Raw genomic sequence first — 136,373 nt, forward strand, 5'->3', positions numbered from 1 at the left:
CTCCTCCTCCTCCTCCTCCTCCTCCTCCTCCTCCTCCTCCTCCTCCTCCTCCTCCTCCTTATCATCATCATCAACATCGTCATTTGGGCATTGCTTTTTTCCCCAAGTTGAAGTCCAGAACCACAGGATTACCGCGTGGCCTCCCATCCAGGTTCCAACCAGGATCAATTCTGCTCAAGATTTTTCAAGATCAGCCAAGTTTGCTAGGGGCTGTAACAGTCTCCTGGTGCATAAGGTCAGAGTTCACACACTGTGCTCAAGCATCACATAAATTAAGCTACCCTTAGCCAATCAGACATAAACCCAGTCATTGTAGCCTGCAAACCACAACGGCGACGTTCACAGAATGTGGCAGTTTAAAATCAATCCACATTACGGATCCTGAAGGGCGAAGGTGCTTCTAGCACAGTGTATTATAAAAGTACACTACTGGTGATGTTTAATTCATTTAGTCACTACAGCTATAGTTTAGAATTAATTTATTGACTTACTACAATTATTTTAAGACCGCATTGGTGGGGGGGGGGAAGGGAAATCTTTGTTTCTCTCCCCAAATTATCCTGTCACAGTAACCCAGCATCAAAGGTTAGGATAAAAGACAGCAAAGGAATTTGTTTCTTTCACTAAGCCAAATTCTGCAATGCAGGTAGTTCTCGACTTACAGCAGCTCATTTAGTGACGTTTGCAGTTACGATGGCCTCGAAAAAGGTGACTTAAGACCATTTTTCACACCTATGACTGTTGCGGCATCCCCGTGGTCATGTGATTTGCCTTCGGAGGCTTGACAACTGACTCACATTTACGACGGTCGCAGTGATCCTGGGAGGTCATGCGGTCCCCTTTTGCGACCTTCCGATAAGCGGAGTCAGTGGGGAAAGCCCGATTCACTTAACAACCGTGGAACTCATTTAAGAGCTGCAGCGGCGAGAAAAGTGGCAAAACGGGATAAAAATCAACCAATTTCTCACTTGGCAGCATGAAAGTTGGCCTCGGTCATGGTCATAGGTTTGAGGAGCGCCTGCGTTTGTTGAATGAACCCTTCCTTTTCAAAATCCATGTATCACAAATTGTGGCTAAGAAACGACAGTAATTGGGATCCCCGAACATGTTAAATCAGCGGTTCTCAACTTTTTCTTCACCACGGACCCCCTTTAAATGTCTTTTGTGGCCCCATATCCTGGCCACGGACCCCCAAGGCTTAACTCAAGATTTAAATCATAACATTTCTTCAAGCCTTCACGGACATCGCATGGGGTCCGTGGACCACAGGTTGAGAACCACTGTGTTAGATCAAATCCAGAATCAGAATTGAGCTAGAAGGGACCTTGGAGGTCTTCTAGTCCAGCCCCCTGCTCAAGCAGGAGACCCTATACCATTTCAGACAAGTGACTGTTCATTCTCTTAAAGACCTCCAGTCAGTGGTGGGATTCAGCCGGTTCGCACCATTTCGGCAGAACCGGTAGCTAATTTTTTGTTGCCCAGGCCCAGAATGGACTTTCGGAACTGGGATCCACACAGAGAACCGGTTATTCACATATTTGAATCCCACCACTGGATGGATGGATGGATGGATGGATGGATGGATGGATAGATAGATAGATAGATAGATAGATAGATAGATAGATAGATAGATAGATAGATAGATGGATGGATGGATGGATGGATGGATGGATGGATGGATGGATGGATGGATGGATGGATGGTTGGATGGATGGATGGATGGATGGATGGATGGATGGATGGATGGACGGACAGACAGACAGACAGAGAGGGATAGAGGGATAGACGGGTAGATGGTAGATAGATAGATAGAGGGATAGATGGGTAGATGGTAGATAGATAGATAGATAAATAGATAGATACAGTGGTGGAATTCAGCCGGTTCGCACCATTTCGGCAGAACCGGTAGCTAATTTTTTGTTGCCCAGGCCCAGAATGGACTTCCGGAAGTGGGATCCACACAGAGAACCGGTTGTTCACCTATTTGAATCCCACCACTGGATGGATGGATAGATAGATAGATAGATAGATAGATAGATAGATAGATAGATAGATAGATAGATAGATAGATAGATAGATAGATAGACGGGTAGACGGGTAGACATACAGACAGACAGATACAGTGGTGGGATTCAGCCAGTTCGCACCACTTCGGCAGAAACGTTAGCTAATTTTTTGTTGCCTGGACCCAGAATGGACTTCCGGAAGTGGCATCCACACAGAGAACCGGTTGTTCCCCTATTTGAATCCCACCACTGCCTCCAGTGACGAAGCACCCACAACCTCTGGTGGCAAGCCGTTCCACTGGTTAATTGTCCTCACTCTTAGGAAGTTTCTCCTTGATTCCAAGTTGCTTCTCTCCTTGATTAGCTTCCATCCAACAAACATTTTAATTCAGTGTAGTTCAGAAGGGCATCACCTTGAACAAGGAAGTGGGTTTTGCAGCTGGAAAACTGAGAACTGAAAGAACTTGATTCTTTCCAAGTCTGATACTAGATTTCTGTTTTCCTGAGAGTAGAGACATCTCATGGATAGAAAATAAATAAATTGCTGCCATCAGCTATTGCTATACTCTACCTCAGGGATGTCAAACTCAATTTCATTGAAGGCCGCATCAGCATTGCGGTTGCCCTCAGGGGGCTGGGTGGGTGTGGCCTGGGTGGGCGTGGCCTACTGGGTGGGCGTGGCTAGAGTGCCTATGGCCTACTGGGTGGGCGTGGCCAGCTCTACATCGTTGGCATCAAGGGTGCCTATGGGGGCCTGGGCAGGAGTGGGACAGATCTGAGGGTCTCTGGCAGAAGGAGGGTCTCTGGGCCAGGGCCAAGGCAGTGGGGGTCGCTCCCTCACTGTTTCCAGGATGGCTTTGCGGGCCACATGAAACCACTTTGTGGGCCGGATCCGGGCCCCAGACCTTGTGTTTGACATGTCTGCTCTACGTTATACCCATAACGTAGTCATGAATGAAATGGCGGCGAAACACTTTATTGGGTGATTTTCTATTTGAGGGATCCTTGGCGCTCTCTGAGCTTGGTTGTTTTCTTGCAGACGTTTCATTACTCAAGCTAGGCAACACCATCAGATTGTCTATCTATTATGTAATTTCAAAGATTAAAAATGCTGAGTAACCGAGGGGGAAAACAAAACAAAACGCCAGCCCTGTGTCTAAAGCCATTATGAGCAGTGGTTCCTTAAAACTAAGACATTTATTACCACCTAACCTTGTGCATAGGGATGCGGTGGCTCAGTGGGTTAGGACGCTGAGCTTGTCGATCAGAAGGTCGGCAGTTTGGCGGGTCGAATCCCGAGTGCTGCATAACAGAGCGAGTGCCTGTTACTCGTCCCAGCTTCTGCCAACCTAGCAGTTCGAAAGCACGTAAAAATGCAAGTAGAAAAATAGGGACCGCTACGGTGGGAAGGTGACAGTGCTCCGTGCGCCTTTGGCGTCTAGTCATGCCGGCCACATGACCACGGAGACGTCCTCGGACAAGCGCTGGCTCTTCGGCTTTGAAACAGAGATGAGCACCGGACCCTAGAGCTGGAAACGACTAGCACGCATATGCGGGGGAACCTTTACCTTTAACCTTGTGGATTACAATCTGTTTCACACAGATGAAACCTAAGCATGAAATTTAACAGAATAACAGATTAATAGAGTTTGAAGGAACCTTGAAGGTCTTCTACTTCAGAGGTCCCCAATCTTGGGCACTTTATGACTTGTGGACTTCAACTCCCAGAATTCCTCAGCCAGCCATTCTGGGAGTTGAAGTCCACAAGTCATAAAGTGACCAATGTTGGGGACCTGAGTTCTAGTTCACCCCCAGAACCTCAAACAGGAGACCTTACACCATTCCAGACAAATGGTTGTCCAATCTCTTCTTAAAAACCTCTGGAGATGGAGCACCCACAACTTCTGGAGGCAAGTCATCCCGCTGATTAACTGTTCTCACTATCAGGAAATTTCTCCTTAGTTCTAGGTTGCTTCTCTCCTTGATTCGTTTCCATCCTTCCAGTGCTTTGGAGAATAGCTTGACTCCCTCTTCTTTGGGGCAGCCCCTGAGATACTGGAAGACTGCGATACTGTCACCCCAAGTCCTTCTTTTCACTAGACTAGGCATACCCAATTCCTGCCTCTAGCCCTCTAATCATCTTTGTTGCTCTTTTCTGCACTCTTTGTAGTTGCCCGTTTGAGTTGCAAGTTTGTGTTAGAGATCTAAACAAGTAGTATCTCAACTTCAGGGGTCCCCAACCCCCGGTCCGTGGACCGGTATCGGGCCACGGCATGTCAGCAACCGGTCCGCACGAACAAGCAAAGCCCCATCCGTGGGATGCAGGCAGCACACAAAACCATGCACCCTCCGGTCCATGGAAAAACCTCTCTCCACGGAACCGGTCCCTGGTGCCCAAAAGGTTGGGGACCTCTAATAATAATAATAATAATAATAATAATAATAATAATAATAATAATAATAATAATAATAATAATAATAATAATAAGAAGAAGAAGAAGAAGAAGAAGAAGAAGAAGAAGAAGAAGAAGAAGAAGAAGAAGAAGAAGAAGAAGAAGAAGAAGAAGAAGAAGAAGAAGAAGAAGAAAAAGAAAAAGAAAAAGAAAAAGAAGTAGTTGTTGGAAGGGACCGTGGAGGTCATCTAGTCCAACCCCCTGCTCAGGCAGGAAACCTTATACCATTTCAGGCAAATGGCTGTCCAGTCTCTTCTTAAAACCTTCCAGTGTTGGAGCATTCACAGCTTCTGGAGGCAAGCTGATTCACTAGTTAATTGTTCTTATTGTCAGGAAATTCCTCCTTAGTTCTAGGTTGCTTCTCTCCTTGATGAGTTTCCATCCGTTGCTTCTTGTCCTGCCTTCAGGTGCTTTGGAGAATAGCTTGACTCCCTCTTCTTTGGGGCCGCCCCTGAGATACTGGAAGACGGCTATCCTGTCCCCCCGGTCCTTCTCTTCATTAAACTAGACATACCCAATTCCAGCAGCTGTTCCTTATATGTTTTAGCCTCCAGTCCCCTGATCATCTTTGTTGCTCCTCTCTGCACTCTTTCTAGAGTCTCAACATCTTTTTCGCATCGTGGTGATAAGTAGGTGATCAGTCTACACTGTCTGCAGAGTTAATAAAAAATGCACCAAGTGAATTTCAGCGTTTTCCGAGCTTTCCTTGTGTGATTTCTTCCTATGCTCTTTGATCCAGAACATCCTTCAATTCTTTTTTATTTACATTACCATCAGCCACTCTGAAATGAGTGTGTTATAAATGGGCTGTAACAGTATTAATTCTGCCAACTTGTGCAATTATTGTACAGGAAACCTTGTTGCCCTTCAACCCAACCTTTCAGAGTCTTTTAGTTAGGTGAGCAGTACGCCCTCTTGATCGTTGATCAGATTTTATTGGAGTCAGAGTGATAGACAGCTGATAAAGACGATTTGGTTTCCTCGTAAGAAACTCGGATGCAGTATATTTCTCACCTAGTTTTGGCAGATTGCATATGCTCAGTGGACATATGTATAAAGAAAGGCATGGAATCAAGATCATACAAAGTATTAGTACCGCTTTACAAAGCCCTAGTGAGGCCACACCTGGAATGCTGCAGCCAATTTTGGTCACCATATCACAAAAAAGATGTTGAGAGTTTGGAAAAAAATTCAGAGAAGACCAACTAAGATGATCAAAGGCCTGGAGACTAAAACATACGAAGAACGGCTGCGGGATTTGGGAATGGCTAGTCTAAAGAAAAGAAGAAATAGGGAAGACATGATAGTGTTCCGGCATCTGGGGGGCTGCCACAAGGCAGAGGGGGCCAGATTGTTCACCAAAGCACCAGATGGAAGGATGAGAAACAACGGTTGGAAACTGATCAAAGAGAGAAGCAACCTGGAATTAAGGAGAAACTTCCTGACAGTGAGGACAATCAACCAGTGGAACAGAAGTTGCCTCCAGAAATTGTGGGCGCTCCGTCACTGGAGATCTTTAAGAAGAGGCTAGACAGTCACTTGTCTGAAATGGTATAGGTTCTCCTGCTTGAGCAGGGGGCTGGACTAGAAGACCTCCAAGATCCCTTCCAGCTCTATTCTATTCTATTCTATTCTATTCTATTCTATTCTATTCTATTCTATTCTATTCTATTCTATTCTATTCTATTCTATTCTATTCTATTCTATTCTATTCTATTCTATTCTATTCTATTCTATTCTTCATTCCTCTATTCTATTCTATTCTATTCTATTCTATTCTATTCTATTCTATTCTATTCTATTCTATTCTATTCTATTCTATTCTATTCTATTTTATTCTATTCTATTCTATTCTATTCTATTCTATTCTATTCTATTCTATTCTATTCTATTCTATTCTATTCTATTCTATTCTATTCTATTCTATTCTATTCTATTCTATTCTATTCTATTCTATTCTATTTATATGCAGCAATACATGCGTATGATCCTTATAGATCCTTAAAGTAACATTTGACTGACAAACTTTGCTGGTATGGTTTGTTTTTAGCTTTTTCCGAATGGACAATCCTGAATAGGAGTCTCAACTCACATGTTATCTGCTGGGACTCCCTGTATACAGTAAATGTGGCTCAGTGTGACTGCAGGGTCCCACGTCAAAATGTAGATCACAACACTTACACGCAATTGTAGGGTTCAAATACGTGAACAACTGGTTCTCTGTATGGATGCCGCTTACAGAAGTCCATTCTGGGCCTGGCCAACAAAAAATTAGCTATCGGTTCTCCTGAAGTGGTGCAAACCAGCTGAATCCCACCACTGCTTACATGGCTGTAAGCTGAGGGCCAATACCGGTCCAGTGTCTGATTTTTTTTTTAACAGAAAGTTCACTTCAATCTCGTGAGGCCTAGACATTGGTATATGAACATAGATCTTGTTAACAATTATATTTTACTGTCCCAAAGATGCTTTTTTCACAAGGCAACTGGACTTTCTTGTTTTCCCCTGAAGACGTGTCGCTTCTCATCCCAGAAGCTTCTTCCGCTCTGGCTGGATGGTGGGGAATGGAAGGAGCTGAGCTAAAGTCAGAGCGGAAGAAGCTTCTGGGATGAGAAGCGAAATGTCTTCAAAGGAAAACAAGAAAGTCCAGTTGTCTTATGAAAAAGCAATTTTGGGGCAACTATGACCTGGATGACTGAGAAACTCCATAGCAGTGGTGGGATTCAGCCAGTTCACACCGGTTCGGCAGAAGTGATCCCTAATTTTTTTTTTTTTGTTGAGTTCACCGAACCGGCTACGATAAATCTATGAGGCCCGTAGCACTGGTGATGCTGCTGCCGTGAGGCGCATCAGGCCGGTGATGGCGACAAACAGATTTTACATTAGGGCAGAGAACCGGTTGTTAAATTATTTGAATCCCACCACTGCTCCATACTTAGGGACGCAGTGGCTCAGTGGGTTAGGATGCTGAGCTTGTCGATCAGAAGATCGGCAGTTTGGCGGGTCGAATCCCGAGTGCCGCATAACAGAGTCAGCGCCTGTTACTCATCCCAGCTCCTGCCAACCTAGCAGTTCGAAAGCTCGTAAAAATGCAAGTAGAAAAATAGGGACCACTACGGTGGGAAGGTAACAGCGTTCTGTGCGCCTTTGGCGTCTAGTCACGCCGGCCACAGGACCACGGAGATGTCCTCGGACAAGCGCTGGCTCTTTGGCTTTGAAACGGAGATGAGCACTGGCCCCTAGAGTCGGAAACAACTAGCACGCATGTGCGGGGGAACCTTTACCTTTACTGCTCCATAGACGTATATTTTGCTGTGTTTTACTAATCTAGGTGGAATGTTCATATTGCTAGTCCATATACGATATGCCATAAGATAAATAAATTTGGATTCTTCACAACTCCAGATCATCACGAACGGCCCAGAAGCTTGAGGGAACTTTGATGAACTTCAAAAGCTGATGGCCAAGAAAGTGGATGGAACATTTCTGCTGGGTTTCTCTTGTCCCGTCTGTTGTGATTCAGGGTCAGCCTGTGGGTTCGGCAGTTGGGTCGGACAACTCAGAGGAGGAGGAGGGGGGTGTTGAAGACCTTGCTGAGGGGGTTGAAGATCTTGCTGATGAGAGCCCTCAGCCAGGCCCCTCCCACTTGGTCACCACGGAGACCCAGCTGTGTGAGCCTGACAGCGTGGATGAAGATGACCCACAGCTGGCCCTGTTCAAGGACGCCCGACGCAGGAGGCAGTCAATTAGGAGTAAACAGAGGAAGGCAATGGGGCTTCTCAGAAAGAGGCAGAGAGAAGCCACGCCCTGAACTCTATATAAGGGGAATGTGTGGGGAGGGCTGGTTTGCTGAAGGCACCCGCTTGGATAGTTCATGTTTCTTAAAGCTCCTGTTTCTTGGTTTGTCTTGTTCCGTTTGTTTTTGTGGTAATAAATTTGGCAGGCGTAATTCCAGCCTCTTGCCTTCTTGTAAAAGGGGTTGTCCCTGCCTTTTCTGCAGGGCCGGTAGCAGGCTGGTACAGAACACCGTCTTTGAAAGATGTATAAAGCTGCGGCTTCTTCTTCTTCCTCCTCCTCCTCCTCCTCCTCCTTTTCTTTTGACAAGGAGTGCCACTTGCTGAGAACAGGGTGGACGCTGGCTGTTAATAATTGTTGCCTGTCCGCCTTCAGAGAGGAGATCTATTCAACTCCTGTCCCTGGAATGACCTGTAGACTTGGCTGAACTTCTTAGAAAAAGGGAAAAGGGTGGCACGCGGAAACAGCAAAGTGTTTTTGCCGCTGAGGAAAAAAAGGTGGGACAATCCAGTGCCTTTTCCTTCTTTCCCTCAACAAAGAGACTGGACACTTCCAGTACTGTAAAGAAAGAAAACAGCCCCAGTTCAGACAGTCCTCGTGTTCCAGCCACAGTCGAGCCCCAAATTTCTGTGGCTAAGCGAGACATTTGTTAAGGGAGTTTTGCCCCACTGTGTGACCTTTCTTGCCGCCGTTCTTAAGCGAATTGCTGCAATTAAGTTAGCAACACGGGTTGTTAAGCAAATCTGGCTTCCCCTTTGCTTGTCAGAAGGTTGCACAGAAGGGGATCACGTGACCCCGGGACACTGCGACCGTCGTAAATGTGAGCCAGTTGCCAAGCGTCTGAATTTTGATCGCCTGACCCTGGGGATGCTGCAACGGTTATAAGTGTGAAAAATAGTCGTAAGTCTCTTTTTTCAGTGCTGTTGCAACTTCAAACAGTCACTAAATGAGCTGTTGTATGTTGAGGACTCCCTGTACACAATTTATAATTGGCTCGGGATTAAAAAACAAACAAAAACAAAACAGGATAGCTCCCCATAGCTAAAACCATCTAATGAAAAATACAGAAAAAATACAGATTGCAAAGAATTTAAGAAGGAGTAGATCAGAGGTAGGCAACCTTGGCTCTTTTATGACTCGTGGACTTCAACTCCCAGAATTCCTGAGCCAGCCATGCTGAGGGGGAAAGGAGAGGTTTCCAAGCTGAGCCATGCTGGCTGAGGAATTCTGGGAGTTGAAGTCCACGAGTCATAAAAGAGCCAAGGTTGCCTACCCCTGGAGTAGACTTCAATGGCATGGTTTTGGATGCCCTATCAAGGTTTTTGGCTCTTTCTGTGACACTCTTGGAGAGGCTGCACACAAAACCTCAAAACCACACCCCCACTTGCTTCGTTTATTGATTATTAATTGCCTGTTTCCTTGAAATCCAGCCAAGCATAAGTCATTGGGACTTTATCCGAGACTGCATCGCACCCAGCAAGGAATATTGGCCCAATCTTTTTATTACCTAGATGAAAGCTAATGAACTCTGAATATTGACTAATTTTGATACGGGGAGTAATATTTTTTTGAGATAACTCACACAGGCCTGCGTGTAGCTGCTGTCGCTGACATGTCAGGAGTCTTTGAGACCCACTTTCGGTAAATTAATAACAGGGTTATCACAGGGTGATTGCTAAGACCTATCCAGTTGTCTCTGCACAAGATTGTGAGAAACACAATCTCAAACACACAGAGGGGTATTTAATGGGGGGGGCAGGCAACTTCCTCTTTAGCTAGTACAGGTGGTCCTCAACTTACAGCCACAACCTCAGCCTGGAACGTACGTTGCTAAGTGAGACATTTGTTAAGTGAGTTTTGCCCCATTTTTGAAACTTTTCTTGCCACATTGGTTAAGCGAATCACGGCAGTACTTCAATTAATTGATTAGATTAGATTAGCTGACTTTTATTGTCATTTTTCCCCTGTGGGCACAATGGCACACATTAAAAATGATATTTAGTTGCTTGCTCTCAAATATACACATACCTAACCCACATTTAAAACATACTATATACAACATATGTATAGACCGACACCCTTACATATAAGTAACACCCTTACATATAAATATTAATCACTGTCCATCTTGAATACATAATGGAGAGTTATGAGAGTTCACAAGGTTAACGCTGTATGGAACGAAACTGTGACCGAATCTGGAGGTTCTGCCTCGGATACCATGGAGCCCCCTCCTCCCAGAAGGGAACAAGGAAAACAGGTTGTGAAGAGGAAGTGTAGTGTCCCAGACAATCTTGTGGACCCTGCTCAAGCATCACTTACGTGCCGTGTCCTGGATGGAAGGGTGGGAACTGCCAATGATCTTTTCTACTGTCCTCACCACTCTCTGCACTCCTTTCCTAATAATAACATGGCTGTTAAGGGAATCTGGTTTCCCCCTTGACTTTGCTTGTCAGAAGGTCGCAAAACTGAGATTGCCATAAATGTGAGTCAGTTGTCAGGTGTCTGAATATGAATCACGTGACCCTGGGGATGCTGCAACGGTCGTAAGTGTGAACAATGCTCATAAGTCACTTTTTTCAGTGCCGTTGTAACTTCGAACGGTCGCTAAGTGAACTGTTGTAAATCGAGGGCTAGCTGTACAACTAAAGTCTTTGTATGGTACTGGCCTCTTTGGTCACATGGAAGTAGGGCAAGTAAAGATTGTTGATGTGAAAGAGCAGGTCCAATTAAACTAATTTATTGCTAAAAGCCTAGGCCCCGGAAACTTCTCAACTAATGGTTAGCACCTGTTTGGAGCCAGATATGGGTAAATGGAATTTGAAAGAGGATAGATTTAGTTCCTTTGTGACCATGTAGGGATTCTAGGTTGATTCCTCTTTTGACTCCACCCCAGGTTCTGCCATTCCCTCTGGAACAATATTGGCCATGACTGCATGATCCAAGCTCAGTGCATTAAAAAAAGCAGTATGTTTTTAACTGTGGACACTAAATTTGACATTACAATCACTGCTGCCACCCTCTGAAGTAAAACGTTAAGACGTTTTCATGGTAAGGATGAGGTTTTTTTCTTTCTTTCAATACGACTGGATTAGATAGCATGCCTGCTCTGGATTGAAATGTACGATAATTTTTTTAAAAAAGCGTCTTCCTGCCACAGGTCTAATTTTTAACTTTATTCTGCTCACGCTGTTTTTGAAGGCATAGATAGTCTCACTTAATGACCCCAATTGGGACGGCAACTCCATCACTAAGTGATACGATCATTAAGCAAGACTTCATGTGGCCATCAGAGTCACTTGTGCCATGAAGTGAGTCATTTTGTGCCGATAACTCACAATTTTAGTGTTGGCTTCTCTGTTGATTCTGTCTGTGGAAAGCTGGCTGTGAAGTACACAAATGATGAACATATGGCCACAGGACCCTGCATGCAATGGTTATAGACACCCAGGAGTTGCAAAGTGCCTGAATCTTGATCACCTAACTGCCTAGCTGGTTGTAACAGAATTAATGAAGGAGGAAAGTTAGTGGCATAAAGCCTAAAATAAAAAAGGAACAACAATCGAGGAGAGCTGAACTTCGTTCCTTTGTGACCATATAACGATTCTAGGATGATTCCTCTTTTGACTCCTCCTCCTGATTCTGCCAGTCCTTTTTCTACAGCCCTTCTTCCTCGGTTGTGCTGGCATTTTGTGGGAACCAGTCTTCAAACATTTTACTAGTTTATCAAACTATAAAAAAACAGGTAGGTGTTGTTGTTAGTTGCGAAGTCGTGTCCGACCCATCGCGACCCCATGGATGACGTTCCTCCAGGCCTTCCTGTCCTCTACCATCTTCTGGAGTCCATTTAAGCTCATGCCTCCTGCTTCAGTGACTCCATCCAGCCACCTCGTTCTCTGTCGTCCCCTTCTTCTCTTGCCCTCCACCTTTCCCAGCATTAGGCTCTTCTCCAGTGAGTCCTTCCTTCTCATTAGGTGGCCAAAGTGTCTGAGTTTCCACTTCAGGATCTGGCCTTCTCAAGAGCAGCCAGGGTTGATCTCCTCTAGGACTGACCGGTTTGATCGCCTTGCAGTCCAAGGGACTCGCAGGAGTCTTCTCCAGCACCATAGTTCAAAGGCCTCCATTCTTTGGCGCTCAGCCTTTCTTACGGTCCAGCTTTCACTGCCATACATTGCAACTGGGAAAACCATAGCCTTGACTATACGCACTTTTGTTGACAGGGTGATGTCTCTGCTTTTTAGTGTGCTGTCTAGATTTGCCATGGCTTTCCTCCCGAGGAGCAAGAGTCTTTTAATTTCTTGGCTGCAGTCCCCGTCTGCGGTGATCTTGGAGCCCAATAAAAAACAGGAGTCCAAGGGAAAATGAAAATCATGGGAAAAATAAGGGGGGAAAAGTGGAAGAGAAAAACGTGCAAGGTAAACGGGAAAAGAAAAAGAAAAACATTTACTTCCGGCGCCTTTTGGTGCAGTAGAATAAGGTAGTAACATAAAACCTCAACTTTTTACTTTTATATATATATATATATATATATATATATATATATATATATATATATATATATATATATATATATATATATATATATATATATATATATATATATATATATATATATATATATATATATATATATATATATATATATATATATATATATATATGTTTTCTGAGGTTTTCGCAGGTGTTTGTATGTAGATCTTTGGTCATTCGGGTTTTTCCCCACGTAGAATTGAAGGTATAAACAAACAAACATATATATATATATATATATATATATATATATATATATATATATATATATATATATATATATATATATATATATATATATATATATATATATATATATATATATATATATATATATATATATATATATATATATATATATATGTCATATGTTAACTCTTAGATTACCTTGCTAGGCCCCAAACATGGGGCAAATCTTTATTTCCTGTTTTCAGCCTTATCTCAAAGGCCATCGAACAGGCTGTAGTCACACCGGACAGTTCATATATTTGTGTAAATTACTAACAAAGAATTTAGGGAGGCTGATATGCATTTCGGACTCATTAGTCTTCATCAGTCAGTCATACCCTTCTGAGATTCGAACCTCCCTAAATTCTTTGTTAGTAATTTACACACACACACACACACACACACACACACACACACACATATATATATATATATATATATATATATATATATATATATATATATATATATAATTTCTATAACAACATACCTATCTAATCAGCAAAACCCAACATCGACGTTTCATTCCCCCCCCACCTCAAGCATAATGTCCCAAAGTGGTTTCCAAGCAGAAACGAAATTAATGGTGTTCTTTTCTTTAATCCAAGCAGTCAATTTAGCCACCTCTACTAATTTCAGAGTGAGCGCCTGTTACTCGTCCCAGCTTCTGCCAACCTAGCAGTTCGAAAGCACGTAAAAACGCAAGTAGAAAAATAGGGACCACTACGGTGGGAAGGTAACAGCATTCCGTGCGCCTTTGGCGTCTAGTCATGCCGGCCACATGACCACGGAGACGTCCTCGGACAAGCGCTGGCTCTTCGGCTTTGAAACGGAGATGAGCACCAGCCCCTAGAGTCGGAAACGACTAGCACGCCTGTGCGGGGGAAACTTTACCTTTACCTTACTAATTTTATCGACTTTTGCACATCTCTCTTAAAACTGAATCTCCGGTGAGCATCACGATGCATTTGAATTTAGCATTCTTAAGGAGACAAAATTAAAGAAAAAAAGTCATTGTTACAATCATTGTGTGCAGACTCATGCACAGGAGTGACTCTTTGCAGATGAGAAGGTAACAAAAACATGAATGGTCAACAGCGGTGAAATTGATCCTCCATTGTTAACTGGAAGCAGAGCTGCCCAGGTCTGAGCCACAAAAGCTTGACGGATCTCATTGTGTAGATTGTGCAAGGTAGCCCTGCCTAAAATTGTACATTGCATTTGAAACACTTGCCTTTATTTGGATCCCAGCCTACATCTACATGGGCTTTTGGTTTTGTCTTTAAGGAGGCAATACAGCAAGGTAAATAATTAACTGGGAAGATTCTTTTACTGGAACGTAATAATATTAACAACATAACTTGAGCAACCTTCATGGGGAATGTTCTTGGGGCATGGTGGAAAGGATAAGGGTTATTGCCTTGAGACTACAGGTGTGGCAAAGCATGCTGATATACACATTGTGCTGAAACTACACATATAGCCCAAGAATGGCTGTTGACAGAACCCATGTCTGCTCAATGCAGGAGTGAATCGTAGAAGGAGAAGCTATTAGCTTCTCTGGACATTGACCAACATCATCGATAATACCCACAAGCAATTTAACATCATCTAACAAAAATAACAGTTGGAATGGACCTTGGAAGCCCTAGTGCAACCCCCCAGCTCAGGCAGAAGACCCTGTACCATTCCAGACAAATGGCTATCCAGTTTCTTCTTAAAAGCTTCCAGTGATGAAGCACCCACAACCTCTGAAGGCAACTCGTTCCACTGATTAATGGTTCTGTCAAGAATTTTCTCCTTAATTCCAGGTTGCTTCTCACCTTGCTAAGTTTCCATCCATTTATTCTTCTCTTGCCTCCAGATGCTCTGGGAAATAAGTTGACACCCCCCCCCGCCCTTCTTTGTGGCAGCCCCTCAAATACTGAAACACTGTTAGTCCTTCTTTTCTTTAAGGTAGCCAAACCCAGTTCCTGCAACCATTCTTCCAAGCCTTTAATCATCTTGGTTTCTCTTCTCTTCTCTTCTCTTCTCTTCTCTTCTCTTCTCTTCTCTTCTCTTCTCTTCTCTTCTCTTCTCTTCTCTTCTCTTCTCTTCTCTTCTCTTCTCTTCTCTTCTCTTCTCTCACCTCACCTCACCTCACCTCACCTTACCTTACCTTACCTTATCTGTAACTAATGTTGTCTGTATCTAATCTATATCTATCTATCTGTCTATCTGGTATTATAGAATATAATATACGGTATGTAGAAAGTAGGAGGTAATACTGGCTTCTGATGTGCATAGAGCAGTGATGGCGAACATTTCAGAGACCGAGTGCCCAGAAGTGCAACCCAAAACTCACTTATGTATCGTTGGGTGCCGGGGGGCGGGGCGTGGCCATTGGGTGGGTGTGGTCAATTGGGTGGGTGTGGCTGAGGTGGTAACGACAGACTGGGTGGGACTAAAAAGTTCAATCAATCAATTCCAAGAGAATTTATCTTTTTTTTTCCTGCGAGAAGTTGAAATTGATTGATTGAACCTTTTTTTTTTTTGCATACGGCGGCAGGGGCCTAAAGCAAAAAGGGTTTATAAAACCCAGCTGAAGGCCTGGGACTGGAGCGACGGCGCACGTGCCCACAGAGAGGGCTCCGCGTGCCACCTGTGGTACGCGTGCCATAAGTTCGCCACCACGGGCATAGAGTCTTGTGCATATTAATTAAGGTTTAGGATTATGCTGGAAATGCTTTCAGAATCATTCAGGAGAAAGACTTTTGTCTTTCTGAGAGCATAGAAACTGCTATCCATAAACGTAACCCCACTTTTCTCAGCTTTCTACATGAGCCTGGGGTAAAAAAAAGATGCTGCTGCTTTAAAGAGTTGCATGAGAAAGATTGGCAGAAGAGATGGGAAACTTCTAAGAGTTACAGATGAAAGGCAAAAGTAGGACTGAGGCTAGGAAAATCCACATTCAAGACTTGAGTTGAAAGGGATTGATAAATGTGATGCTTTTGGGTTGACTCCAGAGGGTATATAATAAAGCTATTTTTATATCATGTATTATAAACCCTGCCTTCAGGTTTGACATTGAACTTTACACCACACAGCAATGTTCTGTGAGATCCTCGCCACCTCTCTTGGAACGTGATGCAATCCTTCATCAAAACAACACAGTCCAAAATAAGTGTACATAAGTATGACTTCTATGGGATATCAAAGTTGAGCCACTGTTCTGTACCAGCCTGCTACCGGCCCTGCAGCAAAAGCAGGGACAACCCCTTTACAAACGGCAAGAGGCTGGAATAAAGCCTGCCAAATTTATTCACATAAAACAAGAGCAAGACAAGACACCAACCATAAAACACGAGCTAAGACGCAGGAACAATCCAAGCGGTTGCCTTCAGCAAACCAGCCCTCCCACACATTCCCCTTAAATACAGTTCAGGGCGTGGCCTCTCTGTGACTCCTTCCGAGGTGCCCCATTGCCTCCCTCTGTTTACTCCTGACTGACTGCCTCCTGCGTCAGGCGTCCTTGAACAGGGCCAGCTGTGGGTCATCTTCATCCACGCTGTCAGGCTCACACAGCTGGGTCTGCGTCATGACCAGATGAGAGGGGCCTTGCTGGGGGCTATCATCAGCAAGATCTTCAACCCCCTCAGCAAGGTCTTCAACACCCCCCTCCTCCTCCTCTGAGTCGTCCGACCCAACTGCCGAACCCACAGGCTGACCCTGAATCACAACAGCCACTTCTGGGTAAGAAACAAGGAAAGAATGCAGATAATCCTCGACTTATACCTCAACAGAGCCCAAAACCAGCGTTGCTAAGCGAGACCACTGTCAAGTGAGCTTTGCCCCATATTACAACCTTTCTCGCCACAGTCGCTAAGTGAATCACTGCAGTTGTTAAGTTAGTCACCCGGTTGTTAAGTGAATCTGGGTTCCCCCGTTGACTTTGCTTGTCAGGAGGTCACCAAAGGGGATCACGTGATCCCAGGACGCTGCAACCGTCATAATTATGAACCGGTTGCCAAGTGTCTAAATTTTGGTCAGCTGTCCTACGGCAGGTCGCGGGTCACTTTTTTCAATGCTGTTGTAACTTTGTACGGTCACTAAATGAGCGGTTGTAAGTCAAGCACTACTTGGAATTCTCCATATTTTCCGTAGCTAGCAACAGTTTTTGCCTTCATAATAAATGATGAGGCTCAAGGACAGCGGACTTCAAACATGGCCATTTTATGACTTGTGGACTTCAACTCCCAGTGTGCATGCTGGCTGAGGAATTCTGGGAGTTGAAGTCCACAAGTCATAATAGGGCCACGTTTGAAGACCCCTGCTTTAAGTCAAAATGCAGAACGCTTCTTTGCAGCTCAAGCATGCTATGTACACACAGTGGAAATTTTTCTACTCCTTAATGTTTGCTCTTACTTGGCGGGGACCTGTTTGCGACTTATCTATTCCTTCTTGCTCAATTGATTAGTGGTAAATGGACAGATTCTATACATACAACAATTTAGGCTAATCTTCCCTGTGTTCGGTAGCGGCGTGACGTCTACTTAAACACCTCTGCCAGGCACGTCACAATGACCCATTTCAGAAGATTTCAGCAATTGTGTTGTCAAATAATCCAATCTTGTAACTTTTGGGAAATCCTGCTGATAATGCCAATGGGGATCTTCAAATAAGGGGAAATGACGGTACCAAAATCTTATGTGCTTTGCAAGAGTTTTGTTGTGCTCTTGCATTCCAATCGGCAGCAGTAGCGTTAAATTATATTTAGATAATTTCTGCAAAACAACGATGCTCTGTCCCAGCTTTTTTTCCTACACCAAAAGCAGGTCCTGTGCTACCCATTTGCAGAGCTCAGACGATGCCGGCATCAACAGAGCCTTGGTGGAGCAGTGGGCTAATGCCTCCTTAAGTAACACCAGCTGCCTGCAATTAGTGCAGGTTCGCATCCCACCAGGCTCAAGGTTGACTCAGCCTTCCATCCTTCCGAGGTAGGTAAAATGAGGACCCAGATTGTTGGGGGGCAATTAAGCTGACTTTGTAATAATGCCGCTTGGGGGGTGTGTGTGAAAGCCCGAATAAGCAGGCATATACATAGAATGAAGGCTACTGCTAAGCTTGTAAGCCGCCCTGAGTCTTCGGAGAAGGGCGGGATATAAATGGAATTTTTAAAAAAATATCTCCTCCTTTCCCAACTCATCCTGCCATTAATACATTACAGAATAGCAGAATAACAAGAGTTGGAATGGACCTTGGAGATCTTCTATCTAGTCCAACCACTTTAGACAAATGATTGTCCGGTCCCTTCTTAAAAGCCTCCAGTGTTGGAGCACCCACAACTTCTGAAGGCAAGTTGTTCCAAGTTTGTTGTTGATTGTTCTTAATGTCAGGGAATTTCTCCTTAGTTCTAGGTTGCTTCTCTCCTTGATGAGTTTCCATCCGTTGCTTCCTGTCCTGCCTTCAAGGTGCTTTGGAGAATAGCTTGACTCCCTCTTCTTCGGGGCAGCCCCTGAGATATTGGAAGGCTCCTATCATGTCACCCCTTTTCCTTCTCTTCATTAAACTAGACATACCCAATTCCAGCCACCATTCCTTATATGTTTTAGCCTCCAGTCCCCTGATCATCTTTGTTGCTCCTCTCTGCACTCTTTCTAGAGTCTCAACATCTTTTTCTTCTCTGCACTCTTTGTGTCCTCTTGAGTTGCAAGCTTGTGTTAGAGAACAAAACAGGAACTATCTCTACCTGACTTGCTCAAACAAGAGAAAACATTCCGATACAGCCTGATCAGCTTCTCCTAACATCCTTTAGCTGAAACAAAGACATCTTCCCTCAACTGAATTAATTATTAAATGCTTGATAGTGGCTATTTCCTAACAACCTTGTGTAAATGATAAGACCCTCTCTTCTTTGGGGCAGCCCCTCAAATTTTGGAAGACTGCTATCGTGCCACTCTTCGTTCTTCTTTTCACTAGACTAGGTAAGGTAGAGGTAAAGGTTCCCCCGCACATGCGTGCTAGTCGTTTCCGACTCTAGGGGCCGGTGCTCATCTCCGTTTCAAAGCTGAAGAGCCAGCGCTTGTCCGAGGACGTCTCCGTGGTCATTTGGCCGGCATGACTAGACGCCAAAGGCACACGGAACGCTGTTACCTTCCCACCGGAGTGGTCCCTATTTTTCTCCTTGCATTTTTACGTGCTTTCGAACTGCTAGGTTGGCAGAAGCTGGGACGAGTAACAGGCGCTCACTCTGTTACACGGCACTCGGGATTCGACCCGCCAAACCGCCGACCTTCTGATCGACAAGCTCATCGTCCTGACCCACTGAGCCACCGCGTCCCTTATTTCACTAGACTAGACATACCCAATTCCTGCGTCCGTTCTTCATATGTTTTAGACTTCAGCACCAACACCACCCCGCCAATCATCTGTGTTGCTTTCTCTGCCCTCTTTCCAGAGACTCAACACCGTTTTTTTGTATTGTGATGACCAAAACTGGATGCAGTATTCCCAGTGTGGTCTTACCAAGGCATTATAAAATGGCAACATCACTTCTCGACTCGTGATCTTGATTCTGCCCCTCTGTTAATGCAGTCTAGGATTGTATTGGCTTTTGGGGGGTTTATATTTTTAGTGATTGTCCACTAGGAGCCCAAAATCCCTCTTGCAGTTATTACTGCTGATCCAGGTTTCACCTGGTCTGTACCTGCACATTTGGCTTTTCTTGCCTAAGTTGTAAAACCTTAGTGTTTTTTTTTCTCCGCTGGATTTCGTTTTCTTAGATTACCAAACTATATTCCCCACATCGTCAGAAAGACTTTTTGGAGACCTAAGTTAATGGATGGTGGATGAAGTTATGATTTTGCTTGGTCTTCTGTGCTTATTGATCTCAGGAGAAATAATGATTAACACTAATTGTCCGCTAAAATTTGTGAATTGATTACTGCCGCTCAACATCAAGGCTGCTATGACCTCTTCTGCTTAATTGTTTCAGGCGGGAAAGGAATGTGGAATGTCAGCATTAAGATCAGCTTGAAATCTGGACAGAAGATAAGTGAAAAGGCAAATTTAGTTGTAGTTTCAGTGAGAGACAAACACCTGATGTATATCAGTTCAGTTACTTGTATGATTTCTAAAAAGAGCTGCTAAAAATAGCACAGGGCAAAGGGCTTTTAAGGGCTTCTCCCCGGCTAATCTTATGATTAAATCAAAATAACCATTTATTAAAGGCAGGTGTCAGAATCCATTTATATCGCATTTCATAAATGTATGGGTAGAATATTGTGTTTATTCTGGGGATTCTGCCATCTCTCCGAGGGGGGGGGGAGAGGATGGTTACTCAGATTGCAGTGGGCTGTGTTTCGAAGACCAGGGGGGCTTTTGATCTGGGGGGAACGGGGGGGAGAGAGAGATCTGGGCTGCATCTCCATTTGCAACTGAGAGGAAGAAGCAATAACAATAAAAACAAGGAGAGTTCCCTTTCCCACGGAAGGGCCTGACACCTAAGTGGATGATGTGAGCCTGACCAAATGGATGAAGGGAGGGGGCTGAAATGGGAATGCTTTATTTAGGATTGAAATGTAACTCTGTTAGATCCCATCTTGTACTGCCACAATCTATCTCATCCTAGTAAACTTTTCCTTTTGGACAAACTTGCATCCAAGAGTTCTTATTTCCTAAGATGTGGATTGAGGTGGGTCCTGACAGCAGGTATATCCATCTTAAGGGACGTGGTGGCTCAGTGGGTTAGGACGCTGAGCTTGTCGATCAGAAGGTCGGCAGTTTGGCGGGTCGAATCCCGAGTGCCGCGTAACAGAGTGAGCGCCTGTTACTCATCCCAGCTTCTGCCAACCTAGCAGTTCGAAAGCGCGTAAAAATGCAAGTAGAAAAATAGGGACCACTCCGGTGGGAAGGTAACAGTGTTCCGTGCGCCTTTGGCGTCTAGTCATGCCGGCCACATAACCACGGAGACGTCCTCGGACAAGCGCTGGCTCTTCGGCTTTGAAATGGAGATAAGCCCCGGCCCCTAGAGTTGGAAACGACTAGCATGCATGTGCGGGGGAACCTTTACCTTTATATATATCCATCTTTCCTCCAGAGTTATTTGGAAATGTACTGTTATGTTTCGGCAGGGAGTGTTTGTTTAAAGGACAAAAACCCTTTTCATTTTATGCTGTGGATTAGATTTGCCAATTGCTTGCAAATAATCCCAGACTAAGTTCCAATGTTTTATTAAACCAGTTAGTTGGTTATACAGGTAAGTCCTCCACTTACAACCACAATTAAGCCCAACGTTTCAGTTGCTGAGGGAGACATTGGTTAAGTGAGTTTTGCCCCGTTTTACGACCTTTCTTGTCACAGTTGTGTAGAAGGAAAAGTCTTCATCGTGGTTCAGTCCAAGCTGGGAATAAACAGGGCGACTGCTTTAGGAAGAAGGTTGCAGTTTATTGAAGAGGAGAGCCAGACGGAAAGATGGCTCTGGCAGAAAAAAGGGCTGAGCACATGTAGGGAGTGGGTTTTTATACCCTCTGGAGCCTTTTGTTTGGAGCGGTTTCCTGTTCCTGTTTCGAGGCTTTGTATTTCCTGTGTCATGTACTTTGACCTGTGTCCCTTTGGTATCTGTGAGTTAATCCTATTATGTCCTGTCTTAGAATTTGGGTGGGGTATGTAGATTTTAGGTGTCTTTGTCTTCTTAATCTTCTAGCTTCAACTTTCCTGAACGGTCTGCATTTCTACAGAGCTGGTTTCTGCTTGGGGAAGGGAGACCTGGGGCTATCAAGAAAAACAGGGCATGCCTTTTTGCCTCTTTAAGATCCTTTGAGGAACATATATTTTTCTGCCCTTTTAATATTTCCTTTGCAATGTATGGCAGTGGAAGCTGGACCATAAGAAAGGCTGAGCGCCAAAGAATTTAGGCCTTCGAACTAGGGTGCTGGAGAAGACTCCTGCGAGTCCCTTGGACTGCAAGGCGATCAAACCGGTCAGTCCCAGAGGAGATCAACCCTGACTGCTCTTTAGAAGGCCAGATCCTGAAGCTAAAACTCAAATACTTTGGCCACCTAATGAGAAGGAAGGACTCACTGGAGAAGAGCCTAATGCTGGGAAAGGTTGAGGGCAAGAGAAGAAGGGGACGACAGAGAATGAGGTGGCTGGATGGAGTCACTGAAGCAGTAGGCGTGAGCTTAAGTGGACTCCAGAAGATGGTAGAGGACAGGAAGGCCTGGAGGAACATTGTCCATAGGGTCGCAATGGGTCGGACACGACTTCGCAACTAACAACAACAACAACAACAACAATATTTCCTTCTCTTGGGGATGTCACTGCAATTGTTAAGGTAGTAACATACTTGTTAAGTGAACCTGTTGACTTTGCTTGTCAGAAAGATGCAAAAGGGGATCACATGATCTCGCCGGGGCACTGCAACCGTCATAAATATGAACCGCTTCCAGTGTCCAAATTTTTATCATGTGATCATGGAGATGCTGCAACGGCCGTTAAGTGCAAAAAGTGGTCATAAGTCACTTTTTTCAGTGCCTTTGTAGCTTTGGTCGGTCACTGGAAGTGAAAAGCTTCGGAATTTCACCAGTTCTTAAAATAGGAGAAAGGGAATAATAAGCGAATGATTTAAATAAGCAAACAGCGCCATCTTGTGGAAGATGCTATCTTACACTATTAAGTGCAATATGCAGTTTAGGTGTAAAAATATAGATCAGGCTTTATTGTATAAAATAATTAACGGAAACCAGTTTGACATCAGGACTCAAAACAACGATAAAGTCATAGAGCATTTTAGCTGCCCCGGACACTTTAAATCAGATTTCAAAATATTCTGAAACAAGTGAATTGCGCTATCAAGCAAGAGACTGCTACACTCCTGTACATGAAAAGGTTTCAGACTATCTCGGAAAGCCTTAATAAACACAATGGATTTTAATATAATTGCTAATTTGTAATGTAATGTAATGTAATTACAAATTGCAATTACAAATTGCTAATTTGTAATGTAATCCGTCCCGTGTTTATTCTGCAATCTCCGTAACTGTTCTCCCTCCCTTCTTTTCATCCTCATTTCAATTTAAATCTTACAGCAGCTTAGCTGTTCCGTGCACCTGATGAATCAATCTACAATTCACAAATAGTAACGTTTTAGTTTGAAAAGATGCTACCAAACTCCTTAGGATTTTGGACTGTCATAGATTAAATATGGTTCAACTGTTACAAGAGTTCTGCTTTTGCAGTTAAAAAAAAAAGATGGAAAAAAAATCTTGTCGGATCCAATCTGGGTCAACTACGGGCTTTCAGACTAGTGCTGAAGTCAGAGCTGGACTTGTGCTGAGGAAGGGCTCCATCTGCCAGTCCAAAAGCTCGGAAGACTAAACCTCTGGTCCCTGCGATTGACCCAGATTGCATCCTACCACATTATCCTGGGATAGGTATATTCATTTGCGAACAGAAATCTGATTGGGGAGGTTAAAAAAAATGGAAAAATTTTCCTGAGGAGGAGGAGGAGAAAGAGGAAGAAGTGAAAGGAAGGGAGGACAAGGAGAAGAAAGGAAGGGAGGAATGGAGAGAGAGGAAGGGAGGGTGGGAGAGGAATGAATGAATAAAGGAAGGAAAGAAGGAAGGTGAGGGGGAAGGGCAGAAGGAAGGAAGACAAGGAGAAGTGGAAGGAAGGGAAGGAAGGACAAAGAGAAGGAAAGGAGATAAAAGGAAAGGAGGGAGAAGGAAGGAAGGGAAGAAGGAAGATGAGGGGGAAGGGAAAAAGGAAGGAGAAGTGGAAGGAAGGGAAAGGAAGGAAGGACAAAGAGAAGGAAGAGATAAAAGGAAAGGAGGGAGAAGGAAGGAAGGAAAGAAGGAAGGTGAGGGGGAAGGGGAGAAGGAAGGAAGACAAGGAGAAGTGGAAGGAAGGGAAGGAAGGACAAAGAGAAGAAAAGGAGATAAAAGGAAAGGAGGGAGAAGGAAGGAAGGGAAGAAGGAAGATGAGGGGGAAGGGAAAAAGGAAGACAAGGAGAAGTGGAAGGAAGGGAAAGGAAGGAAGGACAAAGAGAAGGAAAGGAGATAAAAGGAAAGGAGGAAGGAAGGAGGAGGAGGTCAGAGAGAAGGAAGGAACGAAGAGGAGAAAGAAATGAAAGGAAGGGAAAGGAGGAGGAGGAGGAGGAGAAAGGAAGCCGAGAGGAAGGAGGAAAAAAAACCAAAACAAAAGCGCGAGCCTCCCTCGCTTCCTCCTTCCGGCCTGAGGGCGGCCCCACCCCCTCGCGCGGCCCCGCCCCCCTGTCCCCGCCCACTCCCTCCGCCGCGCCTGCGCGAGTCCTCCCGGGCCGTCCTTGGAGGGGCTGCCGTCGGGGAAGCGCCGCCATGCAGAGCTGGAGCCGGGTCTGCTGCGCCCTGGGCCAGGTAGGGGGCCCGAGGGGCCCGGCGGAGGAGGAGGAGGAGGAGGAGGAGGACGCCGCCTGCCAGGGCCGACCTCCACCCGCCTGGGGCTCGGCGCCTTGGAGGGCGGCCCAACCCGGGGCTGGGCGGGTGGCGGGGGCGAAGGGAGCCGGGGGCGCCTCCTGGAGGGGGAAAGGCGCTCGCCACGCGGTCCGATCCCGCCAGCTTCGGAGAGGGGAGGGCTTCAAGGCAGCCCGGAATCCCCCCCCCCCAGCCAGCCAGCGTGGCCGAAGAATGAAGAGAGAGAGCTGGAAAGGGACCCTGGGAGGTCATCTAGTCCGACCCCCGCACTGCTCAAGCGGCGGAGCCTGACCCGCGCCAGAACAAGGGGCTGCCCAGCCCTCCTCCGAAAGCCCTCCGGGGAATGGAGCGCCCTCCACTATCCCACTGCTTGATCAGTCAGTCAGTAAAAATGGAGCTGGAAAGGGACCCTGGGAGGTCATCTAGTCCGACCCCCGCACTGCTCAAGCGGCGGAGCCTGACAAGCGGCGAAGCCTGACCCGCGCCAGAACAAGGGGCTGCCCAGCCCTCCTCCGAAAGCCCTCCGGGGAATGGAGCGCCCGCCACTATCCCACTGCTTGATCAGTCAGTCAGTAAAAATGGAGCTGGAAAGGGGCCCCTGGAGGTCTTCTAGCCTGACCTCCCCCCCCCCCGCGCTCAAGCAGGAGACCCCGTGCCATTTCAGACAAATGGTGGTCCTCTCTCTCTCTCTCTCTCTCTCACTCTCACTCTCACTCTCACTCTCACTCTCACTCTCACTCACTCTCATATCCCATCGCTTCTGGAGGCAAGCCATTCCACTGATTTAACGGATCAGAATAGCTGGGAGGGACCTTAGAGGTCTTCTAGTCCAACCCCCTGCTCAGGCAGGGGACCCTGTACCGCTTCAGACAAATGGTGCTCCAGGCTCTTCTTAAAAAACCTCCAGTGTCGGAGCACCCACAACCTCGGGAGGCAAAACTTTCCTCTGATTAATGAATCAGTCAGAATAGAGCTGGAAGGGACCTTAGAGGTCTTCTAGTCTGACCCCCCCCGCCCCCCACCCCTGCTCAAAGCAGGAGACCTTATACCAGGGGCCTTCAAACTTGGCCCTTTTATGACTTGTGGACTTCAACTCCCAGAATTCCTCAGCCAGGCAAGCCGTTCCACTGGTTAACCAATCGGTCATTAGAGTGCTGGAAGGGATCCTTGGAGGTCTTCTAGCCCGACCCCCTGCTCGAGCAGGAGATCCCACACCACTTTCCAGAGTAAACGATTACAGTTGGATTATTCTGTAGTTTTCTGAAATGAAGGCGCTCTGGCGTCGTCCAGAACACTACAGATCGTCCTCGACTTACAACCGTTCATTTAGCGACCATTCGAAGTTACAAAGGCACTGGAAAAAAAGTGACTTAGAACCGTTTGGCACACTTAACGACCAATCAAAATTCGGACGCTTGGCAACTGACTCGTATTTATGACGGTCCCAATGTCCCGGGGTCACGTGATCCCCTTTTGCGACCTTCTGACAAGCAAGGGACAAACTTCCAATTCTCACTTAGCAACAGAAATTTGGGGTGTGTGTGTGTGTGTGTCAGTTGTGGCCATAAGTTGAGGACTACCTGTATTCTGCACTTTTCTGAAATGAAGCCGTTCTGATGCTATTGTTTCATAATGTCATAAAAATTAGTTGGACCTATATAATAATCTTTCATTTGCCTCTCTGAGGTTTGAGATATGGGACCTAATTTAAGCACAATAGCATGGGTTTTTTTATATATATAACATTTTTCTGCTATATAAACCGATTTGAACGTGGCCTTGAGATTAATTGCAAGGACTAAACGGCAAGGTTTGTGAGGAAGTATTGGCTTATAAGCTTATTTGCACATAATAGACTTTGATATTTGCAATCTGTAGTCGGGAGAGCAGGCTGAAAAATGGCTAATCACTTCAAAAGCACCTTCAGCTTTTTTTTTCTTCCAAATCTTTATGATAGCAGAGTGTAATAAATGGAAATACTATTTTAAGATACAGAAAACAAAAGTAAGGGTCAAGCTTTTCCACCGGGCATCGTGTGGATATGTCATTCTTTCTGCGGGAATTTAGATGCCAAGGAAGACAAACATTGAAGATTTTTTTTTCCTGTTTAGAGCTGGCAAGGTTAGAGATGAAATGATAAACCAGGGGTAGGCAACCTTGGCTCTTTTATGACTCGTGGACTTCAACTCCCAGAATTCCTGAGCCAGCCAAGCTGGCTCAGGAATTCTGGGAGTTGAAGTCCACGAGTCATAAAAGAGCCAAGGTTGCCTACGACTGTGATAAACTAAAGCCGAAATATAAGAATAAAGACATTTAATTAGATCAAAATGTTAGGCTTGACCATCATCAATATTTAGCATCTTTATAAAAGAATATAAACTTCTTATTTCCTCCTTTTTTTCCCCTCCCCTCAAATTAGAGGGGCCATTTTAGCCGGATCCAGCATGGATTACAAATCATTTCAGCAGGGCCTGTGAGAACTTATGCCGATCAAGGTAAATATTGTATAGCTTTGAATAACATGGAAAAATTGGATTTTTTCCTTCGTAGCATCCGTGGTTTCCTTCCGGGATAGGGTTTAGCTGCATTACTGTTTATTTCTTTATTAAATTCTCAGCCAGCTCTTTTGAGTCCTACCACACACCGGGTCTGATATATATGCATTGATACTACATAGTCTAAAGACGAAATAGTGAAACACCTTAGCAAAAGCCGCCAGACCTTTGGAATTGGACTTGTCAATAATACACTTGAAAATTTGCTATGCCTATTTACTTGTTTAAAAGGGACGCGGTGGCTCAGTGGGTTAGGACGCTGAGCTTGTCGTTCAGAAGGTCGGCAGTTTGGCGGGTCGAATCCCGAGTGCCGCGTAGCAGAGCGAGCGCCTGTTACTCGTCCCAGCTTCTGCCAACCTAGCAGTTCGAAAGCACGTAAAAAATGCAAGTAGAAAAATAGGGACCACCACGGTGGGAAGGTAACAGCGTTCCGGGCGCCTTTGGCGTCTAGTCATGCCGGCCACATGACCACGGAGACGTCCTCGGACAAGCGCCGGCTCTTCGGCTTTGAAACGGAGATGAGCACCGGCCCCTAGAGTCGGAAACGACTAGCATGCATGTGCGGGGGAACCTTTACCTTTACCTTATTTACTCGTTTACTGTAGAGTGTATGTGCGCGCTAATAATGAACAATATATTCTGTGGCAATGAAGATACCTTTGTTTAGGTAGAGTTCTCTTTTCTGGCAATCTTTATATACATGTGCAGATAGGCCTCAGCTTCATTTAGTGACTTTTTCAAGTTACGGCAGCCCTGGAAAAAAAGTGAGTTACGACCGTTTTTTACACTTACGACCATTGCAGCATGCCCACGGTTGCGTTGATCAAAATTGGGACGCTTGGCAAAAACCGACTCATTTTTATGACGGTCGCACGGTCCTGGGATTACATGATCCCCTTTTGTGACCTTCTGACAAGGAAAGTCAATGGAGGAAGCCAGATTCACTTCACAACCCTGTTACTAACTTTAACAACTGCAGTGGTTCGTTTAACACCTTTTGGCAGATGTTTCACTTTGCAACAGAGAATGTTGAGGCTCCATTGTGGCCGCGAGTCGACTACCTGTAATTTAAACACTGTAAATTCTCTGTGATTCTTTTTTCTGAAATGAAGTTTGTGTCTTTTCTTTTTGTCAGTTGATGCCGATGTGACAGTCATCGGATCTGGTCCGGGGGGCTATGTTGCCGCCATCAAAGCCGCACAACTTGGCTTTAAGGTGAGCAAACGCGGTAAAATCGCCAGGTCATGTACCAATAATTTGGAAAACTGTTTTTGCCAAAGTTCTTACCGATAAAGTCGAAGAGTTGAAAGTTAGTCACCTGTGATGGACATTCCGTGACCCACAAATGACGAGACGTTTGCAATAGAAAGTCTGAGAATTAAGTAATGTCAGTTTACCCTCAGTGGGGTTTCGACTTTGGGTATCAGAATGACTATGGTTTCCTTGAGTTGCCTTTGCCCTTGACCATTTGGATAGGAGACCACCAGGAAATTCGAAGGCTGCAGACTGGAGTGGGAATTTGGAACAAGCATGCCAGAAGACAAGGAGGGCAAGCCCATTCTCTCCTCCCCCCCCCCAAAAAAATGGCTTAGAATAAATCCAACCGGAATCAAACTCCACCACCGTTTTCCCTTTCTCTTTGAGAATTAATTCCCGAGTAACCTCTGTCTAATTCTGCCACTAAGGCACAGTTTTTGTTACGTTGCATTGCATCTCAAAAGGAAAATTTACTTACTTTATTGGTCAAATTTATTGGCCAGCCATCTTAACTACAGGGTTGATTTCTGGACAGATTTTAACAGGATAGTCCTGCAAAGATGAATCCAGATGCTCCAAAGATGAATCCAGAAAAATCTGTTCAAATTACGTTTGAAAGCAGAAGTAAGAAAGAGCAGTGGGCAGGTTGTTTTCTTTTTATAACCACCCTCGGCCCTTAATCTGTTTTTAACTTCCTGTGGGTTATTTTGCAAAAACCGCAGAACTTCAGTTTTTTTCTAAGGGGTCCTTCCTGATCTCTTAACTTGATTGTTTCTTGCAGACGTTTCATTACCATACTAGGTAAGCTCATCAGTGCTACAATGGAGTGTTTTCCTATGTGGAAAAAAAAGTGCTTCTAACACCTCCTAAAAAATCCAGGACTACATTTTCTGCAGTATATATATATATATATACATACATATACATACATATATATACATATATGTATATATATATATATATATATATATATATATATATATATATATATATATATATATATATATATATATATATATATATATATATATATATATATATATGTATGTATGTATGTATGTATATATATATGTATGTATATATATATATATGTATATATATATATATATGTATATATATATATATATGTATATATATATATATATATATATATATATATATATATATATATATATATATATATATATATATATATATATATATATATGTATGTGTATATATATATGTATGTATATATAAACTCTTGCTTTTAAATCGTAGACCATCTGCGTGGAAAAAAATGAAACGCTGGGTGGGACCTGTTTGAACGTCGGATGCATACCTTCTAAGGTAAGTTCAGGATTTGTCTCTCCCATCATGTTGTTGTTAGTTGCGAAGTCGTGACCGACCCATCGCGACCCCACGGACAACGTTCCTCCAGGCCTTCCTGTCCTCTACCACCTTCTGCAGTCCATTTAAGCTCAGGCCTACTGCTTCAGGGACTCCATCCAGCCACCTCATTCTCTGTCGTCCCCTTCTTCTCTTGCCCTCAATCTTTCCCAGCATGAGGCTCTTCTCCAGTGAGTCCTTCCTTCTCCTTAGGTGGCCAAAGTATTTGAGTTTTAGCTTCAGGATCTGGCCTTCTAAAGGGCAGTCAGGGTTGATCTCCTCTACGACTGACCGGTTTGATCGCCTTGCAGTCCAAGGGACTCGCAGGAGTCTTCTCCAGCACCACAGTTCAAAGGCCTCAATTCTTTGGGACTCTTTCCCATCATATCAGAGGCAAATAATGCTTCAAACTGTGGCTGTTTAAAACGATCCTTTTAGAAGCTGCAAAGTGTAGTTTATGAGCGGTGGGTTGTATTAGCTAAACGTCTTGGATAGGATAGGGTAGGATAGGATAGGATATTGCTGTAAGGGACCTTTGAGGTCTTCTAGTCCAGCCCCCTGCTCAAGCAGGAGAACCTATATCATCTCAGACAGATGATTGTCCAATCTTTTTAAAAAAAACTTCCAGTGATGGAGCGCCCACGATTTCTTGGGGTAAGATGTTCCTTTGGTTGATTGTCCTCACTGTCAGCAAGTTTCTCCTTAATTCCAGGTTGCTTCTCTCTTTGATCAGCTTCCAGCCAATGTTTCTGGTCCTTCCCTCTGGTGCTTTGGAGAATAACGTGACCCCCTCTTCTTTGTGGAAGCCCCTGAGATACTGGAACACTGCTATCATGTCTCCCCTATTTCTTCCCGCAGCAGCCATTCTTCCTATGTTTTGGTCTCCAGGCCTTTGATCCTCTTAGTAGAAAAGTAGTTATTTTAAATGGACTTAATTTTTTTTAAAGGCAGCATTTTTCCGGGCAGATTGTGTGTTTAATTGAAATCTGCTTTACACATTACAGGCCTTGTTAAACAATTCACACCTGTACCATTTGGCTCACGGGAAAGACTTGGCAAGCAGGGGGATTGAAAGTGAGTATGCCAGTCTAAATTTATTCCATTTGTTTGTATCCCATCTTTATTACCTTTACAAATGACCCAAGGCGACAGACGTTACCCAAGACACCTCCCTCCCTCCTATTTCCCCCACAACAACCCTGTGGGGGTGACTTGGGCCAGTCGCTTTCTTTCAGCCCTGGGAAGGAGGCAGTGACGAACCACTTGAAAAACCGTGCCTAAAAAAACCGCAGGGGCTCCTTCAAGCAGTTGGCAGGTGTCAGCACCGATTGGAAGGCAGAAACAAAAAAGCCTCCCATTGGGCAGATTGTGGTTTAGGGGCCTTGTGAGAAGGAAGAGTTCCTCTGAGCAGGATTGGGGGTGATTTCACTTCCTTCCTTCCTTCCTTCCTTCCTTCCTTCCTTCCCTCCCTCCCTCCCTCCCTCCCTTCTTTCCTTCCTTCCTTCCTTCCTTCCTTCCTTCCTTCCCTATCCTTCCTTCCTTCCTCCCTCTTTTCTTCCTTCCTCCCTCCCTCCCTCCCTTCCTATTTCTCCTTCCTTCCTTCCTTCCTTCCTTCCTTCCTTCCTTCCTATCTCTCTTTCCTTCTTTCCTTCCTTCCCTCCCTCCCTCCCTCCTTCCTTCCTTCCCTCCTATTTATTCTCCCTCCCTTTCCTATCTCTCCTTCCTGTCTCCCTTGTCATCTCTCCTTCCTTCTCTCCCTCCCTCCCTCCCTCCCTCCTTCCTTCCTATCCTCTCCTCCCTCGCTTCTTTCCTATTTCTCCTCCCTCCCTTTCTTTCCTTCCTTCCTTCCTTCCTTCCTTCCTTCCTTCCTTCCTTCCTTCCTTCCTTCCCTTCCTTCCTTCTTTCCTTCCTCTCTTCCTCCCTCTTTTCCTTCCTTCCTCCCTCCCTATTTCTCCTTCCTTCCTTCCTTCCTTCCTTTCCTATCTCTCCTTCCTTCCTCCCTCCCTCCCTCCCTCCCTCCCTTCCTATCTCTCTCTCCTTCCTGTCTCCCTTCTCATCTCTCCTTCCTTCTCTCCCTCCCTCCCTCCCTCCTTCCTTCCTATCCTCTCCTCCCTCGCTTCTTTCCTATTTCTCCTCCCTCCCTTTCTTTCCTTCCTTCCTTCCTTCCTTCCTTCCTTCCTTCCTTCCTTCCCTTCCTTCCCTTCCTTCCTTCTTTCCTTCCTCTCTTCCTCCCTCTTTTCCTTCCTTCCTCCCTCCCTATTTCTCCTTCCTTCCTTCCTTCCTTCCTTCCTTTCCTATCTCTCCTTCCTTCCTCCCTCCCTCCCTCCCTCCCTTCCTCCCTCCCTCCCTCCCTTCCTATCTCTCTCTCCTTCCTGTCTCCCTTCTCATCTCTCCTTCCTTCTTCCCTCCCTCCCTCCCTCCAGGCTAAGTTTGGATTGTGATGTTTAGTTGCTCTGTGAATTTCCTTTAAAACTGGGGAATGCCCGAGATTACAAACTCCTCCGTAATTTGTGCTAAACAGTTACAGGTCTCCGGTTGAATTTAGAGAAAATGATGGAGCAGAAGAGCGGTGCAGTGAAGGCTTTAACAGGAGGAATTGCTCACTTGTTTAAACAAAATAAGGTACGCTTTTGACAAAAAACACACCGGCTCTTGTTTGCGTTATCCCTAGCTATTAGGCATTTTACACCTCTCTACTCTGCCGGGGGAGGATAAATAATCAAAGGGAAAAGGGAGATCCTTAGAAAATCTTTATTAACAGAAGAGCTTAGAAAAATTAAGACAGATTGCTTAAAAGTGCTTTTCTTTGATCTTTCCATAATATATATATATATATATATATGTTAGATGTTTAGTGCCAGCCATTGGCAGTTCCCCAAAAGGATCATCAGATGGAGGCAAAGAGGCTTCTTTGCTTCCACTGATGAGCCAAGGGTCTCGGACCCACAGCCCCATTGGCGAGAGAGTTTTATGGTCAGGGAGGGACCAAGACCCCCCATAAATACCTCTGCACGAGGGGCTGCTCTTTGTTCTAGTTTCTAGCTTCTATTCTCCAGTTCTACCTCTACTCCTAACCTCTAGTTTAGTCATGTAATGCTAGCTTGTTTTCTTTTATTTTATTTCTCTCTCACATGCAGGCATGAATGCTTTCATGCCAAGTATTTCTTTCTCTTTGATCTATCATTGAATAAAGCTAATATGATTGCATCTCTGCGTGATGCCTTTGCTTGGAAGCTCCTTTAACGATTCACTCGTGAGAACACCTCACAAGTTGGTAGCAGAGGGGATGGTTTAAAGGAAAGCTTTCAAGCTTGCAGATAGCAGTAAGATACCTAGATTTGAAACTGAAATGGATGGCCGGAGATCCCAGATTGTGACCAGAAGTCTTCAATCAAGATCAACAGCCCCTGATGCAACCTCAGCTGCAGATGAGAGCACAAATGGCCTTCATCCCGTCAGAGGATCCAGCAGAGCGTCTAGGACCCCTTCACATGTCTCTTTACAACTGAACGCCACAGAGGAGAGCATAGAAGGTTTGCAGACTGTCCAAGGCTGCTCAGATGCTGCAGAGACGGACCTGGCTGAAACCAAACGCCGCGTGAGTAAGCTGACTGCACAGGAACGTGAAGAGCTGCTTAAAGAGATCTTTGCAATGCAGGAGAGGGGGGAGGCAGCCCAGGAAACCGCGCAGGAAGCCTCCGAACACGCGGTGAGTCTTTCCCTAGCGGCCACGAGGCCTCCAAATATGGCGCCCGCCACCCTTAGTGACCCCGGGACCCCAGGGCTTTTGGCGCAAACCCCCCCGCCCAGCTGTGAGCTACAGCTTCCTGGGGCAAGCGGAAACAAGATGGCTCCACCCACGTGGTCTGGCACAGGAAACAAGATGGCGGCCCCCTGTAACCCCACACGGTCTAACAAAGACTTTTTAAGCCTGGAAAGCCAGCAGTCCCTGGCATACAGCAGAAATGACATGCAATTCCTGGCATCTGACCAAGGCAGCATGCAAATTCCTGAGTTCTCCCCACCACAAAGCCTAAAGCCCTATGATGGCGATGAGATCTGCCCAGCCGATACTAATACAAATACAAATGCAATTAAAACGGCCATCCAAGTCCTGACTACGGCCCTGGGGGCCAAGCAGACGTCGGGGGTGCCCCCCCCCAAGGCCTCCCATCCTCTCCCCAGGGCCCAACTGCCGGGGGAAATTCAGCCTGCAGCCTCCCAACAATCAACCCCCGCGGCCTCCCACCTTCTCTCCAGGTCTTCAGGACCAGCAATGGGCTCCTCAGGGCAAAACAGGCAATGATGAAAATCCATGTTGTTGCAATTCTCGGGAGGATTCATTGCAGCATCTGCGAGCTGGCAAACCTGGGCTCCGGCCCCCCAATGCCTCATGGGAAGAAGGGAGAAATCCTGAACAACGCCCTCCCCCGGATCACATGGTTTCCAGGCACGCTCATCTGGAGTTACTAAATAGTCAAGAAAGGATTCCCTCCTCGACCACTAGAGGGACCCCTTTCACTGTGGAAACGCCTTTCCCTTTCCCATTTATGTCAATGGACATTTCAAAAATTTTTGAAAGTGGGTCTGATAAGGACTATATTCCGGCTGCAAATCTTCCAAATGATTTTAAAAGGCTACAACTGGGAGGAGAAAATTATAGCAGTTGGAGTAAAGATATACAGCTATATCTCTTAAAGAATGGGACTCTACAAATGGTCCAGAAACCACCCCCTCCCCCATGGGGACGTCAAGAAGAGTGGCGACATTTGCAGGCTTACTCGACCCTGCTCAGTTCTCTGGATAATAACCTGTTCTCCAGCATACCAGCGGGGCTCAGAGCTGATGAAGTGTGGCGCCTATTATACAATTTATTTAACAGCGATACCATTGGTTCCATCACCAGACTTACAACTGAGCTTTATACAACCAGACTGAGGTTTGGTGCCAGCATGCCTGAACATCTTGCAAAATTAAAGGCACTCAGGTCAGAATTAATATCCAGAAACTTTCCTGTAAATGATGTGAGCATGGTTGCGATCATTTTTGCTTCCCTAGACAGGAGTTGGAGCAATTTCATTGTTTCACTCGAAGCGGTCAAGAGGGAAAACATAAATCTGTCCTACCTCACAGGAAGACTCATCGAGGAAGATAGAAGGAGAAGAGATGCCGGAGAATACGCCAGAGTCACCACTCAGCAAGCCAGAAAGGGGCGCCACAACTCAGAGCAAATTAATGCTCTGCTTAAGTGTTTCATCTGTGGCTCTGAGGAGCACCTCAAGAAAGACTGCCCCCATCAACATCAAGCCCCTAAACGTGGTGCCAATCAAGTAAGGGGCAAGGGGCAAGGAAGGGGGCGTGGCAGGGGCAAGGGAAATTCTCTGCATACTTGTTCCCTCACCCCCACAACAAAGGCTGATAGCTCCACTGACTTATGGTTACTGGACTCTGGAGCTTCTTCTCACATTACTAACATGAGTCAAGGTTTTAAAAGGTTAAAGAAAATTAACTCATCTGTCAAGGTTGCAAACGGTGATACTGCTTCAGTTGTTGGGGAGGGGTTTGTTTCTGTACCTGGTCTTGGGAAAGTTGAAGGTGTCTTGCACGCTCCCTCCATAGCCAACAACCTATTAAGCATTACCAAATTGTGTGACGATGACAAAGTGGAAGTTTTATTTCGCAAGGGGGGAGGTCATGTCACCCGGGACCAGAGGGTCATTGGAAATATAGCCATCATAAATGGCTTACCATATTTTTCTCCCAAGCCACCACAGCCTGCCCCAAGGCTTTCCAAGGGCAGTGTGGGCAAGGAACCTGAATCTCAGCAGGCACCTACAGCACCACTCAAAGCAACTAGAGCCAAGAGGGTGTCAGTGGGGAAGCGGCTTCATGATAAGTGCGCCCACTTATTGCACAGAAGGCTGGGTCATGCAAGCTTCCCTGTAGTTAAAAAGATGGGAGAATTTGCTGAGGGAGTCCAGCTCAAGGACTGTGACGTATTTCTGGACTGTGCCATTTGCAAGAAAACAAAGAGGAAGGCTGCCCCGACCTCAAAGGTGTCATTACGCAAGACTCAATACCCGTACCAACTAGTACATGTTGACCTAGTTGGGCCTTTTACACCATCCCTAGGAAAGAAAAAGTATTTTCTCACTGCCGTTGATGATTTTTCAAGATACGGCCACGTGTATACTCTCACAGAAAAATCTGAAGCCTTTGACGCCATAAAGTCACTGTACAACTTCGTAGAGACCCAGTACAAGACCAAGATCGCACAATTGCAGAGCGATCGCGGGGCTGAGTTCATGTCTCAGAAGTTCCAGGACTGGGTAAGGCGTAAGGGCATCCGCCATTTTCTAACTGCACCATTCACGCCTTCGCAAAATGGTGTAGCTGAGAAAAGGAATGGAATCCTGCAAACCATGATGCGTAGTCTGATTGCAGACGCAGATGTCGCAGAATCATACTGGGGGGAGGCAGTTCATTATGCCAATTACACCTTAAACCGCACCTGGAGCAGTGTTGTGAACCAGACCCCATATTTCCTGGTTCACGGTAGGAAACCAAATCTGGCACATTTGCGTGTGTTTGGTTCCTATGCATGGGTGCACATCCCCAAGCAGCTGCGGAAGAAGGGGAGATCTGTTTCCCAGAGACTAAGGTTCTTGGGCTATGCTCCTGGCTCCAAGGCCTATCGTTTCCTGGGAGAAGGGGGCAGGCCTGTGACTTCCCAATCTGCCTCTTTCGAAGAGGATTACAATTGGACCCAGATCCACTCAAATGATCTGAGCCCATATGCCAACCGACCCAGCAAAGGCACACCGACCACGACATCACCTGAGACGACCACATACCCTGCCACCGACGAAAGTGAGGAACAAGACGAAGATGCGTCCAGTCCCATGGAGGAAGACACGCCGTCTTCACCCCCAGCGACACCTCAGAGACCCGCGGAAGAAAAGAGCGGTGAGTGGCAGAAGGTAAGGAGGTCAAAGCGGTCCAACAAAGGGGTCCCGCCAAAGAAAATTGACATTGGCCACATCGCATCTGTCAACAGCGTTGTGGTCACCCCAAAATCCTTCTCTGACATCCAGGAGCTGCCCATCGAAGAACAGGAGAAATGGCAGCTCGCGATGGAGAAGGAGATGCAAAGCTTAAAGAAACTCAAAGTCTTCACCCCCCAGCAACCACCAAAGGAGAGGAAAGTCATTGGCACAAGGTGGGTTTACAAAGCCAAACCACTTGCCAATGGCCTCTACCTATATAAGGCCCGTTTGGTAGCACAGGGCTTCGCTCAGCACTATATGGAAGACTACGCCGAGACGTACTCTCCAACCGTCCGCGCAGAGAGCGTCAAGGCCGCCCTCGTGACTGCAGCCGCCCTGGGAGAAGAAGTCTTCCAATTTGACATCCAGACGGCTTACCTCCACGCCAACCTGGACCGGCAGATCTACGTGAGAGCTCCTCCTGGCTACCAGCAAGAAGGGGGAAATACATGGTTGCTTCACAAAGGGTTATATGGTCTTAAGCAGTCAGGGAAATTATGGTATGACTGTCTTAGAAAGAGTTTAGAACGAGTTGGTTTCTCAGAATCTCATGCAGATCAATGTGTTTTCACACGCAATTCCAAGGGAACCACAGAACGGGTGTTAGTTTATGTGGACGACCTATTATATGTAGGGCCTAACAAGGAAAGGTGTGATGAATTTGCCAAGGCCCTGGAAGAAAAGTTTACTCTGAAGTCTTTGGGGCGGGTTGACAAGTACTTGGGTGTGCATATTTTGGCCACTAACGGGGGGTTCGCTCTATCTCAAAAAGAAAAGATAGAGGAATTTCTGGCCAAATGCAAAATGACAGAATCTAATCCTACGCATAGCCCAATGCAAAGCGACTTTTACAACCACACCCATAAGGACGGTCCTGGCTCCTTGCTATACATCAGCAATTGGAGCAGACCTGACATAGCTTTAGCTGTGAATCTATTGTCCAGGCACGTGGAACACCCAAAGGAATTCCACTGGACTGCTGTTAAAAGGGTGCTTAGATACCTAAAGGGCACAGCTGATGCTCTCCTTATGCTAGAACCAGAGAAGGGGAAGACGGCCCAGCTCTCCGCTTACTCAGACGCAGACTGGGCTGGAGACACCAAAAGTAGACGGAGCACTTCTGGTTTCCTCATATTGCTAAATGGCTGCCCAATACATTGGCATGTTAGGCAGCAAAAATTTATTTCTTGCTCCACGGCCGAGGCTGAATTTGCCAGCCTGTCAGACACGGCCAATGATTTGACTTGGTTCAATGAGCTGATAACAAGCATCTGGGCATCTCCCCCTCTGCCCATCCAAATTCTAGAGGACAACACTGCCGCAATTGCAATCTCGGAGGCTTATGCAGTAGGCTCCAGATCTCGCCATATAGACATACGCTATAAAAATGTCAGGCAGCTTGCGAAAGAGGGTTTTATACATGTTGAGCACTGTAACACAGCTGACCAGATAGCTGATCTGTTCACCAAACCTGTTCCCATTGACCGGCACAACCTTCTGTGTAAGCGTTTGTGTTTGGCCTTCTGAATGTTTTTATGCATGTCTATGACACCTGCTCACCCCTCACATACATTCACTGGTCCCTGTCATTGGCTGGCAAGAAGGGGAAGTTCCCCAAAAGGATCATCAGATGGAGGCAAAGAGGCTTCTTTGCTTCCACTGATGAGCCAAGGGTCTCGGACCCACAGCCCCATTGGCGAGAGAGTTTTATGGTCAGGGAGGGACCAAGACCCCCCATAAATACCTCTGCACGAGGGGCTGCTCTTTGTTCTAGTTTCTAGCTTCTATTCTCCAGTTCTACCTCTACTCCTAACCTCTAGTTTAGTCATGTAATGCTAGCTTGTTTTCTTTTATTTTATTTCTCTCTCACATGCAGGCATGAATGCTTTCATGCCAAGTATTTCTTTCTCTTTGATCTATCATTGAATAAAGCTAATATGATTGCATCTCTGCGTGATGCCTTTGCTTGGAAGCTCCTTTAACGATTCACTCGTGAGAACACCTCACAATATATATATTAATCTTCCAGATCCCTCAATTGCCAAGGAAAGCATACAAATTCCATTGCTACAGATCAGGGGTGGATTTGTTTTTCTTATATTAAATGATGAGCGCAAACAAATAGTCTGATTTATATTCTGATTCTCAAGAACCTATACGTAAGAAATGATCATATGTCGGATAGTCTCAACCGTTTGGGATTTAGCGTAATCCGACTCCTCAAAAACAGTGGCATACCGCTGGTCCTTGACTTACAGCCATTCGTTTAGTGCAGGGGTCTTCAAACATGGCCCTTTCTATGACTTGTGGACTTCAACTCCCACTGGCTGAGGAATTCTGGGAGTTGAAGTCCACAAGTCATAAAAAGGGCCAAGTTTGAAGACCCCCTGGTTTAGCGACTGTTTGAAGTTACAATGGCACTGAAAAAAGTGACTTCTGACCGTTTTTCACCTTTACAATCGTTGCAGCATCGCCGGAGTCAGGTGATCAAAATTCAGACACTTGGCAACTGGCGCGTACTTACGACGGTTGCAGCGTCCTGGGGTCACGTGATCCCCTTTGGCGACCGTCTGAGGAGCAAAGTCAATGGGGAAGCCAGATTCGCTTAACGGCCGGGTTACTAACTTAACCGCTGCAGTGATTGACTCAACAACTGTGGCAAGAAAGGTCGTAAAATGGGGCAAAACTCGCTTAGCAACTGTCTCGCTTAGCAACAGAAATTTTGAGCTCAGTTCTGGTCCTAAGTCAAGGACTATGTGTGCTTATTCTTTTCTGGAGTGCCATTCTGCCATAATATATTTGAAATTGTTGTTGTTGCTATTATATGGTTGGTTGCACAATCAGTCAGATATTCAGACTGGATTTGGCCTTTTTATCCTCCCTGTTGAGTCCTTGCCAAGGACCTGGGATAGCAGATGTTGTAAAATAATATTGAAACTTATTGTTGCAGGGCTGAAGCTGTTCCCAGAAAATTGCCGTTTGGCAATTGGCTATTATTATTATTATTATTATTATTATTATTATTATTATTATTATTATTAGGTAAAGGTAAAGGTTCCCCCGCACATGCGTGCTAGTCGTTTCCGACTCTAGGGGCCGGTGCTCATCTCCGTTTCAAAGCTGTCCGAGGACGTCTCCGTGGTCATGTGGCCGGCATGACTAGACGCCAAAGGCGCACGGAACGCTGTTACCTTCCCACCGGAGTGGTCCCTATTTTTCTACTTGCCTTTTTACGTGCTTTCGAACTGCTAGGTTGGCAGAAGCTGGGACGAGTAACAGGCGCTCACTCTGCTACGCGGCACTCGGGATTCGACCCGCCAAACTGCCGACCTTCTGATCGACAAGCTCAGCGTCCTAACCCACTGAGCCACCGCGTCCCTACCACCACCACCACCATCATCATCATCATCATCATTATTATTATTATTATTATTATTATTATTATTATTATTATTATTATTACGATAAAGTCTTGGCACTAGATAATGGTTTCTTCATTTTTTTAAAAAACTTTTTTCTTTCCTCCTGTAAGGTGACACACGTGTCCGGCTTCGGAAAAATAACTGGCAAAAACCAGGTCACCGCAGCCAAAGACGACGGCACTACTCAGGTTATTAATACGAAGAACATCCTTATAGCTACTGGTTCTGAAGTTACGCCTTTTCCAGGAATTACGGTACGGCTTGACTTTGAAGTTTATCTACCGTAATACGTCCCCAGAATGAGATTATTATTATTATTTTTGTTAAATTTGTTCTTGTCTGAAAGTTACGGATGATGATTTCAGGGCTGTTCAACCGTGGTAACTTTACAACCTGTGGACTTCAACTCCCAGAATTCTGGGAGTTGAAGTCCACAGGTCTTAAAGGTTGCCACGGTTGAACAGCTCTGTAATTTAGATCGTTTTCTTGCATAAAACCGTGTCCACGTAAAGAGCATTTTTCTCTCTCTCTCTCTCCTCAATTTATTTAGATTGATGAAGACACGGTTGTATCGTCCACCGGCGCGCTGTCTTTGAAACAAGTCCCTGAAAAAATGGTCGTCATTGGTGCAGGCGTCATTGGTGTAGAACTGGTAAGAAACAGACTTTTTTTTAAAAAAAACCAACACACTTGTTTTTCAGTGTCTCTAGTGTGATGCAATGGTTATATAGTTGGTGGGGTGGCCCCACTGTTACAGGATAACCCCGATTTTAAAATTGCAGCACCGTTTAGTAGCAGAGTTGGGGACCAAATTTAAAGTTATCATCCAACAAAGCCCTGTATGGCATTGTATCGAAATATTTCACTGCCTTGCCCAAGTTGCATTTTCCCCCGAATTAAGATCTCCTTCCTTTATGTTGGGAAATGCCCAGCCAGGCAGGGAATTAGCCTTGCATCTGCAGTAATAGTACAGCCATGTCAGTATAGTTTGTGCTTGGTGTGCGGTTAATGGTTCAGAGCGCACAAGATTTGAATTCATGCTTCTAGAGGCCTCTGGATCTTATTTATTTATATCCCACCTTTACTATTTTTATAAATCACACAAAAAGGCAAATATATCCAATCCGCCTTCCTCCTCCTCTTTCCCCCATAACATCCACCTTGTCAGATGGTTGGGCTGAGAGAGAGAGAGACATTGGCCCAAAGCCACCCATCCATCTTTCATGCCTGAGGCGGGACTAGAACTCACCCTCTCCTGGTGATTGGCCCAAAGCCACCCATCCATCTTTCATGCCTGAGGCGGGACTAGAACTCACCCTCTCCTGGTGATTGGCCCAAAGCCACCCATCCTTCTTTCATGCCTGAGGCGGGACTAGAACTCACCCACTCCTGGTGATTGGCCCAAAGCCACCCATCCATCTTTCATGCCTGAGGTGGGACTAGAACACCCACTCCTGGTGATTGGCCCAAAGCCACCCATCCATCTTTCATGCCTAAGGCGGGACTAGAACTCACCCACTCCTGGTAATTGGCCCAAAGCCACCTATCCATCTTTCATGCCTGAGGTGGGACTAGAACTCACCCACACCTGGTGATTGGCCCAAAATCATCCAGCCATCTTTTATGTCTGAGGCTGGGCCAGAACTCACCCACTCCTGGTGATTGGCCCAAAGTCCTCCAGCCGTCTTTCAAGTCTGAGGCGGGACCAGAACTCACCCTCTCCTGGTGATTGGCTCAAAGCCACCCAACCATCTTTCATGCCTGAGGTGGGACTAGAACTCACCGTCTCCTGGTGATTGGCCCAAAGTCATCCATCTGGCTTTCATTCCTAAGGCAGAACTAGAACTCACTGTCTCCCAGTTTCCAGTCTAATGCCTTAATCACTAGACCAAGCTGGCGCTGTGCTTTACGGTTTGTAAATGCACTTTGAATGCATATTTTGCTTTGTGTGCTTTGCTAGATGATGGAAGAGGTCTTCTTAGTTGGCAACTAACTTACCTGGCATAAATTTCTGGAAATTATTAGGCGGAGATAAAAAAGAAAATGGATGAATTAGTCCCTTTCCATCACATGGGTTGTGCCACATGACCTAAAAACAGGGGTCCTCAAACTTGGGCCATTTAAGACTTGTGGACTTCAACTCCCAGAATTCCTCAGCCAGGCACGCTGGCTGAGGAATTCTGGGAGTTGAAGTCCACAAGTCATCAAAGGTCCAAGTTTGAAGACTCCTGCTTGTGGATTTCAACTCCCAGACCTTTGGGAGTTGGAAGCCCACAAGTCATGAAAGGGCCAGGTTTGAAGACCCCTGACCTAAAAAGACCATGGATTTCAAGTTGGAAGAAGGTTTTATTTCCTGGTGGACGTTAGCTTGATTAGCGTGAAGTTCCTTCACTGTCTTCGGAAAGTTATTTTGAAAACCTGCTGATCCCAGGGTTCAGTTTGGCAACGTCTGGGTGCAGATGTGACAGCTGTGGAATTCCTGGGCCACGTCGGTGGATTGGGCATCGATATGGAGATATCCAAGAATTTCCAACGCATTCTTCAGAAGCAAGGACTTAAATTTAAGTTGAATACTAAAGTAACCGGCGCCACTAAGAAACCAGATGGAAAGATTGACGTTTCGTAAGTATGCCGTAGGTAAATAGCTGAATTTTTAGGAATCAAAAGAACAGTCACCCGTTCGACGAGACAAGGGAATTGGATCGTATTTTTTATTTCTTTAATGACTGCCTTCTGCTTTAAAAGGACTTCAGAACAGGCATGTGAAGTAAATTAATAACTTGATTTATGGTATGTCGGCCCCACCACGCAACTTGCTCAGCCTGTTTGGTTAGCCTTCGACCTATTATTCTTTTATATGGTATTGATAGACTGTAAATAAATTTCTGTCTTGACTTTGATACCCTGCGGCTCCAGATTTTCAGGCAGCCCTTCCTCTCTGGCATTTCATAAATCAGGGGTCTTCAGACTTGGCCCTTTCGTGACTCGTGGACGTCAACTCCTAGAATTCCTCAGCCAGCGTGCACGCTGGCTGAGGAATTCTGGAAGTTGACGTCCATGAGTCATAAAAGGGCCACGTTTGAAGACCCCCTGTCATAAAAGCTTTCTCAGCAGATTTTTAACCGAGGCCGAAGTCATTGGGGAGCCAGTGTCATTTCACAACTGTGCTACTTAATAAACACAGTGATTCACTTAACAACTAGAACTAAGGAGAAATCTCCTGACAGAACAATTCACCAGTGGAACAACCTGCCTCCAAAGCTGTGAATGCTCCAACACTGGAAGTTTTAAAGTAGAAACTGGATGGCTATTTGTCTGAAATGGTATAGGGTCTCCTGCCTGAGCAGGGGGTTGGACTAGATGACCTCCAAGGTCCCTTCCTATTATTATTATTATTATTATTATTATTATTATTATTATTATCATCATCATCATCATCATCATCATCATCATCACAGTCAGCCAGATGTTCAGACTGGATTTGGCATTTTTGTCTACCTATCGATCTGGGACCTGGGATAGGCAGATGTGGATGTTTGATGGTATTACAGATATTCTCGCAGGATGGAAGCAGTTCCTAGTAAGGCCGCCTTTTGCAATTGACTAATGGCGAATGTGTCAATGCCAATGGTGATCAAGTGGAGCTCCAATTGTTTTGGGATTGCACCCAAGGCACCTGTTACGATTGGTACTACCTTTGTTTGCCTTTGCCAAACTATTTGTAGGTCTTTGTGTTTTGTTATCTTCTCCAGTTCTTTCTCGTCTATTCTGCTGTCTCCAGGCACTGCCACGTCCACTATCCAGACTATTTTGTCCTTCTTATCGACAGTTGTTAAGTCTGTGGCAGGTGCTTATCTGTAATAATAATAGTAATAATAAATAATAGTAATAATAATTCTTTTCTTCTCCTCCTCATTACTACTACTATTGCTACTATTCTGGCAAGAAAGGTCGCAAAATGGGGCAAGACTCACTTAACAAATGTCTCACTTAGCAACAAATTTGGGGCTCAATTATGAAGGCTATTGCTAAGCACATTGATTTGTGCTTTAGATTGTAAGCCGCCCTGAGTCTTCGGAGAAGGGCGGGATATAAATGGGATTAAAATAAATAAATAAATACCTCGAGGACTACCTGTGTTGAAGTTTACCTGTTTTCCTTAGAATTGAAGCTGCAGCCGGCGGCAAAGCCGAAGCGATCACCTGCGACGTCCTTCTGGTTTGTATCGGTCGGCGCCCTTTCACTCACAATCTTGGCCTGGACAGTGTGGGGATTGAACTAGATAATCGGGGAAGAATCGCAATCAACAACAGGTTCCAAACCAAAGTTCCAAAGTAAGTTGAAATTGGTAGAACTGTGGTCTCTCGATCTGCCTCTCAGAAATTCCTGAAACGAAATAAAGAACAGTCGCTGGCATTAAGCGTGATTTAACTTGCCACTTTTACCCAACTACTTATAGTTCAGTCTCATCAGCGTTGTTCAAATCAGGAACGTATATCGTTAAAACATTGTCTCAAAGTTCTGGCTATTTTGTTTTTGTTAATTCGTTCTACAAAGGCCCTTTTAAGGCCAACGTGTCGAATGGTTAACCCTGCTTCTTAAATACAGAATAATTTGTATATTTCTTTCCATTCTGCCTTGACTGTTTTTACAAGCAACTCAAGGCAGCGAAGATGCCCAGCGTGCCTTCCTCCACTTATTTTCCCCACAGCAACAACCCTGTGAGGTGTGTCGGGATAAGAGAGAAGGCCTGGCCAAAAGTCACCCATGCCCAAAGCAGGACTAGAACTCATCACCTCCTGCTGATTGGCCCAAAGTCACCTAGCTGACTTTTTGTGGCTAAGGCAGGACCAGCACTCGCTGTCTCCTTGTGATTGGCCCAAAGTCACCCAGCTGGCTTGTTGGTAAGGCGAGACTAGAACTCACCATCTCCTGGTGATTGGCCCAAAGACACCCAGCCAGCTTTTGTGGCTCTGGTGGGACTAGAACTCATCATCTCCCCCTTTCTAGCCTGGTGCCTTAACCCCTAGAACAGGACTTCAACTCCCAGAATTCCTGAGCCAGCCACGCTAAGGGGAAAGGGAGAGGTTTCCAAGCTGAGCCATGCTGGCTGAGGAATTCTGGGAGTTGAAGTCTATGAGTCATGAAAGAGCTAAGGTTGCCTACCCTAGGTGTAGGCTGCTTTATGACTTGTGGACTTCAACTCCCAGAATTCCCGAGCCAGCCACGCTGGTTCTAGGCCAGAAGGGAGGAACTATCTGTGGACTTCATGGCTGGCTCAGGAATTCTGGGAGTTGAAGTCCACGAGTCATAAAAGAGCCAAGGTTGCCTACCCCTGGCCTAGAACAAAGTTGTCTTTGCAACATTTCTCTAATACATATATATTTTTTTGTTTAACTTGGCAGCATTTATGCAATCGGCGACGTAGTGGCCGGACCAATGCTTGCTCACAAAGCCGAAGACGAAGGGATTTTGTGTGTCGAGGGCATGGCTGGAGGCGCAGTACACATTGACTACAACTGTGTGCCCTCGGTCATTTACACACACCCCGAGGTGGCCTGGGTTGGCAAATCAGAAGAGCAGCTGAAAGAAGAGGTGCTCCTGGAAGTTTTTTCTTCATCTGGGGGCTGGGGGGGGGCAGCCTTCATTTAAAAAGCAAAGAATAAGTGGGGATGTTAACACAGCTCTGGTTCACAAAGGGCCCATAGAGTAGGGCTCCTCAACCTTGGCCACTTTAAGACTTGTGGACTTCAACTCCCAGAATTCCTCAGCCAGCTTTTGAGGTCATCTTTGGGGGGGACGCGTCAGAAGGTCGACAGTTTGGCGGGTCGAATCCCGAGTGCCGCGTAGCAGAGTGAGCGCCTGTTACGTGTCCCAGCTTCTGCCAACCTAGCAGTTCGAAAGCACGTAAAAATGCAAGTAGAAAAATAGGGACCACTCCGGTGGGAAGGTAACAGCGTTCCGTGCGCCTTTGGCGTCTAGTCATGCCGGCCACATGACCACAGAGACGTCCTCGGACAAGCGCTGGCTCTTCGGCTTTGAAACGGAGATGAGCACCGGCCCCTAGAGTCGGAAACGACTAGCACGCATGTGCGGGGGAACCTTTACCTTTACCTTTTGAGGGTAGGATCCGATCTTTTTGAGTTAACTTAAAACCGGACAGTGGCTGTATCTGTTTGGTTTGACAAGCGAAAGATAACCTGCACGGACTTGCCATGTTTCTTTCTTTTCAGGGGACAGAATACAAGGTTGGCAAGTTCCCTTTTGCGGCGAACAGCAGGGCCAAGACCAACGCAGACACGGATGGCCTGGTGAAGATCTTAAGTCACAAAACGACAGACAGGCTGCTGGGAGCGCATATCTTAGGCGCTGTGAGTATGCTGCAAGATACCCGTGTTGCAATGTTGCACAAGGCTGAGTTGCTTTACTTCTGATGCTTTAGAGCAAGGGTCTTCAAACGTGGCCCTTTTATGACTTGTGGACTTCAACTCCCAGAATTCCTCAGCCAGCGTATGCTGGCTGAGGAATTCTGGGAGTTGAAGTCCACAAGTCATAAAAGGGCCACATTTGAACACCCCTGCTTTATAGAGTAGGATATATATACTGATATATAAGCATCTAAGAGTACTGTTATAAAGTTCTTTCTAGTACATAGACAGTTGCGTAGCCGTTGTGCATATACTTTTTTTCATGCTGCCGTTTTTAAAAACCACGAATACAGGCAGCCGTTGTGTTTCCTTTTTTGGGAGTTACACTTTGGGGAGCGGGCGGCGCGATGGCTCAGCGGTTCAAGAGGTTCATATCGTCAGCTGGAAAGCTGTCGGCCTGGGTTCGAGACCCCCAGCGCCACGCAGTGGAGTGAGCTCCCGTTCTTTGCTCCCGCTCCTGCCTCCTAGCAGCTGGAAAGCACGCAAATGCGAGTAGATAAATAGGTAGATATATAGGCAACAGCGTTCCGTGTGTCTTTGGCATCTAGCCAGGCTGGACACATGACCACGGGAAATGTCTTTGGACAACGCTGGCTACCTCGGGCGAGAAATGGGAGATGGACACAACTGGACAGAGAAATCTTTTATCTTTACCCTTTGGAGGCCCTTCTCACCGATCTCTGCGCTCGTTCTTTCTCCAGGGTGCTGGTGAAATGGTTAATGAAGCCACCCTGGCAATGGAATACGGCGCATCCTGCGAGGACATAGCCAGAGTTTGCCACGCCCATCCAGTAAGTTCCTGCGACTCGGATCAGTCATGTTTGGCCTGACGGAGAGGTTTATTTATTTATATCCTGCCCTTCCGTTATTTTTTACAAATAACTCAAGGCGGCGAACGTGTCCAGCACATCTTCCTATTTGTCCCATAACAACAGCCCTTTGAGGTGGGCTGGATTGGGAGGAAGAGTGACTGGCCCAGAGTCCCTTAGCTGGCTTTCATGCCTAAGGCGGGACGAGAATTCACCGTCTCCTGGTGATTGGCCCAAAGTCACCTAGCTGACTTTCATGCCTAAGGCGGGACTAGAACTCACCGTCTCCTGGTGATTGGCCCAAAGTCACCTAGTTGACTTTCATGCCTAAGGCGGGACTAGAACTCACCGTCTCCTGGTGATTGGCCCAAAGTCACCCAGCTGACTTTCATGCCTAAGGCGGGACTAGAACTCCCCATCTCCTGGCACCCAGCCAGCTTTCATGCCTAAGGCAGGACTAGAACTCACCATCTTCTGGTGATTCACCCATAGACACCCAGCTGACTTTCATGCCGAAGGCAGGACTAGAACTCACAGTCTCCAGGTGACTGGCCCAAAGTCACCCAGCTGGCTTTCCTGCCTAAGGCAGGACTAGAACTCACCATGATAGCAGTATTCCAGTATTTGAGGGGTTGCCACAAAGAAGAGGGGGTCAAACTATTCTCCAAAGCACCAGAGGGAAGGACGAGAAACAACGGATGGAAACTAATCAAGGAGAGAAGCAACCTGGAATTAAGGAGAAACTTCCTGACAGTGAGGACAATTAACCAGTGGAACCACCTGCCTCCAGAAGTGGTGAATGCTCCAACACCGGAAGTCTTTAAGAAGAGACTAGAGACAGTCACTTGTCTGTAATAGTATAGGTTCTCCTGCTTGAGCAGGTGGCTGGACTAGAAGACCTCCAAGTTCCCTTCCAGCCCTATTCCATTTTATCTCCTGCTGATTGGCCCAGAGTCACCCAGCCAGCTTTCGTGGCTAAGGCGGGACCAGAACTAGCAGTCTCCTGTTTCCTAGCCTTGTGCCTTGACCGCTAGACCACACTGCTGGCTCTCACAATTTGTGAACGTTCCCCATTGGATGTTGCATCGTTTTCTCCCTTACATTCTGCCCCATTCATTTCTCCCATTTATTCCCCCCCCCCCGTGTCCTCCACAGACCGTATCCGAAGCTTTCAGAGAAGCAAACCTTGCAGCGTCGTTTGGGAAGGCCATCAACTTCTGAGACGAAAGAACGCCCGTTGTGTGAAAAGCACATTTTCCTGTGAAACGACGGAAGACTCGGTAGAAAAACAAAAACGGGTCTTTGCAATACTCCTGGGCCTTAATTAAGTGAACTTTTGTTTCCCACCCCCCGAAAAAAAAAACTTAAGATATTTAAATAGGGGCTTGGAATTAAAATTAGCCAATAGCTGTATCTTATATTATCAATACTATATTTGCGTTATTGATTGTACATTTTTAAGTTTCACCGAAGGGGGAAAAAAAAACCCAGCAGGATTATTATCTTAATAGTTGGAGACATCTTAAAGGTCCCATCATGCATTTCGTTCAAATATAGTGTCTCATATTACGCCGTATGTTGTTGCTTTGTCATTGTTGGGGCGCATCCCGATTATTTAAAATAAGCAATGAAACTTGATTCATTTTATCCTCGCTCGCAATGTAAAGGGACTTTTTACGGTAAATAGTAACGGACCTGTGCTGAAATTACTTTCAAGCACTCGCTCACAAAACGATCGATACACATCTGTGCTTGATCATATTTCTTTTTTTTCCTTTTTTTTCTTTTTGGGGTGCAGCTTCTTGGTTTCCGAATTTTAAAACTGTATCTTGAGAGTAAAAAATAATAATAATACTACAGAAGGATAAACTTAAATTATGTTGACTACATAGCGCAAACTGTTTTTGTGTTTTATTATTCCCTGGGCAGTGAATGGCCTGCGGTAGCATTTTTTCCTTCCTAGTGAAAAAAGTACTATAGTAAGATGGCTAAAGAGAACAGAATAACAAGAGTTGGAGAGGACCTTGGAGGTCTTCTAGTCCAGCCCCGTTTGGTTACTCAAAACTGCCGCTGCTTCGTTTTCAGCAAAGTCTTAATTTTGAAAGCGAAATGCACAAGAGTGAGATATATTTGTTTGGTTCTGGTATAAACAAGGAATTGTTGAGAATTCTGGGTTCACGTTGGCCATGGTTAAAAAAAAAAAAGTAAATGTTTTCAGTATTAAAAAAAACCCATAAAAATACCATATGGACAATACACCTCTTTTTAAATGTAAAGCATAAATCAATATATTTAAGAATAATGACTATACTTTTTTTAAAAAACAATGGAGGGTTTAAAAACAGTCGAGGTTGGAGAGACGTAATCTAAAGTTTTAGATTGGAGTTAGTTCACCAGCCTGATAAATTTAAATGTTATCTTGATGCATTCCCCTGATGATACTCTCTCCCAAAAGTTTGCTTCCAGTTTTAGACTAGAGTTTGTTCCCCAACCCACTAAATTTACATCAACCCATTCCCGTTGTGATATTGTCTCCCCAAAGCTCACCCACTTTTGTTCACACCTGCTGAATTGCCACTGTTTTTCTAGTGCTGGCTGGGACTAGGGTGAAGATTGAAGTTGCTCTTTCTTGCTAATTTAATTGATCAGTTGTGGCTTTAAAATTCTTTCCTGGCACGCTGTGTGGTTAGCAGGCTCCCAGCCAATCAACCAAGGTCCTTTCTTCAAGCACAATAGATTTAACTCCACAAAAGTTAACACCTCCTTGTAAAAGGTGTGTTTCTCTTTGCCCCGATTAGACATTTTTCAACTTCCCTCTTTTCAAAGACATGAGACTGTTCGGTCTATGCCAGGGGTTTTCAACCAGCGGTACGGGTACCACCTGTGGTACATTGGCACCTGGCAGGTGGTACGCGACCATCCTAGTGAAGTAGTGGGGGAGGGGAATGAGCTGAACCGGTGGCAGCACCGCACAAGCCTGAGCGAGAGACGGCTGGAGCTGCAGGGCTGTCGGGGCTCAGCGGAAGCACCAGGATCAGCGCCAGGATCCAGCTGGAGCTTGGTGCTGATCCTGGCGCTTCTGAGCCCAGAAGAAGCGCCGATCAGCTGGAATGTTGCAGCATCTCCAGGGTCTTGTGATTTACATTCAGATGCTTGGCAACTGATTCATATTTATGACGATCACAGTGTCCCAGGGTTATGTGAAGTGACCAAAACCTGCTGCAACCACCCAGCAGATGGGGGGGGGAAATAAAAACCAAACACCCCCCACTCCACCCCCGCTGCCAATCCTCAACAGAAATGCTCACAACAATGAAAACCTCGGACAGGAGGAAGAGCGCCGCCGGGCAGACAGGCAAGTGTCTTGCTCGGCTGTGGCTTGGGGGGCGCTTTTTTCAGTGCTATTGTAACTTCGAACACTCACTAAGCGAATTGTTGTAAGTCGAGGACTACCTGTACTTCATCACTTTTTTCCTTTTTTTGGTCATCAAGTTTTTGACACCTTGCTAGGCGACTGGTGGTCCTCGGATGTTGCCATATCCTAAAAGTGGTACGACAGGTGAAAAGGTTGAAAAGCCCTGGGCTATGCGCTTGGATTGTTTTATCGGAAGACTGGGCATGCTTCGAGTCAAAATTAAGTGGTTAAAACCCTCACGTTTGATGCCAGGATTTTATTAGCAGATTTCAAAGGGTTAATTTACTATTTCGGATAATAAAAAGTAACCTCGGAATGAGGCTAACTAGGGTTAAATGAGGCATATACTTGGTTACAAAGTAGCGTTTTATTTTACAAAACAAGAAAAATGGCGAGTCGGGTCATGACGGGTGGCGTGATCGGGTTTTAGACCCATCATCCGATGAAATGTAATTTTTTTGGGTTTTCTTTCTTTTTTTCCCCCCTTTTTTCGTTTCCTTTGCCAATTTCTTCTAGCAGGTGCTATAAATTGCGACTTTTTGACTGATGGCTTGCAAAAGGCCTCGGACGGTTTCTTCCAGTTCCGTGACTTGCTTGGCTTTGTCTTCCAGGATTTTTTGATTTTTTTCATACGTGTCTTCCAATTCTGCAATGAGAAGGACAAAAAGCCGGGCGTTTTAGCAGCAACACCCGTGGGGGGGTAGTTTGAGGAATTCACTCAAGACGGGAGTAGCAGCAGCACTTAAGACTTATAGATTGCTTCGCAGCCCCTTTCTAAGAGAGAGTCAGCACGTTTTTTTATTTTTTATTTTTTATTTTAATTCCATTTATATCCCGCCCTTCTCCGAAGACTCAGGGCGGCTTACAAGCTTAGCAGTAGCCTTCATTCTAGGTACATGCCTGCTTATTAGGGCTTTCACACACACACACCCCAAGCGGCATTATTACAAAGTCAGCTTAATTGCCCCCAACAATCTGGGTCCTCATTTTACCTACCTCGGAAGGATGGAAGGCTGAGTCAACCTTGAGCCTGGTGGGACTCGAACCTGCACTAATTGCAGGCAGCTGGTGTTACTTCAGGAGGCATTAGCCCACGGCTCCACCAAGGCTCCACGTTGACCCCCAACAACCTGGCTCCTCATTTTACCCACCTCAGAAAATTGAAAGGCTGAGTCAACCTCGAGCTGGTCAGGATCGAACTCCTGGCAGTTAGCAGAGTCACCCTGCAATACTGCCTTCTAACCACTGCGTCACCCCAGTTCTTTCAAGCCTGCCAACCAACTCTTTTCTCCCTGGCTTCATTAAAGAGAAAAAAAAGCTTTACTTTGATGGTGGATGTTTTACGCCATTAAAAACGCCAGTGGACTCTTCTATAATTGAAAACGGTCTTTTTTCTTTTCTTTTTTTTTAAAGAGAAGCTGACAAGACCTTCCCACACATTGCATACCTCTGAGAAGCTGAAGTTTGCTGTTGGCTTGCTCTAGCAAAATTTTAGCTTCGTTTTGCAGCTCCTCTGCTTTCTTCCTCGCGTTTGCAGACTCGCCTGTTTTCTTGGCAATTAGGTTTTCTACCGTTTTGTATTTCTCATTCACACTGTCATCTAGTATCTAGAGAGAGAGAGAGAGAGAGAAGTGGAAAGTGTTAATATTTCCCCAAAATGACTCAGGTATTCCGTTGTGTTTTTTTGCTAAAACATTCTTGCCTTTAATACAGGCAGTCCTTGACTTAACGATAGGCTGTTTAATGACCATTCAAAAGATTTTTAAAAAGCTACTTAAGACCTGTCCTCAAACGTTACTACTACCACCTTCTCCCTGTGGTCTCTTAATGGTTGCCTTTCTGATGCTTGGCAACCGAGTTGCATTTGCAGCCGGTTGCAGCATCTCGTGTTCACATGACTGTTTTTGCAGATTTCCAGCAAAACAAAAAAAAAAGCACATTCGGAAGAATGGATTTGCTTTACGACTGCAGTGACTCACTTTATCACCATCCATTCCATCTATTTCTATTTCTTTTCTTTTCTAATTCTATTCTATTCTAATTTCCATTCATTCTATTCTGTAATTCTATTCTATTCCATATTTTCTATTCTATTCTATTCTATTCTATATTTCCATTCCCTATATTCTATTCTATTTCTTCTCGATTCTATTCTATACATTCTATTCTATTCTAATTTCTATTCTATTCTATTCTAATTTCCATTCATTCTATTCTGTAATTCTATTCTATTCCATATTTTCTATTCTATTCTATTCTATTCTATATTTCCATTCCCTATATTCTATTCTATTTCTTCTCGATTCTATTCTATACATTCTATTCTATTATAATTTCTATTCTATTCTATTCTAATTTCCATTCATTCTATTCTGTAATTCTATTCTATTCCATATTTTCTATTCTATTCTATTCTATTCTATTCTATTCTATTCTATTCTATTCTATTCTATTCTATTCTATTCTATTCTATTCTATTCTATTCTATTCTATTCTATTCTATTCTATTCTATTCTATTATTTCCATTCCCTATATTCTATTCTGTTCTGTCCTATCCTATCCTATTATATTCTCTCTACATTCTATTCTGTTCTTATTCTATTCTTATTTCTATTCCATTTCACTCCATTCCTTTCCCTATTCTATTCAATTCTATTCCCTATTCAATTCCCTATTCGAATCTATTCACTCCATTCCATTCTTTGTAAAATTTATCTTACCACGGGATAACTCTGGGCATTTTTAGCGATTGATTTAAGAAGCGCCTGGCTAACTCTGCTGGTTTCCTCATGAACTGTTGACTTTGCATCGCGGGTGTCCATAGGATTGCGCTAGCCTCATCAAGACGACAGAAGCGGCATTGTACCATCGCACCGGAAAGCCCACCCCTTTGGCAATGGCATGTCACCTCACACCACACACGCAGAGACACACACCCAAAGGGCTGGGGGCTTGTGTTGTGGTGCCACCGTGCTTCTTTCCTCATTCGGCCTCTCTCTCGGCCAGCACTGCCTCGCCTTATTCAAACCCGCCGCCTGAAAGCTTTGAACTCGGAAGAGCTTTTCGTGGGATGAGCGCTGTCTTCAGAAGAACCTAATAGCACCCCAGGATGTCGGAAAGCCCTTGCAAGGTTTCAATGCTCACTTTTTGCACATCTGCGGTGGTTCGATTAGCCACGGCGATATTTTCTTCCGCGGCTTTTATACCCTCCGCGTTGGTCGCAGCCTTCTCTCTCAGCATTTCCACGTTCTTCTCTAGTTCTGCAATGCGCTGGGTCGCGTTCCCCAAGCGGTCTTCCACGGAGCCGGTTTCGGAGGCGATCTAGCACAGAACGGATGAAGGAAGAGGAGAAACAGGCGTGGTTAGGGCACCCGGTTTCCCAGAAATATAACTTCGGCCTGTATTTGGACATTCCTTTTCTGCTTGCTTACATGCCATTCAGACAGCAGGTCAGCACAACAGACCCTACATTTTAGGAGTTGAGGTCAAGCTCACCCAAAGGTCAAGACGATAATAGCAAGGGAAGTTTGATTCTAGTCCAACTTCACTCTTCTTCTTTTTTTTTTTTTTGCATTAACCTGTTCCAGGTTGTGACTAGATTTGTGACCAGCAGAAGGGGGTCAATCTATTCTCCAAAGCCCCTGAAGGCGGGATAAGAAGCAACAGATGGAAACTAACCAAGGAGAGAAGCAACTTAGAACTAAGGAGAAACTTCCTGACAGTTAGAACAATTAACCAGTGGAACAACCTGCCTCCAGAAGTGGTGAATGCTCCAACACTGGAGGTTTTTAAGAAGAGACTGGACAGCCATTTGTCTGAAATGGTATAGGGTTTCCTGCCTGAGCAGGGGGTTGGACTAGAAGACCTCCAAGATCCCTCCCAACTGTTATTCCTCATTCTTACACCTAAACTTGGAATCATCAACCATCTTGTATGTGAATTCCACCCCCTACCCTCCCCCCAGGTTTCCATACTTTAGCCCAGGGGTCTTCAAACCTGGCCCTTTTATGACTTGTGGACTTCAACTCCCAGAATTCCTCAGCCAGGCATGCTGGCTGAGGAATTCTGGGAGTTGAAGTCCAAAAGTCATCAAAGGGCCCAGCTTGAAGAGCCCTGGAATTCTGGGAGTTGAAGTCCACAAGTCATCAAATGGCCAAGTTTGAAGACCCCTGGAATTCTGGGAGTTGAAGTCCACAAGTCATCAAAGGGCCAAGTTTGAAGACCCCTGGAATTCTGGGAGTTGAAGTCCACAAGTCGTAAAAGGGCCAAGTTTGAAGACCCCTGGAATTCTGGGAGTTGAAGTCCACAAGTCATAAAAGGGCCAAGTTTGAAGACCCCTGCTTTAGCCAGTACTGGGACCTTGCTTGATGAAAAAAAACCTATGTTGAAATTAGCTCCTCATAATATGAAGTGCAGACCTCAAACCCATTTTGCAAAAGGGAAAAGGTAACTTCCAATCCACAGTAAGTTTTCCTACACGGAGAGTCCTCAACCTGTTGTACTTAATGGAACCACCTGTCTTATTTAGATCTCAAAGCACATGAAGAGTCGGGCTCACGCACAAGATAGACGCAAGCCCAAGGAAATAACGTGAACGGCGCATTTTCCCCTGTCATCTTGCTAAATACCAATGTCCTTAACTCTTTCCAAATTAGAAAATCTAAAACTTACGGAGGCAAGCAAGCCTTGCGTTCCTTCAATGTCTTTCTCTGCCAGTTTGATGGCATCTTCAGCTGTCGTTTGGGCTCTGCCAGCTTCTTCCAGGGCCTCTCTGACCATGTCCGCCGTGACTTTCACGTCCGTCGCGCTTTTGCTGATCAATGGAGATTAGCAACGTTAGACTCTTTTTAAAACGAGGATTGGCTCCTAGTTCGGAGAACAGGTCTCCATTTCAGTTTGCGCCTTGTGTTTATTTTCTAGCAATATTTCATGATCAGCTTAGAATCGGCGATGGCGAACCTTTTAGAGACCGAGTGCCCAAACTGCAACCCATCACAAAGTGCCAACACGGCAATTGAATCTGAATACTGAGGTTTTAGTTTAGAAAAAAAAAACAACTCCTACACTAACATCTTTTGTCTTAAAAGAAAAACACAACGACAAAGCTTTCAATGACACAAGCAACTTTTTTTACTGAAAGGTAAAAGTTTGCCTTTGGCATGCTTTTGAACAATGAATGTGATTTTTGCTGTTGTATGCATGCTGATCATTTGTCTAGCCTTGGCTTATACTTTGTACGTTTGAGAGCAACACATGCAGCACTCAGGCCATCTGTTAGTCTGTTTCTGGTGTCAGATTTGATATAATTCAAGGCTGAAAACAGCACGCTTGCTCCGGAGGCTTGTTTTGGCTAGGAAGGGGTTTGAGAAATAGCTTTTTCCTGCAAAAACTTAGCCAGAGAGCGAGGCGCGCGTGCCCACAGAGAGGGCTCCGAGTGCCCACGTGTGCCATAGGTTCGCCAGCACTGGCTTAGATGCTGAGAGACTGGAATCCTCAAATCTGTGAAGATAATTTGCCCTGGGACACGTAGAGATTAAAACATCCCAAACCACATTCTTAGTCAGTGTTTCCAGGGTTTCCCTACTACCCTTTAACTGCAGCAGTGAGGTCAAAAAAATTATAAACATACAGGTAGTCCTCGACTTACAACAGTTCATTTAGTGGCCGAAGTTACGACGGCACTGAAAAAAGTTGACTGATGACCGTTTTCCACACTAATGACCTGTGTGGCACCATCAAGGTCATGGGATCAACAGGCAGGTGCTTGGCAACCGACTCATACTTATGACGGTTGCAGTGTCCCAGGTTGTGTGATTCCCCCTTTTGCGACCTCCTGGCGGGAAAAGTCAGTGGGGGAAGGCAGACTCACTTCACAACCGTGCTACTAATGAAACAACTGTGGCAAGAAAAGTCATAAAACGGGGCAAAGGTCACTTAACAAATGTTGCGCTTAGCAACAGAAATGTTGGGCTCACTTGTGGTCGTAAGTCAAGGACGGCCCGTGCTGCAACTAGCTGGGTATCTTTACGAATTCCAGTCAGACCCATTGAGTGAATGGGGGGTGGGGGAGTCCTTCTCCTTGAAGAAACCCTGAAGGTTGACCCATCTGTCTTCTCCGCGGACATCTGCCTCTTCCAGGTTTAATTACACCCATGAAAGAACAGTCTTAAGATTTCTGCAACTGTCTACTACAGGAAACAAAACAAACAAACATGGCGTATTCTTCATACCTGGCTTTCTTAGCTTCGTCTAACAACGCCTTCGCCCTTGCGATATCTCCAGCGCTCTGCTGAAGGACGGTCTCCACATCAGACAGACTTTCCACACGGTCGCGAATGCTATCCGCCAGGGTTTGCAGCTGTTCAGGTGTGCTGGGCATCTCCAGGTTGAGAACTTCATTGGCGACGGCTTCGATGCTATCGAGATCGGCGCCCTCTTCTGTCAGGACGAGGAACAGAAAGCCGTGACTGACCCAAGGGAAGAGGGCAGCGGTGGAATTCAAACACCTGAACAACTGGTTTTCTTCTTGGACGCAGGCCTGGGCCTCCGAGGCCTAGAGCGGGCTTCTGGAAGTGGCATCCATGCACTTCCGGTCGGCTGTTCTAGGCCTCCTCCAAGACTCGGAGGCCTAGAACAGACTCCCGGAAGTGGTATCCACACGCTTCCAATGGGCCATTCTAGGCCTGGGAGGCCCCCTCCATTCCTCCGAGGCCTAGAACGGACTTCCAGAAGTGGCATCTACGCATTTCCGGCAGGCCGTTCTAGACCTGAGAGGTCTCCTCCAGGACTTTGAGGCCTAGACTGAGGTGAGGAATCATTTATTCAGTGAGCAAGTAGGTGCTTCTTATGCCGTTTCCAGAGCCAAGCTGGAAAAAGCTTCCTGAAATAGTGGACATCCCTGCCAACCACAGTTGACAATACTAAGGTAGGACAACCAATCATCTGACTTGGTACTAGATAGCTATCTTGTCTCCATGCATCCAGTCTCCGATTCATTGTTTATAGAAATACACTCCATAATTTGCAACAAATACTGCTGCAAATCTTGCACAGAGGGTCAGCAAACCCAGGTCACATGATCAAAATGCAGAGGCTTGGCAAGATGTCCAAAATCTGATGACCCCAAAAAAAAGGGAAAAAGTGATAAAAGTATAGGTAGTCCTTGACTTACAACAACAGTTCGCTAAGTGACTGTTTGAAGTTACAACGGCACTGAAAAAAGTGACTTATGACCGTTTTTCAGACTTAACGACCATCGCAGGCATCCCCATGGTCACGTGATCAAAATTCAGAGGCTTGGCAACGGGTTCGTATTTATGACGGTCGCAGCGTTCCGGGGTCACGGGATCCCCTTTTGTTGACCCTCTGACAAGCAATGTCAATGGGGGAAAGCCGGATTCACTTAACAGCCGTGTTACTAACTGAACAACTGGAGTGATTCACTTAACAAACTGTGGCAAGGAAGGTCGTAAAATGGGGCAAAACTCGCTGAACCAATGTTTCACTGGGCAACCTAAATTTTGGGCTCGCAACTGTGGTCGTAACTGTAAAAAGGAAGCCGTTCTACAGAGAGGTCCACGTCAGTCACCCGAAGCCGCCTTAAAATAATTACTTACTCGTTAAAAAATTTCTGATCTGCTGAATAAGTTTTCTGAGATCCTCGTTGCTCCTGTCGACCTGCTGCTTGGTGGCGTTGGTCTTCAGCAAAACGTCTTGGGCGTTCTGCCTGGCTTCGTCGGCCCTTTGTTTGGCTTCCGAAACCTACGTGAAGGAAGCGGGCCTGTGTTTACAACGGCTAGCAAGTTCCGTTTCTCGTCGAAAAGGAATACCGACGCAGACCTTAACTCAGTGATGGCGAACCTTTTAGAGACCGAGTGCCCAAACGGCAACCCCAAACCCACTTATGCCGGGTGGGCGTGGCCCATTGGGTGGGCGTGGCCCATTGGGTGGGTGTGACTGCGGTGGTCACCGGCAGACTGGGTGGGACTAAAAAGTTCAATCAATCACTTCCAACTTTGCAAGATGTTTTCTTCCCCCACCCCCGTGAGAAATTGAAATTGATTGATTGATTGAACCCATTTTTTTTAATATGGCAGCGGAGGCCTAAATTGAAAAGGTTTTATAAAACCCAGCTGAAGACCTGGGACTGGGGCGACAGCGCGCGTGCCCACAGAGAAGGCTGTGTGTGCCACCTGTGGCACGTGTGCCCACAGGTTCACCACCACGGCCTTAACTGCTCCTGAAGCTCTGAGTGTAATTTTTAAGAATCCTTTGGACGATTCTCAACAAAACGACGTCGAGACTCCAGAAAAAGTGTGGAGAAGAGCAATAAGGATGACCAGGGGACAGGAGGATATGATCCATGGTGGAGGAACTGGGTATGTCTAGTCCAGGGGTAGGCAACCTTGGCTCTTTCATGACTCGTGGACTTCAACTCCCAGAATTCCTGAGCCAGCCTGGCTCAGCTTGGAAACCTCTCCCTTTCCCCTCACTGTGGCTGGCTCAGGAATTCTGGGAGTTGAAGTCCACGAGTCATAAAGCGGCCTAGGCCTAGACCAGGGGTGGGCCACCTTGGCTCTTTTATGACTCGTGGACTTCAACTCCCAGAATTCCTGAGCCAGCATGGCTCAGCTTGGAAACCTCTCCATTTTCCCTCAGCATGGCTGGCTCAGGAATTCTGGGAGTTGAAGTCCACGAGTCATAAAAGAGCCAAGGTGGCCCACCTCTGCCCTATATCAGGGGTCCTCAACCGTGGCAACTTTAAGACTCATGTACTTCAACTCCCAGAATTCCTGAGCCAGCATGGCTCAGCTTGGAAACCTCTCCATTTTCCCTCAGCACAGTTGGCTCAGGAATTCTGGGAGTTGAAGTCCACGAGTCATAAAAGAGCCAAGGTTGCCCACCCCTGGCCTAGTCTAAGGAAGAGAAGGACTAAGGGTAATAGGAATCTTCCAATATTTGGGGGGCTGTCACAGAGGAGACGGGGTCAGCTTATTCTCCAAAGCACTTGAGGGCAGCGAGAAGAAATAACGGGTAGAAGAACATCAACGAGAGGACCAACCTAGAACTAAGAATAAATTTTCTGACAGCGAGAACAATTAACCAGCGGAACGACTTGCCTCCAGAAGTTGTGGGTGCTCCATCACTGGAGGTTTTGAAGAAAAATTAGAGAGCTATTTGTCCAGAACGGTATAGTGTCTCCTACTTGAGCAGGGGGTTGGACTAGAAGACCTCCAAGGTCCCTTCCAACTCTCTTATACCGTGACTGTTAATTCTGCAGGCATCTTCTTCACAGAGGCAAATATCTACAGTATATACAGACAATCCTCAATTTGCGACTATAATGGAGCCTGCCCATCCCTGTTGTAACTCGGGATGGTTGTAAAATGTGCTTCTACTCTAGAGCTGGAAAATAAGTTGGTCACGTGCCTGGCCTGATTTTATAGAAGCTTTTTGTGAGGCACATCACAGCTATTGTGAACGAAAGGTTCTCTAAAGCAGAGGTCCCCAACGTTTTGGGGCACCGGGGACCGCTTCTGTGGAGAGAGGTTTTTCCGCAGACTGGAGAGTGTGTGGTTTTGTGTGCTGCCTACATCCCACGGATGGGGCTTTGCTTGTTTGTGCGGACCGGTGGCTGGCCTACCGTGGCCCGGTACCGGTCCACGGACTGGGGGTTGGGAGACCCCTGCTCTAAAGGGTGCAGTTTTGCCCCCAGAATGGAAGTAAATGCCAGTTTGGGGCAAAACCCTTATAAAACGCGGTCACATGACCGTGGGATGTTGCAAAGGGTGACAAGTGAGGTCACATGACCGAGGACGTGACCATCAGAATGTCAACTCTGAGTTACATCTCTGTTGGGAACTTTATAAATAGTTGCTAAGAAATGGGTCACAAGTCAGGGACTAACAATAAGCTATATCACCGGGCCAAAGCTATGAGCATCCCAACAGTGACGTATGGCTACGAGAGTTGGACCACAACGAGGGCTGAGCGTCGGAGAATTGGTGCTTCTGAATGGCGGTGCTGGAGAAGACTCAACTGTCAGGAGACCCAATCGGTCGATCCGAAAGGAAACTGACCCTCACTGTCCTTGGGAAGGACAGATAATAATAATAATGAAGTTGGAAGAGACCTTGGAGGTCATCTAGTCCAACCCCCTGCTCGGGCAGGAAACCCTATACCATTTCAGACAAATGGCTGTCCAGTCTCTTCTTAAAAACATCCAGTGTTGGAGCATCCACAGCTTCTGGAGGCAGGTTGTTCCACTGGTTAATTGTTCTCACTGCCCGGAAATTCCTCCTTAGTTCCAGGTTGCTTCTCTCCTTGATTCTATCCTTCTGTTAATGCAGCCTGGCACTGTGTTGGCTTTTTTGGCAGCTGCAGCACACGGCTGGCTCCTATTTAAGGGATTGTCCACTAGGACTCCAAGATCCCTCTCACAGTTGCTACTATTGAGCAAGGTACCACCTATACCAAGGGTAGGCTGGTATTATGACTCATGGACTTCAACTCCCAGAATTCCTGAGTCAGCATAGTTGAAGTCCATGAGTCATAAAAGAGCAGAGTTTGCCTACCCCTGACCTATACTATACCTGTACATTCAGTTTTTCTTGCCTAAATGTAGAACTTCACTTTTTTCCACCACTGAATTTCGTTATGTTAGATAGCCCCCAGTGTTCCAGTTTGTTCAGATCCTCCTGTATCTTAGGCCTGTCTTCTGGAGTGCTGGCTACTGATGCTGAACTCAAAGACTTCGGCCACCAAATGAGGAGAGAGGAAAAACTCCTCGGAGAAGCCCCCGATGTTGGGAAAGATGGAAGGCAAAGGGAAAAGGGGACGGCAGAGGAGGAGATGGTTAGGTTAGGGTCATCGGCGCAATGAACAGGAACGTGGGCAAACTCCAGGAGACGGTGGATGCCCGGGGTGGGGTGGGTGGGGCTGGCATGCTGTGCACCATGGGGCCACGAGGAGTCAAGACACGACTTGGCGACTCCACAACGAATAGTGTTTGGAAGGCACTTACGGGGCACCCATCATGCAGAACGTTAAAGCGTGCTGGTTCTCGCCCTGACTGGCCCACACACACCTACTTCCCAGTGGTTGGTGGCTAAGCCATCTTAAATAATCACCATTTTGGAGAGCTGCTCCACCTCCGCCAGAGCACTCAAGACCTCTCTGTCGAAATCGACGGCTTTCTGCCAGACGCCGCGGGACACCGTCACCAGGCCTTGGCACCCGGGCCCTCCGCAATGCTTCATCCCATCTTCAGTCTGGCAACTCAACCCGCCACAGGGGGAATCGACGCAAGACGCCCCCGGCGGAGTCCCGCACACCTGCAGTGGAAAAGAGATTAACGCTTCCCAAACAGCCAAGAGCCAGCTCCGTAAAGCGTGGGAGGTAGTCCTCGGCTTACGGCGGTTCATTTTAGTGACTGCTCAGAGTTACAACAGCGCTGGGGGTAAAAAAAAAAAGGGAACCAGTGACCCCCTAATTTGGACGCTTAACAACCGTTGCGGGCGATCCAAATTCGGACGCTTGGCAACTGACTCGTATTTACGACGGTGGCAGCGTCCCCGGGAGGGGTCACGGGATCCCCTTTTGCGACCTTCTGACCAGCAAAATCAACGGGGGGAAGCCGGGTTCACTTAACCGCCGAGGGAAGAAAAGTCGTAAAATGGGGCAGAACCCACTTAACAAATGTCTCGCTTAACGACGGGAATTTTGGGGCGTAAGTTGAGGACTACCAGCATTCTACTCCCCAGGACATTTAACGTTTATCTGAAACAGGAGGAATGAGAGAGCCGTTCGATTTGATTCCTGGATTTCAACAAATTAATAAGTGAAACAAGTGAGCACTTTGAAGCCGTGTCTGGATAGAGGTAATAAATACACAAATTTTCAGCTGAAACTAGACCAAACATTGTCTTAAGTCGGGCTTTGCAAATCATATCCTGTTCCTCTGTTCTTTTAGTAGGAAGTTACCTACAGTAGTCTAAATGCCCCCTCTTTTTTAAATCCTCCCAGGCACCTACGACACATGTTTTTCCTTGCCGGCCCAAAGCCTCTTCGTTTCCATTTTTTTCCACGGCCTTTTAATCCATCCCCTTTTCAAAAAAAAAAAAGAAAAAGTGTTTACATCCTGACGTGACTTTTGCGTTTGAGCTTGTTTGTTTTTATTATTCTCTGCAGCTCGCTTTCTCCTCCTTTGCATTTTTTATTTTTTGTTTTGGCTTTAATTTTTTATCTTGGGTGGTTGGAAGCCGAGTTTGGAGATGTTCCCTGATAAAAGACTGGAGAAAATGCAGAAATAAATAAATAATCCTGGGTGGGCCCTTCTGCGAATTTTCCTATTTTTCTGTCACCAGGTGGGTGGTAATTGGGAAATGCTGCTGACATGTTGCACCCCCCCTGGAAGGTATTTTGGCATCACAGGAGAAGATCATCTTTGTCTGATCAAATTTCTCAGTGTAATCCTAGGGTTTTACATGGGCTTGCTGGTTCAGCTCCCGCCTTTGCTTTTCAAGACTTGACTTATCTTTATCTTTCGAAAGAAAGATCCTTGCTGTGGGAAATGAGGAGAGATGCCGAAAACTCTCAGATCGATAAGTCAAGTCCTCGGATTACCAACCCCAACGGACCTCAAGGTTGTTGTGATTCAGGGTCAGCCTGTGGGTTCGGCAGTTGGGTCGGACGACTCAGAGGAGGAGGAGGAGGGGGGTGTTGAAGAGCTTGCTGAGTGGGTTGGACAGCTTGATGAGAGCCCCCAGCCAGGCCCCTCTCATCTGGTCACGATGCAGACCCAGCTGTGTGAGCCTGACAGCGTGGATGAAGATGACCCACAGCTGGCCCTGTTCAAGGACGCCCGACGCAGGAGGCAGTCAGTCAAGAGTAAACAGAGGAAGGCAATGGGGCACCTCGGAAGGAGGCAGAGAGAGGCCACGCCCTGAACTGTATTTAAGGGGAATGTGTGGGAGGGCTGGTTTGCTGAAGGCAACCGCTTGGATTGTTCCTGCTTCTTAGCTCGTGTTTTATGGTTGGTGTCTTGTCTTGCTCTGTTTTATGTGAATAAATTTGGCAGGCTTTATTCCAGCCTCTTGCCGTTTGTAAAGGGGTTGTCCCTGCTTTTGCTGCAGGGCCGGTGGCAGGCTGGTACAGAACAAAGGTTTCGGTTGCTAAGCGAGACGTTGGTTGAGTGAGCTTTGCCCTCTTTTGCACCGTCTCTTGCCACAGTTGTTAAGTGAATCACTGCAGGCGTGAAATCGGCAACCGGGCTGTGAAGTGAATCTGGCTTTCCCCAGAAGGTCACAAAAATTGATCCTGTGATGGTCATAAATAGGAGTCGGTTGCCAAGCGGCTGAATTTGGATCGCGTGACCGTGAGGATGCTCTAATCCATGGCAATCTATCTGGCATTTCATTTATCGAAGGCAATGTTTTCGGCTGACTAGTCTTGTCCAACTCTAGGGCACGGGGCTCATCTCCCTTTCTTAGTCAAGGGAGCCAGCGTTGTCCGAATACGCTTCTGTGGTCATGTGGCCAGCATGACTATAGGCCGAGGCACACAGAACGCCATTACCTCCCATCGAAGTGGTACCTATTAATCTACTCGCATTTGCATGCTTTTAAAACTCCTAGGAGCTGGAGCAAATAATGGGAGCTCGCCCCATCTTGTGGCACTTGGGTCTCGAACCTGGACTGGCAGCTTTTCAGTGTCTTTAACCACTGAGCCATCACACCGCACCCTCTCCCCCCCCCCAATTTCATTTATATTTCATTGAATATCTCATCTGTATCCCAAAGGTGCTTTTCGCAAGAAGCAACTGGACTTCCTTGTTTTTGCTTCGAAGACGTTTCGCTTCTCATCCAAGAAGATTCTTCGTCTCTGGTCTGGATGGTGGGGAATGGAAGGATTGATATTGTTGTGATTCAGTGTCAGCCTGTGCTCCCAGCAGCTGAGTCCGATGAATCTGAGGAGGAGGAGGAGGGGTTCGGAGAGCCTTCAGTGTCAGGGAGGCTCTGATGCACTGCAGGACTCTCAGCCTGGCCCCTCCAGTCATGTTCCTCATGAGGCCCAGCTGTGTGAGCACGAGGTGTTGGACTCAGAAGAGTCACAGCTGAATCTGTTCAGAGACGCTAGAAGCAGAAGGCAATCCAGCAGAGCAGAGTAGAGCAGAGAAATTCAATGAGGCAACTCAGTGAGAGGAGGAGAAGGCAGTGAGAAGCCACGCCTTGGGACTGATAATAAAAGGGGAAGGTGTGGGCGGGGCTGGTTGCTGAAAGCAACCGTTTGGAGACATTCTGAGAAAATCCTGGTCTGTTCTTGCTACTTCTGTTTTTGTTTGTTGACTCTTGTTTGATATTTTGATTCATTTATTGAAGGAAATATTCTGTTGCTTTTTTGTTTGAACTGTAAATAAATTTGGGTTGGGTTTTTTCCCCCAGCCTATTGACTGTCAAAAGGGGTTGTTCCTGACACACAAACAGGGCCGGTCGTAGGCTGGAACAGAACAGATATTCCTTGTGGACGGCTGGTCATTTGCCTTCCTTTAGAGAGTCGTTGAGGCCACTTGGAGGTGGAATCTCATCCTGATGGGTTTGTTTTCCTAGGCTGTGCCACGCGTTGGTGAAGCTTGAAAACATACCCATCGGGACAGGATGCAGTAGTAAGTAGTCCATCTGCATTTGAAAGACAAAAAGGCCACTCTCTTGAAGACTACAAAGTCCACATTTTGGACAAGCCGGACGGCTGGTTGGAAAGAGGGATCAAAGAAGTCATTTATGTCAAAATTCAACAGCCCTCTCTCAACAGAAGGGGAAGGGATACGACACTGTCTATTTCCAGTCTACAACACGGTCCTTTCAGCAGTTCCAAGAAGGCTCCACGCCCCTTTGCATTGCTCGGGTGACCCCGAGGACCCCGATAAACCTCCAAGTGGCCTCAACGGCTCTCTAAAAAAAAAATGCAAAGGACCAAGCTGTCTGCCAGGAATAGGAATCCTTCCCTTCCCCAGCATCCAGCCAGAGCTGAAGAAGCTTCTGGGATGAGAAGCGAAACGTCTTCGAAGCAAAAAACCAAGGAAGTACAGTTGCCTCTTGAAAAAAGCAACTTTGGGATACAGATGAGATATTCAGTGAAATCTAAATGAAATTGCGGGGTGGGGGGGAGGAGAGGGTGCGGTGCGATGGCTCAGCGGTTAAAGGCACTGAAAAGCTGCCAGTCCAGGTTCGAGACCCAAGTGCCACGGGATGGGGCGAGCTCCCGTTATTTGCTCCAGCTCCTAGGAGTTTTAAAAGCACCTTTTAGGGACAACCATGACCTTGGACGACCGAACATCTCCACAGACACCTCACCTACTACGCAACCATTTTTATTCTTTGTTCCTGACATCGGTCCCTGTTCACATCCACCCCTTCCCAAACTCTTTGCCCCTTGTCCAAATAAGCTCAGATATCGGCCTTCGGAGGGGTTGCCTACCTTCTCCGACACTTCAGCCAAATCCAGACTTTGCAGCTTGCCGGCTAATTCGTCCAAGAGCCGGGATTGCTCTTCCTGGGCGGCCTTGAATGCGGCCTCGGTGTCGTTGATCAAGCTCTCCACTTCCAGGCGCATTTCGGCCGACTGTTCAACCAGGCTTCCGGGTAGCAAAACCGAGGCGTTGGCTCTCTTTTCGGCATCCAACGACATCTGGAAATATTTGGTGATGCTGTCCAGGGCGCCTGAAACCGTCAAGAGGTGGGACAGGTTGAGCCAGCCACGTTCCTCTGGCCTTTACGGCGGTAATACAGGTAATCCTCCACTTACAACAAGGGAGCCCAAAATTTCTGTCGCTAAGCGAGACAGTGATTAAAGTGAGCTTTGGCTCCGTTTTACGACCTTTCCCGCCACTCTTGCAAAGTCGGTCACTGCAGCTGTTCAGCAAGTCCCACGGTTATGAAGTTCCCCCACTGACTTTGCGTGTCGGAAGGTCGCAAAAGCGGACCACGTGACCCAGGACACGGCAACTGTCATTAAATACAGGTAGATCCTCGAGAGAGGACCACAATTGACCCCAAAACGCAGGTCGCTAAGTGAGAAATTTGTTAAAGTGCCGTTTGGCCCCGTTTTACGACCTTCCCTACCCCAGTTGTAAAGTGAGTCACTGCAGATTAAAATAGTCACACGGTTGTTAAGGGAATTTGGCTTCCCGCCACCTCCCCTTGACTTTGTTTGTCAGAAGGTCACAAAAAGGGATCAGGTGACCCTGGGACACTGCGAAACCGTCGTAAATGTGAGCCGGTTGTCAAGCATCCGAATTCTGATCACATGACCAATGGTCGTAAGTGTGAAAACCGGTCACAAGTCATTTTTTTCAGTGCCATTATCACTTTGAACGGTTGCTAAATGAATGGTTGTAAGTTGAGGACTCCTTGTAGTTTGGAGAAGTTGTCTACGAAATTAAATGCACGACGTGGCCAGGATTAAGCATGGCCAATGAAACCCAGTTAAGCTGGTTTCACAGAAATCCAGGTGACGTGCATCAATTCGAAAAATTTTCGCCGCTTCCCAAGCCCGATCCTCCCTAAGGCCTTTCGTTTGGGTTGGATCCTGTGAAATGTTCATGAAACAGATCCGCTTAGGGACCTTCCCACAGTTTCCTTTCTGAGTCAAAGCCAGATTTACCCAGCCAAAATTCCTCGAGCTCTCAAAATACAAACCTCGAACATCAGAGATCTTTATGAACTCCAGCTGTTCGGCAAGTTCCTTCACAGCGCTGTGTAAGCTCTTCGCGTCTGCCTCTAAAGCCGTCAGTTCGGCCTCCACGGCGCCGCTTTCGTTCGCCACACCAGATAGCTTTTCTTCGACTTCGGTTAGCTTTTGGGCCACGTCTGTTTTGAGCTTCCTGTGAACCCCCCCCCCCAAAAAACCCGCCATTAACTGCAACGCGACGCAAACCCAGTTTGCCGAGAATCTAAAGACCTATTTCAAACGATTTCCCTTCTTCCCTGTCAGGGTAGAATACGTAGGAACGTACGACCGCAATTGTACGACCGCAATTGAGCTCAGATTTTCTGCTGCTAACTGAGACAGTGGTTCAGGTGATATTTTTTTTGCCCCGTTTTACGACCTTTCTCGCCACAGCTGTTAAGAGGTCCCCAAACCCCTCCCCCCACCCCCCGGTTCAGTAACCGGCCCCCACAAACAAGCAAAGCCCCATCCGTGGGGTGCAGGCAGCACACAAAACCACACTTTCCGGTCCGTGGAAAAACCTCTCTCCACGGACACGGCGCATCCCCTGGACGCGGCGACCGTCACAGATATGAGTCCGTTTTGCAAACATCCAGATATAGATCACCTGACCCTGGGGATGCCGCAACGGTCCTGAATCCCTTTTTTTTCAGTCCCCTTGTAACTTCGAAACGACCACTAAATCAACTGCTGTTAAGTCGAGGACTATCTGCATTGTGTTATGGTGTTCTTTCCTCATCGTTGGGTGCATTTCGGGGTGTCTGTTTTGTCTGATCGTTGCTTCAGGAACGCAAAACGGGGAAAAAGCTTGGGAAAACAGCACACCTCTGGGAGATTTAACCATCTGCATTCCATAATGCTGCCGTAATGTGCTTGAATATTGCCAATGACGTATGCTACATTGGCTCATGGTCCCGTCCCTAATTTTGTTTCATGCCTCACATAATAAACCATCTGTGTTAGGAACTTTTTTCATAAGCCGTAAGACATAAGCCGCATTCTGTGAAGGCAAATGTTGCACAATGGAGGCTTTTAAAGTCTCCAGAAAGTCTGTAAAATACGCAGTCACAGAAATGTTAGGAGAAATGGCTGTGAAGCAAATTTACCCCGAGTTGGCAGGTTTAACTCCACTTCCCAGCTGGGCCTGCTCGTCTCCTACATCGACAGATTCATCAGCCTTGCCATTTCGCTTTCCCAGTTGCAAAGAGGAAGAAGAACAAGAAAGAAAACTAGCACAGAGCAGAGTAGGGAAAGGAAGGGAAGGGAGGGGAGAGGAAGAGAAGAGAAGAGAATTTGGAATAGAATAGAATAGAATAGAATAGAATAGAATAGAATAGAATAGAATAGAATAGAATAGAATAATAGAATTACAGAACAGAGCAGAACAGAACAGAACAGAATAGAATAGAAATACAGAATAAAATAGAATATATAGAATAGTATAGAATAGAACAATAGAATAGAATATATAGAATAGAAATACAGAATAGAGTAGAATAGAATAGAAATACAGAATAGAATATATAGAATAGAATAGAACAATAGAATGAATAGAATAGAATAGAATTAGAATAGAATAGAATAAAAATAGAATAGAATAGAATATATAGAATAGAATAGAAATACAGAATAGAATAGAATATATAGAATAGAAATACAGAATAGAATATATAGAATAGAATAGAATGTAGAATGTAATAGAATAGAATTAGAATAGAATAGGTAAAAGGTAAGGTAAAGGTGCTAGTTGTTTCCGACTCTAGGGGCCGGTGCTCATCTCCGTTTCAAAGCCGAAGAGCCAGCCCTTGTCTGAGGACGTCTCCGTGGTCATGTGGCCGGCATGACTAGACGCCAAAGGCGCACGGAACGCTATTACCTTCCCACCGTAGTGGTCCCTATTTTTCTACTTGCATTTTTACGTGCTTTCGAACTGCTAGGTTGGCAGAAGCTGGGACGAGTAACAGGCTCTCACTCTGTTATGCGGCACTCGGGATTCGACCCACCAAACTGCCGACCTTCTGATCGACAAGCTCAGCGTCCTAACCCACTGAGCCACCGCGTCCCTTCCAGAATAGAATAGAATAGAATAATAGAATATATAGAATAGAATAGAAATACAGAATAGAATAGAGTAGAATAGAATAGAAACAGAATAGAATATATAGCATACAATAGAACAATACTGTAGAATAGAATAGAATAGAATAGAATAGAATAGAATAGAATAGAATAGAATAGAATAGAATAGAATAGAATAGAATAGAATAGAATAGAATGGCTTTATTGGCCAAGTGTGATCAGACACACAAGGAATTATACGGAATCGGTAAGAACAACCGTTTGCTAATTCTTAGGTACCATCATTTACAGTCAAATTCACAATAACCATTCTTCGCCACCACGTTTCCATCTTTGCCCCCTTTCTTTCTCCCCAAGTTCTCCTTGAAATCCTTCAACCACAAGACCCTCCGTCCTCCAGGGTCGGGCTAACAGCAGGCAAGGTTCTTTCTGCTGTATGCCATACTTACTCTAGCACGGATGACGTTACCTTCTTTGGTAGTGAAACGTCTGCAGGAAAACAACCCAACTCAGAGACCACCGTGGCGCCATCCTGTCAACCCCGGAGCTACAAATATCCTCCCTTTTTTCCTACTTACTCTGCCTCCTGAAAGAGGTCGCCGATGTTCTGAAGAGGCTGGGTAGCAGGATTCTGAGCAATGATGCTCTGGATCTCGTTCAGCTTTTCCTGCACCGAGCTGAGGGTCTCTTGGTAGGGGCCGCTCACCCCCGTGATCTTCAGGACTTTGGCTCTTTCCAGGAATCTCTGGGTCCTATTCGTCAGCTCGCTGACAATGATATCCCAGAGAGCAAAGCATTGGTGACAAGGAGCACAGTCTGGAAATGTTCCGGCGTAGCCTCGGGTGCATTTGTCACAACAGGCTCCTTCGACGCCTTCCTTACAGATGCACTGGCCACTCGACCGGTGGCACTGCAGAGTCTGGATGCCTCGCGAATCACACTCACAAGCTGAAGGAGAAATGAAACTGGGCTGTGGAAACCACGATGATCAACTTTCTGGAGTGGGTTCTGCCACTCCTTCCTGTACACCAGTGGTGGCGAACCTATGGCATGGGTGCCAGAGGCGGCACTCAGAGCCCTCCCTGTGGGCACCCGTGCCATGCCCCGGAGGTGGCAACTGTTCAACCTCTTCAACCAGCCGCCCCACACACACAGGTGTCCCTCCCCACGAGCGACATTGAGGTGACCACACCCACTTTGGCCACACCCACCCAATCTTCCATGACCACCACAGCCACACCCACCCAGTAGGCCACGCCCACCTGGCACCCAGTGATACATAAGTGGGTTTTGGGTTGCAGTTTGGGCACTCGGTCTCTAAAAGGTTCTCCATCACTGCTGTACACCTATAGAACAGATTTGCCCTGGAGATGTGAATGGCTTTGATCCTTCCACAAGTCCTCGGAGACCTGGCTTTTCTCCGTATCAGTGTAGCTCTGATACGGGACGTCTGTTTTTTAAAAGAACTGATTTGGATAAGGCACTTTTCAAAGTTTTCAATCTTTGCTCGCTGCTCAGAGTTCTTCTGGTGAGATGGATGGGCTTGTTTAATAGTTAAATAAAATGCTAAACATTTTAGTATATATATATTTTTTAGCATTTTACCTTGATTCCCCCTCCCCTCCTTCTTGAGAATGTGAAAGAAGGACATTAAGATACAAGCTGTGGTGCCCTCATTTGGTAGACCTTCAAGTCTTCAACGCTCCAATTAAGACTTGTAAAATCTCTTTTATGTTGGACTTAAAAATGGATACAGAGGAGTTTTTTCTCTCCCCAATATTTTCTGCACGGAAAATCAGAACTTATCATAATGTTAATGGCAATGGCAATGGTACTTAGACTTCATAGTGCTTTTACAGCCCTCTCTAAGCGATTTAGAGAGTCAGCATATTTGCCTCCAACAATCTGGGTCCTCATTTTACCGACCTCAGAAAGATGGAAGGCTGAGTCAACCTTGAGCCGGTCAGGATCGAACTGATGGCAGTCGGCAGAATTAGCCTGCAATACTGCATTCTTAAATGGGTTTCATTCAGATTTCTTTTTCTTATACAATTTTTTATGCCAAGTCTCCGTTTTGAGTACAGCTCACGGTCCCACTCAGATCAATGACAAAATTATCCATCCACAGAAATGGCTCTAGATCACGTTCATCTGTGACCTGGTGGGAATCTGCAATCAACAGCAATTTTTTTTTTGGTTAAGTCTAACCCCAAATAGCCAGATAGGAGAAAACACAACTGGAAAATGCTACCGCTTAAAAACTTTGTTTAAAGAAAGACCAAAACAAATGTGAATCTTCTTCCCACCGCTGTGAAATATCAGTTGCTGTGCAATGTAATCCAAATGAAATCATAAGCAGGTATGTCGACATTCCGATTTTCTTTGGCCTCTGGCAAACGGAAGCTGTTAGAAAGGCAGCGTATTAATCCAAAACTCCCCGATAAATTTATCGTATAAGTGGTTGATAAACCCTTCAGGATTTTTACGTACAACTTTCTGGTTTCCAAGCACTTTGACCGTTCAAGGTTCTTCTCCAAATAATTGGGGGGGGGGGGGAGAAAGTGACATGACCGAAGGAGAGGAGAAAAAAAATAATAATCACTATTTTTCCTTAAAACATATTCACATTCTTTAGCCTGATTTGTAAAAAGGCCATTTAAAGGAGCAAATTACCTCAAACAAAACCCCCGCTTCTCTTGTGGAGAATTTGAGCAACAGGGCGAAGAATACAAAATAGAGAAAATAAAGAAAAAAGCTGTTCTCAACTTATCTGGGTGCAATTTTAACAAAGTGGCCTTTTTGTTCCCAGAAATAAAGGCCCAACACATACATGGTGCTTTAATTTCTTCAAAGCCACTCTGGCATCCCCACTGTGAATGGCCTGGCTATGGAATGTATCTGCCCTCTGGCAATTCATTTTGCTTTGAAGGTTAGGTCTGGGGGTGGGATTGGACATGGAGGAGGAGGAGGAGGTCCCACTTAACCCTTAAAAGGTTAGTTTTGGAGAGTTGACTCATGAATCAATCAAATTCCGGACTTGGGTGAACATTGAAGCCATCAAGTAGATGATTCTTCCTCTTGGAAGATGCCCAAGTCCATTAGGTTACACCTTCTATCCATTTTATTGATCAGTAGCCCATCTTTACTATTTTTATGAATATCTGAAGGCGGCAAACATGTCCGGCAAACTTTCCTTCTCCTGTTTTCCCCATAACAACAACCTTGTGAGGTGAGTTGGGTTGAGAGAAAGAGACTGGTCCAAGGTCAGCCAGCTGGCTTTCGTGGATAAGGCGGGACTGGAACTTACAATCTCCTGCTGACTGGCCCAAAGTCACCCAGCCACCTTTCATGGTTAAGGGAAGACTAAAACTCAAGATCTCCTGGTGACTGGCCCAAAGTCACCCAGCCAGCTTTCATGGTTAAGGGAAGACTAGAACTCAAGATCTCCTGCTGACTGGCCCAAAGTCACCCAGCCAGCTTTCATGGTTAAAGGAAGACTAGAACTCAAGATCTCCTGCTGACTGGCCCAAAGTCACCCAGCCAGCTTTCATGGTTAAAGGAAGACTAGAACTCAAGATCTCCTGCTGACTGGCCCAAAGTCACCCAGCCAGCTTTCATGGTTAAGGGAAGACTAGAACTCAAGATCTCCTGGTGACTGGCCCAAACAAAGTCACCAAGCCAGCTTTCATGGTTAAGGGAAGACTAGAACTCAAGACTGGCCCAAAGTCACCCAGCCAGCTTTCATGGTTAAGGGAAGACTAGAACTCAAGATCTCCTGCTGACTGGCCCAAAGTCACCCAGCCAGCTTTCATGGTTAAGGGAAGACTAGAACTCAAGATCTCCTGCTGACTGGCCCAAACAAAGTCACCCAGCCAGCTTTCATGGTTAAGGCAGAACTAGAACTCACAATTTGAGGCCCCTCCCAACTCTCTTGTTCTGTATTCTGATAAACTGCTGTGTGCACTGTCTTGATCCAAATTGGGAGCCTGCAGACCCGTTTTGTGATTGGCCAGGCCTAGCCAAGGCAACCATTTGAAGAACCACAGCTCTTTGGTGAAACTGACCAAGTCTGTATTCTTCACATTCCAAACATACTTAAATCTTCACCAATATTAAAACAGAATAAAACGCAGAGGGAGAAGGTAAACATGTCTTAAGAGTGAATGAACAAACAATCAACGCAAAACTACGTCCTACGCATAGGATCGAACAAACTGGAACATTTAACCTTGGGATGAGAAAACCAAAAGGGGGTACCATAACATTCTTCAAATACCTGAGAGGACACCTGCCAGAACAAGCTCAATACGCTGCAAGTTACATTCCAGAATGCAGGACAGGGAATCTAAGGTTTAAGCTATAGGAAGGCAGTTTCCGGCCGAAGGTAAGGACAAACCTCCTTCCAGTAAGATCAGAGTTGGTTAACTTTGGAGCTAGTTATCCAGCCATACGGTAGCTCTCCTTAGTTGAAGAGGTTAAAGTAAAGGCTGGACAGCCATAGGCCAGGAATGCCTTTCAAATGGATATTTGCACAGAACAGGGTTGGATTGGATGGCCTAATTTGTTCCTTCCAATTCTACAATTCTGTATTTAAAATCCAGAGAGAGAGACATAGAAATGGATGATACATGATAAATAGAGACAGACAGACAAATGGATGATAGATAGATGATAAATATATCTATCTGTCTATCTATCTATCTATCTATCTATCATCTATAATCTATCTATCTATCTATCTATCTATCTATCTATCTATCTATCTATCTATCTATCTATCTATCTATCTATCATCTATCTATCTATCGAGATAGATAGATAGATAGATAGATAGATAGATTATAGATTATAGATCTATCTATCTATCTATCTATCTATCTATCTATCTATCTATCTATCTATCTATCTATCTATCTATCTATCTATCTATCATCTATCTATCTATCGAGATAGATAGATAGATAGATCTCATCTTTCCTACTCACCGTCTCCTACTGGTAGCTTATGATTTATCACTTGTTTATGTCTTATGATTTATGATCTATGATTTATCACTTTGTTGTTTGTATGTACACTGAGAGCTTCTGCTCACTTGACCAATAAACAATTGTTGTCTAGTCTAGTCAATGGATAGATTATATATAATCTCTATATAATCTCTCTCTCTACACCCACCCACACAATCTCTATACAAATACACACACAAATGCATTATATACCCTTTCTTTCTTTCTTTCTTTCTTTCTTTCTTTCTTTCTTTCTTTCTTTCTTTCTCTTTCTTTCTTTCTTTCTTTTCCTTCCTTCCTTCCTTCCTTCCTTCCTTCCTTCCTTCCTTCCTTCCTTCCTTCCTTCCTTCCTTCCTTCCTTCCTACTTTTTATTGCATATATAACTGAATTTTATAGTCTGCATCTTTGGGGCATTTTCAAATATTTCTATATTTTTAACACATTTTAACACATTCTTTTTTTTTCTTCAGTAGGAGCTCACATTTGTTACAGTCTTAATTCAACAATGAAAAAAGATGTGTATCTAATGAAGACTGCACTTTCCACTCTGCAAAATCTAATTTTATTTTTTTTAACGGTGTCGTTAATAAACTAACATATAAATCCAACAATGTTAAAATTTAGCTACACTAAAATTTAAAAAAAAACAGATAACCTCACTGAGGCCTTTGAAAGTCCTTTACGACAACACAATTGCAACATCAAGAGACTAAAGCCTTGTTAGGAAGTCCTGGATAAATAACAAATATTGAAACATCAAGAGGCTAAGAAAGCTACTTTTATCGTCTCCAGTCTTGTATCTAATTTCTTGGATTCAAACAAAATGAAACCAACGTGAACAATGCTTGGTTTGTTCCCCATACATCCTCACGAAACAAACCATCCACAGCTACCTTGGATTGTCCCGTAATATCAGAACCACATAAATGCTGGGTATTTGAATATTTGGATGTAGTCCTTGACAACAGGGAGGGAGAGCACGGAATAATAACATACTCACCTTGACAGCCCACCGCAGGGTCACCCCAGAAATATTCCTGACATTCCGTACAGGTGCGTCCCCCGAATCCTGGCATACATTGGCACTGCCCGGTGAACTATTAATTTAAAAGAGAGGGGGGAAATCAACTTTAGACCAGTGATTAATCCATACTAAAACCAGGCTGGTCATAATACGGATCCATAATTGGGAACTTTCCCATTATTATTATCTAAGGGAACACCTGCTGCCGGCATCAACTTCCCATCGTCCAGTGCACTCCCACAGGGAGGGCCTTCTTAGGGTACCGCCGGTTAAGGAATGCCGGCGGGTTATTCCCAGGGGAAGGGCGTTCTCTGTGGGCGCGCCGGCCCTTTGGAACCAACTTCCCACGGAGCTTAGGACTGCCCCCCGACCTTCGCTCATTTCGCCGGGACTTGAAAACCTGGTTCTTCGAGCTGTCTGGCCCAGACTGAAGGGTTTTAATTATTTAATTAATGGGGTTTTAGTCTAAATCCAGGGATTTAATTTAATCTTAGTTTTAATTGTTTTAATTTTGTATGTGATGTATTTTAATTTTTTTAATTTTTCCCTGTAAACCGCCCTGAGTCCTACAGGAATAGGGCGGTATATAAATTTAAATAAATAAATAAATAAATAAATAAATAAATAAATAAATAAATAAATAAATAAATAAATAAATATTATTATTATTATTATTATTACTACTACTACTACTACTACTACTATTTTGATTATTATGCCACCCTTAGCTCCGAAAAAGCCTCCTTACCTCATTGCAAGACGGGCCGAAGGAATGCTCCAGATTACAGGCGCAGGGTTCGCACCCGGTCCCGCTGCTCAGCTGCCACGTGTTTGGAGCACAACGATCACAGTTCTGCCCGACCACATTAGGGAGACACTGACACTGGCCCGTTTCTGTCTCACACTCACAGTCTTCAGAGCTGCTGCAACGCTGACGCGCCGTTCCCAGGTAATTGCAGACACATTCTGGAACGAAGGAGTAGCAAAAACTACCGCCTGTCTTGCAGTGCGTTTGGTGGAAGAAGAAGTAGTTATACCACAGAGAAGATCTCAGAACAATTTTCCAGAAGCCAGCCGCAACTTCAGAGAGTTTTCCTACCAGCAGCTGAAAATGGAAACTCTTGCGTTGTTAGGTGGATTAATGAGATCTGAATAAATATGATTGAAATGTCTTTTTTTTAAAAAAAAATCTATTCAGGTGGGCAGTTTTGAACTACAGCTACTGCTCCACTTACAACCGTTCATTTAGCAGCCGCTCAAAGTTACAACGGCACTGTTTCTCACACTTACAACCGTTGCAGCATTTCCCCATGGTTGTGTGATCAAAATTTGGGTGCTTGGAAACTGGCATGTACTTATGACGGTTGCCTTCTGACTAGCAAAACGCAATGGGGGGAAAAAGCCAGATTCGCTTCACGACGGCGTGATTCACTTAAAAATCGCAGTAATCTGTCTAACAACTGTGGCAAGGAAGTCGTAAAATGAGGCAAAACTCACTTAACAACAGAAACTTTGGCCTCAGTTGTAGCTGTAAGTCGAGAATTGCCTGCAGTTGATACGATGAGGGAATCCTATCAATCGCTCTGAGAAAATAAGATTTATAATTCAAAAGACCTGGAGAAAACTATATTAGGCTGATTTCTGTGGCCATACCTGCTTTTTTCGGCTAATATCCATTCCTTAATTGCTAGTCTATTAATGTGTGATAGGGACGCGGTGGCTCAGTGGGTTAGGACGCTGAGCTTGTCGATCAGAAGGTCGGCAGTTTGGCGGGTCGAATCCCGAGTGCCGCGTAACAGAGTGAGCGCCTGTTACTCGTCCCAGCTTCTGCCAACCTAGCAGTTCGAAAGCACGTCAAAATGCAAGTAGAAAAATAGGGACCACTCCGGTGGGAAGGTAACAGCGTTCCGTGCGCCTTTGGCGTCTAGTCATGCCGGCCACGTGACCACGGAACGTCCTCGGACAAGCGCTGGCTCTTCGGCTTTGAGACGGAGATGAGCACCGGCCCCTAGAGTCGGAAACGACTAGCACGCATGTGCGGGGGAAACTTTTACCTTTACCTTTAATGTGTGATTGGTATATATAAGTTTAAATAGGTTATCCCTCTATAAGAAGCATAAAAGCCAATGCCACATTAAAGATATTGATGTTTTTCCTATTCTCACATCCTCTTCCTACTGAATTTAAAAAAAATAAATCCATTTTTTCCTCAACACAACACATTCCCCCTCTAATGTCTGAAGGTTGGAAGTCTTCCGTTCATAGAGGGCAACAATAAATGTTAATAAAAAGAAGTTCCCACTCCTCAAAGCTTCTTTTCAGCGTACACAAAAGTTACCAAGCTAAGCAAACCCATTGCAAAACGTACTTCTTTGGCCTTCTCAAGATAAGCCCTGTCTAATTAGATGTTGGGGTTAAAATCTGAGCAGGCTTGTAATCCACAAAAGCCTATTCATGCCAAAGCAGACTCATCTCTTGACCTTTGAAGATTTTTTAATCTCCCCCACGGAGGAATTTCCAGTATTTGCTCCAGTAAATTACACCCTGCCCTGGAATTGGAAAAAGGCTAGAATGCAACTTAAGGGCAGATTCCCAGTAAATTTTTTTTAAAAAGGATTTCTGATCTCCAGGTGAGGAAATGACTTTGTCCCCTCATCCTTCCCAAATTCCATGAGTGAAATGGGTACCGTTTAGATGCTTTGAAAGGAATCAAGCTGAAAAGGGAATTTTCAGCTGATGACTTCTTAATCTGTAAGTTAGGTCAGGGCTTTTCAACCAGTGGTACGGGGTACCACCTGTGGTCCATTGGCACCTGGCAGGTGGTACGCCACCTGTGGTCATTGGCACCTGGCAGGTGGTACACGGCCATCCTGGAAAAGTGGTAGCGGGGGAGGGGAATGAGCTGAACCAGTGGCAGCACTACACAAGCCTGAGCGAGAGACGGCTGGAGCTGCAAGGCTGTCAGGGGTCAGCGGAAGCGCCAGCATCAGTGCTTCTTCGGGGCTGTCAGGGCTCAGCGGAAGCACCAGGATCAGTGCCAGGATCCAGCTGGAGCTCAGCGCTGATCCCGGCGCTTCTGAGCCCAGAAGAAGCGCCGATCAGCTGGAATGTTGCAGTATCTCCAGGGTCTTGTGATTTACATTCAGATGCTTGGCAACTGATTCATATTTATGACGGTCACAGTGTCTCAGGGTCATGTGAAATGACCACAACCTGCTGCAACCACCCAGCAGATGGGGGGGGGAGGGAATAAAAACCAAACACACACCCCCCACTCCACACCCGCTGCCAATCCTCAACAGAAATGCTCACAACAATGAAAACCTCGGACAGGAGGAAGAGCACCGCCAGGCAGCCAGGCAGGTGTCTTGCTCGGCTGTGGCTTGGGGGGCACTTTTTCCAGTGCCATTGTAACTTCGAACAGTCAGTAAGCGAACTGTTGTAAGTCGAGGACTCCCTGTACTTCATCACTTTTTTTCTTTCTCTCTTTCTTTTTGGTCATCAAGTTTTTGACACCTTGCTAGGCAACTGGTGGTACTCGGATGTTGCCATATCCTAAAAGTGGTAAAATGGGTGAAAAGGTTGAAAAGCCCTGAATTAGGCTTTCATGAAGAAATTGAATTGAGCGTGCAGAAAATGGAGACGACAATGTGTAGGATCAGAGTTCCCCGACCTTTCTGGGTGGGCAGTCCGCAAGTGGGCTGAGAGTACATGTGGCGCTCACGCAAGTGAAGCTCCGACAGCCCATGCGGCTTGCACGAATGGCGCATGTTGACGCTTTGGCAAGTGAGCCCAGAGTGCAAATGACGTTTACGGGAATGAGGCCAAGAGCGGCTGTGACATTCGCACGAGGGGGACCCCGAGCACCAATGATGTTTGCGCCAGTGAGGCCCGATCGCCCGCAATCCTCGCATGAGTGGGGCCCTGAGCACCTGTGACGCTCGCGCGAGTAAGCCCTGAGTCCCTGTGATGCTCGTGCAAGTGAGGCCTGAGGGCCCACAAGGCTTGCACCTGTGGGTCCCCAAATGCCTGCGGGGCTCATACGAATGGGGCCGTGAGCCCCTGCGATGGTCGCGCCAGTGGGGCCCGGCCGCCTGTGACACTTGCACAAGTGAGGTCCAAGTACCTGTGATGCTCAAGTGAGTGGGGCTGCGTGGATGCGCAATCATGCACATGCGCCAGCCATCCATCCACATGGCCCGGTTGCAAATAATCTATGAACCGGTATTGGGCTGCGGCCCACAGGTTGGGGATCTCCCGGTGTAGATCTCGCGATTCAAAAGCTGACCTCTTTGCAAATATCTAAGGCCAAGTGGGACCCACAACAGTCAAAGGCAGAGGTCCCTGTCCACTTACTTCTGCAATCCTGCTGAAGAGGCCAGCCATAGTAGCCAGGTTTACACTCTTGGCAGTGTTGGCCTTGGGTGTGAAACAAACACTTGAGGCACAAGCCTGTCTTCTTGTCACAGGCCTCCGGATCAGAGGAATCGATGTTGTTGTTACAATGGCAGGGCTGGCAAGTCCCACCAACCTCTTCAGGGTTTCCAAAGAAGCCAGAGGCACATTCATCGCATCGGCTTCCTGTTCAGCCAGCAATCAAAGAAAAAAGAAAAATCGTCAGCCAATTATTATTAATTTATATCCTGCCTTTATTATTTTTTTTTTTACAAAGTCAGCTATATTGCTGGCTGAGGAATTCTGGGAGTTGAAGTCCACCAGTCTTAACGTTGCCAAGGTTGAGGACCCCTGAGTTAAGAGTTATTTCACAACCCCATTTACCTTTATATCCTCTCGCACAAATGCACACCACTTGTAACGTTATCCGGTCTTGATAACAGCCACTGGCAAACTGGCGCCCACTTTCCGGACCATCTGGGCATGGGCAAGGACGGCAGTGATCCCCTGATCCCAAGACTGGATCTCCATAATAACCATCAAGGCACCTACATTTTATAGTACACGATACAGCACGGATGTGCTGAAAATAGTACCCATGTAGTTCTTCAGGTTTTTCTCTAAGTGCAATATAAAGAACGCAGCCTACAGCTGTAACACCACCACCTCCCTTTATTTCTTTATTCCATTTTTATCCCACAGTAATCTCACATCTCTGGGTGGTTACTAGGTCCCAATCAAAGGAGGAGCTGTTGCTCTTCCCGAAGGATGCTTTGTGAAAAAGCTCTGTTTTTAATCACTTCCTAAAAGCTACAATAGGCCTTTGGTGCTGGAGAAGACTCCTGCGAGTCCCTTGGACTGCAAGGCGATCAAACCGGTCAGTCCTAGAGGAGATCAACCCCGAATTCTCTTTAGAAGGCCAGATCCTGAAGCTGAAACTCAAATACTTTGGCCCCCTAATGAGAAGGAAGGACTCACTGGAGAAGAGCCTCATGCTGGGAAAGATTGAGGGCAAGAGAAGAAGAAGGGGATGACAGAGAACGAGGTGGCTGGATGGAGTCACTGAAGCAGTAGGCGTGAGCTTAAATGGACTCCAGAAGATGGTAGAGGACAGGAAGGCCTGGAGGAACATTGTACATGGGGTCGCGATGGGTCGGACACAACTTCGCAGCTAACAACAACAACAAAAGCTACAAAAAGAATTCCGGGAGTTAGAAGAGAATCGAACTGGAAGGGACCTTGGAGGTCTTCTAGTCCAGCCCCCTGCTCAAGCAGGAGAACCTATATCATCTCAGACAAGGGACTGTCTAGCCTCTTCTTAAAAACCTCCAGTGATGGAGCACCCGCAACTTCTGGTGGCAAGTCGTTCCACTGGTTTAATTGTCCTCGCTGTTAGGAACTATCTCCTTAATTCCAGGTTGCTTCTCTCCTTGATTAGTTTCTATCCATTGTTTCTTGTCCTGCCTTCTGGGGCTTTGGAGAATAAGTTGACCCCCCTCCTCCTCTTTGTGGCAGCCCCTCAAATAGTGGAACACTGCTATCATGTCCCCCCTAGTCCTTCTTTTCTTTAGACTGGCCAAACCCAAATCCTGCAGCCGTTCTTCACATGTTTTAGTCTCCAGGCCTTTGATGAATTCCACAAGTCTTAAAAAGCGGCCAAGGTTGGAGACCCCTGATCTTAAAACTGGCATTGGAAAAACCAAGTTCTCTTCCTGCCCCCTCAAAGAAGCCATACCTCTCACAATTGAGGCCTGAGGTGTGATCACGACAATGCAAGCACTGGCCACTGTAGGGATCACACTCGTCTGCATGACCGTTGCACTGGCAGGGCTGGCAGCTTGGGAACCCCCAGTGTCCGGGCAAACATCTGTCACACTGGCGGCCGTAAATTCCATGGAAACAGTGGCACTGCCCGGTCTCCGGGTGGCAGAAGGCGTTTGCAGAAGCTTGGACGTGACATTCGCAGGCTACACACACACAAAAAAAGCATAGAGATATCAGGATGAAATGGAAAGTCAGCGCCATCCATAGTCGCCGGGTTGTGGCTTTTTAAATGTCCAGCTAGTTCAGGGCTAGGCAACCTCGGCTCTTTTATGACTCGTGGACTTCAACTCCCAGAATTCCTTAGCCAGCCACGCTGAGGGGAAAGGGAGAGGTTTCCAAGCTGAAGCATGCTGGCTCAGGAATTCTGGGAGTTGAAGTCCACGAGTCATAAAAGAGCCAAGGTGGCCTACCCCTGAACTAGGCCTAGGCCGCTTTATGACTCGTGGATTTCAACTCCCAGAATTCCTCAGCCAGCCACGCTGAGGGGAAAGGGAGAAGTTTCCAAGATGAGCCATGCTGGCTCAGGAATTCTGGGAGTTGAAGTCCACGAGTCATAAAAGAGCCAAGGTGGCCTACCCCTGGACTAGGTCTAGGCCGCTTTATGACTTGTGGACTTCAACCCCCAGAATTCCTGAGCCAGCCACGCTGAGGGGAAAGGGAGAGGTTTCCAAGCTGAGCCATGCTGGCTCAGGAATTCTGGGAGTTGAAGTCCACGAGTCATAAAAGAGCCAAGGTGGCCTACCCCTGAGCTAGTTCATTACCACCGTGAGGCAGACTAAGTCTTCAACAATAGAAGAAAATACTTGTAGCTCAGAGTTGAACTGTGGGGTCCTTGGTGCTCCCTGAGCTGGGTGGTTTTCTTGCAGACGTTTCATTACCCAACTAGGTAACATCATCAGTGCTAGAAGAGAGGGGGGTTTGCAAAGAGGAGAAGGGGAGGGGAAGGAGGAGGAGGGGAGGGGGAGAGGAAAGAGGAGGACTCTGGGGTCCTTGGTGCTCTCTGTGGGGTCTCATCAGTGTTAGAAGGGAGGGGGATTTGCAGGGAGGAGGAGGAAGAGGAGGAAGAAGAAGAGGAGAAGGACTGTGGGGTCCTTGGTGTTCTCTGAGCTTAGTTTTTTTCTTGCAGACATTTTGTTACCCAACTAGGTAACATCATCAGTGCTGGTTTGGCAATGAAACATCTGCAAGGAAACCACCAAGCTCAGAGAGCACCAAGCACCCCACAGATTTGTCTTTTTACCTTAGTTCATGAGGATTTTTTACAGATGCGACACAAGAGAGAAACCAACAGATTCTTTTTTCTCAATTCTTGCCAAGTAACATTACAGAACAATATCGGGGTCTCCGGAACGAAGACAGAACTTACGTCTGCATCCAGTGGGTCCAAAGCCAAAGGTGCCTGGGGCACATTTATCGCATCTTCGGCCAACAACATTTGGTCGACACTGACAATGGCCTCCGTTGGGATCGCACACCGAACTCAGTGCACCTTGTGGGTCGCACTGGCAAGCTTTAAAAAAAAAAGGAGAAAGATAGATATTTGGAACAAGTTATTCCTTCCTTCCTTCCATCCCTTCGCTCATTCCTTCAATCTGTATAGCCTCCCACCTGACTCTGGCTGCGGAACAATATCAGGCAAAGCTAAAACAACCGCACCACACATGGAAACGTGAAAATGCACAAAAGCCAAGGAAATGGCAAACAGCTTGCTAAAACAGCTGATATAGGCAAGCATCCCAGTCTTCATTCTTTATAAAGAATGTGTGTGGTATTTATATGGGGCCTGTTGTGTATGTGGCTTTTTTCAATCTTGATTGGAGTGTGTACCACCACCCCAATCGACATCATAACATCACCAGACAAAAAACAGTATACAGATTCTGCTGGAGGGAGGCTCCCCAAAATTGGGCTCCAGAACAAGTCGGAACGCTTGGAAGACCAACCAATATCTCCGATCCCGGAGATCGACCCAGATCGGAATCCTGCAACGTGATCCTGGGGACACCTAGGTTCGCCTTCCTTGGTGACAAATCGTAACGGTTAGAGACGTTGCCTGAATTTAGAGCAGTAGTTTCTCAAACTCGGCCATTTTAAAATCGCGTGGACTTCAACTCCCAGAATTCCCCCCCCCCAAGACATTATGGGAGAACTAAGTCTTCTTAAAGTTGCTGAGGTTGGAGAAATCCTGGTTTACAAGGGCTGATTTTGGGAGAAGCAACCGCATGTACTTATGTTGAGTTGTGTCTGATGGCCAGTTCAAATCCCTGGTTTAGATGGTTTAAATTTGCCTCTCCTTTTGCGGATTCCTCAGCTTCTCCAGAAGTAACTCCGGAGTAGCTCTAGAACGGATAAGGAACTAGAAAGGAAAGTTGAGGGAGAAATCTCCCAATGTATTACAACTTGGCTTGCGTAATAATGATGATTTTCCACACTGTGGTTGAAATAAGTAGATTGCTTGGGTTTTGCTGCAAATATGCCCAGGTTTTAGCAGATAGCAAGTCCTTGACTTACAACAATTCAGCTAGTGACGATCTGAAGTTACAAGGGCACTGAAAAAAGTGGCTTATGATCATTTTTTCACCCTTTTCATGACCGCTGCAGCCTCCCCATGGTCATGTGATCAAAATTCTGAGGCTTGGCAACTGACTCGTATTTATGACGGTTGCAGTGTCCCATGGTCCTGTGATCCTTTTTTGTGACCGTCTGACAAGCAAAACCAATGGGGAAGCCAGATTCACTTAAAACAACTGTGGCAAGGAAGGTCACAAAATGGAGCAAAAACTCACTTAACAACTGTCTCGCTTAACAACAGAAACGTAGTCATACGTCAAGGATTGCCTGTATTAATTCCTTTCACTGTCTATTCCACATAAATATCCAATCTGTAGGATTGCTGAGCATTCTCCAAATCGTGTTTTATTCCAGGGTTGGGAAAATCATGTTTGAAACCAGGGCTCTTCAAACTTGGCCACTTTAAAGCCTTGTGGGCTGCAACTCCCAGTATTCACGCTGGCTGAGGAATTCTGGGAGTTGAAGTCCCTAAGTCTTAAAATGGCCAGGTCTGGAGATCCCTGTTCTCAACCAGTGACGCCGGCTTACCCAATGCGGTTTCGTGCAACAGGGCTGAGATGCTAAAAATTATATTCCTGCAAATATCAGTCATGGGGGTTTTGACAACGCTCCTGCTGTTCTCCAGGCAACGGTATCTTTGAAAGGTTTCCCAGGCACTGTTGGTTGTCACATCATCACCTCTGCCTCCAACCGTGAAGAGGTCCAGGGACTTGCAATATGGCATGAGGACAAGCTGCAAAATGAGATTAACCAAGCCTTACTGGTGTATTTTTAAGACGGACCACCCAAACGTTGTATCGTCCAAAGATAACAGTCCCAAGGAGTCACGAGAAACGCTCCCTCCATGGTTGGGCTTTGTCCATTTCTTCAATCTCATCTCGCGTGGCAGAAACCAATTCCCAAGTCACACACACACACACACACCCCGACATGGGCAACTTTCTGAGAATTTCAGCAAGAATCCCAGAAAACAAATTTAAAAATTTAAAATTTAAAAACTCACGTTCCATGCACAGCTTAGTTAAAATGTAAGACAGCTTATTCTGTGGGGTCCTGGGTGCTCTCTTGAGCCGAGTGGTTTTCTTGCAGACATTTTATGACCCAACTAGGTAACATCATCAGTGCTGGAAGGGTGTGGAGTTTGCTCTCATTTGAGAACCCCACTCCCTTGTAACACTGATGATGTTACCTAGTTGGGTCATGAAACGTCTGCAAGAAAATCACCCAGCTCAGAGAGCGCCAAGGACCTCCACAGTCCTCCTCCTCCCTCCCCCATCTCCTCCCCCTCCCTTCCTCCTCCTCTTCCTCCCCTTCTCCTCCTCCTCCACTCTGCAAAAGCCCCTCCCTTGTAGCACTTCAGTTGCCTCCTGGAAAATCACTTTTGGGACAACCATGACCTGGATTGACTGAGAATCTCCATAGACATTTGTGCTAAAATCGAGGCTCGGAGGAATTCTTTCAGCAGCGCATTCCTCGGTGGCCACGTTACAACTAAAGGGCTGATACTAGCATCCACTTACTGAATCGATGAGCGTGTAGGGATTTTCCACCTCAGAGTTTAAGGAGTACTGCGGTAGCTCCAACCGAACCGTGTAATTCAGACCTTTTTCAAAGCATACAGGGCGTGGAAGGACTGCATACCTGTGTTAGCAATAGGATACCCGTGAAGGGGAAATAATGTGGCATATCCCAAGTCATACATTAAAAAGAACTAGATTTTCTTTGAGACTGTTGGTTAAATCAGGGGTCCCCAACCCCAGGTCCGTGGATCGGTACCGGGCCACGGTATGCCAGCAACCGGTCCACACAAACAAAGAAAGCCTCATCCGCGGGATGCAGGCAGCACACAAAACCACGCACCCTCCAGTCCACGGAAAAACCTCTCTCCGTGGAACTGGTCCCCGGTGCCCAAATGTTTGGGGACCTGTGGATTAGATGACGCTGAGTTTTTTCTCTTTACTGCTCCTTTGTTTTATACCTCGATTTACAATCCTTTGTTTACTGGCTGTTCCAAGTTCAGGAGCCGTGGTGGCGCAGCGGTGAGAATGCAGTATTGCAAGCTAACTCTGCCCACTGCCAGCAGTTCGATCCTGACTGCTCAAGGTTGAGTCAGCCTTCCGTCCTTCCGAGGTCGCTAAAATGAGGACCCAGATGGTTGGGGGCGATAGGCTGATTCTGTAAACCACTGGGAGAGGGCTGTACAGCACTGTGAAGCGGTACATATAAGTGCTATTGCTAAGTTACAATGGCACTAAAAAAAGGGACTTACAACTGGTCCTCACAAAACCAACGTAACATCTCCATGATCACATGGATCAGAATTTGGGCATTTGGCACCAGCATGTACTTATAAAAGTTGCCAAATCCTGGGGTCACATGGTCACCCAGCAAAATCAAGGGGGAGAAGAGGATTTGCTGAACAACTGCTTGATTCATTTAACAACTGCTGTTAATTCGCTTAACCTGGCCAAAAAAAGATTATAAAATGGGCAGCGATATCCTTAGCAACCGCCTTGCTGAACAACAGAAATTCTCATCTCAGTTGCGTTTGTCAATTGAGGACTTCTCTGTACTTCTCGTTTGAGACTCACCTGGAACCGGGAGATAAGGATACCTCTTGATTGTCATCTTCAGGAACAGTACTGCCACATCTACTACTAGGAGGAATTTGGCCCGGGCGATACACGCTGATGGTAGCTTTCTCCCACTGATCCGGCAGCTAGGAAAAAAATGATCCCTGTTAATTTCAAAACTCAAAATACACCGCGTGGATATCCATCAGTGTTGTCTAAGGCAGGAATTAGGACTAAGTGAACAATGCAGAATTTCTATGCAATGTTGCTTTGGAGCAAGAGGCATCGAAGGCAGACACACATCATCAAATTGCCATTCCTACAGAAGCCACATGTAGAGTGGTGAAGTGGTCTAGTGGTGAAGGCACAAGAAAGCAGGAGACTGTGAGTTCAAGTCCTGCCTTAGCCAGAAAAAGCCAGCTGGGTGACCTTGAGCCAATCACCAGGAGACTGTGAGTACTAGTCCTGCCTTAGCCATGAAAGCCAGCTGGGTGACCTTGAGCCAATCACTAGGAGACTGTGAATTCTAGTCCCGCCTTAGCCATGAAAGCCAGCTGGGTGACCTTGGGCCAATCACCAGGAGACTCTGAGTTCTAGTCCTGCCTTAAATACAAAAGCTTGGGCAAGTTCCTCTTTCTCAGCAGGGTTGTTACTGTGGGGAAAAATAGGAGGAGGAAAATGTGTTGGATATGTTCGCCACCTTGAGTTATTCATAAAAATAACAAAGGTGGGCTAATAATTTAATCAATTAATTAATAATTAAACAGAGAAGTAAATAGAAAATAAACACAGACCACCAAGTGCACAGATGTTTTAACTCAGCAGGTTTTAAATGTCTTCCAAAACATCGCTGTTCCTCATTCAGAGGCCGCGCGATTCCCTTAGCAGCCATTTACCTGAGGCTCATATCGAATCAGAACATCGTATTCCATAGAAAATGGAATATTGTCAATGTAGAATTCCAAATATGCTCCTTCGGGCACCCTCACAAACCCTATTCCAGTCCAGGAAGGTACCCGATCTTGAGAATAGAGACGCTCAACCAAACTCACGCCCTACAAAAAGAGAAGCAAATTATTAGCAGCCAGACTTGTGTACGTCCAGAGGAGGAAGGACTGACAAATTGCTTCAGTGGACGATCGGGTGGTGAAGGGAATGGAATTGGCTGAGAGGGTGAAGCTGACTTCTCTGATTAAAAAGGAGAGATTTTTTTTTGGTCTAACTTTCTTTCTACTTTATTTGTTGGGTGTCGGGCTAGAAACGGAAGGGAATGAACATTTAATTTGGGGACTTGACAGTTCGAACTGTTGTGGTTGTGGAAAATGGGGGAATAAAATAAAACAAAAGAAAATATAAAAGAAAATAAAAAAGAAAATAAAAAATAAAGAAAAAAGAAAAAAGAAAAGAAAAGAAAAGAAAGAAAAAGTGAAATAAAACAATAAAACAAAAGAAAATAAAGAAAAAATAAAATAAAAAATAATAAAAACAAAAAACAAAATAAAAAATAAAAAATAAAATAAAATAAAAAAGGGGGGGGAGACAAACTGTTCCTGATCAGATTTGAAATGAAACAATATTGTACCCATAACTTTACTGTAAAGTGGATCAAAATACCAAAAGTGCTACCAAATCACCCTTCTGATCATAAATAAAGAATAAAAGAAACCAAATATTCCCTGACGGATGAAAGGCACACATCCATGTACATATAAGTGTGTGTGTGTGTGTGTGTGTGTGTGTGTGTGTACACATACGTACATTTTGAGGAGCAGGCTAAAAGGACTCATAGAAGTTATTCTGATGTATTTTGGATTGCTTAGCTATAGTGGATATACTCACAGGGCCAAAGCTGGCGTCCTCCGCTTCGTAGACATAATGATCTAAAGATATGAAAAAATATCCAGGTTCCACTTCCTGGCACTGGCGGCCAATCAGATGCGGCCTGCACTGACATTGGCCAGTTTCACTTGAGCAGCTGAAAAACAAAACGGGTTTCTATTGGACGTCTTCAGGACGTTTCATTATGTCTCTTTCCTCCGCATACTAATAGATAGATAGATAGATAGATAGATAGATAGATAGATAGATAGATAGATAGATAGATAGATAGATAGATAGATAGAATAAATTCAAGATATCTAAGAGCAGAGACAGCCACACATGTCTATAACCCAATCATAGATATTTCTGCGTGATTAAAGAAAAATTTGCAACAAGTTTCACTCCTTTATCGATCAACCAAAATGAGTTTCTATCGGACATCTTCAGGACGTTTCATATGCCTCTTTCCTCTGCATACCAATAAATAAATAAATAAATAAATAAATAAATAAATAAATAAATAAATAAATAAATAAATAAATACATACATACATACATACATACATACATACATACATACATACAAGTTATCTAAGAGCAGAGAGAGCCACAGGTGTCTATAACCCAATCATAGATATTTCTGCGTAATTGAAGAAAAATGTGCAACAAGTTTCACTCCTCTATCGATCAACCAAAATGAGTTTCTATCGGACATCTTCAGGATGTTTCATATGCCTCTTTCCATTGTACACACACGCACACCCACACATACACACAACAGAATTTCAAGACATCCTAAGACTGACAAGCACAAGAGTCTATGACTCAAGCACACAGATATTTCTGCATAATTAATGAAAAATTCGGAACACGTTTCACTTGTCTGTCAATCCACACAGCCACGCAACCTTCATGAATCGTGCATTTACTTTAGCTATTGCTACATAGGCAGATACCCCAATGCAGATGCTTAGGTTCTGATCGGATAAGTGACTTGCAAACCATCCGATTCAAAACTCAGGAATAATAATAATAATTATGAAATATCCATGGAAGCAGGGAGAAACATTCTCCTTTCTTATAGCATTATTACAATCCCAGACAGATTTCGTCAAACGTCAGATGTTTCCTTCACTTGGCACCCTAATTCCACCCTTCGTTATGGTTCCCGGATTGTTTTCCTTCCTTCAAAACCACAACTTAGATTTTTTTTGTGCAGCTGTGTGATCAGACGCTGTGCGGTGGCCCTACAGTTTATATAAGGGGAAGGAATTTTTGTTAAGAACATTCATCTCTTCAGACAATGGTGGCCTAACCAGAAACTAAGGCTGTAAAAACAGGGATCTGGACTGCAAATCTGAAACGTCCGGAGGAGTGAGATCATTTTCTTGGGAGAGGAAACGGGAACTCTTGTTAGGTCAAGTTCTTTTAGCGAATGACACCCATTTACAGATGGTTTTGCAATCAAGACATCAGGATGTCCAAAGATTAGGCAGCTTCGTGGTCCCACTGCGCCATTTTAACAGGACTGTTGAGACTAGCTACCGCCTGCGTGAGAACCAACTTCTGAAAAAAAGATCAGAATAAAAATAAGAGCTGGGTCAAGCTTCATTTCCTCCGAGAGCTGAGACAGTAAGTCTGAAATGCAGCAAAGAGTTTTGCTGAAGTAATCGGATTATGGAAAACAGCCATAACAATTGCCCGGAGTTGCGAGGAATTGGGCGGCGTATAAATGTCATAAACTATCATTGTTACGGCGCGTCGCACAGTCAGCCAGATGTTCAGACTGGATCGGGCATTTTTATCCACCCTATAGAGTCTTTCACAAAAACCTGGGACGGGCAGATGTTGTTTGATGGTGTGCGTGAACTGTTCTGAGTAAAGCTGCCTTTTGCAATTGACTGATGATGAAGTTTTCAATGCCGATGGTTAGAACGGCACTGAAAAAAGTGACTTATGACCGTTTTCCACACTTACAACAGTTGCAGCATCCCCACGATCACGCGATCAAAATTTTGGATGCCGGGCAACTGACATATTTATGACGATTGCAATGTCCCGGGGTCATGTGATTTCCCCCCCCCCCCCTTTTGCATCCTTCTGACAAGCAAAGAGGAAATCAGAATCATGGAACAACCATGTTACTAATTTAATGACTGACGTGATTCACTTAACAACTGTGCCCAAAATGTGTCATAAAAGGGGCAAAATTTACTTAACAAGTGTCTCGCTTAGCCATGGAAATGTTTGGCTCAATTGTGGCTGTAAGTCAAGGACTACCTGTACTTTATTAAGTACAAACAAGTAGCTGGGCCTATTAGGAGAAGAATTTGAACAGGGTATACCTAAAATACTACAAGGAAAGACTGCTACTGCTTTCTGGTTTTCCCCCAGTTGGCAATTTGTTGAAGCAAAATCCAGCGAGATAATTTTTTTTGTCTACTCGAGCAAAAAGCTAACAGCCGTGCTGGCAAAGGAGACGGAAATTCAAATTCAAATGTATTTCGGAAGGAAGAGTGACTGGATGAAGAGGAAAAGTCAGAAAAGTCAAGGTTGGATGGAACTGAGCTTCCAAAAAAAAAAGAGGTGAAAAGTTTAAATAATAAAAGGCAAGGAATGAATTGACGTATGGACATAACAGAGCAGAGATAATTAACAAGGTCTGGAGAAGTACAGAGCATGTGTTGATATCCACTAGATTTCCTTAAGAATTTTTGTGTGTGTGTGTCTTTAATTTAGAGGTTTTTTATCAACCCAGGAATAGAGTATTCTAGAGCAGGGGTCACCAACTTGTGGTCCGTGGCCTACTAAAAGGCCGTGGACTGTTGGCTACTGGGCCACGTGAGTGGCTGCCCCCCCACACACACTTGTGCTAGCACCGCATGAGTGCTAGCAATGTTGTGAGCGTCCGGCGGGCGCTAGCATTGCCATGGGCTTACCCCCCCCACTTGAGCTAGTGTTGTGGCGTCGTGCAAGTGTCGTGTGGGCGCTAGCGTTACGGCACAATGCCGGCACTACCGTCGCTGCAAGTGCAACATCCCCCCTTGTTAGCATTGCGGCACTGCGCAGGCACTACTGTCACCTGACCATCACACGGGTCCTCGTGGTCCTGTTTGCGCCGTGTGTGCAATCAAGGCCCTGTTCATGCACGTGTGGCCCATTCACTCGTGTGTCCCTCCACCACCACCCGCCCCGGGCCGCCAAGCCAGAAAGGTTGGGGACCCTTGCTCTAGAAGGTGGTTCTCTCCTGTACCATACCCACTTAGGAAGGTGCATTTAGAAAGTTTATAGGTATGACAGTAGGAATTTAACTTACTTATTGTTGAGTGAGCCACCTTGGTCACAATCACAGGGGCGACACCCATCCATATCATTGCTCAGCCCCCAGTTTTCAGGCTGCAAGGGAAGATTTGGGACATTACAGATACAACAACATGCACAGAGTCACAACCAGGGATCACAGGCAGGAGAAAGGACAAATTTGGCCAGGACGAATCTGGACTACAGGTAGTACTTGACTTACAACAGCTTGTTTAGTGACCACTTAAAGTTACACTGGCACTGAAAAAAGTGACTTATAGGCATTTTTCACACTTATGACCACTGTAGCATCCCCACTGTCAGTCATGCGATTTAAAAATAAATGCTTGACAACTGACTCACATTTATGACAATTGCAGTGTCCCGGAGTTATGTCATTCCCTCTTTGTGACTTTCCGACAGGAAGTCAATAGGATAAGCCAGATTCATTTAACGATCCACGTTACTAATTTAACCACTACAGTGATTCGTAAAGTTGGAAAATGGGGCAAAACTCACTTAACACATTTCTCACTTAACAATGTAAATTATGGTCTCAATTGCGGTCGTTGAGGATCACCAGTAGCAAGATTGCTGTTCTGATTCTCGTGACAATCCATCATTTTCTTCCACAACTGCTGTCCTTCCATGGTTTGATCCGTACACGTAGTCCTCGCTCGACGACAATCGTTGGGAACGGAATTTGCATCGCTAGGCGACAGGGTTGTAAAGCACAAGGTCATGTGACACAACTGCTTAGCAACAGCAGTTCCAGCACTTCCGGTTGCTGTCATTAAGCGAACTGTGTGGTCGCCATTTGCAATTTCCTGCTGCGGAGGAATCTGGATTTGCTCAGTGACCGCGTGATGCACCTCAGAACTGCAGTGATTGGCTTAACAACTGTGGCAATAAAAGATTGTAACATTGGGCGCCCCTCAGAACAACTGCCTTGGTTAGCAACGGATGGTCTCAGTAAGATGAGGACCACCTATCTACGTTAACCTCTGTGTCACGCCATTGAGGCTAATTACAGGCAGTCCTCGACTTACGGCCACAGTTCAGCCCAAAATTCCTGTTGCTAAGCAGTTGTTCAAGTGAGCTTTGCCCCGTTTTACTATTTTTCTTGCCACGGTTGTTATGTGAATCCCTGCAGTTGTTAAATTGGTAACACGGTTGTTAAGCGAATCTGGCTTCCCCCCTTGACTTTGCTTGTCGGAAGGTCGCAAAAGTGGATGAGGTGACCCCGGGGACGCTGCGACCGTCGTGTGAACCAGTTAGCAAGCATCCGAATTTTGATCGTGTGACCACGGGGATGCCGCGAAAGTCATGTGAAAAAGAGTCGTATGTCACTTTTCTCAGTACCGCTGTAACTTGGAACGGTCACTAAATGAGTCGAGGATTACTTGTCCTCGGATCATTGAAATACAATTTACTCTGAAAGATTTCCGTCTTTTCCTTCTTTCAGTCTATATATTATTTTATAAGCTGGAGAACGTACCAGACACCGATCGCATTGCCTTCCAGTAACCAGACGTTTACAGTAACAGTTTCCTGTCTCGGAGTCACAAGGATTCCCTCCAGGATGTGTGCCCAACGGATTGCAAGCACAAGCTATATTAGGAAGAACAAGTAAATAAATCAGGAATTAGTGTGTTTGGATTAACGTCGGCTGTGCAAGACTTGCAACAAATATTTATCTCAACACCGTCACTCATTTTTCTCCAGAGGCTTAATGACAAATTGCTTTCCTCTCTTTCCCTTTGCGCTTCCGGTTTTCTGAATTGGGTGTTTTGTTGCTTACGTGTATTTAACTGTAGGCCGAGATAATGAACAATAGGACCCAAATTACAATCAGTAGTAATTTTGCCGTCAATGCAATCTAGACAAGCTGAAATAGAACAATGAACCAGCGGAACAACCTGCCTCCAGAAGCGGTGAATGCTCCAACACTGGAAGTTTTTAAAGAAGAGACTGGAGAGCCATTTGTCTGAAATGGTATAGGGTTTCCTGCCTTAGCAGGGGGTTGGACTAGATGACCTCCAAGGTCCCTTCCATCATCATCATCATCATTATTTAAAAGCATCAAATACAGAAGGTATATCCAAAGTTCGCGCAAACTGTTATTTAGTCTGATACTTTGAAATATACAACTCAATCATACACTGGAAAGCTGATCACGGCTAAATCGTCAGGAAGGGCATCCAGTTAGTAAATTCTCAGCTCCATCTAGTCGCTGGAACTCTACCCCAAATTAAGAGATTAGAGGGTCATAAAAAGGGAGTCGCACAGGAATATTTTCATAGTATTTCCACAAGGAGTAGAATCAGAGATAACTACTGCTTCAGAAAGATTGAACAATTCCACTCTAAAATGTTGTGTACACAAGGGTGTCCCGTAGGTGCGATGGGCGAAATTTGATAAACGAATAAAACAGGCACAACTGTAACTTCAGGGGGGGGGGGAAACAACAACAACAACCCATCCTATCTTAACCATCTCTCAAGCGACACCATCCATTTGGAGTCTGGATCTTTATATCCGCAAAATGAAATGACATCATGGCAGAGATTCCAGGCTTTTTTTTTAAAAAAAAGAAAGGATTTTAGCAAATGCGTTTTTTTCAAAAGTTTACTGAACGTCAAACACAGCAAGGTTAGACTTACACTGGCAGCCGAGAGGGTCGTCTATGCTTAATCCATAAAATCCTTCTTTGCAGGTGTCACAACGTTCCCCTTCCACAAAGAATTTGCAGCGACACTGTCCCGCAATGAGGCCAACCGAGTAGTCGGTGTAACGATCACAAATTCCACCATTTTGAGAGCCGACGGGGTCGCAGTTACAAGCTAAACGAAGAGACACATTTTTCTAAACCATCAACACCGCTGTACGAAGACCTACGGGCAGTCCTCAACTTACGACCACAATGGAGTCCAAAATTAAGGCATGGATGTTAGCCCAGGGAAAGGGGGTGTGAGTATTAAAATCACCTTTTCTAACTTACGTTTTCTCCCTTTCTTTTAATTTATACCTCTCATTACCTCAGAGTGACAATAGGATGTCCTTATTTTATTCGCTACAAATAGTTCTCCACTTACGACCACAATCGTGCCCCAAATTTCCATTGTGTAGCAAGGCAGCCGTTAAGTGAGTTTTGCCCCATTTTATGACTTTTCTCGCCATCGCTGTTAAGCGCATCACCGCAGTCGTTAAGTGAGTCATGCAGCCGTTAAGTAAATCTGGCACCCTCTATTGACTTTGCTTGTGGGAATCCGGCTGGGAAGGTCGCCAAAGGAGATCACATGACCCTGGGACAATGCAACGGTCATAAATACGGGTCAGTTGCCAGGCAGCCAAATTTTGATCACATGACCACGGGGAGGCTGCAACGGTCGTAAGCGCGAGAACCGCTCCTAAGACACCTTTTTTCAGTGCCGCTGTAACTTTGAATGGTCACTAAACGAACTGTTGTAAGTCAAGGACTAGTTGCACAATCGAACAAAGCATCGTGTGCATTACTCAGCGATTGTGAACCTCCGAGAGAATTTTGGGGGAACGGCGCGTATGGAGAATAAACATACTCCATTTCTAAATGATGGAATAATTCTATAAGATATTCCATTTGGAGATTTCAACTAACCTGGTGCGTACATAGATTTGGTAGGAGGAGGTGGCCTGGCCAGAGATAGACTGTTAACTAGTTGTGGACTGAGTTAGCAAACTACAAGTAATCTTAGAGTTATAACCACAACTGCCCCCCAAATTTCTGTTGCTAAGCGTGACAGCGGTTAAGTGAGTTTTGTCCCATTTTACGACCTTTCTTGCCACAGTTGTTAAATGAATCACTGCAACTGTTCAGTTATTAACGCGGTCATTAAGTGACTTGACCTGACAGAAGGTCGCAAAAAGGGACACTGCCCTAAAATAAATGCCAGCTGTCAAACGTCTGAATTTGGATCACGTGACCACAGGGGATGCCGCAACAATTGTTAGCGAGAAAAACGGTCCTAAGTCTTTTTTTTTTTTTTTAGTGCCGTTGTAACTTTCAACGGTCACCAAATCAGTGGCTGCAAGTCCAGGACTGCACGCGTTTCCTGAAAAAAAAGACGATGGGCTTACGTTCACAAATGTGCGGATCGCGGATATCCCTCTCCGGATGTTGGAAGTAGAAGGGCTTGCACTGCTCACAATTGTGTCCCACCGTGTTATGTTGACAGTCGTCACACACCCCGCCACTGGTGTTTCCAGTCGCTACGTAAACAGCCATATCAAAATGGCACTGCACGGAATGCTCGTTGCAATTGCACTCTAAGGGAACAAGGAGGGGAAAATTACACGCCGTTCACTTGAACCGGGAGACGGGCGGAAAATAGGTTTGGTAAATTAAATAAATAAGTAAAGGGCAATAGCCATGACAAAGGACAGTCCTTAATCTCTTTCAACAGGGCTCTCCAACCCCTGGGCTGTGGCCCGATATTGGAACCGGGCCACAAAAGTGGCAGGCACGCACACGTGCTTGTGTGCACAGCTCCACTGGCACAAGCAGCGGACACTCGTCCGCGTGCGTGAAGCTCCATTTGTGCGAGCGGCACCCTAACCCTAACCCCACCGCTTGCACAAATGCAGCTTTGTGCATGTGTGAGTGCCCGCCGCTCACACAAATAGAACAAACCTCTCTTAGAAAAAGCAAGCAACACCAGTCCAAGGGGAAAGATAAGGTCCTATTCTCAAATACTAGCACACCATCCAGCCCTCCTGTAATGTTGATTTCTACTCTTTCTAGTCTTTGATTTCCCCAAATTTACCAATTCTGCTTTCTATGTTCTGCTCTGCAAAAACAGAATGCTCGTGGTAGAACATTTCTAGCCGAATTAATTTGCATCCCTTGGACCAGTGGTGGGATTCAAATACCTGAACAACCGGTTCTCTTATTTGATGCAGGCCTGGGCCTCTGAGGCCTAGAATGGACTTCCGGAAATGGCATCCATGCACTTCCAGTGGGCTGTTGTAGGCTGGGAAGACCTCCTCCAGGCCTAAAATGGATTTCCAGAAGTGGCATCCACACACTTCCAGTGGGCCGTTCTAGGCTGGAGAGGCCTTCTCTAGGCCTCCAAGGCCTAGAACGAACTTCCAGAAGTGGCATCCACGCACCTCCGGTGGGCCGTTCTAGGCTGGGAGGCCTTCTCCAGGCCTCTGAGGCCTAGAATGGACTTCTGGAAGCAGTGTGCATTCAGCTGGTTCTCCGAAGTCAGCAAAATTAATCAGCTGAATCTCACCACTGCCTTGGATTATTCATAAAGGGACAGATACGCGTAGCTGAGATCAAGCTTCAATGGCGTAGACCAGTGTTTCGCAATCTTGGCAACTTTAAGACATGTGAACTTCGATTCCCAGAATTCCCCCAGCCTACTGGGTAGGCTGGGAAATTCTGAGGATTGAAGTCCATACCTCAGAGATCTCTGAAGTCCACTAAGCGGTGATTAACATAGTTAGGCTTACTTTTGCAGGAGTTGCTGTTACGGCCTTCGGCGGGACGCCATGGCAAATCATGGTAAAAATCCAAGCACTGCTCACAGTTTAAGCCTTTGGTGTTGTGCCGACACATGCAATGGCCGTGGACCTTTCACAAAATGAGACAGCAAGGTACCGGTTCAGAGTAAATAACATATTTTAAAAGATAAGCCATTCCCTCCCCTTTGCAAACAAGGAACACAAGCAAAGCATTCCCATGTAGGTTTTCTCAACCTCAGCAACTTTAAGATGTGTGCACTTCATCTCCCAGAAGCCCCCTGGGCTGGAGAATTCTGGGAGTTGAAGTCCACTATGGAATAGGGAATGTGATTCTCTGTCTTGGAATGGAATGGTGATGACAGTTTGTTGATCAATGAGAGCAACTAAGCCATCATGAAACACACAGAATAACAGAGTTGGAAGGGACCCTGGAGGTCTTCTAGTCCAACCCCCTGCTTAGAAAAGAATGGTATATAGCCAAGAAGAACAGAACAAAACTGACATATAGTTGGCTGTCTGAATCCAGAATCTGCCCCAATTATATTTAATAAGCAGTGATGGTTTTGTGTTCTCCAGGTTTTTCAATGAAAGGGGAAGCTATGTTGTACTAAGCCTTTAAAATAAAGAGACACAGTCTATTATACTGTACTTGATGAGATTTTAAACAGATAAATAGCTTCTACCTTAAGTTGTGGGTGCTCCATCACTGGAAGTTTTTAAAAGGAGTGTAATGTATTGGGCCTTTTACTTGAACTGTTTTCACCTGTCTTTGAATGCTCCTTGAGATTGCTTAATTAGGGTGTCTGTGTAACGGCCGCTGGCTGCCCAGACATGCAGTCTCCAGGACGATCATTGGTTGGCTCTGAGGCGGGAATAGGTTCCTTTAAACCTATTGGCTGCCACCTAGTGGCCAACTGTATAAGTAGCTGCGTAGAAGCCTCAGTTCTCAGTTCTGTTCCTGTGACTTCAATAAAGCAATGTTCTTGTTTGAACCCTCTCGTCTTGCCTCCTGCTTCCAAAAAACCCACTACACAACAAGGAGATTGGGCAACCATTTGTCTGGAATAGTATAGGGTTCCTGCTTGAGCAGAGGGTTGGACTAGATGACCTCCAAGGTCACTTCCAACTCTATTATTCTGTTATTCGAATACATGCACATGTACATATATATCCACCTCTATGGCAGTAGAAAGGAGAGGTCACCTTGCCCAATGGAGGATACAGAATCTATTGGCCATATCTTATTTTTTACATTTATACATTTACAAAGTCTGGGGAATAAACTAAAGAACTCCCCTGCTGCTTAGTAGCTTCAGTAAATCAGATTAAGAGAAATTTTTCTTCTATTAACTATCTCGTCTTCAAAAAAACACTAGGATGTGTAGGGAAGGAGTGGCAGAACCTAAGGGTGGAGTCAAAAGAGAAATCAGCCTAGAATCCCTACGTAGTCACAAACAGGCAAAGTTCAACCTCCCTTGAATTCTGTGAAGACTCATCTAACTCCAAGCAGGGCTAACAGTGAGTTGAGAAGATTCCTGTACATAGGCTTCTAGCAATAAATCAGTTTAACTGAACCTTCGTGTGTGGACCTGCACATGCCTGACAGGAAGGCAGATATACTTTTTCAATAGCAACTGCTGTTCGGGGGCTAAAAGTCATACAGGTAATGCATGCATGTATGCATTTAGACTACACCAAGGGTTAAGATTCATTAATGTTTGCCTGGGCATTTTATTGCTCTGCGTAACATATCCTGACAGCTGGTCTTCAACTTGTTTTTTTAATAAATTGCAATGTGCAGATTTCACTAGCACTGTTGATATTAGTTAGTTTGGGTAATGAAATGTCTGCAAGAAAACAACTAAGCTCAGAGAGCACCAAGGACCCCATAGTCATCGTCGTCGTCGTCGTCGTCCTCCTCCTCCTCGTCCTCCTCCCTACAAACCCTTCTCCCTTTTAGCACTGATGATGTGACCTAGTTGGATAATGAAATGTCTGCAAGAAAACAACTAAGCTCAGAGAGCACCAAGGACCCCATAGTCGTCGTCGTCCTCCTCCTCCTCCTCCTCCTCCTCCTCTCCACAAGCCCTTCTTTCTTCTAGCACTGATGATGTGACCTAGTTGGGTAATGAAATGTCTGCAAGAAAACAACTAAGCTCAGAGAGCACCAAGGACCCCATAGTCGTCATCGTCTTCTTCCTCCTCCTCGTCGTCGTCCTCCTCCTCCCCCTCCCCAAAAACCCTTCTCCCTTTTAGCACTGATGATGTGACCTAGTTGGATAATGAAATGTCTGCAAGAAAACAACTAAGCTCAGAGAGCACCAAGGACCCCATAGTCCTCCTTCTCCTCCTCCTCCTCCTCCTCCTCCTCCTCCTATTCCTCCTCCTCCTCCTCTCCACAAGCCCTTCTCTCTTCTAGCACTGATGATGTGACCTAGTTGGGTAATGAAACATCTGCAAGAAAACACTCAGAGAGCACCAAGGACCCCTTAGCCCTCCTCCTCCTCCTCCTCCTCCTCTTCCTCCTCACAAGCCCTTCTCCCTTCTAGCACTGATGATGTTCCTTAGTTGGGTCATGAAACGTCTGTAAGAGAACAACCAAGCTCAGAGAGCACCAAGGACCCCACAGTCCTCCTCTTCCTCCTCTCCACAAACCCTACTCCCTTCTAGCACTGATGATGCTACCTAAGTTGGGTAATGAAATGTCTGCAAGAAAACAACCACGTTCAGAGAGCATCAAGGACCCCCCTCAGATTTCATTTTAGATGAAAGTTGTTTTTTGTTGTCAATCAAGGGCGATGCTTTTCAACGTCAGTGTCAGAATTACAATGAAATGGCAACAGGAAAGCAAGGTAGACGTTTACCATTCCTTCCACCTCTTCTTCATAGCCATGCACCGGTGCGCATTCACTGGCATGTCCATAACAGAAGCAGTTCCCGCGGACCACCATATCATAAACAGCATAATAATACTTTTCTCTGATCTCCATCCTTGAATCCAGAAGGTTGTCTCCCAGGGTGTGCAGTTTGGCAAATTGGATTCTTAAATTTGTAATCTTTAACATATCTAAAAAAAGAAAAGCAAACAAGAAAACTTGTGTGCATGAAGTCTTTCTAAGAACATTACATCCTTCCGAGGTAGGTAAAATGAGGACCCAGATTGTTGGGGGCAATAAGCTGACTTTGTAATAATGCCGCTTGGGGGGGGACGCGAAAGCCCTAATAAGCAGGCATATACATAGAATGAAGGCTATTGCTAAGCACATTGATTTGTGCTTTAAATTGTAAGCCGCCCTGAGTCTTCGGAGAAGGGCGGGATATAAATGGGATTAAAATTAAAAAAAAATAAACATTACAACCGACAGACATGACTACAGCAATAACTGACTGTCCCAAATTGGAAGTCGGGATCCTGCCCCTATTTCACATGTTAATAGATATTACAGATTAATTCAAGATAGCCAGTTCGGTTTTAGAATAATGGGAGGCATTTCTATTTTGCTGCCTTAAGAGCCCCAAAATGGTACAGTTATCCTCAATTTACAACAGTTCCCTTCGAAGTTACAAAGGCAATAAAAAAGGGACTTATAATCATTTTGTCACACTTACGACTGTTTACGGCAGGGATAGGCAACCTTGGCTCTTTTATGACTCGTGGACTTCAACTCCCAGAATTCCTGAGCCAGCATGGTTCAGCTTGGAAACCTCTCCCTTTCCCCTCAGCGTGCCTGGCTCAGGAATTCTGGGAGTTGAAGTCCACGAGTCATAAAAGAGCCATAGTTCCCCATGCTGGCTCAGGAATTCTGGGAGTTGAAGTTCACAAGTCATTAAGGAGCCAAGGTTTACTGGTTTATTTATCCCTCTGGTCAAAATTTGGGCCCTTGGCAACAGGTTCATATTTATGAAGGTTGCCGTGTCCCGGGGGTGGGGTGTCACGTGATCCCTTTTGTGACCTTCTGACAAGCAAAGTCAAGGGGGAAGCCAGATTCACTTAACAACCAGGTTACTAACTCAACAACTGCAGAAATTCATTTAACAGCTCTGGCAAAAAGGTTGTAAAATGGGGCAAAACACACATAACAATTGTCTCGCTTAGCAACGGAATGTTTTTTTTGGGGGGTCGTAGAGGTTGAGGACTGCCCGTAATTAAAATTCTACCATTTGTCTGAAATGGTATAGGGTTTCCTGCCTGCGCAGGGGGTTGAACTAGATGACCTCCAAGGTCCCTTCCAACATTATTGTTGTTGTTGTTGTTATTATTATTAAAATTATTCTGGGGTTTTAACAACAGAAATTTTGGGCTCCGTTGTAGTTGTGAGTCAGGAACCCCTGGTAGGAAAAAATGACCCTAAACTGTGAATAGTAAAATGAGGAGCAAATACTTTATATTTAAGATAGGAGGGACTGTGACTTCAGAAATCAACTATAAAGGCTCGCATAATTTTCCTTGCAGACTCTGGCAGTCAGAATTTAGGATGCCTACAGTATTTTGGAGCTACTTCTTAGAAAAGACTCAGCGACTGTGAGTTCAAACTATACGCGCTGCGTGGTCAGATAAACAATGCCACTGCCTTGTCCCAAACTTGCTTGTGCACGAGGCAACTGGAGTTTCTGATTTTTCTTTGAAGACCTTTCGCTTCTCATCCGAGAAGCCTCTTCAATTCTGACTTGGATGGTGGGGAAATGGAAGGATTTATACTCCTCGCAGAGAGCTGGTCATTTGCCTTCTTTTAGAGAGTCGTTGAGGCCGCCTGGAGGTTTGTTTGTGTCGTCAGAGTCACCCGAGTGGTGCAAATGGGTGTGGAGCCTTGTTGGAACTGCCAAAAGGACTTCTGTTGTAGACTGGAGATAGATGATGTCGTGTCCCACCCCTCTCTGTTGAGAGGGGGGCTGTTCAATCTCTTTGACTCCTCTTTCAAAATGGCAGTCCTCTCTGTCCAAAACGTGGACTTTGCTGCCTTTGAAAGAGCGGCCTTTGTCTTTTAGATGGACCGCTGACTCTTGTCCCAATGGTTTTGTTCTCCTATGTTGTGCTACGCGTTTGTGAAGCAGTTGTTTTGTTTTCCCAGAGTACAGATCTGCACGTAGCTCACAGCATTGTGTTGCATATACCACATTGCTCAGTTTGTCTCTGGGTGTTTTATCCTTGGGGTGGACAAGCTGCTGCCTTAGTGTATTCTTGGGTTTGAAGTGTGCACGTATGTTGTGTGTTGGCTGAAGATCCTCCTAAGCTTTTCCCGATATTCCTGCAACGTATGGAATGGCTATCTTGCTTTGTTTATTGTTTTCTTCTTCAAGAAAACATGGAGGACGCAGGACTGCCTGTGTATCATTGGCAAAGAATTCTAATTTGACTCAAAGGGCACCAGTTACTCCAATCTACGAGACAACGGAGAACAAGTACAAAGCCACTTCAAAATACAAGAGGGATCTATTCTTGGCTTTAGTATGTTCTCTGAAGCCCTTAACTACCCGGTTACAGAGTGAATTCCTTTGCCAAAAGGTTGCCAATCCCTTTCTGATGTTGCATTAGCTCGGGACATTTTTGTGGATGGAGAATTATGAAAACTGTCCTCTCTTCCTTTTTAAAGTAATCCTACTTTTCAAATCACGGCAAGGAGATCAAATCGGTCGATCCTACAGAAAGTCAACCTTGACCGCCCTTGGGAAGGACAGATCCCGCAGCTGAAGCTCAAAGACTTTGGCCACCAAATGAGAAAAGAGGACTCCTTAGAGAAAAGGCAGATGTCGGGAAAGGTGGAAGGCAAAAAGGAGAAGGGAACGGCAGAGGAGCAGATGGTTAGAGAACGTGAATTTGGACAACCCATTGGAGGACGAGGGGGTTTGGCCTGGTCCCTGGGATCGCAAAGAGTTAGACACGGCTTAGTGACTAAACAACAACAATTCGAATCAGATTTTATCTAATGATTTCCAGCCAAGCTAAGCTTTCAGATTATATCATGCATCAGAGGCCACTTTGATTCCCTTATTGAGCTAAAAAAGAGCCGCGTGGTAGCCTAGCGGTGAAGACGTTCGCCTGCCACTCGGAAGGTTGAGAGTTCAATCCTAGGTAGCGGCAGATCTTTCTGTCATAAGGCACAGAGAAAAAAATATATGCTGTGAACTCCACATAGGCATCAGGAAGGGCATCCGGCCGGTAAACTCTCAGCTCCCTCCAGGCGCCCCAACTCTACCCCCCAATTAAGGGATTGCAGGGTCGTAAATAGGGAGTAGGGACATGGTGGCTCAGTGGGTTAGGACGCTGAGCTTGTCGATCAAAAGGTTGGCAGTTTGGCGGGTCGAATCCCGAGTGCCGCGTAGCAGAGTGAGCGCCTGTTACTCGTCCCAGCTTCTGCCAACCTAGCAGTTCGAAAGCACGTAAAAATGCAAGTAGAAAAATAGGGACCACTACGGTGGGAAGGTAACAGCGTTCCGTACGCCTTTGGCGTCCAGTCATGCCGGCCACATGACCACGGAGACGTCCTTGGACAAGCGCTGGCTCTTCGGCTTTGAAATGGAGATGAGCACCGGCCCCTAGAGTTGGAAACGACTAGCACGCATGTGCGGGGGAACGTTTACCTTTTTTTTAAAATAGGGAGTATATAAAAAAGTTTTCATATATTGAAAATAATACCTGCTATCGGTTAATTTTTTTTAAAATCAGATAAGCCTGCTCTTGCATCAGGAGTGCATACACATGCAACTTCTTCTGTTGTTTTTGAAAGTCAGCAAAATACTAATCCAAGCATACAATCAGACAGCTTATCACTAAGTACCAGGATCATGCTTGTAATTGTTTTACTACCTTCAGTGCTTTTATTATATTTACAATTAGTTTTTCTTTCATCCTAAAACTTCAAACAGACGTAAACACGTGTCTCATCCAGACACCCCTCCAATCATTTGACCCTTCTGAAACTTGGCTTAGCTTCATCAAAGTTTCTCCATAATACACCTGGGAGGGTACTAGGGGCTTCTGTCATTTCACTAATCCTAGGGATTAGGAAGAAAATAATCCAAAATATTTACACGAACAAATAAGGTGAAAGAATCAAGATAATTTGCCCTAAGTGCTTTTAAACATAACTAATAGTCCCTATTATTAAAAGCTGCAATGAAACAGGTCTGTTTTTTTTTAAGGGTTGACGTTACCAAGACTTTGAAAACTTAATTATGCTGCCATTAATCTTTCTGGATGATGGGTATCCCAAAAAGATTTTAGCGCTCTTTCATGAAGTCCTAAGGACCCTTGTTTATCAGCTTCTTTGATCTCTGCGGGAATGCAGGCTGGTGTTAATGAAAATTCTTTGGCAACAAGATACCACTGTAGGGTTGACATGAAGTTCAACTGAGGCCTACTGAGTTTTGGCCACCATCGATGAAGAGAATGTATTGTTCACCAGATGGGTGTCTTGAGATGGTTTTTTTTTTAATTACAGCCATATGCTCTTCTCGTTAGAAAGCAAATTGTGCAATTCTCAGAGCATCCAACTGGAGAGACTCATGCTAGTTGTCTCTAAAAAGTATTGAGTAATTTTGACCTACCAGGCTAAGCTAGCATGCATTTGACGTGCAACATAAAAGAGGATACGGTGAACGTACTTTGAATCCGTGGGCTGTAGGGATCTTCTATTCGAAAAGCAGGATCCAGAGCTCGGTAAATGACCTGAAAGCGACACGGGAACACGTCAATATGAGAGAGAGAGATCTCTCTTGCAAATACAGGCAGTCCTCGACTTACAACAGTTCATTGAGTGAGCGTTCAAACGGCATTGAAAAATATGACAGTTTTTCAGTTTATGACCTTTGCAGCGTCCATCAAAATGCAGATGCTTGGCAAATGATTCGTATTTACGACGGTTGCAGGGTCCCGGGATCACATGATCTCCTTTTGTGACCTTCTGATAAGCAAAGTCAATGGGGAAGCCGGATTCACTTAACAACCGTTTGTCAAACTCAGGGGTAGGCAACCTGGGCTCTTTTGTGACTTGTAGACTTCAACTCCCAGAATTCCTGAGCCAGCCTGGCTCAGCTTGGAAACCTCTCCCTTTCCCCTCAGCGTGGCTGGCTCAGGAATTCTGGGAGTTGAAGTCCACGAGTCATAAAAGAGCCAAGGTTGCCTACCCCTGGTTTAACTGATCACCTGGAATGACTCACTTAGCGAAAAAGGTCATAAAACAGTGGTCCCCAACCTTTCCAGCTTTGCTGGAAAGAGGAAATGATTGTGTGTGAGCAGCAGGCAGTGTGTGCTTGCGCGCACAGCTCCATTTGTCTGAGTGGCAGTTTAGGGTTAGGGTGCCACTTGCACAAATGGAGCTTCACACACACTTGTGAGTGTTCCCTGCTTGTGCAAATGAAGCTCTGCACACACAAGCGGGCCCACCTGCTGCTTTCGTGGCCTAGTTCCAAATGGGCCACAGGCCTAGTACCAGGCCACGACTCGGGGACTTGCGGACCTCTGTTGTAAAATGGAGCAAAACACACTTAACAAATGTCTCACTTAACAACAGAAATATTGGGCTCAAATGTGGTCATAAGTGGAGGACAACCTGTAAGGTCTTTAATCATATATAGATGACCAACCTCTCCCTCGGTGGAAGGTTCAATGTCAGAATAGCGGGAATCACAAATAATGTCGTCGACTTTCTTCATGGGGCCAGTCGAGATGCCTGGGAACGAATTCTCACAGTCGTAGGCAAAATAACGGTAGACTTGCCAGGTTTTGCCAAAATCTGATGACCTTTCAATTAACATGGCAGAAGGACGGAAGGTCTTAAAAACAAACACAACAAGAGGAGATGGTTTTAATTTAGGTCATTTGGAGTTGCAAAATCGTTTGCCTTTCTGTCGATATGGGAAAGTTAATTTTCCTTTCTTACTCTCTTTCCTGATTTTTTATTTTTTTTAATCAATGTCCTCACACATATTTTTATTTTATTTTAGTATTTTATTTTTATCCAAGGGAATGGGGCTGATCCAAAGCCACACAGCTGGCTTTCATGTCTAAGGTAGGACTAGAATTCACAAACTTCTAGTGATTGACCCGAAGTTACCCACCCGGCTTTCATGCCTAAGGTGGGACTAGAACTCACAAACACCTAGTAATTAGCTGAAAGTCACCCAGTGATTGGCCGAAAGTCACCCAGATGGCTTTCATGCCTAATGTGGGACTAGAACTCACAATCGCCTGGTGATTGGCCTAAAGCACAGGTCTGCAACCCGCGGCTCCAGTCCTCTGCCATGTGCAGTCCAAAAAAAGAAAAAGTGGGACTAAAAAAGTTCAACCAATCAATTCAAATATGCAGGGTAGGTGCATATCTCGACTTGGCTCCACTCTTCAGTCAAACCCTGTTCTGCGCATGCGTGCATGTACGCGCATGTGTACACATTTTTTGCGGCTCCCAGTTTTCCCTTTTGTGAGGGAACCGGTTCCGAGTGGCTCTTTCACTGTTTCAGGTTGCTGACCCCTGGCCTAAAGTTACCCACCTGGCTTTGAAGCCTAAGGCGGGACTAGAACTCACAGACACCTAGTGATTGGCCCAAAGTCACCCAGATGGCTTTCATGCCTAAGGTGGGACTAGAACTCACAGAACCTAGTGATTGGCCCAAAGTCATCCAGCCAGCTTTCATGCCTAATGTGGGACTAGAACTCACAGACTCCTAGTGATTGGCTAAAGTTACCCACCTGGCTTTCAAGCCTAAGGCGGGACTAGAACTCACAGACACCTAGTGATTGGCCCAAAGCCACCCAGATGGCTTTCATGCCTAAAGAGGGATTAGAACACACCCGGTTGTAAAGTGTAAAAAAAAGTTATGTTCCTGAATCTTCCTATAAGTCATGCTTCAACGATTGCAATTAGTAGTATGTTTTTTTTTTGAGTGACAATCCTAAAAGGATGAAACCTTTTGCACATCTTTCCAACAAAAGTGTATTTTAAATCCTAGGGTACATCTGTCCTGCCAGGACATCTGTTAAAGAGGAAAACAACATTTTGTATACAGATGTTTTCTTCTCCGCCCCCAAAGATTATTTCCATTGCCAAAAGGAAGGAATTTAAAAGTCAACATATCTTCTTGTCTGAAATAACTGCCTTGTGGAAGTTTGGCAAACAGGGACCCCAGCGTTAGCAATTAATGCCGAGCAAATGTGATGGCCTTCAAAAGCCCACACAATTCTCACCTCTGCAGCAACAAAAAGTCAGGGATCACAACTTCCCAAAACAACCCAGCTGCAGGAAAAGAGAGATGCAAAAGGAACACTCCATCTTTCTCAATTTTGCAAGTGTTTGGAGATTCGTTCAAAGCAGTTCTTATCTAAAAATGCAGAACAGGCCAATTAAATTGCACCATAAAACTCCGGAATTTGTTGTCTGCCTTCCCTCTTGAATTCCAGGATTAATCGTTTTTAAAATCCTTTAATGCCTCTTATCTTACATGCGAAAATGCCAATTAAGCCTCTGACTGGCATCTAGGGCCAGGATATAGGACTGTTCTTTACAATTGGAGGGAAATGTTACGGATTTTTTTTACCTTGAAGGTCATAATGAGATGGGTAAAATGGAATTCCGCCTCTAGATCCAACTGGACAGTCACATTTTCTACTCCTACAGGGGGGAAAGAGGAGGTTTCATTGTAAACAAGAACATTTGTTAAAAGTCGAATTCCATCTCTTGAATTCCCCAGAGGGAAACAAACAGGGCTTTGAACCAAATCCTTCCTTCCTTCCTTCCTTCCTTCCTTCCTTCCTTCCTTCCTTCCTTCCTTCCTTCCTTCCTTCCTTTCCTTCCTTCCTTCCTTCCTTCCTTTTCTTTCTTTTTCTGTCTTTCTTTTCTTTCTTTTTCTTTCCTTTAATTCTTTCTCTCTTTAATCCCTCCCTTCCTCTTTCCCATCTCCTTCCTTCCTTTCTTCTTTCTCTTTTTAAACCCTCCCTCTTTCCCATCCCCTTCCTTTCATTCCTTCCTTCCTTCCTTCCCTTTTCTCTCTTTAATCCCTCCCTTCCTTTTCCCTATCTCCTTCATTCCTTCCTTTCTCTCTCTCTCTCTCTCTTTCTCTTCTTAAATCTCTTCTTTCCTTCCCTCTTTCGCACAACAAAGATTATTTCCCAGCAGAAGCAAAATATATTTGTAGTGATGTCTGACTTGTTGGTAGGCCTCCGTATGCTTTAAAAAAAGAGAAAAAGCGTGCCATTCTTATGCATGTGTGTCTCATAACACATGGCCAGATAGTTCCATACACACACACACACAAACACAGAGAGAGAGAGAAAGAGAGAGAGAGAGAGAGAGAGAGAGTCTTCACAGGACTATTTCCAAGATCTTCACATCACATCCCGCTGCGGCCTACCGTTTTCTGATTGCCACCACAGCTTCAGGCGATTGGGCGCAAAAGTGGTCACCACGTTTTCAATACGATGGCTGTCCGGATTCAAGGTCCCGTGGAACGGATCACGCGAATCGCACGTAAAACATTTCTTGTCCTCCTGAAATAAGCAAGGCAAAAATCAATTGGGCAGCAGTGGTGATTTCTGGTGCCGAAACTTCGTTAAATTCTCACTTCACACTGGAGCCATTCAAGTCCAGTCTAATGTCCAACATACTGGGGTCCCAATGATGGACAGCTGATCTAACTTGCTTCTTAGAGTCTAGACCAGGGGTAGGCAACCTTGGCTCTTTTATGACTCGTGGACTTCAACTCCCAGAATTCCTGAGCCAGCATGGAAGAACTTTGGCCCCTTCATGACTTGTGGACTTCAACTCCCAGAACTCCTGAGCCAGCATGGGGAAACTATGGCCCCTTCATGGCTTGTGGACTTCAACTCCCAGAATTCCTGAGCCAGCATTGTTCAGCTTGGAAACCTCTCCCTTTCCCCTCAGCGTGGCTGGCTCAGGAATTCTGGGAGTTGAAGTCCACGAGTCATAAAAGAGCCAAGGTTGCCTACCCCTGACTCTAGACACAATACAGCCATCCAGGAGAAGTTTTCACACTCCTTCTCCTCAGCCTTGAACTGTGTAGCCCTTGGTGCTCTCTGAGCTGGGTTGCTTGCTTGCAAACGTTACATGACCCAACTAGGGAACATCATCAGTGCTGAGTGAGTGTGGGGTTTACTCTCTGTTTATGTAGCTTGCCCCGCTGTTGGTGGCAGTGTGGCTTTGCAGTTCCTTGATTCAGCTATTGTTTTCTGCTTGATTGTTTGTCTGGTGTCAATCCCTGCTTATCTGGATGTTTATTCCAGGTGCAAATCCCACCTAGAATAACACCAAACAAACAAGCAAGCAGAAAACAATGCCTCAATCTAGGAACTATCAAGGAGCAAAACCACAGTCCCATCAATATACCCAGGTCAAAGTTTTCCAAATAAGCAAGAAGCAAACCTCATACCCACCAGCACTTATGATATTCCTTAGTCAGGTAATGAAACCTCCGTAAGCAAACAACCAAAATCAGAGGACACACAGGGCTCCACATGAGCATTCAATCCCCTAAGGGTCTTCTAGCCAAAGTTAAATACGATTTTTCATGTAAACCCGCCTCATCTTATGTTGTGTACAGCGCTACACAGTTTCCTGAAAGTGAGCAAGTGTTCTATCCTGCTTTGTACACTGAGATAACACCCGTTTGCACCAAAATATAGGAGAACACATAGACAGGTACTCCTCAGCTCACGACCACAATTGAGCCCCAAATTTATGTTGCTAAGTGAGACATTCGTTAAATGAATTTTGCCCCATTTATGACCTTCCATGCCCCAGTTGTTAAGCAGCTATTAAGTTAGTGAATCTGGCCTCCCCCATTGGACTTTGCTGGTCAGAACGTCACAAAAGGGGATCACGTGACCCCGGGACGCTGCGACCGTCATAAATATGAGTCAATTGCCAAGCGGCTGAATTTTGATCATGTGACCACGGGGGATGCTGCAATGGTTCTAAGTGAGAAAAATGATCATGTCACTTTTTTCAGCAATATTGTAGCATAATAATAGAATAGAATAGAATAGAATAGAATAGAATAGAATAGAATAGAATAGAATAGAATAGAATAGAATAGAATAGAATAGAATAGAATAGAATAGAATAGAATAGAATAGAATAGAATAGAATAGAATGGAATGGAATGGAATGGAATGGAATGGAATGGAATGGAATGGAATGGAATGGAATGGAATGGAATGGAATGGAATGGAATAATAGAATAGAATGGAATGGAATGGAATGGAATGGAATGGAATGATAGAATAGAATAGAACGGAACGGAACGGAACGGAACAGAACAGAACAGAACAGAACAGAACAGAACAGAACAGAACAGAATAGAATATATGGAATGGAATGGAATGGGAGCTGGAAGGGACCTTGGAGGTCTTCTTGTCCAGCCCCCTGCTCAAGCAGGAGAACCTATACTAAATGAACTGTTGCAAGTCGAGGACTCCCTGCACTTAGCTACTGCATCATATTTCAGTTAGGAAAACTGCAGATCTCAGCACTAACAGGGATGTGATCCTTTTCCAGGAAACAGCTCTCAAAATTAAGTCACCGCCACACAAGGACGTTAATTCAAGCTCCTGGATGCTGACATATTTCCTGGTGCGTTTTTAATGCAACTCTCGTTAATTGCTCCACGTTTCCTACATTTTGCTTGGACATTTGGGTCCAGGATGCAAAGGCCACGATCTTCTCCTAAGCCTGCAAAGTTAAAAACAACTATGATGCCTCCCCTTCCCTTTCCTCACCACTCTCCATGTGCTAAATTTAAGATTGCAAACACCAGACAGCTATCTAGCCTCTTTTAATTCTGCAGAACAGCTCAATCCCGAGGAGAAGGCGACGTTATTATCTTTGCTGGCACAAAGACTTTGATGCTTTTCGTTCCAACCACTTTCCAACAACCGAAGACTTCCATTTTTGGAAATTGGGCGTCTTTATTTGCCTCCATCAGTCATGTTGTCGGACCTGCTGGCAATTTTTCTATCCCTCCAACCACCTAAAAGCTTCCTGAGCCGTTTGGAACGCCCGATTTTCTCCAGAAATATTTATGAATCCCTCTCACTTTTTAAGATAAACATTTCTACCTTTGGATTTAAACAAGGGGTGACAGGGCACCTTCTGAGTTGAAAAATGGGGAAACAGCTACAGTCGTGGCATTATATAACATCACACGCCAATTGCACCAGAAACATCGAAGGGAAAAACACTGGGTTACTTCTGAAAGGGAGCAGAGAAGTTCCTGGTTCAGATCAATTTGTAGAAATCAATCTGGACAAATTTCTGAGTGAAGAGACAGGCAACTCAAGACTGTTCATATTTCCAGCAATGGATGGAAACTAATCAAGGAAAGAAGGTAAAGGTAAAGGTTCCCCCGCACATGCGTGCTAGTCGTTTCCGACTCTAGGGGCCGGTGCTCATCTCTGTTTCAAAGCCGAAGAGCCAGCGCTTGTCCGAGGACGTCTCCGTGGTCATGTGGCCGGCATGACTAGACGCCAAAGGCGCACGGAACGCTGTTACCTTCCCACCGTAGTGGTCCCTATTTTTCTACTTGCATTTTTACGCACTTTCGAACTGCTAGGTTGGCAGAAGCTGGGATGAGTAACAGGCGCTCACTCTGCTACGTGGCACTCGGGATTCGACCCACCAAACTGCCGACCTTCTGATCGACAAGCTCAGTGTCCTAACCCACTGAGCCACCGCGTCCCTTTGCAAGGAAAGAAGCAACCTGGAATTAAGGAGAAGCTTCCTGACAATGAGAACCATTAACCAGTGGAACGGCGTGCCACCAGAAGTTGTAGGTGCTCCAATACTGGAGGTATTTAAGAAGAGAAGAGGACAGCCACTTGTCTGAAATGGTATACCTGTAGGGTTCTCCTGCTACAGCAGGGGGCTGGACTAGAAGACCTCCAAGGTCCCTTCCAGCTTTATTCTGATTGATTGAATTTCAGTGGAGATTTTTAAGAAGAGACTGGACAGCCACTTCTCTGAAACGGTATAGGTCAGTGGTGGCCAACCTATGGCACGCGTGCCAGAGGGGGCACTAGGAGCCCTCTCTGTGGGCACACATGCCTCGCTCTTTGGGTACATTTTTGTAGGAAAAAGCCATTTCTCAAGCCCCTTCCTAGCCAAAACAAACCTCCGGAGTGAGTGCGCTGTTTTCAGCTTTGAGTTATATCAAATCTGACACCAGAAACAGACTAACAGATGACCTGAGTGCTGCATGTGTTGCTCTCAAACTTACAAAGTATAAGCCAAGGTTAGACAAATTATCAGCAAGCATACAACAGCAAAAATCACATGAATTGTTCAAAGGCATGCCAAATGCAAACTTTTACCTTTCGGTAAAAAGTTGTTTGTATCATCGAAAGCTTTGTTATTTGTGTTGTTCTTTTAAGACACAAGATGTTAATGTATGAGTTGTTTTTTCCTAAACTAAAACCTCAGAATTCAGATTCAATTTCCGTGTTGGCCCTTTGCGATAAATATGTGGGTTTTGGGTTGCAGTTTGGGCACTCGGTCTCTAAAAGGTTTGCCATCACTGGTATAGGTCTCCTGTTTGAGCAGGGGGTTGGACTAGAAGACCTCCACGGTCCGTTTCAATTCTGTTATTCTGTTGCTCAGAGATAAGCTACAGGACTTGTATGTACAGTATGTCCAGTAGGACAACCAACATGCAGTGTTGCATTGTTACAGCAGTTAGATTTCCACTTCAAATTTCAGCAGTGGGATGGCCTCTTTTTAAAATGTCGAAAGCATGACAGCACAGGCAGAGCCCAAATACCAACCAAGAGTCTCGAAAACCAAATGGCGCTCATGAATGGACCAGCTAGATGACATCAACCCTTGTTATCTAAAAAGTTTCTCCAAAGAGCTGGAAGGAGGGAATTAGCTACCAGAGAGCAGCTTTGAACGAATACAGCATTCTGCTCTGTTCCGTACGAACTTATCGTAGATCAAGTGCAGAAGCAAATTATTTCTAAACTAAAACCCGAACACTGCTACATTAGAATTCTCCTGCGGAATTTCCCAGCAGGCTAAATCTTTTTTTTTTTTTAAGTAAAGAACTTCCAAATCATTCGCCTTCAAATAATTGATACACCCATTGGTAAACAAAAAAAAAAAACAAAAAACGGAGCAGCCTTTTTTAAATAACATGCTTATAGAAGCTTCAAAGCAGGACTGAGAAAGACGTCCAGAATTGTTGTTCATCGACAGCTGGAACCGATACACAGCTGGACCGATACGTTGCCAAATTAACAACACTGTTTTCTGGCTCACTCCTTAAAAGCGCGCAAGCCGGAATCTTTTTAGAAGCTCCACTGGGCAAATATGCATGTCAGGAATTGAAGCCCTGGAATCTTCTTTGGGACTTTGGGTGCAATCCCAAAACATCTGGAGGCAACCTGAACCCCATCGGCACTGACAAAGTAACCCATCAGTCAATTGCAAAAGGCAGCTTGGAACAGCTTCCATCTTGCAAAGTCGCCTGTAACACCATCAAACATCCACATCTGCTTATCTCAGAGCTCGATGGGTGGATAAAAGTGCCAAATCCAGTCTGAACATCTGGTTGACTGTGCAACAAATAATCAAGACAAACTTTCCATCTGTCAGCTACAAGAAGCCGCACTGCATGGATCAGGGTATATACTCTACATGGATAAAGAATAGAATAGGATGGGATGGGATGGGATGGGATGGGGTGGGGTGGGATAGAATTTAGAGTATAACAGAACAGAATAACAGAGTTGGGGGAAAAATTTTTTAATTCCATTTATATCCCGCCCTTCTCCGAAGACTCAGGGCGGCTTACAAGCTTAGCAGTAGCCTTCATTCTATGTATATGCCTGCTTATTAGGGCTTTCACACACCCCCAAGCGGCATTATTACAAAGTCAGCTTAATTGCCCCCAACAATCTGGGTCCTCATTTTACCTACCTGGGAAGGATGGAAGGCTGAGTCAACCTTGAGCCTGGTGGGACTCGAACCTGCACTAATTGCAGGCAGCTGGTGTTACTTAAGGAGGCATCAGCCCACTGCTCCACCAAGGCTCTATAATGATCTTGGAGGTCATCTAGTCCAACCCCCTGCTCGGGCAGGAAACCCTATACCATTTCATACAAATGGCTGTCCAGTCTCTTCTTAAAAACTTCCAGTGTTGGAGCATCCACAGCTTCTGGAGGCAGGTAGTTCCACTGGTTAATTGTCCTCACTGTCAGGACGTTTCTCCTCAGTTCTAGGTTGCTTCTCTTCCTGCAGCTGTTCGTTATATCTTTTAGCCTCCAGTCCCCGGAGGCGTTATAAAACATGATAGGTTTTTGGGAAGAATTGTGAAAGAAACCTAACACCAACTGCCAAAGAACTGGCAGTTGTGATTTCACATGATTGTAATGATAATAATGAACCAAGCATGAGGAAAGTGTTTCTCTCTCTTTCTCTCTCTCTTTCTCTCTCTCTCTCTCTCTCTCTCTCTCTTTCTTTCTCTCACTTTGTATGTCTCTCTGTTTTTTTTCTCTCTCTCTCTCTTATTCTCTCTCTTTCACTTTCTATCTGTTTTTTGTCTTTCTGTCTTTCTTATTCTCTGTGTTTCTCTGTCTCTCTCTCTTTCTCTGTTTTTTCTTTCTTTCTCTCCCTCTCTCTTTCTTATTCTCTCTGTCTCTGTCCGTGTCTCTCTCTCTTTCTCTCATTTTCTATCTCTCTTTCTCTCTCTGTTTTTTCTCGTTCTTTCTGTCTCTGTCTCTTTCTTATTCTCTCTGTGTCTTTCTGTCTCTCTCTCTCTGTGTCTCTCTCTCTGTCTCTTTTTCTCTCACTTTCTCTCTGTCTGTTTTTTTCTCTTTCTTTCTCTGTCTGTCTTTCTTTCTTATTCTCTCTCTCTCTGTGTGTGTGTGTCTCTCTCTCTCTCTGTCTCTCTCTGAAAGAACGACCTCTTAAATCAAATCTGGTCCCTTTCCCAGAGACGATCTGGGTTGCGATGGAACTCACAGCAGGCAGAAATCAAGAGTTCTTTCTGGTATCAAAGCCAGGACTAAATAAAATAAAATAAAATAAAAATCCCAGAAGACTTTAGTTCATCGCATTCAGGAAGTTAAAAAAAAAAGCAGCAGCAAATAAGGGTAGGAAACAGTGGGACATGGGCAACTGCACAAACAAATCTGTGTCTGAAGGATGGAGTCTGTTTCCTCTCAACCTCTGGACACCAGCAGATGTTTCTGCTTATCGGAGGGGGGTGGGGGTTGCTTAGTCAGCTCGGGGAACAAAGAAAAGGAGGAGAAGGCAACACACAAGTAGCCCTTGACTTAACACAGTACAGCCCCAAATTTCTGTCCCTCAGTGAGTTTACAAGTGCTTGGCCTACTATTGGAGTATGTTTGAAGCACCTCTCTGGAACAATGAAAATAGCTGATTTGACCCAACTTGCTTTAAGAACCTTAAAAAGGAATATTCAGAGAATGGCAAGTTGCGAGGTGTCTCTTTCAGATCATTTGCACCCTTTGATACCGTTCCTTATTATTTTCCACCTAGTTCAGGGGTAGGCAACCTTGGCTCTTTTATGACTCGTCCGTGGACTTCAACTCCCAGAATTCCTGAGCCAACATGGGGGAACTATGGCCCCTTCATGACTGGTGGACTTCAACTCCCAGAATTCCTGAGCCACCATGGCTCAGCTTGGAAACCTCTCCCTTTTCCCCCAGCGTGGCTGGCTCAGGAATTCTGGGAGTTGAAGTCCACGAGTCATAAAAGAGCCAAGGTTCCCACATCAGGAGTCTTCAAACTTGACAACTTTAAGACCCGTGGACTTCAACTCCCAGAATTCCTGAGCCAGCCACGCTGAGGGAAAAGGGAGAGGTTTTCAAGCTGAGCCATGCTGGCTGAGGAATTCTGGGAGTTGAAGTCCACGAGTCATAAAAGGGCCAAGATTGCCTACCCCTGGCCTAGGCCACTTTATGACTTGTGGACTTCAAGTCCCAGAATTCCTGAGCCAGCCACGCGGAGGGGAAAGGGAGAGGTTTCCAAGATGAGCCATGCTGGCTCAGGAATTCTGGGAGTTGAAGTCCATGAGTCATAAAAGAGCCAAGGTTGCCTACCCCTGCCCTAGGCCGCTTTATGACTTGTGGACTTCAACTCCCAGAATTCCTGAGCCAGCCACGCTGAGGGAAAAGGGAGAGGTTTTCAAGCTGAGCCATGCTGGCTGAGGAATTCTGGGAGTTGAAGTCCACGAGTCATAAAAGAGCCAAAGTTGCCCAGCCCTGCCCTAGCTGAACAAAAGCATCACTTGAAATACAGACTCATAAAATTGGCTGAAGCGGGACAGTTGCGAGGTGGCTTTTGCCCCGTTTTGCGACCTTTCTTGCCCCAGTTGTTAAGTGACTCAGGGTGCAGTTCTTAAGTTAGTCAATCAGTTATTAAGCAAAGCTGGCTTCCCCATTGTCAGAAGGTCACCAAAGGGGATTACGTGACCCTGTCACAAATAGGAGTCAGTTGCCAAGCGTCTGGGATTTTGATCACGTGACCATGGGGATGCGGCAATGGTTGCAAGTGTGGAAAAACGATCGTAAGTCACTTTTTTTTCAATGGCCACTAAACGAACGGTTGTAAGCTGAGGAGTACCTATATTTCCCAGCAGACGTTCCTCTCCAGCAGCCTCTTTCAGTTCAAACTCACCTGGAGGTGGCTCACGATGCAGAATGGCTCAGGTCTGTGAAGGCCACAGGTGGAGGTGACGGTCAGGTTGTTGGCTCGGCCAATCAGCAAGTCTCCTGTAGCCGGATAGCAGCTGCCCTCCGCGCATCCATAGCTGTATTCTGGTGCTTGACCCGCTACAATGGCCCAGAGGCCTAAAACAAAGAATGTCAAAAGAAGAAGTGTTAATACCGCTTTACAAGGCCTTGGTAAGGCCCCACTGGGAATACGGCATCCAGTTTTGGTCACCACGATGTAAAAAAGATGTCGAGTTTCTAGAAAGAGAGCAGAGAAGAGTGACAAAGAGAATCAGGGGACTGGAGGCTAAAACATACAAGGAACGGTTGCTGGAATTGGGTAGGTCTAATTTAATGAAGGATGAGGGGGGACATGATAGCACTGTTCCAATATCTCAGGGGCTGCCCCAAAGAAGAGGGAGTCAAGCTCTTCTCCAAAGCCCCTGAAGGCAAGACAAGAAGCAACGGATGGAAACTCATCAAGGAGAGAAGCAACCTGGAACTCAGGAGAAACATCCTGACAGTGAGGACAATTAACCAGAGGAACTACCTGCCTTCAGAAGCGGTGAATGCTCCAACACTGGTAGTTTTCAAGAAGAGACTGGACAGCCATTTGTCTGAAATGGTATAGGGTTTCCTGCCTGTTCAGGGGGTTGGACTAGATGACCTCCAAGGTCCCTTCCAACTACTACTACTACTACTTCTTCATCATCATCATCATTATGTTGTTGTTGCTGTTGTTGTTGTTGTTGTTGTTGTTGTTGTTGTTGTTGTTGTTGTTATTATTATTATTATTATTATTATTATTATTATTATTACTATTATTATTATAGGTCCCCAACCTTTTGGGCACCAGGGATCGGTTCCGTGGAGAGAGTTTTTTCTGCAGAGAGTTTTTTCTGCAGACCGGAGGGGGGACGTGGTTTTGTGTACTGCCTGCATCCCACGGATGGGGCTTTGCTTGTTTGTGCAGAACAGTTGCTGGCATGCCACGGACCAGTACCGGTCCATGGACTGGGGGTTGGGGACCCTTGGTTTAGATGTAATCCTACGGTAAAATCAAATTCTTCTAAATTCTATAGTCTAGGGCGCTGTTGGTTTGGTCTTGTAATTAAGGCACCAGGCTAGAAAGTCGAAGACTATGAGTTCTAGTTCTGCCATATCTATGAAAGCCACCTGGGTGATCTTGGATCAGTCACAAGGTGAGTTCAAGTCCTGCCTTAGCCATGAAAGCCGGCTGGGTGACTTTGGGCCAATCACCAGGAGACGGTGAGTTCTAGTCCCACCTTAGCCATGAAAGTCAGCAGGCTGACTGTGTCAGTCACTCTCTCTAAGCCCAAGCCACCTCACAGTGTTATTATTGCGGAGAAAATAGAAGGAAGGTGGTGTGCTGGATAAGTTGGTCACCTTTGAGCTATTTGTAAAAAATAATAAAAGCAGGATCCAAATCAAATAACATACTAATAAAAATACTAAAATAAAATAAAAGAAAGAAAGAAAGAAAAAAAAAGAAAGAAAAAACGGGGTGGGAGAGAAAGACACCTTGCTAAGAGGCAGTCACCCCAATAATTTCAGGGTTCACCTACCCAGCCAGCTGGAGACCTCCACCAACCCCCCCCCCTTGCAAGGAAGGCCACCCAGCCCAGCTCAGACAGGCGATGGAGGCACCAGACCAGCTCGTGGAAATTTGCGTGCCTTTGTCCATTTTGGAGCAAGCGCAGAAATCCGGCCGACCGGCCCAGCCTCCTCCTCCTCCTCCTCCTTTGCGCTCCTCGCCTCTGGATTCAGCGCAGCCCCTTCCCCCACCCCCCCACCCCGGTCTCTCGCCTGCGCCGCGTGGGAAGCAGCCGCGCAAGAAAAAAAAAGAACAAGGAGTTTTTCGAGGCTGGAAAGCGAGGTTAAATCCAGCTTCGTAAAAGCGGAGCGGGTTCGTTTTTGAAGTCACCGGGGGCTGAAAGCGAAGCGTCTCTCCGAATCGAATTGGAATCGGTTTGCTTTTTCCCCCCGCCGGGGCGAAGCGCAAAGGACTTCTCGTAGCGCCGATTCGGGCCAAAATCCTATATAAAGGCCAAGGGAACTCGTGTCTTGCCAAAATCCTATATAGAAGCCAAGGGAACTCGTGTCTTGCCAAAATCCTATATAGAGGCCAAGGGAACTCGTGTCTTGCCAAAATCCTATATAGAGGCCAAGGGAACTCGTGTCTTGCCAAAATCCTATATAGAGGCCAAGGGAACTCGTGTCTTGCCAAAATCCTATATAGAGGCCAAGGGAACTCGTGTCTTGCCAAAATCCTATATAGAGGCCAAGGGAACTCGTGTCTTGCCTACCCAAGATCTATAAATCCACGATAAACTCAGCCTGATTTTTTTTTTAAACGGTTCGGATCTGTTTCGACGCCCGCACCTCAAAATTCAGAAGCGGCTCCTTTCTGATGAAAAACGCCCGTAGCATCACTTCTCAAGCACTAAAATACTATTTCTTCACCCCACAGGACAGCAAAAATGCACAGCCGCAACTCAGCATGCATTGATTGATTGATTGATTGATTAGCCCTTGGGCCATATCAAAGTGCAAAGTTCCAGAAACAAATTATTACTAAAATTTGGTAAAAAGCCAATTAAAATGGAATGAGATAAAATACAATTTAAAATGAAATGAAACTCAGCACGCACAAAATCGGGGATATCTCGTGGGCAAAGTGCAAAGGATTTACAACCTCAGTTTTCAATCATTTGCAATCCGATCCTGCAGTCAACTCAGTTCCCTTAAAATGGCCTGTCGCGCAAAGGATCGCGACATGCCGTTGACAGATCTGCAACCTCAGATCTGGAGACTGGATTACTATTTTAAAAATCGCTTACAAACCCGGCCGAGCGGGGCTCAAGCAGCCCAGAACGTAAAGCTGTCAGACCTAAACTGCAAAACTCCGAACGACCACCAGGTGGCGCCATATAACAACTACTTGCTGCCATCTAGCGGCCGTTCAGATGTTCGCAGGCCCAGATCTGAGAATCACCCAACAAAAAAAAAAAACCTGAAGACATTTGAATGTGGAGATCGGGTGTGCCAGATCCCCTCGGATCTTTTTCTGCCTCCGACGGCCTCTTGCTACATTGCCCGGGGTCATTCGGAGTGATGGCGTTGCGAAACGTTTGCAGTTTCGCAACCGACCCTTCGGAAGCAACTTTATATTAGGCCCGATAGATTTTTTTTTCTTCTCCCACCTAGAAATTCGTCTCGGATTCGTCTTGCTTGCGGATCCCCGTTTCGACGCCCGATTGCGCAATAACCACCCAAATCCCAAACTTTGCATTGAATGAAACTGTCATGATTTAACAAGCTAGGAATGGATCCAAGGCTCCTCTTCGACCCCAAAGGCATTTTACGATTTCCAGAAAGGTCCCAATCCGAGGTTCGGAAGGGATCGTGGGGGGGGGGTCTGCGCCCCAAAGAGCTTGCGAATCTCCATACAAGGGCAGAGAAAACATCTGCACGGATCCAGTTCAGCATCGCTGGCTCAAGTCCCACTGAGCCCGTTCCCCAAATTCCTGCTCTCGCTTTGCAGCCCCCTCCTGACCATCCGCCCCTGTTAAAATCCTTTCCCCAAACTCTCCAAAAGTTTTGAGCCAGCAAAAGAGAGAGAGAGAGAGAGGGAAAGAGAGAGGGAGAGAAAGGGAGGGAGGGAGAAAAAGAGAGACGGAGAGAAAAAGAAAGAAAGAAAGAGAGAGAGAGAGAGAGAGAGAGAGAGAGAGAGAGAGAGAGAGAGAGAAAGAAAGAAAGAAAAAGAAAGAAAGAAAGAAAGAAAGAAAGAAAGAAAGAAAGAAAGAAAGAAAGAAAGAAAGAAAGAAAGAAAGAAAGAGGAAGAGAGGGGAAGAGAGGGGAAGAGAGAAAGAGACAGAAAGGGAGGGAGGGAGAAAAAAGAGAGAAAGAGGGAGAGAAAGGGAGGGAGGGAGAAAGAAAGAAAGTGGGGAAGAGAGAAAGAGAGAAAGGAAGAGACAGAAAGGGAGGGAGGGAGAAAAAAGAGAGAAAGAAAGAGGGAGAGAAAAAGAAAGAAAGAAAGAAAGAAAGAAAGAAAGAAAGAAAGAAAGAAAGAAAGAAAGAAAGAAAGAAAGAAAGAAAGATCCCATGATTCCCAAATTCTTTTCAAGCCAGGACATTTTTTTTAAAAAAAAAAACCGGGAATCGCCCACCACCGGTCCCCTAAAAAAAAACAACGAGGCAGGAAATCACTTTTTTTCCCCCAAAGGTGCTTAATTACCTAGGAAACAGCAGAGAGACACCTGGAAAACTCCCATCTCGTGGCTTCGCCGGGACAGGGAGGGAGAGAAGGAGGGAGGGGGGAAAAAACCAAAAAAAAAGGCGCCCCCGAAGCTCCGCTTTGCTGGTTTTAGGCAGAGGGGAAGAGAGGAGGGTCGTCGCGCCCCCTTTTCTTCTTGCCACGACCCCGGAGGAACGCGCAGCGCCTTTTGAGCCGCCCGCCAGAGCCGACCTCGCTCCGCTTCTCGCGGCCGCCCCTCCCCTCGCGGCCGGGGGGGGGGGAGGCTGATGGGTGAGTGGGTGGGGGGAGAGGCTGTACCACGCAAGCGCTAAGGCTGGGCAGGGGGGAGTGGAGCGAGGCCCCTGCCATGCGGAGAGGGGGGAGAATGGGAGACGCGCCCTGGGGAGGGAGGGAGGGAGGGGGGGTTGGACTCCGGTCCTTTGTCTCGTCCCTTCCCGTTGCCCACCCCCCCCCAAAAAAAGGGCAGCATCCATCGCTGGGGTGGGTGTGTCTCCAGAAAAGATTGGAGAGCCATTTGCCCAGGGATGCTATCAGGATCCTGCTTTGGGCAGGGGGGTTGGACTAGAAGACCTCTCGGGTCCCTTCCAGCCCTAGGATTCTATGTTCTCCTCTGGGGCTAAGTCTGGGGCCTTGCTTCGGGGGGGGCAGGGGGGGCTGGCTCAGAGGGGTTAAGAGGAGACTTCAAACGCTTAAAACAGGGGTCTTCAAACTTGGCCCTTTTATGACTTGTGGACTGCAACTCCCAGAATTCCTCAGCTAGCGTGCCTGGCTGAGGAATTCTGGGAGCTGAAGTCCTCAAGTCATAAAAGGGCCAAGTTTGAAGGGCCCTGGCTTAAAACAACCAGCAATAAGGTGCCGCGGGGTAAAGCCAACCTTTTGGGGGTGCTGGAACGGAGTAGGATGGGCTTGTAGGCTGTGGAGAGGGAAGAATTCTTTTTTTTTTCCCCGGGGGTGTTGGTGTACTTTATGTTACACACTTGCATGAAGTGCCCGTGTGTTCTATCCGTGGGCATACAGGTGAGAAAGAGGGGGTTTTATTTGTAGATCTGGGGTTTTATTTGTTTTATTGTTGGTTTATTGTATACTTACTTTGCTCTGTACACCGCCCTGAGTCCTCCGGGAGAAGGGCGGTATATAAAACGAATAAATAAATAAATAAATAAATAAACAAACAAAACTCTTTGGGGTTAAATCTGGATTGCAACATTCTGCAGGACCATTAGGCGGCAGCAAAGAGTCACAGGGGTGGGTATCTTCTTTGCTGCCCTCTAATGGCCATCTGGATATTGCAGCCCAGATGTGCCAGTTCTTTATGGTCCTGGCTTAGGGTCAAGACTGGGGCCAGAATTTCTATTGCTAAATATGGCGGTTCTTAAATCAGTTGTGCCTGGTTGTGCAACCTTTTTTGGGCACAGTTGTGCCAAAGCAAATCACTGCAGACGGTGAGCGAAACACAAAGTCATTAAGCAAATCTGACTCCTCCCATAGACGTCATTGGAAGCTGGCTGGGAAGGTCATAAATGGTCATCACGTGACCCCAGAATGCTGCAAACGTCATAAATGTAGGCCAGTTGCAAAGCGCCCGAATTTCGATCACGTAACCACGGGAGATGCGGCAACAGTTGTAAGTACAAAGACAGGTGATAAGTTACTTTTTTTTCCCCCGCATCCATTGTAACTTCGAACGATCGCTGTCTAGGCGATAGGCGTGTGATGTAGCTACAGACTGGACAAAACCCTTTTAAAAAGCCATCTTCAGCCTGGATTCTAGGAAGCGTCAGACGTGGTTCTAAAAATGGATAGGAGACCATCTGGAAGTACTAGCTAATAAAAGCAACATGTGGGAAGAGGAAATTGCACACCTCATACAATACAAAATGGGTGTTGAGAAAGAGGGCAGAGAAAAGCAACAAAGATGGTAAGGGGTCTGGAGGCTAAACTCTTAAGATGAATGATTGAAAGAATCGGGTATGTCTCCTAGTTTAATGAAGAGAAGGACCAGGGGGGACATGATAGCAGCGTTCCAGTATCTCAGGGGCTGACCCAAAGAAGAGGGAGTCAAGCTATTCTCCGAAGCACCCGAAGGCAGAAGAAGAAGCAACGGATGGAAACTCATCAAGGAGAGAAGCAACCTGGAACTAAGGAGAAACATCTTGACGGTGAGAACAATTTAATCAGAGGAATGACTTACCTCCAGAAGTGGTGGGTGCTCCAACACTGGAGGTTTTTAAGAAGAGACTGGACATCCATTTGTCTGAAATGGTATAGGGTTTCCTGCCTGAGTAGGGGGTTGGACTAGATGACCTCCAAGGTCCCTTCCAACCCTGTTTTCTATGCTCTTGTGTTTTCTATGCTCCGTAACACTTATACGACTGTACTGATGTTGACCCCAAAAGTTAAGCTTGGCTTGAGGTGTCTGCGGAGTAGGAATAAAAAAATTCAAAATGGCAGCTCCCACCACACAATCAAAACCCCACCCCTTTTCCCACACAGGATGGAACTTCTTTGATTTTATGGTTCTGGACAGCATCTGCAGTATTTTGACTTTTGAGGGGTCCTTGGTGCTCTCTTGAGTTCGGTTGTTTTTATGCAGACATTTCCTTACTCAAACTAGGTAACATCATCGGTGTAGTAAGAAGTGTGGTTTGATCCTTACTAGCACTGATGATGTTGCCTAGTTTGGGTGATGAAACGTCTGCAAGGAAACAACCTAAGTTCCAACCGTCGTCGTCGTCGTCCTCCTCCTCCTCCTCCTCCTCCATCATTCCACAAACCCTACTCCCTTCTAGCACTGATGATGTTACCTAGTTGGGTAATGAAACGTATGCAAGAAAACAACCCAGCTCAGAGACCACCAAAGTTCCAACTCTCCTCCTCCTCCTCCTCCTCCTCCTCCTCCTCCCCCTTCTAGCACTGATGATGTTACCTAGTTTGGGTGATGAAACACCTGCAAGGAAACAACCAAGGTCCAACCATCCTTCCTCCTCCTCCTCCTCCTCCTCCATCATTCCACAAACCCTACTCCCTTCTAGCACTGATGATGTTACCTAATTGGGTAATGAAACATATGCAAGAAAACAACCAAGCTCAGAGAGCACCAAGGACCCCACAGTCCTCTTCCTCCTCCTCCTCCTCCACCTCCTCCTGCTCCTCCTCCTCCTCCATCATTCCACAAACCCTACTCCCTTCTAGCACTGATGATGTTACCTAGTTGGGTAATGAAACGTATGCAAGAAAACGACCAAGCTCAGAGAGCACCAAAGTTCCAACCGTCCTTGTCCTCGTCGTCCTTCTTCTCCTCCTCCTCTTCCTCCTCCTCCTCTCCCTTCTAGCACTGATGATGTTAAATAGTTTGGGTAATAATACCTCTGCAAGGAAACCACCAAGCTCAGAGAGCAGCAAGGGCCTCCATTTCAATCCTGAGCTACAAATATTCTCCTTTATTTCAACTTTCCCTTGCGAATACCCCTGGAATGACGCAAGGACCCCCTTATCTTTAGCATCTCCTCTGCAAGGAGATATGGGAAGACAGCAGTTCAGAGAGGGCTGAAAGCTGCCAAGGTTGAAAAAACACTATTGTAAGATGACTCCTTCCAACTTCCTCAGCTAGCTAGGTGGACCAACTTCAGGAGTTGTTAGTTGTTAATTGTCTGGGGGAAGGGTGATCCTCCATTGTTCTGGCCCCAACATTTGTGAGTGGTGAGTCATGAGAGAAAACTCTGAAGACTCTCAAACCACTCAGGGACAGCAAAACAGAGCAAAAGCTAACAAATACAGTAGCATTCTTAAGGATTTCATAGAAATTAACATTAGCCTTCCTAAGCCCGAAATATCTTTAAAGGGTCAGCAAAGGCCGGCGTAAAAAACGGTACAGTTTGGTTTTTCTTTGGCTAAAGCCGCATCATGGAAACTCTTCAAGGAGAGAAGCAACCTGGAACTAAGGAGAAACTTCCTGACAGTGAGAACAATTAACCAGTGGAACAACCTGCCTCCAGAAGCGGTGAATGCTCCAACACTGGAGGTTTTTAAGAAGAGACCAGACAACCATTTGTGTGAAATGGTATAGGGCTTCCTGCCTGAGCAGAGGGTTGGACTAGATGACCTCCAAGGTCCCTTCCAACTCTCTTCTTCTTCTTCTTCTTCTTCTTCTTCTTCTTCTTCTTCTTCTTCTTCTTCTTCTTCTTCTCGTCCTCCTCCTCCTCCTCCTCCTCCTCCTCCTCCTCCTCCTTCTCAGCGTGCCTGGCTGAGGAATTCTGGGAGTTGAAGTCCACAAGTCATAAAAGGCCCAAGTTTGAAGACCCCTGCAGTAAAGATAACTGTCGAAAGTGGCATGCAAGATAAAAAGGAGCAGGCTTCAGCATAAGAGTGCGGCTGCCATATTGGGGTTTTTTGGGGGTTTTTTTGAGGCCCATAGATACCTGTTGGATGGACTAAGGTGAGCCTCCCCCTTACTGGAGCATTTCCAATCTGCACATCATTTGTGGTACCAATCCAAGAGAATGTTTCTAGCTCAGGGTTGAGCACCAAGAACCCCCATCGATATTTGAGGGGCTGTCACAGAGAAGAGGGGACCAACCTATTCTCCGAAGGCCGGACCAGACGTTACAGAGGGAAACTTCTCAAGATCCAACCTAGAAACGAATCAGTGGAACGGCTTGCCTCCAGAGGTTGTGGGTGCTCCATCGCTGGAGGTTTTCAAGAAAAGATTGGACAACCGCTTGTCTGGATAAGGCCTCCCTTTGGAGCAGAGGGTTGAACTAGAAGACCTTCCAAGATCCTGTTCCAAGTCTGTTAGCCTGTGTTTGTGGCGGTGGGCTATGGCAGGAGCCTTGGTGGAGCAGTGGGCTAATGCCTCCCTAAGTAACACCAGCTGCCTGCAATTAGTGCAGGTTCGAGTCCCACCAGGTTCAAGGTTGGCTCAGCCTTCCATCCTTCCCAGGTAGGTAAAATGAGGACCCAGATTGTTGGGGGCAATTAAGCTGACTTTGTAATAATGCCGCTTGGGGGCCCCCGAAAGCCCTAATAAGCAGGCATATACATAGAATGAAGGCTATTGCTAAGCACGTTGGTTTGTGCTTCTTAGATTGTAAGCCGCCCTGAGTCTTCGGAGAAGGGCGGGATATAAATGGGATTTTTTTAAAAAAATGTTAAGGGTCCTTGGATGCAGGAGAGACCCTTCCAACATTATTCCAGAAGGTTTCCCATTGCCTTGACCCTTTTCCCTGGACTTTGGAGGAAGGGAGAAACATTAGGTGGAGGAAAGTCAATTTATTACGGCCGGGTGAAATAGTGTCCGGTTTCTCCATCAATCAGTTGGGGAATGTAGGCCTGGGTTGGGTGATTGGGGGGGGGGGGAGGGAAAGCAAGGGAAGGGTCTGTCTGGCGGCTGCTTCTCAACTTCCTAGCTTTTCTGACCTAATGATTAAACTCTCTAGGCTCCTAAAACAGGCCCAGCAGCTTAATCATTAGGCAGCCGAGGTTAAAATATTTGCGAGGGAGAAACGGCACACACACCGGTAAATGAATGTTGGCGAGTAGACCGAAATGCACGATAAAAAAGCCTTTTGACTCCTGCTGGGGATTATTGATGCTGTCTGGGAACGAGCAGGGGGAGAAAGATTTATAATTACGAGATGGGGGGGGAGTTGGGGATCCTTTGAGTGAAAGAAGACGGAGATAACTAGCACCAGGTGTTCAGAAAACCTTTCAAGTGTGTGGGGGGGTGGAATTTCAAAAGCTTTGGGGCACCTGAAAGGTCATGAGAATGTTTTGCACAACAATGCACACTTTAAAAAAAACACACCACAGGCAGGAACCAACCGCACACACAAACACAATTTTTTGTTGATTTAGAACCCGTTGCTCTTATCCGGAAAAGGACTCAATAAGCTTTACAGACTTAATGGGTGATGATGTTATCTAGTTTGGGTAATGAAACGTCTGCAAGAAGACAAGCAAGCTCAGAGAGCACCAAGGACCCCATGGTCTTCCTCCTCCTCCTCCTCCTCCTCCTCCTCCTCCCACTGATGATGTTATCTAGTTGGGTAATGAAACGTCTGCAAGAAAAGCTCAGAGAGATCTAAGGGTCGCACAGCTCCTCCTCCTCCTCCTCCCTTCTAGCATTGATGATGATATCTAGTTGGGTAATGAAACGTCTGCAAGAAGACAAGCAAGCTCAGAGAGCACCAAGGACCCCATGGTCTTCCTCCTCCTCCTCCTCCTCCTCGTCCTCCTCCTCCTCCTCCTCCTCCTCCTCCCTTCTAGCATTGATGATGTTATCTAGTTGGGTAATGAAACGTCTGCAAGAAAAGCTCAGAGAGATCTAAGGGTCGCACAGCTCCTCCTCCTCCTCCCTTCTAGCATTGATGATGATATCTAGTTGGGTAATGAAATGTCTGCAAGAAGACAAGCAAGCTCAGAAAGCACCAAGGACCCTATGGTCTTCCTCCTCCTCCTCCTCCTCCTCCTCCTCCCTTCTAGCACTGATGATGTTATCTAGTTGGGTAATGAAACGTCTGCAAGAAAACAAGCTCAGAGAGATCTAAGGGTCGCACAGCTCCTCCTCCTCCTCCCTTCTAGCATTGATGATGATATCTAGTTGGGTAATGAAACATGTAATCTCCACGGGGGCCTTTTGGTGCAGGAGCCGGAGCTGATCTGTCCTGGTCAGTTTCACCAGCTAAGAATGTTCCTTTATTCATTCCTTCAATCATCTTCAGCACCTAGATCACAGGGGTAACAGTTCACAAAGAAAGTCCCAACTCCTGCAAGGAGGTGATTACTAGCAAATGGGAAACCGACTTGTCTTCCAATTCTTGATCCTGATCTGTTTCAGTTCCTGGGGGGGGGGGGGCTGGCTCCCTGTTTGGCAGATAGAAAATCAGATTATTTCATTCTCATAGAAGGCAAAGAACAGATTAATAGCATTGTCGGAAACGCTGTACCATTATCTGAAACGGCTTCAGCGGGAGATTGGACTAGCAGATCTCTTAAGGTCCCTTCCGACTTTATGATTCCGCCCTGTTCTGTTCCATCCTGTATTACTTTATGCTCACTTTTACAAAAGGCTTCAAGACTTTCATAAAGGCATACTCTATCTACATCAGTGTTTCTCGACCTTGGCAACTTAACTTTAACAAGATGCTGTGAACTTTGACTCCCAGAATTCTCCAGCCGGCTGGGAGTTGAATCCATACATCACGAAATTGTCAAACTTGAGAAACACTGCTCCATGTTTTTACCCTCTTAAGCACTTGGAAATTTTCAATTCTAGTTCGTTAAAAACAACATTAGTGCACTATCTGTGTTCAGCTGCTTCCATGTGAAATATACAATTCCTCTTCTCCAGCATGGAATTTTCCAGTTAACCTTTTGTGGTGTGGAATTTTCCAAACAACATTCTTCGTGTTTCCCCACTTTATTTTCTCTTATCTTTTTTTTTAAAAAAATATTCAAATACAAATAATACAAACATAACACATATAAATCTAAATAAAAAACAGTATGAAAAAAATACAAATACTGCAGTGGACCCACACCTCTGGAGACCATTTTTATTCCCTATATTTCTTTTCATATAACAACTAACAATATACAATATATATTTCAATTGTGCCCTTATCCCCTCCGAAACAGCATATATTCTTGAGCAGGTTTATTCCCTTTGCCTTCCACCAAGACTGTTTTTATAAAATCATCCCATATTTCATTGTAATTATTTACTTTAATCATCCCTTTTTAAAATTTAATTTCTGTTGTTAGTTTATCATTTATTGCCATATTCCATATTTCATGATACCACTCATTTCTTTGAATATCCCAATTCTGTCTCCAATGTTTAACCTTCACTAATCTAACTGCCATTATCAAATTTACAACCTTCTTTTCTCTATCAAAAAAGAAAAACAAAATTAAATAATGGTGTATCACTTAGACTAGAATATCAATTGTTAGGGGGAAAAATATTTTTACTTGCATAAAAAATTTATATATATATATATATATATATATATATATATATATATATATATATATATATATATATATATATATATATACACACACATATATATATACATATATATATATATACATATAGTATATATGTATGTGTATATATATATATATATATATATATATATATATATATATATATATATGTATATGTGTATCTATATGTATATATATATGTATGTATGATTAGTCAAGTGTATTAAGCCATTGCAAATAATACAGGGGGATGTATAATTAAGAAAACATGTATGTATCACAATGAGTATAGTGAAACTAAACATGGAGGGGGGGAACCACGCCACCACTAGGTTCAGAGGATTGCAATTTAAAACTATTTCTTTAAAATCGTGAAATAGACATGAAACAGAAATTTCCTAAGTGGTCATTCATACTTATTCAAAGTTAAGCAAATTAGAATGCGGTTTTTATACATTCTACTACATACTGCGCAATACGCGTGCATACGCCTTCGTAGGAATGGAACTTAGTAAGTTCATTAATAGCAGTATTCCAGGATTTGAGGGCCTGCCACAAAGAAGAGGGGGGGGGTCAACTTATTTTCCAAATCACCGAAAGGCAAGAGAAGAAACAATAGATGGAAACTCATCAAGGAGAGAAGCAAGCTGGAATTAAGGAGAAGCTTCCTAACAGTGAGGACAATTAACCAGTGGAACAACTTGCCACCAGAAGTTGTGAGCGCTCCATCATAGGAGGTTCTTAAGAAGAGACTGGACAACCATTTAACACAAATGGTACAGGGTCTCCTGCTTGAGCAGGGGGCTGGACTAGATGACCTCCAAGGTCCCTTCCAGCTTTATTCTGATTGAAATATACTTCTGACTGAAGAGCGCTGATTGTATGTGATTGTATGTATCATACATTGTTTTTTACTATAGGGACGCAAACATTCTTTTAATCTATTTTAACTTACATATTTATGGAATCCTGCTATAAATCCTCTATTAAGCAGTGATAAATGTCCTAAACAAGATAAATCTCCAGGCTGAGAATGTTTTGCTTTTATCAGATAAAAAAAAACTTGGCTGACTGGCTATTTAGAAATACTCTAGACACGTTTTCCAGTGTAACAGCATGTAGAAGGAAGGAAACCCTTACAACATTTTCCCCCCTAACTTTTGGTGATGGAGATAATCTAAGAATAAAATCTGTTTGCTAAAAAGGATTCCTGCCAGTGGGAAAGTCATTACTGACAAAGTCTGAAGCTACAACCCCGATTTTGTGTTACCAGCCAAGTTAGAACAAGACAGAAGACATATTTCCCATCTGAAATCCCAACTTCTTAGTGTCATAAATTATTGTGAGTTGAGGTAACAACAAATGAGACTTGTTTAATTTTATTAATGTTCTAGAATTGGATGTTTTAGATTCCTGGCAGGGCTAGCTGCTTCATTTTTGTCTGTGAACATTGGAATGATTCCTATTTAATTTTACTTTACTTTAATTTAGATGATTTTTATCCTGCCTTTTTATTATTATTATTTTTTATAAATAACACAAGGCAGGGAACATACCTAACGTACCTCCCTCCCCCTATTTTACCCACAACAACAATCCTGTGAGGTGGGTTAGGCTGAGACAGAGTGGTCCAAAGCACCCAGTAAACTTTCACGTCTAAAGCAACACTAGAACTCACAGTCTCCTGGTTTTTAGCCTAGTAGATCCATAACAATGGCCTGTTTAAATCCTATGACAATCAAACTTTATTGATATTTTTTTTCATGTACAAAAGGCTATTTACAGGAAATACCAGTACCAATTTGGAAGTCGCTCCAGGCTTTGGTAAGTCCAAATGTTTGTTGTGTCTGGGAACGAAGTTGATTTATTTGTGGCTACACTGGCAGTTGTGATGCGGGAGAATCCTTTGGGTGGCAAGGAGTTCGAATCAATTAATCTTAAAGGAAATTGATCCTCACTGTCCATGGGCAGGACAGATCCTGAAGCTCAAAGCTCAAATGTTTTGGCCACCAAAAAGAAGAATGGTTGGGAAAGACTGGAGGCAAAAGGAGAAGGGCAGGGCAGAGGATGAGATGGTTAGATGGGGGTCACCCATGCAAGGAACATGCTTTTGGGCAAACTCTGTGAGATGGTGGAGGACTGGTGTGCTACGGTCCACGAGGTCATGAAGAGCCAGGCACGACTTAGCGACTGAACAACACAATAAAACTGCAGGGTATCATGGAGTTTACAGGCTCCAATTCTCCATTCGCAGAAACGCTGCCACACAGCGCCTTCTAATTCCTAACTTGGGGGCTTCAGATCTTCCAAGTGGAATGGTGGCTTGACATCCATGCAGCTCCCCTCATGGGCACTGTATGGATTTTCTTGGTACCTGTCCTGAAAAAGCCATGCTATTCTACTAATAATATAAATTGGAGGTGGATACAAGGGACTTCTTTCCTTTTATGCGGGGTGTTAGGGAGGAACAAGATGACCGTGTGTGGTGCAGTGGTTAGAGTGCAGTATTGCAGGAAATCTTGGCCCATGGCCTGGAGTTCGATCCTGACCGGTTCAAGGTTGACTCAGCCTTTCGTCCTTCCGAGGTCGGTAAAATGAGGAGCCAGATGGTTGGGGTCTAAATGCTGATTTTGTAAACCGCTTAGAGAGAGGGTGTAAAGCACCGTGAAGCGGTATATACAACTAAGTGCTATTACTATTTTGTTACTATTAAATTTATAGTAGCTAGGAGCTCTTTTTTCTCTACATCGAAAAAGAGAAGGTTTGAAGATGGTGTGGGCTGTTTTTCAGGAACTGGGGAATGAAAATTCTATTATTGGGGAATAATTCTTAGTCTCTGGTATTTAGTTTTTAAAAAAAAAACAACAACAAATCAGATAGTGTTTGTTTTTTACTGGAAGATGACTGTCGATCAGAACAGTCTATGGTGAGCTATCTGGACTAAATAGATTAACTTCCTACCTTACAGTAACTGACTAAGGTTTGTTTGTTTTTGCTATGTTTGAGCCTGTCTTTGAAGTGTTGCAAGTAAAAAAAACCCCCCAAAAACTAAGCTGTGCTTAAACTGCTGCTAATCAATGGGGAAAAAAAAATCTCTTCCCCTAATTGATTTAGACCCACAATGTTTGCCTAGCAAAAAGGAGCCCGCTTTCTGTAACTATTTACAAATTTTGCTCTGCCTTCTGTAACGTAGTTGAATAATTGCACATATAATTTTAATAGCTGCTAAGTAGCCATCTCCCTGCTATCAACCCACTGATTTCCTCAATTCATACCAAGCGTAACCGGTCCCACGTTGCCAAATATTTTATGTAATTTGTTTTGTTTTGTTTTTAATTTGGCACGCATAAATACGAAGGAAGCATTCGTAAAGTTACTGCTGCCACCTAGTGTTTTAAGTACTGCTATAGCCGCCGTGTGCATTCTTAGGTGCAAAGCGCAAATTGAATATAGAATATAGAATAACAGAGTTGGAAGGGACCTTGGAGGTCATCTAGTCCAACTCCCTGCTTGAGCAGGAGACCCTATGGCCTAGGGTAGGCAACCTTGGCTCTTTTATGACTCGTGGACTTCAACTCCCAGAATCCCTGAGCCAGCATGGCTCAGCTTGGAAACCACTCCCTTTTCCCTCAGTGAGGCTGGCTCAGGAATTCTGGGAGTTGAAGTCCACAAGTCATAAAGCGGCCTAGGCCTAGGCCAGGGGTAGGCAACCTTGGCCCTTTTATGACTCGTGGACTTCAACTCCCAGAATCCCTGAGCCAGCCATATATGTACATGAATAATTCTATGAGTAAATCTCTGTAAAATTGAGATTTTATTCAACTCTTAATAACTGAGGCCACTGTTATTTATTTCCATCAGGCATTTTACGTCCCAGTGCAATGCAATTGATCTCATGGATTCGTGCAAGGAACAGGATGTGCTGAGTAAATTGCATTACTTTGCATGGGTGTCAAAATATTCTAAACGTCTAGTGAAGTAAATCACTTTTTGATCTGGATGGAAAAGAGTTTTAGATCCAGTCTAAGTTGATGCTAGATAGGAAAATGGATGTAGACCTGATATGCTGGATTCTTAGCTGACCCACATTCCTGTTCTGTTTGCTGCTAATAATGAGCAGGTATGGAACATCAGAGCTTATGATATGTTTTTATTCTTTGTGGCTTTATCTCTCTCCTCTCTTTTCTCTCTCTCTTCTCTCTCTGTCTATCTCTCTTTTCTCTCTCTCTGTCTCTTTTCTTTCTCTTCTCTCTTTTCTCTCTGTCTCTCTCTCTGTCTCTCTCTTTTCTCTCTCTCTTCTCTCTCCTCTCTCTCACATCTATCTATCTATCTATCTATCTATCTATCTATCTATCTATCTATCCATCTCTCTCAGATATCTATGATCTACTGTCTATCATCTCAATCCTATCTATCTCTCTATCTATCATCTATCTCTCTCTATCTCTCTATCCATCTCTCTCTATATCTATCTATCTATCTATCTATCTATCTATCTATCTATCTATCCATCTCTATATATATCTACCTATCTATCATCTATTGTCTATCGTCTATCATCTCAATCCTATCTATCTATCTATCCATCTATCTAATCTATCTATCTATCTATCTATCTATCTATCTATCTATCTATCTATCTATCTATCAATCTATCATCTATCTATCTATATCTATCTATCTATCTATCTATCTATCTATCTATCTATCTATCTATCTATCTATCTATCTATCATCTATCTAATCTATCTATCTATCTATCTATCTATCTATCTATCTATCTATCTATCTATCTATCTATCTATCTATCTATCTCTCTCTACTGTATGGGCGGCTTACAAACCTTTAAAGCCAGTAAGACATTAAAACAATAAAAGCCTGTTAAACATTAATATGGTAAACAATAATAATGTTAATGAGGATAAGCTCATACAGCATTATTTTTATTTTAAGTTTATTAGCCAACCAACTCCAGTAGACCTTGGGCTATGTAGAAAAGTGAAAAACAAAAATCATTAAAAAAGCTAAAAACATTACATCAGATAGGCTAAAATGATCCAATGAACAACAGAATCAACAAAGCCAAACCAATAGAGTTTATACCAATAGATGCAAAGGTGTGTACACTTGCAAACAGAGAATTTGTATCATCGGAATGAATATGTGGAATTGAATTTAAATTGAATTAACTTTCAGTTTAAATAAAAGTTTAACTATGGTTTGTGACCCAAACAAATTCTATCTATCTACCTAAGATTTTGAATATTAAAACAACAATCACACCATTTTAATCTTTATTTAGCTTAAAATTATTATGTGTCAAGAAGTATTAGTGTGGTTTTAACAGTTTTGGGGGAACGTTAAACAGTGCTTTATGTATACATACCTGGGATCTTGCAGAGAAGAAAGCTTTAATGTCTGTGCATGCATGAGTTTGAGCTCTTAATTCAAAACAGTTTAAAAGTGCTTTGCCAGCAATGAAGTACCTTTGAAGTATCTCTTTGGAAAAACGAAAGTTGTTATCTGATTTAACCCAACCGCTTAAAATAAATTGTTGGAGAGGGGCAAGTTGTGAGGTGAAATAATTTGAAATAATTTGCACCCTTTCATATTGTTCCTTGTTATTCTCTACTTAGTTGAACAACGCCACAACTTGAAATATAGACTCATAAAATTGGCTTAAGCAAGGCAATTGAATTACCGTAAGTGAATTTTGTCCCGTTTTGCGACCTTAACGGCCATGTCACGGTTGTTAAGTGAATCACTACAGTTGTTCAAGTTAGTAACGCGGTGGTTAAATGAATCTCCCAGTGACTTTGCTTGGCAGAAGGTCGCAAAAGGGCATCACGTGACCCCGGGGACGCTGCAAACCATCATAACTATATGCCAGTTGTCTGAATTTTGATCACATAACCCTGTTGCAATGGTCACGAGTGTGGGAATCGGTCGTTAAGTCCGTTTTTCCCGGTGCCACTGTTACTTCAATCAGTCACTAAATGAATATAAGTCAAGGACTACCTGGATAGTCTTAGAATGAGGCACTGAATGCTTTGGAATAAATGGGAGTAAGATTTGCCCCAGAACACCATTTATTAATAATACACTATAATACTGCATCACCCTTGTATTATAATAACTAGGTAGCTTATCCAATGCTTGTCATTACTACAAACCATTTACAAAGACGTATTCAGTGATTCCCACGTGCTTTCACTTTCTCTGAGTCTAGCTTTTACAAACAGAGTATCTGTTTGATTCCTCAGCGATCTCATTTTTAATAGCTAGAACGTGATCCTCCAGTTGCTTCAGCTGATCAGCTTTTTGCTGTCTGATCTGGTTTAGACCTTGTATCTTCTTTTCTAGATCTGAAAGGACAAAAGCAATGCGTGTACAGAAATGCGTGCCTTGTTAGGCATATATGCACACCCGAACCAACTGATTGTATAAAACTCAGTAACTTCCCAGTTACGTGTCTTGAGGTCAATCTATATCGTCTGCTTAGCTGCCTTAAGGGTATAGATGGAACTTTAGATTTTTGGATCTGAAAGGGATCTACACCCCATCCAGGTATTTGCATTTACATTGTCAGACTATATCTGGGTTGTGTTGTGGCTCCGACCCCCAAGCCTGTCCTACCCGAGGAAGTGGACTCTGAGGATGATGGGGAGGAACTGGCAAGGCCTCCCTCTCCGGGACCCTCCCCTCTGGTGAGGCCTCTGTCTCCATCTGAAGGCCGACAGTAAAGAGGAGCAGCCTGTGATTAGACAGGCTGGGAGCCAGCCAGAGCAGCTGCAGCAGATGGAGAGTAGCGGAGATGAATCATGGCTAGATCCACGAGAACGGCGCAGAGCCAAGTG

At 45.2% G+C, this 136,373-nt stretch overlaps 3 protein-coding genes across 3 annotated transcripts in view; 1 reads left to right on the forward strand and 2 right to left on the reverse strand.

The window, feature by feature from the left end:
- Positions 1 to 24,281: 24,281 nt before the first annotated feature.
- On the forward strand, positions 24,282 to 49,219 carry DLD (dihydrolipoamide dehydrogenase). Its single transcript, XM_081330999.1, has 14 exons — positions 24,282 to 24,385; positions 26,862 to 26,937; positions 28,133 to 28,212; positions 29,515 to 29,583; positions 30,627 to 30,696; positions 32,144 to 32,244; positions 40,201 to 40,344; positions 40,641 to 40,742; positions 42,522 to 42,712; positions 44,254 to 44,424; positions 45,496 to 45,685; positions 46,324 to 46,461; positions 47,220 to 47,309; positions 48,483 to 49,219. The coding sequence occupies exons 1-14, from the start codon at positions 24,347 to 24,349 to the stop codon at positions 48,546 to 48,548; spliced, it is 1,527 nt and encodes a 508-aa protein (XP_081187125.1). The 5' UTR covers positions 24,282 to 24,346; the 3' UTR covers positions 48,549 to 49,219.
- A 1,524-nt stretch (positions 49,220 to 50,743) lies between these two features.
- Positions 50,744 to 121,662, reverse strand: LAMB1 (laminin subunit beta 1). Its single transcript, XM_081330714.1, has 33 exons — positions 121,507 to 121,662; positions 117,214 to 117,386; positions 108,914 to 109,049; positions 108,101 to 108,174; positions 106,154 to 106,342; positions 105,173 to 105,236; positions 100,435 to 100,637; positions 97,559 to 97,679; positions 96,179 to 96,367; positions 94,726 to 94,905; positions 93,561 to 93,673; positions 92,079 to 92,158; positions 88,781 to 88,916; positions 87,838 to 87,996; positions 86,960 to 87,087; positions 85,889 to 86,009; positions 84,897 to 85,101; positions 83,164 to 83,307; positions 81,709 to 81,940; positions 80,358 to 80,521; positions 79,935 to 80,159; positions 76,327 to 76,544; positions 75,555 to 75,651; positions 70,126 to 70,495; positions 67,438 to 67,622; positions 66,218 to 66,459; positions 61,873 to 62,076; positions 58,360 to 58,504; positions 56,974 to 57,181; positions 55,415 to 55,556; positions 53,888 to 54,064; positions 52,190 to 52,349; positions 50,744 to 51,388 (listed from the first exon to the last, which is right to left on the reverse strand). The coding sequence occupies exons 1-33, from the start codon at positions 121,541 to 121,543 to the stop codon at positions 51,255 to 51,257; spliced, it is 5,355 nt and encodes a 1,784-aa protein (XP_081186840.1). The 5' UTR covers positions 121,544 to 121,662; the 3' UTR covers positions 50,744 to 51,254.
- A 14,079-nt stretch (positions 121,663 to 135,741) lies between these two features.
- LAMB4 (laminin subunit beta 4) overlaps positions 135,742 to 136,373 on the reverse strand; it is a gene marked incomplete at both ends in the record, with an annotated part of 71,289 nt that continues 70,657 nt past the window's right edge. Inside the window, 1 exon segment of the mRNA XM_081331936.1 lies at positions 135,742 to 135,881. Within this exon segment, the coding sequence (XP_081188062.1) occupies positions 135,742 to 135,881 (140 nt within the window).

This window comes from Vipera berus, assembly GCF_964194415.1.
Source record: "Vipera berus genome assembly, chromosome: 6".
NCBI lineage: Eukaryota > Metazoa > Chordata > Lepidosauria > Squamata > Viperidae > Vipera > Vipera berus.

Coding starts and splice junctions, on each gene's coding strand:
- DLD (XM_081330999.1), top strand. CDS start 24,347: ATGCAGAGCTGGAGCCGGGTCTGCTGCGCCCTGGGCCAG. Junction 28,213..29,514: donor CCGCACAACTTGGCTTTAAG/GTGAGCAAACGC, acceptor TTTAAATCGTAG/ACCATCTGCGTGGAAAAAAA. Junction 32,245..40,200: donor ACTTGTTTAAACAAAATAAG/GTACGCTTTTGA, acceptor TCCTCCTGTAAG/GTGACACACGTGTCCGGCTT.
- LAMB1 (XM_081330714.1), bottom strand. CDS start 121,543: ATGGGAGTTTTCCAGGTGTCTCTCTGCTGTTTCCTAG. Junction 62,077..66,217: donor TGGCTGAAGTGTCGGAGAAG/GTAGGCAACCCC, acceptor TTTCCACTGCAG/GTGTGCGGGACTCCGCCGGG. Junction 52,350..53,887: donor CCACCGCAGATGTGCAAAAA/GTGAGCATTGAA, acceptor CTCTCTCTCTAG/ATACTAGATGACAGTGTGAA.